At 41.0% G+C, this 121896-nt stretch overlaps 8 protein-coding genes and 1 long non-coding RNA gene across 10 annotated transcripts; 2 read left to right on the forward strand and 7 right to left on the reverse strand.

Moving 5' to 3' along the window:
* The first annotated feature begins 1233 nt into the window (after positions 1-1233).
* On the forward strand, positions 1234-9796 carry csdc2b (cold shock domain containing C2, RNA binding b). Its single transcript, XM_072674550.1, has 4 exons — positions 1234-1379; positions 5217-5598; positions 6611-6733; positions 7535-9796. Exons 2-4 carry the CDS (start codon positions 5432-5434, stop codon positions 7695-7697), a joined length of 453 nt encoding a protein of 150 aa, XP_072530651.1. The 5' UTR covers positions 1234-1379; positions 5217-5431; the 3' UTR covers positions 7698-9796.
* Positions 9797-10571: 775 nt separating this feature from the next.
* On the reverse strand, positions 10572-29511 carry LOC140551648 (phosphomannomutase 1). The gene is made up of 8 exons (XM_072675163.1): positions 29192-29511; positions 26322-26439; positions 23503-23579; positions 22331-22422; positions 21797-21896; positions 21228-21303; positions 14443-14558; positions 10572-14025 (listed from the first exon to the last, which is right to left on the reverse strand). The coding sequence occupies exons 1-8, from the start codon at positions 29270-29272 to the stop codon at positions 13903-13905; spliced, it is 783 nt and encodes a 260-aa protein (XP_072531264.1). The 5' UTR covers positions 29273-29511; the 3' UTR covers positions 10572-13902.
* A 6439-nt stretch (positions 29512-35950) lies between these two features.
* gucy2ca (guanylate cyclase 2Ca) lies at positions 35951-57804 on the forward strand. The gene is made up of 28 exons (XM_072675167.1): positions 35951-36122; positions 36665-36868; positions 38139-38251; positions 39235-39302; positions 41431-41649; positions 41945-42063; positions 43351-43447; positions 43715-43829; positions 44542-44692; positions 45487-45569; positions 46295-46406; positions 46562-46643; positions 47353-47455; positions 48533-48595; positions 49240-49311; positions 49723-49827; positions 50132-50218; positions 50328-50460; positions 51046-51183; positions 51790-51878; positions 52293-52384; positions 52524-52682; positions 53486-53678; positions 53889-54063; positions 54911-55009; positions 55165-55259; positions 55861-55937; positions 56857-57804. Exons 2-28 carry the CDS (start codon positions 36667-36669, stop codon positions 57029-57031), a joined length of 3216 nt encoding a protein of 1071 aa, XP_072531268.1. The 5' UTR covers positions 35951-36122; positions 36665-36666; the 3' UTR covers positions 57032-57804.
* On the reverse strand, positions 55092-65911 carry LOC140551650 (uncharacterized). Of its 2 annotated transcripts, XR_011979274.1 has the most exons (4): positions 65007-65911; positions 64053-64146; positions 58480-62934; positions 55092-55108 (listed from the first exon to the last, which is right to left on the reverse strand). XR_011979274.1 is itself a non-coding variant. In XM_072675165.1 (3 exons), exons 2-3 carry the CDS (start codon positions 64144-64146, stop codon positions 59246-59248), a joined length of 3783 nt encoding a protein of 1260 aa, XP_072531266.1. In that variant the 5' UTR covers positions 65007-65911; the 3' UTR covers positions 58215-59245. The 2 variants fall into 2 exon arrangements, 1 of the variants encoding a protein (XP_072531266.1); XM_072675165.1 differs by lacking the exon at positions 55092-55108 and having other exon boundaries at positions 58215-62934.
* Positions 65912-66122: 211 nt separating this feature from the next.
* Positions 66123-83995, reverse strand: LOC140551028 (uncharacterized). The gene is made up of 14 exons (XM_072674398.1): positions 83941-83995; positions 82915-82973; positions 82574-82818; positions 81227-81325; positions 80340-80513; positions 73971-74210; positions 73138-73250; positions 72955-73008; positions 72168-72210; positions 71710-71883; positions 71088-71221; positions 70779-70841; positions 69472-69602; positions 66123-69014 (listed from the first exon to the last, which is right to left on the reverse strand). Exons 1-14 carry the CDS (start codon positions 83971-83973, stop codon positions 68939-68941), a joined length of 1638 nt encoding a protein of 545 aa, XP_072530499.1. The 5' UTR covers positions 83974-83995; the 3' UTR covers positions 66123-68938.
* On the reverse strand, positions 79051-80225 carry LOC140551652 (uncharacterized). The gene is made up of 3 exons (XR_011979275.1): positions 80202-80225; positions 79354-79408; positions 79051-79152 (listed from the first exon to the last, which is right to left on the reverse strand). It is a non-coding gene; the product is annotated as an uncharacterized lncRNA (long non-coding RNA).
* A 769-nt stretch (positions 83996-84764) lies between the features above and the next one.
* Positions 84765-96654, reverse strand: LOC140551654 (uncharacterized). Its single transcript, XM_072675170.1, has 15 exons — positions 96268-96654; positions 93809-93983; positions 93495-93683; positions 93009-93113; positions 92104-92237; positions 91225-91272; positions 91056-91104; positions 90502-90675; positions 89938-90077; positions 89615-89674; positions 89214-89341; positions 88209-88320; positions 88046-88120; positions 87020-87163; positions 84765-86175 (listed from the first exon to the last, which is right to left on the reverse strand). Exons 1-15 carry the CDS (start codon positions 96430-96432, stop codon positions 86095-86097), a joined length of 1779 nt encoding a protein of 592 aa, XP_072531271.1. The 5' UTR covers positions 96433-96654; the 3' UTR covers positions 84765-86094.
* A 974-nt stretch (positions 96655-97628) lies between these two features.
* Positions 97629-112334, reverse strand: LOC140551171 (uncharacterized). Its single transcript, XM_072674551.1, has 16 exons — positions 112175-112334; positions 111843-112015; positions 107957-108131; positions 107184-107396; positions 106055-106174; positions 105578-105711; positions 105007-105054; positions 104440-104488; positions 104102-104341; positions 102406-102545; positions 102169-102237; positions 101743-101870; positions 100976-101081; positions 100809-100883; positions 100434-100577; positions 97629-99792 (listed from the first exon to the last, which is right to left on the reverse strand). The coding sequence occupies exons 2-16, from the start codon at positions 112005-112007 to the stop codon at positions 99712-99714; spliced, it is 1887 nt and encodes a 628-aa protein (XP_072530652.1). The 5' UTR covers positions 112008-112015; positions 112175-112334; the 3' UTR covers positions 97629-99711.
* Positions 112335-113391: 1057 nt separating this feature from the next.
* On the reverse strand, positions 113392-118569 carry LOC140551172 (patched domain-containing protein 3-like). The gene is made up of 4 exons (XM_072674552.1): positions 117840-118569; positions 116828-116955; positions 116312-116457; positions 113392-116083 (listed from the first exon to the last, which is right to left on the reverse strand). Exons 1-4 carry the CDS (start codon positions 118530-118532, stop codon positions 114414-114416), a joined length of 2637 nt encoding a protein of 878 aa, XP_072530653.1. The 5' UTR covers positions 118533-118569; the 3' UTR covers positions 113392-114413.
* Positions 118570-121896: the final 3327 nt, after the last annotated feature.

Below are 121896 nucleotides of genomic sequence, written 5' to 3' on the forward strand. Positions count from 1 at the left end.
TCAAGTTTTTCTCTTTGCTAGCCACTGTACATCACCACCTGGAGCAAAGAGGGTAATGGCCTGGCTCAAGGGCCCAGCAGTAGCAGCTTAGCAAACCTGGATATGAAACACAAAACCTTCTGATTGGATTTTTTTTATACAGCTCTAACCACTAAGCCACCACATTCTTCTTTTCACATATCCCACCAGATCTTAAGGGTCAGAGATGGTATGACACCTCTGGAGCAGAGAGGGTTAATGGCCTTGCTCAAGGACCCAGCAGTTTAGGAAACCTTGGTATCAAACCCACAACCATATGCATCACAGTGCACCAAACCCTGCCATCAAAGGGCCCAACAGTGGCAACTTGGCAAACCTAGGTATTAAACCCACAACCTCCTGATCAGATTTTATGCACAGCCCTCTAACCACTGAGCCACCACATTCCTCTCTTTGCATATCCCAGCTTAGAAAGTCATAGTCGGCGCTCAGCGTTAGCCATCGTACCATGCCCCTGGAGCAGACAGTGCCAGCAGTGGCAGCATGGGCATCAAACCCACAACCATGTGATCAATAACCCATTTTTTGTTACTTAACAAAAGCCTAGCACATATCCACAGTGCAAAAAGGGTTAAGGGCCTTGCTCAAGTGCCCAACAGCTTCAGCTTTCACAAACATGGGTATTGAACCCACAACCTTGTGACCCATATCCCAGTGCTCTCCAGGCCTACATGCAAACTAAGCTGCAAAAATAGCTCATTTTTTTAACATCACACCAACACACACAATTCAACAGAGCAAAAATGTTCAAGTGATTGCTCAAGTGCCCAACAGTGGCAGTTTAGCAAACATGGGCATTGAACCCACAACCTTGTGACCCATAACCCAGTGCAACTCCTAGTCCTACATCCAAACTAACACGCAAAAACAGCCTATTTTGTTATGTAGCATAAATCAACACATTTCCACACATCCACTAATCCACATTACACTTCTTCAGACTGCTTTGCTGTATCGGATGCAATCAGAATAGAGCTGATTTGCACGTTTGCATGTTTGCTAAGGTCTCTTTCAGTTGTTTTCAGGTGTGCTTTAGTTTTTGCAGATTTTGCACTTGAAGAGCCAGTTTTAATAATCAGCTGTGACACTGCCTGCCCTTGTGCATGTGTGAGCAAGAGCAAGAGCAAGGGCCTGCCTGCCTGAGTGGGAACTGCATCAGTCCAGCCCTCCCTCTTTTATATATATACACACACACACACACACACACACACACACGCCTGTCTGCTCAGTGATCAGCACCCGGGCTGTCCGGATGGTGCATAAGGAATTCAGGGAATTCATTTCATCCCATCTTTCTGAAACATCTGCATCTCCAGACTGGGATATCACTGAAGTGGATGGTAAGTCATAGCTCAGTGCTGCTGTTTGCATTCCTTCATGGAGATGATGTTGAACTTTTTCCGTTCCACCTTAAATGGTGCTGCAGTTACATGCTGGAGCCGGAGGCTCCAGCATGTAACTGCAGCACCATTTAAGGTGGAACGGAGAATTCCAACCAGAAGCCAAGTTCAACCTCCTCTCATAAAGCGAATTTAATGAGCGATGTATGACAGAACTGGGAGCACATCTAGGGCTCTTTTCTGACTAAATCTGCCCACAATCATGCCCTAAATCGCCGTGTTGCTCGTGTTTTTGCCCTCTGAAATGAGCCAGTCCTCTTGTTTTCTTTCGCATCACTGCAGAAGCTTCTGGAAGAGCAGCGGTGGCTCACTGAGATTGCAACGTTATTTAGAGACCTACATTGTCCACTTTTAGGCCATACAGATGTTTAATTGGTCACTTTAAGAAGCTTAAATCTCATAATTCCACATTTAATGTGGTCAATTTGCGCGTTTAATGACTGTTATCTGAGAAACTCGTGGCTGAAAGTGAAGCGTAATGTGTCGAATCTGAGAACCGGATTTGGTAGCTAGCTATATTTTGTTTATTTGGTTTTTAATTAGTTTTTATTTTATTAATTATTATTTTTTTATTTAATCCAGATACAAAAATTTGGGCAACAAACTACTTTCTATAGTTAATTGTCAACATTTAATCATTAGTCATTAAATTAATTACGTGAGTTGTTTGATGTTCATAATAAGTAAAACGTTTTATTTTTAACATTTGTACATTTTTGTTTGTATTTTAATAATACATAAAATGTCATAAATAGTTTTTTTAATTGTAAGTATAAATAATAAACATTTACATTTTCCTAGAACCTGTTTGAACCATTTTTTAACTAGAAAAGTTCGTAGATTTATTGAAAAAATAATATAATAATAATAATTCTAATAATAAATATTAAGCATCATGTTTTCGACCTCTCCAAAGTAAACATGCGTAGCTCTTATTTTGAAATTCATGGTCTGTGGACCGGATGTTATGTTCTTTTTGGCCCAGTGACGACAAAAGTGCCTCACTATGTGCTCTGACGTCACCAGCCGCGTGCGTCACGACCCTCAGCACCTCTGCAGAGGTTTCCTAAATGTCACATTTGGAGCACTGCGACGCTCCAGCATGGAGGCCGGGGGGGTGAAAAAAAAAAGGGAAGGAAGGGAAGAGCAAGGCAGAATAACAGTCCCTCAGTGCTGCTGTGCTCTTTAGTGTCACTCGGCTTGGTTTGTGCCGACCCGTCCAGAGACAATGGACCCTTTTGTGGCTGTGGCTCAGCTCGCGCCACAGGGCATGAGGCGGCGCGCATGTAAACAAACGGCAGCACAGCTTTGTTTACGCCAGCCATGAAGGAAAGAGCTGTTTCGGTTGAGTGAAGCAGCGGATATGGACTGACCAGCTCAGCAGAGTTCAGTCCGATCGTACAGAATAGCCGCTGTCGGGATATCTCTAAAAATGGGATATTCCTTACGCAGTAATGTATGAGAGGTTGTGCTGTGATGTGAGGGATTGACTGCAGCACACCCGTTTATTGTGTATTATTGTGATTATATCAAAGCTACACCTATTTATTACATTTTCAGACAACGAAGACTCGAAAACTGATTAACGAGAGAGTTATTAGGTCATTACGAGGGTCCGGCCCTGTTCACAGTAGCCATTAACATGCGTCTTCAGCCCACCGGTCACAGGGGACTGCCAAGAAGTGCACTGAAACCGATTTGGTATTGAAATCTGATACTTATCCGATATGCGGCGGTGCATCTCAGTCTGAACTGCAGATGGGAATTCATTAAACTTTTTATATCAGTCCAGCTCAACATTCGTCCTGAATGCACTCAGGAGCAAAAGTGGACATCGGCAGTGAGGGAGATTTTCAGTGGTTTTGATGAGGTGGAACATCAGCGCCACGCTTCAAACATAGTAAAGGGTCGTCCATCCAAACCAGCGCTGTGTAGCTGAGGGCATGCAGAGACAGACCTTCACTGTTCGTAAGGAAAACAATGTCGTTGGTTTTTTTTTTAGAAAAAATCAGACTGATCAGTTTTTTTGGGCCTGATATCAATCAGTGGATCACCGATACTGATCGAGGGTGGGGCTGAATGACACTGCTTCACACCTGCTACCAGTCAGAGGGGAGTGTGAGATGGTCGAGGCCTGCAGTTTGCTCTGTGCTCATTGGACTATGAGCTTCAGTTACCTCATAACTCCAGTGCAGAGCAAACCTCAGCTCTTAAACATGTCTTGGCTGATTCGGTGATCCAGTATGTTTGTGTTAAGTGTGAGAAGACTGTCTTTTCTTTTTTTTGGCCAAACGCGCATCAGCTCCTCCCAAGCCGTGAATGAATGGAGCTCAGTGTGTTAGAAGAGGAACAGCATTGTGGCCCTCCAGGACCTGAATTCACCCCGCTTGATTTCGGCCCCAGTGCTGGAACACAGTGTGTTGTTGCGTTAGTTAAGTGTTTCCCTGCTCTGACATGCTTAATTCCTCAGCTGTTTACACACACACACACACACACACACACACACACACACACACACACACACATACATACATGTTGAAACAGGTGTGTGGAGCAGGCAAACACAAAATGTGGAGCCTAATGAGTATCAAAACACCCTGCTAGAATCTAAGCACTGAGAAAATCCTGCTAGGGAAGAGCAGTGGGTATTTGGGATGTTGGGAATGTTGGGAATCTGGCAGCTGTTCTTTACACTGTGTTTACAATTTGGGATGAATGGACCAATAGAAATGCTCCAAAGTTACAAAAAAAAAAAAAAAAGGATTTTTACACTGACTTCCATTGAAGGCCAATGTGGAAGGAGGGTCTTTTCCTTCTCCTGTAAAGTTACCATTAACATCGGCCGAGACGTAAAGTTGTTCTTATTAATATTCCATACAGAACTGTGCAAAAACCAGGAAGACCATCCTTCATTTGTTTATACAGACATAGCCATGCACAATACAACTAGCAGTGAAATGCTTTGATAACTGTCCACTCACCTAAAGCAATAAGATAAAATAATATACAACTGAATGTATAAACTATAAAGATCAAAGCAAAATGAATGTCAAATAATAAAAAAAGATATATATATATATATATATATAATATAACTTACATTCACAAAATATACTAAATAAATAAATAAATATAATAAATCTTTTATTAATAAATAATTACTAATAATACATTTATTATTCATAAATAACAAAAAAAAATAACTAAACAGTTGGACTGTGTAGAGATGAGCATGGGCAGTGTAAAGTGCAAAAAAAGTGATTGTCCAACATAACGCTGTGCAATTGAGCAGGAGGCAATAAAGGATTATTATTATTATTATTTGTTGTTGTCGTTGCTTTATTTATTGTTATGATCAGGTGTCGACCAGAGGAGGAAGGGTTCCCCTTTTGAGTCTTGGTTCCTCTTAAAGTTTCCTCCCATTCCTTCCCATTGTTGCCACTAGTTTGCTCCAAATTGGCTCTGACCCGGATCTCTGTAAAGCTGCTTTGTGACAACATTTGTTGTAAAAAGTGCTATATAAATAATTTTTGATTGATTGATTGATTGATTTTAATTATTTAATTATAATGAGTTAATTTATTTATACTTTATTTTTGATATTTTACAGCTTTCGTATGTGTTTTACCTTATGTGTTCACCTACAGCTCTGATTACTGTTCTAGATACTTGTAAACTATATGAATTCATTAGTTTAATACTAAAATTATATATATATACTGAACAGTACAGTGTTTCTGACTGGGGCGTATCGCTCTCGCTCTTTCTCTGTTACAGAACGTCCGGTTGGGATTTTTGGGCACGTCTGACTGCCCACCCAGCTCCACTCAGGCCTAAACTCGACTGTTCAGCACAAATTCCCCAGGTGTGCTAACCTCAGAGGGTTATTGCCTCCCTACAGCCATCTCAGGAAACCATCCAGCTTCATCGAGGTCCACCCAGCCCAGCGCTGAAGGCAGGCAGACACACAGACACGCTAACAAACTCAAGCCATGGCGGAACCAGACCTGTCATCACCGTCTGATCCCTCGCTCCGCTCACCGCGCTCAACCTCCCATCCCCTCGCTTTCCCCTTCCTGAGGGAGGGCAGCCGAGTGTGGGAGAAAGCCGGAGAGCTGCCCAGCCCACTGCCCACCAAACGCACACGCACATACTCTGCGTAAGGCTCTCTCGCTCTTTCTCTCATTTCCAGAAAGTAGAGAAAACTACAGCTTCAGCTAACATTTAGAAAAGGAGATGCTAGTCTAATGTTGCTTAAAAAAACAGTGGACCGTCACCAATCGATCTTCATTTCGATGTGGTTTAGAACACTGTATGACTTTATTCTATACAAAACATAAAAAAAAAAAATATTTATAATTTCAAATAATATATAATATATAATATCAAATTGTAGCTTAAATATTTAAACAAGGTCAATATCTCTGAAGCAAATACATAAAAAAAGGCTGCCATGTATTTAGTTAGATGATATTGGTGACAGTCTAAGTCCAGTGTTTGTTAGCATTTTTAGCCTAGCATGTCCCATTGTAAACTGCAGAAGCACATGTCCGATAGCAAACGTGTCTTGGTTGATGAACTGTCTCTGAGGTCAGAGATCAATCACTTCAATAGATTTTTCACCAAACTATCGCTTTAAAGACCCTGTAACTCGCAGGATTCACAGACGTTCGTGAAAATGGACTGGGGTTTAAACTACTCAGACGTGGAATTGGGGATGGTGGAGGTGGAGAATATTGATTATCCAGCATCCTAACCTCAGTAATGTTCTTGTTGCTAAATGCAATCAAATCCTCACAGCAATGCTCCTCCGATATCTAGTAGAAAGCCTTCTTTCCTCCCTGGACAGTCGAGACAGTTACTCTAAGAAAAGCAGGATAAACACTTTTTTAATAAATCAAGACCCTTGATTTCAAAAGAAACAATAAACAAGCAGGTGTCCCAATACTTTTGTCTATATAATGTATGATCCAGTATTCCGAATATGAAGCAGTTGACCAATCTCACAATCAAAAACATGATCTCGTCTGACGTTGGCAAAGCCGAACCGCTAACTCAAGACCAATCGAGTGTCAGGTCTGTAGAACCAGTCCAGGCCCGCTGCACCAGTCACTAATTACTGTAATTAGCACTGCTTCTGAAACTCTTCCTCCCTCCTCCCCCGTCTGCAGCACGGTGCGGGCGACCTCAGGTCCCGTCTTCAAGGGCATGTGTAAGAACTTCTCGAGGTCACAGGGTCACGGCTACATCAGACCGGCCAATGGGGGAGAAGATATCTTCGTCCACATCTCAGAGTGAGTGACTGGTCTCTGGTTCTGTTTATACACTGTCTGTTTATACACGGCCTCCGGCTGAACTGAAATCAGTCTGTGTGACTCTGTTTGGGGTGAGGAATGCTCAGACATGACCCCACACTGATATTTTTTTTTTTTTACGGGGACAAGCAGAGGTTTAACACTGACAAAAAGCTGCTTAGCTTTTAGCCTAGCCCCCACTCACTTCCCCTTAAAACTAAATAAATAAATAAATAAATAAATAAAAATAAGAGAGCAGACAATGGAGACAAGAGATGGTAAAAGCTAGCTTTGGCATGTCTTTGCTTTTAGCCTAGCATGGATCCCCGGTTGCTTTCCTGGCTTTGCGCCATCACGCATTGAGTTTGAGTCAGTCTTCTGTGGCTGCTGGCACAGAAAATGCTGCGGTCACAAGGCCTGGTTCCTGCAGCAACTGTAGCACCCTGTATCCCCTGGACTAGCAAGACTAGCTGAGTTTCCAGCATCAGCACCATCATATTCTCCATATCTCACCTGCTTTGACTAGCGCTTTCTCCAGTGGGTGGGTTTATGAATTCATAAATTTCAAATTATGCTGAAATTCAAGCAACACAGACCAATATTGTACTTAACACTAGACACTCCAAATAAGATGAACAGACAAACTGACTACATCTCCCAGAATTCCAGTGGGAGAAATTCAGGGTAATCCTAGTCCAGTCTAAACATGTCTCCAGTGCTGGATCGCTAGTTACATCCCTAGGAGGATTTTCTTTATATACGTGTCTATATTGACATCCTGCCATGCTGTTTGTCCTGCAGTATCGAAGGGGAATACGTGCCCGTGGAAGGCGACGAGGTGACGTATAAAGTTTGCCCCATCCCACCCAAGAATCAGAAGTTCCAGGCCGTGGAGGTGATCATCACCCATCTGAACCCAGGAACGAAGCACGAGACCTGGTCCGGCCAGATTATCAGCTCCTAGGCTTCAGACTCGGGCCTGCTGCTCACACACAGGGCGGATCGTGGGTGGGCTTGGGCTTGGGCTGGAAGGGGGGTGTGTGTTTTTTTTTAATCTAGGGAAGACTGTAGGTGAAGAGAGGGAGCGAGGCAGGATTATGAATGTATTCAGCTGTGTTGGGTTTTCTTGTTTTATGTTAAAGGAAGCTGAGGACCTGGGCTGGAGGGGTCAGAGAGGTGGACAGCAGGTCATTTCATGGTTTCGAGGTGTTGCTAAGGGTGCAGGTTAGCTCCTGGCTGGTGAGTGGGAACAAAAAAAAGAGAGAGATAGAAAGATAGGAAAGAAAAAGGGAAGCATGGTCATACGGAGTAGACGTACATACAGAACTGTGAAAGAAAAAAAAAAGAAAAAGGAGCAGTGACTTATTTTCCTGAGCTACACATGTATGATCCAGACCCTTCTTTTAACTGTCTGCCTTTATTTATTTATTCAGAGATATATGTTTATTTATGTTTGATTGTTTGTTAGTGCTTTTTTTAGGGTATTGTTTGGAGAGGGTGGGGTTTAGGGGGTGGGTGGGGTTTATTCTGAATTCTGCACATTATGCTGGAATTCAAGCACCACAGACTAATATTGCACTTAAAACTTGACACCCCAAAAAAAAAAAAAAAAGATGTACTGCCAAACTGACTACAACTCCCAGGATTCCAATGGGAGCGATTCAGGTAAACCAAGCAGCATTTTGTAGTCCAATTTAAAAGCAGCAGATGGCCTAGCAAAATACTTCTACTGAACACTAAAGCTACTTCTACTGAAGTCCTTACCAGTGTCTTGTGCTGTTTTTCGTTGTGTTTACGATATTATGGCTTATTCATTATGTGGTAGTAACTCAAAATATTGGGAGTAGTAGGTGTATTACACATTTGGATGTTTTTTTGAGGTGGGGGGGCATTCTGTTCAATGTATGGTCATGGCTACATTTTAAAAAATGTAAAGTTAGACCAACTTAGAGTGTTTTTGTGACTAAACCTATCTAGTTTGATCAGCAGTACATACTGAGTTGAGCCTCAAAAACATCAGTAGATCTGCAGCTGAAACAGCTGATTAAATACTGTGTAAGATGTTCAGTCTTGGCTCCGCCCCGTGATTCTGTTTACTGTTTATTCTCATCTGCAGGGCCGAGCTTCCCCTATCATACCAGTCTCAGACTAGAAGACTTTTGACAATGGAGTGTTGAGGCCGTGCTGGACCTGCTCCTCACGCTTGAGCAGCAGTTAGACCGTAGGGCCGGTCTAGAGCTGTGAAATTACACTACATAAACAAGACAAGACAACCGTATTCACCATTAGTGTTGGACACAGATGGAATTTGGCCTCCACTTTTAACCCATTTATGCAGTGAACACACACGCTAGTGATCAGTGAGCACTGAGAGTGTGAAGGGCCTTGCTTAAGGGCCCGGGTATTGAACCCACAACCCTGTCATCAATAGCCTGGTGCTCTAACTGCTGAGCCACCACTGCCTGCACAGAACACACGTGTGATAGGAGGTGTTCGAACCTACAGATGGGAGTAAAAAGTAAACAGATTGAGGAGAGGTGGAGCTGTAGAGTAAACCTGTTACACAATAATAACAACAATATTTAAACAAACAAACAATATTTAATCAGCAGTTTCAGCTACAGCTCATTTACTAATGTTTTTAAGGCTGAACTCTGTATGTATGGTTGATTAAACTGAGACGCAAATGTTTGACTAAAACAAGATGAGTTTAAAAAATGAAATAAAACTAATTAAACTGTAATTAGTTACTTTATAATTCTAAGTTGGCCTGACTTCACATTTTGACAGTGTAGCTCTGCATGTGTTCAGAGTTCATCATGTAATTTTCTCAAACAAACTTTCTATGCATCTTTTCTATGCTTCAGTTTGTTTTGTTGGTGTTTCTTTGGTTCTGTTCGGGTACTTCTAAGAACTTGGATGAGAACTATTCTTTTTTTCTTTTCTTTTGTTTCTTTTTTCTTTCAAATTTCAGAGCACTTTTTCTCCGGTCAGATCACTGTGGCTGGTGTAAATGTCATTTCCTTGTGAACTTTGACAGTAATAAAAAAACTTTACTAGCCACCGACTTGTGACACGACTTCTATTCTATTTCTTCTATATAAGACAGAAAGTTACGGTCCTGAACTCTGATTGGTTGAGCAGCTTTCGAACCCACTGTAGGATACACTGTATATGCGAACCTGTGACCGCCTCACTACATCCGAATTCTGTTTTTTATTGTTTTTATTTGCTCAGGTCTAAATAAACCGGTAGGTAGGATAAGTTGATAGGCTTAAAGCAAAATGCAGAAAATACTTCCTGCAGAAGTGTAGGAAAGATATTTTTGATAGCGTTAATGACTGTATCAGGGTACTTATGAAGTCATAGAGGGGATCAGAAAGCCTTTTTTATTTAGATTTAAGTTTATTAGCAAGCAAATATTAACAGTAAGCTCAGATTGTATGAAGCACACGAGACAAAGAGAATTATCATGAAAAACACAAGAAAACAATCAAAATTCAATGGTTTTACCCTTTGCCTGTGGTATAATCGCAGTAACGCACAGCCTCTTGTGGCTTATTGCTTTAGGATGTCCTTATTTAGGACACTTTTTTTTTTTAATAAACATGAATTTTTAACTTTTAAAAAATACTAACAAGCTCAGAACTCCCAAAACCAGCTAAAGATTTTGTTTATGGCAAAAAAATAATAAAATAATCTCCTCACCTGCTTAAACTCAGGTCTAGCAGCGGCCTTTGCATACAGTACAGGTGCACTTACCTGCCTGCATCATGAGAGCGTAACTTGTCTGATTTTGATCCCTCCCATTACAGTTTCTCACAAACACACCGTGAGCTCAGATTAATGAAAAGGGTTTATTACAGCAGAAGAAGAAGAACACTGCAACAGCAAACGCAATGTTAATCACAGAGACGTTCATGAACTTTTACACAAAGACGCACCATGAAGAAAATGGTACAGGAGTGTTGATGGGTTAAAGGGTCCCTTCATGCTCTGTCGTCCTCTGCACACATGGATACGTCAGCATATGCCGAATATGGATATGGAGATCATAATGCAGAATTGAACCAGTCAGTTAAAAGATCGGTCAATAGAAAGACCAAGTGAGATAGAAGTTCTTGTGGTCACACAAAAACCTTGTACCTCCAAAATGGCAACTTTACAGGAGAAGGAAAAAAAAAAACGTCTGAACTTTTAATAAAAGTCAAAATCTTTGATTCCAGGTTATTCTGAAGCAGTGCTGTTGGTCCATTCTTCATGAAATTCTGAATAACGTCAACAGTTTGAGGCCTTTTTTTCTTCAGCCGTGAATGTAAATGAATGAGGATGCCCACAGCTCATGCTACCTATTCATCTATATTCCCTTTTACACATCCCATATGTACATGATCATTTATTAGAACCGGGGGCCCGGATTTACAAAAGCTTTCCAAAGAAGAAATCTTAAAAGATTAAAAACTAAAACAAATAATAAAGTGTGAAATTCTCAAATATTCTCTTAAGAAAGTTAGTTTCTGTGTTTGTGTTGTTTATTTCTGTTAGCTGTTTCCCCATCAAGCCTTTTGTGCTGCATTTTACAGCTCATCATAAAGGATTTTTAATTTGTCCATTATTTAGTTAAATCCATGCGAAAAGGAGGAAAACCGTAATCAAACTAAGTGTTGAATTGCTGTAAACAAGAGCAAAAAATGATGGTGGAGGAAAAAGTAAACAACCAACATTTTGGAAAATATGATGTTATATTCCTTTATATGGACACAAACAGCACTTTTCCAGTTTAATTAGACACTGATTCTGTAATTCACTTATTTAAACAGATCATTTTTTAGAAGCTGACCTTCTGAGCAGAGTGTGAGTGAGTGAGGCGGTCGTAAAACTTATTTGTAATTTTTTTCTCCCAATTTAGTTGTCAATTAATCCACCTCTTCCTAGCTCCGATACATGCCAGACACCACCTCTTTTCAAACTGCTGCTGATATGACATCGCCGGGCAGCTGGCACACTTGGAGGAAAGTGCCGGGTCTTCAGCTCCGTCGCACCAGCCAACAAATACCAGTGCCGACCAACATTGTGCTCTCTCAGACTCCGGCCGCTGATGGCAAAGCACCATGGCTCACAATTGGACCTTGCGACCCCTGGGTCTTAGAGGTAGTATGTTCAGTAATTGTTCAGGTTACGAGAATAATGGGACTGATCCTTATAGGAGCAGCACTGACAGGAAAACACTGGTGAAGAAGGCCCAATTTTTATGAAAATCAATTGTTACTCTTAAGAAAAAAAAGCTTTTTTAAAAATCTAAGAAGATTTTCTTTTTTAAAACACTTTTGTAAATCTGGCCCCAGATTAGCAACAATAAAATCCACATAGAGTCAGTTCTGTTTAGCTTAAACTACAGTCCTAAAGCAGTGCAGCGGCTTTGCTGAACATCTGCATGCTGATGATGTGCTGGAACTGATTAACCTGATCTAAATCAAACCATTACTTTCTGCTATTCATACAAAAACAGCTACCAGTGATATGGCTGGACTTTACAGCCAGATATCCCTCGATTGGGGCGAATTGGTAGCTCCATTTTCCAGACATAGATTACAAATTCCACTGACTACAGAGATTTCCTCTTTAAAAGACGTATTAACTCTAAAACGAGGCTCACGACTGCACTCATTCCCAGATGTGTCCACATATGCAGCTGTAAGGAGTGCTGATTCTGAACCGGTTTAGCTTATTGGTTCATAAACACCAAACAGAGATACCAGGGACAATCTAATCCCAGAGAAAAAGAGATGTCTGGTGAATAATACAAGTCATAATTGAGGATCTAGCCTCGGCTTAGTGCAGTTTATAGCAGACAAGCTGCAGATATGTGGTCCAGCCAGTAGGTGGCGAACTAAAAGAACAGAAGAGAATATCTCTAAAACGATTGCACTACAAAACTGGGTGGGATTTTAGGATACAGGGACCTACTAGAGCTCATATCACCAATCTGCAGACCTGTAGAGCATACAGCAGTCCTAGACCTGCAATTTCAGGGCATGCAGTGGTTTTATATGTTTCTGCCCCCTGGAGGTCAGACAAAATAATCTGAAACATTATGACTAACTGATTTTACCATTCCTCTGGAATGACTAAACTGAAGTGACCAATGGTTCTCAAACCGGTCACTGTCAGGGGGAGGTCTCAGAACCAAACGCAGTGAGGGGGGAGGTCTCCAGAAAAAAAAAAAAAAAAAAAAAAAGAGGCAGTGGAGGACAAACAAGGTGGTGATTAAAACCCAAATATAGGGGGAGGTGGTGATTAGGCCCAAACACAATTAGGGGGAGGTCTCAGAACAAATGAGGTAGTCATTAAAACCCATCCAAAGTGAAGGGGGGCAGGGCTTAGAACAAATAAATGGTGATTAGGACCAATCACAATCAGGGGGAGGTCTCAGAACCAATGAGGCTGGTATTAAAACCAATTGCAATGAGGGTAAGGTCTCAGAACAAAAGAGGTGGTGATTAGAACACAAAAGGGGGGGGGGTGATTAGGACTAGGCCTCTCGATATGATAATACTGATGATGCTTGTACTTTGATCCCGATTCCTAATCCTGTTTGCTCTCCAGGTCTGCAGATGGATGCACCACCTCGCTTTGTGACATGGCCCACCGGGCTGTTTCCCAATCCTTGTCCTTTGCACTTTGTACCATTACTCGATTGCACTCCAAGGACGCAAGTACTAATCATCGGCCTGCTGTGATAGGGGGCGTGCAATAGAAAATACAATCAACACAGAGTTCAAACTATTTACAATCGGACCAAGCAGATCAATCACAGATGGCTGACCATGCTGTAGGAACCGTCACCCGTCAAAAAGCTGAAGGTTCTCGTTTACCATTAAAACAGTCCCTCAGATCCGCCTAGAGAGTAAATTCGTAAGGTTAGATCTGGCCTCCCAAAAATGTGGTGGTGGTCCACTGGTGCGTTTCTGGTGGGGGTCCTGGAGTCTGGAAGATTCCTCGTTAATTTAGTTATCAGTAGTGAAGGAGGTTCTTCCACACTAGTTCATAAATGTTTGTAGTCCAGGTATCACACAGCGCGGGCTGTGCTTGGTGTAGTTCTGACATTGGCCAGCAGAGAGTGCCAGTTACACGCAGACGGTGTGCTTGTACTGTGTGTCAGTGTGTGGTCAGGCCTCATTGGGCGGCGTGTTGAAGAACAGGTCTCTGACGAGCCGTGCCGTGTCCTCGGGGGAGTAAACGGTGAAGCCGATGGTTCGTGGATCCTCGAAAATCTCGTAATCGTTTCCACCCTTATGAAGAAGAAAGGAGGAAAAGTTAGAAATGGTCTGTTTCTCCGTTAGTCTGTCTGTGCACACGCATCTGTAAAATGACAATGATTTTTCAATGATTAGGATTTAATTATGATTATTTAGAAAGTATTTACTAGAATTTGTGTATTTTGTGTATATGTAAATATTGTGTATATGTATCATTTGTATGTATTCTTCATCCTGCCTCCCTCCTCAGCAGCATGACATGGCTTTAACCCTTAGAGGCTATTTAAAAGGAAAACACAAAGGAGTGGACCCTGACCTTTAATCTTCTTAAAATCCTATTATCAGCAGAGCAGCAGGAACCAAATATCTGCCTCGTCCACACACACACACACACACACACACACACACACACACACACACACACACACACAGTTTCAGGCCTAAACTCACCAGGGATGTCTCGTTTCCAAAGAAATAGATGGCGTCCAGTCCTTCTCCTTCAAGAACTTCCAGACATAAACGTTTATCCCAGCCTTCAGGAAACACATCGAAACTGATCAACCCCCCTACAGAGACAGAGACAGAGACAGAGACAGGGACCCAGAGAGAAAGGTCAAAGAACTTAATCATTTTTTTATCATTTTTCATTAGCACATGCCCATTTTCCGTATTAACATATTTACATCTAAAATATGAACAAATTAGTTATTTTATCAAACCTTAATTATTTTATAAATTTATTAAAATGAAAACATAATAAAAATGATGATTTCTGGTCCCTCCGCTTGACTAACCACCCTGTCACTGAAACTTGTTTTGTCTATAAATAATGCAAATTACTTTTTATATGACATCAAAGAGAAGAGACGCCCCTTTACATTGTTTATTTTTTGTTTTTTTCATGCAAGAAGGGGCCTTAAATCTGTCCCAACACCCCCCCGTCACACAAAACACAGAGAATACTGCTTCTTTTTTTTATAAGTAAAAACTCATTTGTGCACTATATTGTTTTTTAACTGACTGTTGTGTGTGCTGGGTCAGGAACTTGACCACATGAGTAAGCGTCACTATTTTTGGATGACACTGATCACCCCCATCACATACCACCCCGTCACGTTTTCAAATCTTACATAAGGACACTTTTATATGCATGGCTTTTGCTTGATGCGCTTCTCCAGCTTGACCTGCATTTGAGTAACTGGTACACAGGTGGGAGAATGTAGAGTTAGGAGTCTTGCCTAAGGACCCTTATTAGTGTAGAATGGTGGGCTTGCCCAGCTAGTGAGTCGAACCCTAGTCTACCACAGAGAAGGCTACCACAGAAAGGAGGAGGGGGGAGGGGGGCAATAAATGAGGCCTGTACAACATGCATGTTTGTATGTCACAACTGTGCCAGGAAAATGCTTATGAAATATTTCAGTACAGAGTTTAGTACTGCACGTTAAAGCATGTTTAATCTGACTGATTTCATAACAAAATGTCCCTTTCTCTCCGTCTGCTGCATCTGACCAAACACATGATCTGAAAGCATCTCCATGTCACAGTTCTGCGGCTGACAAACTCCCAAACATGCTGCTCGAAACACAAGCAAGGACTTTTCCTCAGTGAGGCCTGAAACTGCCAGAGCCTCCAATAGCCCAGTGCAACGGTTGGAGGCTCCAGCACACAATTAACATGCCAAAAGTGTTGCAGAGCAATTACAGGACAACAGCTGGGGCAGGGCGTCCAGACAGAGAGCTCAGGAATGCTGGGAAAGGGAACATTCTTTTTACCCATTATGCTGCTCCTTAGAAGATTCGAGACGTCTACACTTTAGGATGTTCTAATAAAAATAAATGAGCAGGATTATTCTTAGTTAGTGTGGAGTAACAAAGATGTTCAGAACCTTTAACTGCAAAAAAAAATAATAATGCAAAACTGAGGGAACAACGGACTCCTCAAAGTCCTCAAATCTTACAATTCTAAGGTGTCTCTAAACTTTTGAGCAGCTACTGAAGAAAAATGCTGATAACAAATAAATAAATAAACTGGTACAGGCAGTACACCCACTCTAATATACAGCTACAATATAGAAGCTATATGTCCAAATGTTTGCGGACAAGCCTTCTTATGAACGCACTGCTGACAGAAATGTGCAAATGCACACATACAGCTTGTCTAGTCCCTGTAGAGAAGTACTGCCAATAGAATAGGACTTTTTGGAGCAGATTAACATGAACCTATTGGCACAATGCTGCCTAATGCCAGGCATGGGCTAGAGGGGTATAAAGCCCCCCAGCATTGAGGAGCTGTGGTGCAGTGGAAGAACTGTGTTCTCTGGAATGATGGATGATTGTGCTCTATTCAATACGTTTGGGATGAGTTAGGGAGGTCTGATTATCTCTGGATACAATCAAATCCTCACAGTAATGGTCCTCCAAAATCTAGTAGAAAGTCTTCTTCCCTGGACAGTAGATACTACTGAGTAAGTACTCCAACAAAAGCAGGTTGAACTCTTTTTAATATCCTTGATTTGCGCAGGCGTCCCAATACTTTTGTCCATATAGTGTATTTGAGACTAGCTGAGGTTTTTGAGTTTTTTTTTTTTTTCATAATTCATTACATAAATAAATTTCTGAGGTATCAAATATGCCACAAAATAAAAGTCATATATGCAAATGTTAGCACCATGGCTGTATATATCACCAAAAAGTGCACCATCCTCAGGGTCTGATGATGGGCTGTGTACACTAACTGGTCTGTTTTCTGATCACACACACATCTATACACCACTCAGCACAGAGGCAGCGAGGGACAGAGGCAGCGAGGGACAGAGGGAGGTGCGAGAAGTCCCTCCCCCCCTCACTTCCTCCCTTGTTCTTTGCCGTGTGCTACGTGCCACATTCCTCAGGCTATATGGTCGCCAGTCTCCACTGGTTAAAGATGAACTGCACTTAAAGATAGGATAATAGCTCACCCTGAAGGCGCGCACACACACACACACACACACACACACACACACACACACGGCCTGAACAATAAATATCTGTCTGGTTAATCTAAAACACTGATATCTCAGAAGGCTGTAATATGCAAATGAGCCCTCAAACCAACCATAATGTGTTTGTGCTGTGACTATCTTGACCAATCACAGCTCTAGACGCCCCAGGTCAGTTTCTGTGGGTGTTTTAACACATGGATCATAATTTTGGGCAGATTAACACAGGCCAGTCATAAATTATGTAAACTGTTGATGACTGAAACACCAGTTTGTTAAAATCTGGTGATTACTATAGTTACTGGACATGGATTTTGCCCATTTCATGCAGCTCTAAACACACACACACACACACACACACACACACACACACACACACACACACACACACACACACACACACACACACACACACACACACACACACACAAAATCGGTCTTGGAACTGCCTCTTTCTAAACAACTTTATTGCATCAGTGCTTTATTGCTGGACCAACAGCTGGTGAAGCCTCAGCCAATCAGATTGCTCCATTTCCACACACACCCTCTGGCACTCCCCCCCTATAGTCTCAGGCTGATCCACCCAAAGAAACAGAGACAGAGAGACAGAAAAAACAAAGCCAGGCCCCATGACTCTCTCTCCATCTGTGTGTGTGTGTGTGTGTAAGCACACCTTTCATGCTGTAATAGATGAAAAGTGCTGAGTCGTTGAGAGCAACCTTTAGATACTTTTTTTTTTTTTTTTTAAATGTTCTCTTAGGAAGGAGCAAGATTAACACATGCAGGGTGTTTCTGCAGCCTAACCAATCCTAACACACCTCCTCACAATAGATGTCTTTGAGCAGATGCTATATGGTACATAAAAGGGACTTATTTATTGACTGATCAGCCATAACATTAATACCACCTTCTTGTTTCTACACTCGCTGTCCATAACATTCTATATGTTCCATCATTCCAGACTGTATCCATCTGTTTCTCTACATACTCTTGTTATTTCACCCAGTGCTTCATTTGGCTGGTGGGTCAGCATTCTCAGCACTGACACAGGGACACTGACTGACATGGTGGTAAGTGTGTTCGTGTGTGTTACACTGGGGGTACACGTGGATCAGGCACAGCAACTAGGTAGGAGGAGTGTCTAACAGAGTGGATAGTGACTGGACAGACACAATGTTTAAGCACTCCAGCAGCACTGCTGTGTCTGATCCACTCGTACCACCAGTGCAACACACACACACACAAACACACACACACGTCTGTGACACACCATGTCAGTCAGCGTCACTGCAGTGCTGAGAATGAGCCACCACCCAAATACTACAGTCTGCTCTGTGGTGGTCAGTCCTATGGGGTCCTGACCATTGAAGAACAGGGTGTTGGGCAAATGGCTGATATAGAGAATATACAGTATATATTCATAATGAAAGCCAAGAGGCAAACCAAACAAGTCATCTGTGTATGCCAGCATGGTTAACACTAAAAGAATAATCAATAACTAATGCTAATCAATGCTAATCAGTGCTGTGATGTAAATGCAGCACAGAGAGATTAGGCTGAAAATGCTCGGTGTCCAAAGTTTGCTTGTTTTGTAAATGTATCCCACAACAATAGTGGGTGTGTGTGTGTGTGTGTGTGTGTGTGTGTGTGTGTGTGTGTGTGTGTGTGTGTGTGTGTGTGTGTGCGCGCAGGTGGATATGTGCACACCCACGTATTGTCTTTCTTAAAGTATGGACATGCAAAGAACTCGTTAGTGCACAGCAGCCCCTCTTCACTGTGTGTGTGTGTGTGTGAGAGAGAGAGAGGTTTACTGCTGCAGTATCTCTGTACGTGTTGTTTACAGCGTAATCGATCCGGCTTTATCATCAATCAGAGATTTCCACACAGCCACTCTGCCCATTCATCTGTTCTGTATAACGAGGCCTACCTTTGCCCCGTACACACAGATGCTCTGTCTTAGCAGGGTCACTGGACTCGTCGGATGTTTGTATCCTGTTCCACATTATAGGACCGTTATCATCTTCCACGGCTCAGTGACGGATGCGTGTGTGGGTGGGTGTATGTTTTTATATATTCATTGGGCCTCCATGAGCATCAATGAGCAATTTAGAAATGTTGCCCATGACCTTGTCGTCAGTTCACCCGTTGTCCTTTCTTGGAGCACTTCTGGTAGGTACTAACCACTGCATGCCGGGAAGGTTTCCATTTTGGAGATATGATATAAATACAGCATAAGCCATAACATTAGCACCACTGACAAATGAAGATAAATCTGATAAAAAGATAATCTGATAATCTGACATCTGGGCATCCCACCAAGCAGTGGAAGCTACAATAGCAAACCTATTATTAGGTAGACCTCCCTGATGTTGGAGATGTTCTGACCCAGTCGTCTAAAACATCACAGTTCAAAGTGGATTAGATTCTTACAAATGCTCATTTTTCCTGCTTCCAACACCTCCATCACAGACTGTTCACTTGCTGCCTAATATGTAGATGATCCCACTCTTTGACAGATGAAGCCACTGCAGATATATAAAATAATCAAACGCTTTTCACTTCACCTGTCAGTGGTGTTAATGTTATGGCTCTGTGTATTTTATTTAATGTTCTAATTCTAAATCTCCAAAATGGCACCTGTCCAGGAGTAGGAAAAGCCTTTACTTTAGGAACACATTTACCCATCAACTGGGTTTTATCCTGGTCTGTTACTTACATTTTTTTTTAAATCTCTTCAGATGCAAAATCCAGATCAAAACATATTTACATAAAAAGATGTTAGTCAGTTATGTATGTTATTGTTTTAAATATGTTTCTATTTATACGTCGTTCCACTGAACAAATGACCCAAAATAAGGTTTTTCCAAAGCCAAACAAACCTACTTTCCATGGAAACACCCAGTACCCAGACAGAACATGGAAGGAATTCATTCTGGGAAACCTGATCTAGACATCTCCGGATTACCGAAGAAGAAGCAAAGTATATATATATATATATATATATATATATATATATATATATATATATATATATATATATATATACACACACATATACACACACACACACACACACACATATATATATATATATATATCCTAAGGAAAAAATGTTGACATTAAAGGAGAAGGTAAAACGGTCATTTAATTTAAATGGAAGTCAATGTAAAATAAGTCATTTAGAGCATTTCCATTGGTGTATTCATCCATAATTATTTCTATTAAACCATCTGGAGATCAGAAGTGGTCTGCCAAAGCTAATGCCACAGGCCGTGCTGTTGAATACTGTTGAAAATATATATATTTTTTCCTTTGAATTCCATTGAAAGTTAAGGAGAAGTTTTTTCCTTCTCCAGTAAATTTGCCATTTCTGAGGTTCCACAACCATCACATATAAACACGCTGGACATCTGTGTAATGCCATGTCCGGACACTCAACACAAACAAATCTGTGTCTGCTCTGCTATCTACAGAGGCTACAGGGACTGATGGGCTCTGTGGGAAAACACTATGTGCTACGTGAGCATGAGCGTGTAGGGAAACACTTCACAGATCATTAACCGCCTAATGCACAGAGAACTGGAAAACACACACGCACGCGCACACATGCACACATGCACACGCACTTTCAACCACGAGAGTAGAGAATGAGTAAAGACAAACATCCTGCCTCAGAGAACAGAGAGAGAACTTTAACCTGAGCCCTCAAAACACCTTAAACTGAATAACAATCATATCAACCCAGAGAGCAGAGAACCACGGCAGGGAACCCACTCAGCAGGCCTGGATCTGCTTGTTATGCAGGGCCATAAAACACAAAACCATAGTCCAGCTTCCCAAAAGCATCTCGTACAATCTTAACTGGTAGAGGGAGAGTTCAGAGTGATGCTTGCTTGATCATTTCATAATTATCTGAGTGCTGAGAAGCTTTCTGTAAACTCAGCCCGGTTGGTGCAGACCTGCTAACAGTACCAGTGTATAAAGCAGGTCTTTTGCAGTGTGTGAATTCTGCTCAGTGACTTAAGTGATTTGATTGGATTAAGATTCTTTAGGAACATTTCAGTATGATTCAATTTGACGAGTCATTTGAAATGATTCAAAATTCTTATTTAAAACTACTGAACACACAGATGTAACTGCAGAAACGATTCACACATTAGTGGATTATACACAACACACACCAGTAAATAAACCTTTTTGGGGGACTTTAACATTCAAAACAGCACTCTGGGCAGTGATTCTGAAGTTATTGACTCACCTCGAGTGAATCTGAGCCCTTTGCCTGCAAACTCCTTCTGCAGGGCGGCCACAAACTTCTCCCTGATCTTCTCTTTCTGTGTGGAGACAGATGAAGAGCATAAACCAGAGAAACAACATGGATTTCTGTTTTATTTATATTTATTTATTCATTTTTGTTAAATTATTTAAAGCTGATGATGTCTTTCCCACTGTGTGAATATTCCTTGATGAACGGACCAGTAGAAATGCTTCAAAGTGACTCAAAGATTTAGGAATGTTTTTGTGTTATCCTGTACTGGCCTGTTCCGGCCTGGGGTGGTAATGCCAGAGGCGCCACTTTCCTGATTCAGCATGATTCTGAAGCTGCTATTTTAAGGGGAAAATTCTTCATGTTTCTTTAATGTTGTTTTAAGGATGTGTGATAATGAGGAAGACAAACTCAAGGTGAAGTAAATGTTAGATAACTAGTCCATACCTTATGGGTCAGTATTAATTATTAGATTAGAACTTTATTTGACTGTATATCTGAATATGTTTACAAGTTAGATCCTCAAACTGAATGAGGACTGTCTCATTAACCATGCTTACCTTGTCAATTTCTGCAAATTCGATTCGCTCTTCGAGAGTGCAGCTCCGTCCAATAGGAGATATGTTGAGCATTCCATTGCGAAACTCGATGAATGTGCCTCTGGGGGGTGTCGAAAAACATTTCACATGACCCTTTTAATAATTAGCATATCTAATTATTAAACAGCATTATTAAACGCCTTCTATATGAATCAGCTTGTACAAACATCTCAAGGATGATCTGAGGAAATTGGATCAGAACTTTGTACTGTGTATATAGTCACTGTCACACATTGCCATTTTTCACGTTTTGACATCATGTGAGTCTGCCAGTTGTTCTTTACATGGAGTCCAAAATTCAATAGAAATTATCACGGTCTTCCATTGAAAGTTAAGAAGGTGCTTTCCTCCTCTTGTAAAGCGGTCATTGCGGAGACATGAGGTATTTGAAGTGGTGAGGTGATATCTACATGTTTGTATTCAAGTCCTCTGGTGTTTTGCAAATGCTCAATGCTAAAAGTGTAGAAAAAGCAAAGCAAAAAGCAGACGTCTCACCGTTTCTTGGGCAGTTTGATCAGGCCCATGTATCTCAGACAGAAGTTAATAAGGTCCTGCAGCAGCTCCTCACCCAACTGGTTCTGGATGGCCTGCAAAGCAGCAGAGATCTCACAATCAAAACTACTCCTCTTTATTAAGGAGAATTAAGGAGTCAACGGTCTGACTCTCTGGGAACTATCAGGGTCAACGCTTCACCTATGGGTCAAAACCTGAAGACAAGGCAAGCAGAATGACAATCCCTGCAGTGATTTCAACAGCCTTTTCAGCAGAACAAAAACACATCACTCATCATTACTGTAAAACATGAATGATCCACATATTGCAACACACACCTTCACATAGACACACCCCCACCTGGCTCGGATTCACCTGGGGAGCAGCAGAGACTACTAAAGATATATTACATTAAGCACAGAACCAGACAACACAGCCTAGAAGATGATCAGCCCATTGTCTCTGAAAGGTGGAGCTTTATGTAACTGCTACGATTACTATTACATCCCCAAATCCCCAACTCATCCCAAAAGTACTGGATGGAGCACCATGATGATCACCACCCCACCTCACCCCCAACTTACTCAAAAAATATTCTCCATTCTACAGAACACAGCGCCACTGCTCCACAGCTTAATGCTGGGGGCCTTTATACCCCTCTAGACCTTGTCTGGCATTAGGCAGCATGGTGCCAATAGGTACATGTTTACTTATCTGCTCCAGAGAGTCCTATTCTATTGGCAGTACTTCCCTACAGGGACTAGACGAGCTGTGTGTGTGTATGTGTGCATTTGCATCACTCTTAAGAGATATGAAAAGGAGAATGTTTGTGTTTGGTCCGTTCTAGGATTTTAACATTTAGTGGTCAACAATATCTCAGGGCAACGACTTGTTTTTGCTTTCAAACCTTAAACCAGCTCGAATTATTGAATTTTTCTACATAATACCAATCACTGTCACTGATGAACTTATAAATGAAAAGAGGAGGATACCAGTGACTTGAAGAAAAAATTCAAATTATCTGAGCCATCCCTACTCAACTAATATAAATAAATAAATAAATAAAATTATATAGACCACACACACACACACACACACACACACACACACACACACACACACACACACACACACACACACACACACACACACACACACACTGAGGTTCACCTTACCTGTTTGGACAGCAGTTTGCCATCTTTATATTGCACAGTTCCATTTTCAGCAAACACATAGTCGAACTTGTGTATAACTGTGGGCAGAGAGAGAGACAGAGAGAGAGAGAGACAGAGAGAGAGAGAGAGAGAGAGAGAGAGAGAGAGAGAGACCTTTTTAGAAACACTGACATACATAAACATATAAATGACCACTCTTCAGTTTCTCACTCGATAAAACATCCTAGGCCTGAATTGTCCCTTGACCTGTAAACATGCAGAGAACCATTTGTATTACAGTAGACTGTAAATGTTACTGTTTAATTTTCACTGCACCGCATTACTTTCCATTTTTTCTCTTATCTTTCCGTCTTGTGTCGTTTTTGTTCTTAAACCCCTGTAAATATCTCCACAAAAAGTAGCTTGGTGTAAAAGTTGCTACATATTCTTCACTTTGAAGATTGTTTTTCCTCTGATAAAAGGCCAAAAGAGGCCCCGAGTGGTCCAGCGGAATATGGCACAGTCACTATGACCAGAGGATTGCTAGTTCAAATCCCGGTCATGCTGCTAGCCATCAGCAGCTGAGGTCCAGAGAGAGCACAATTGGCCTTGCTCTCTCCAGGGTGGGTAGATGGCACTTTCTCCCCACATCACCCCATTGCAATGCTGGCCGGAGCTGGACTGTGTACCGGAGCTGGGTATGATGCAATTTCCTGGTGGCAGTTTGGAAAAAAAAGGGTACTGGCTGAGGTGCTGAGGTCTTTGGAAGCATTGCATGTGATAAGGGGGAGAATATGTATGGGTTGGGTAATTTGAGATCCAAATTGGGAAGAAAATCTACATAGCCTTTGTCTTTGCATTGGCAAGAGCTTGGCGATATGATCAAGATCACAATACAAAAGATATCGATATTGTGATTTTTTTTTTTAATCAAATTTTAGGAAAACATCTAATCAGACAGGTTACACTATTTACATCTAAACTACCCCAATCTAAACTAAAACTGTGTTTTTAAATACAGTTTTACATTTACATTTATGGCATTAAGCTGACGCTCTTATCCAGAGCGACTTACAAGGTTACTCATATTACAGAGCTGGGCCAATGTAGTGTTAGGAGTCTTGCCCAAGGACTCTTATTGGTGTAGCGCAGCATAGTCACCCAGACCAGGAATCGAACCCCAGTCTCCCACATGGTGAGGTAGCTCAGTGGCAGGTAGTGGTGTTATCTGTTGCGCCACACCAACCACCAGTTTTACAGTATTGATAAACATAATAATATCAGACAATATGTTCTTTTACCATTCTTATCTAACTACATTTAAATGAACTAAATGTCTAACACAGATAATATTAATATATATAAAATATCATAATATAAGGGTTTATATGCAACAGAACAGAATCAGCACTTCTTGAATGAATCCTACCTGAACCCACACTAACCTTTCTCAGGAGGACGGCTTCTGCCAGATTAACCCACGTCATGTAACGTGACCCAGAACAGTCTAATCTTTCTGTCCTCCAGTGAATGTGATCTGCTGAACACTCTGTGTGTGTGTGTGTGTGTCCTCACCCTAAATTCTAAACACTGACTTCCCCTCAGAGGCAAGGTGGTCAAGGGCCAAATCTTCAAGGAAGCAAAGCTTTAAGGAACATTTAAAAATAGTGAGAGCTGCTCTATAAACGGACCTGTACACAAGCGAGGCAGACTATCCAGTGACTCGACAAGTGACATCTCACAGACATGGTGGAGCACTTATCCAGTCCTGGCAGTTGTGTTTGACAACCCTTTTACCAGATACTAACTGCTTCAGTAAACCTGACCCTTAGTGTTATTGTAATAGTGTGCTGTGGGGGCAGGACTCAGGGCAGGACTCAGGGCAGGACTCAGGGCAGGACTCAGGGCAGGACTCAGGGCAGGACTCAGGGCAGGACTCAGGGCAGGACTCAGGGCAGGACTCAGGGCAGGACTCAGGGCAGGACTCAGGGCAGGACTCAGGGCAGGACTCTAAATCCTAAAAAGGCCCTTAACTGTGTTTGGCCCCAGCAGATAACCGGCTTCTCCACATTCCTGTGCTGTTTGTAAACCCAGAGTGCACATGTGTGTATTTTTAGGGTCAGCGTGTCAGGGTCTTCTTCTGCTACAAGCCAAAATAGTTACGTCTGTGTGTGAAAGAGCCAGTCAGGAGAGCCTGATCAACAGGCTAACTGACATCAGATATGACCTTCTCTCTTCAGTACAGACGGGCTTCAAACACAGGAGGTGACCAGACTGTTTTACTGTGACCACTCAACAGCCTCTCACTCTCTTCTCAGAACTCAGCAGTGGTTGAGTAGGTTCAGCAATCCACTGACCATACGTAGCCACATACGAGGTCACAAAGGTCAACACTTAAGGTGCCTTTTAGAGAGGTACACATTAACACGATCTGGAAACTCCTCGTGAACAGTCTGTAGAAAGATTTTTAGTAGATTTATTTTTTTTCCCTTGTGAGAATGTGTTTGCTTTCTTGTGTCTTATGGCCATGCTTTCACATATTTCCACGCCAAAGCCTTGTTTCTCCAAAACAGCAACTTCTTTACAGTAGAGCAAGAAGTAGTGGAGCATTTCTGTTGGTCCATTCCCCACGACGTTATTCACGTTATGTCAAATATAGAACCATTTACGTTCACATTGACGCAAACTGCAGACGTCTGGCATGCCTTGGTAGATCAGACCAGGGGGGAAAATGTGTAAGTTTGACTTTTGGCTGATCCATTGCTCTAAGGTTAGGCTCTGTTTGTTGGTTCAGATGGTCGTCTCAGTGAGAGTAAAGGGGGAGGAAGGAAAGTGCTCACCTTCGTCTCCTTCTCCCAGCTGTTCCGCAATCTTGGAGTAGTCCGACCCCCCCACCACTCCGATCTTCACTTTTGTACGCAGAGTCTGGAAAAACGTATCCAGCTGAGGGTCGATTTTCTGTGAGAAGTAAACACACACACACACACACACACACACACACACACACACACACACACACACACACATTTAAATAAATAAAAAAATAAAAAAATAAATACTGATTGCTTGTGTGTCTTGACTTGAAGTAACTATTGGTTTATCTATGCTTATTAATTATATTGTTATTTATGTATTTATTGTGTCTTGCTCTTTGACGTTTTCCATTTTTATACATTTATATATTTGCTTATAATTTCTTTTATATTTGCTTAAACTCGAGCTCTACTCTTGGATTTAATTATTACAATTTATCCTTTTTTTTTAATTACAAAAAGTTTTCTGAGGATTTTCCAGTCTGTTTTTTATTTATCAGCTCGGCTACATTGTAAATGAGGGTCACCCTCAATACACTCTCAGTTTAAACAAATTGATTGATTGACAAGCATTTTGGCAGGCATCCTTTGATTGACTTTGATGTCACTTGAATAGACTATTAACAGTATGAAATGTAAAAAAAAAAAAGCACTTTTAGTTTCTTAACATTATAAAGAACCTTTTCCACCAAATATGCTGTTTTTCTTATGATTATTTATAGATTTCAAAATATAGACGCTTTTTTGCCCCTTTCTTTTGTCCCTTACAACCCTGTAACATGGTCATTTCTCCCCCTGTATAAATCTTTTTGACATTATTTTGAGGAAGTGACATAAGAAAAGTCTTTCAATAGAGGTTAGATTATTTCCCACTTCTTCTTTATAAAAGCTTTTAACTTTCAGATCAAGTTTAGCTGAAGCTCAATGTCTCAACACTGTTCCCCATGAAAATCTAGTGTCTGAAAAGGCAACAGTCATTTTAGCACAAGGCCTTCAACCCTGTCACACTCAACCCTGTAACATTTGAGCTGAATAACACTTTTGTGTCTTCACAAGGAGCACCTACACCATGACCCATCCTTATTACGTACATTCATGCTATATTTACAGGATATTTATGCAGAAATTCCCCCAGAAAACGACACATTCCTCCCTAATCACATGCGTGACGCTTTGATGACTCAAATAATCAGAGGGAATTGTGTCAGACAGTGAAGGAGGAGCAGACTGAACAGAGTGAAGAAGTGCAGCACAGACAATGTGAGCGGTCCGGTGTGGACACTGGGAGGAAGCTGCTGAAGTAAGAAAAAGGGTTTACGTTTCCAATAAGACTGTCTGCATCAGAGTCACAGTCCCACTGGCCTCCACTGTCGTCTACAGTGATTTCAAAGATTTCAGCAAAGCTCCCCATCCCGTTTCCATTCCCGCCTATGAATTACACAAGCAGTCCTGATCTTCAAGCGGCCCAATAGAAACCACACAGCAATCAATCTGGCAGATCTCAGACTGCTTACAGCACACCGGACCACTGCCAAACCCCTACTGCTGAATGGGCATCTACAGTGGGGAATGGAGGTGGAATGAAACCAGTGTTTCTAGATTTCTGCATAATTAGATGATTAAGATGTAAACAAAGAGTGGGTCCGGTGTGAAATGCTCAGCTCTAGACAAATTTACTCTCTCAGAATTGTTCACGGTGGTGGAGACTCTAAAGGCTACATGACAGGTTAGTTTTTACACCAAAGGTTTACAATATTTGTTTGGCCTAAAAAAAACATTCAGAAGACGTAAACTGCATGTTGCATAGATGTGCATGTAAAGATGTTGAAAAGGCCTATATTTTACCATAAGTATTACAATAATCTACATTACATAGAAGAACTCAGAGGACAGGTTCACTGATGGGTTTGGATAGTATAATAGTATAAAACTGCTATAACTGCTAACTGCTATATCTAATAATAACCGCTAGTCTCCTGTAGACCAATGGTTCCTACTACAACTTAATAAATAAATAAATGGATAAATGAATAAATGAATTATAATAATAATAATAATAATAATAATAATAATATAACTTTACAGTGGACTTTACAGGAATCAGAGGTCACAGGCACCTACAATGCAAATACAGCATTTTTATTTCTTACCCAAAAATGCTGTGGATGGTAAATTAGCTGAAAATCGAAATGTAAGCATTCGTTGTTGACTATTTTTCCCTAAACATCCTGTATCCTTCCACCATGAATGGATTTTAAAACAGCTTAGGCCATAAACCTTTGATAAAACTCTTAAAACACTGTCTTAGAAATCAGGCAGCATATTCATAATCAAATCACAGGTAATAACTTTGCCATGGAACACTAAATAAGACGCCCGGTTCCACTGACCACCGCTGTGAACAGTTCTTACTGGGTCAGTTTCTCTAAGACACAGCATTTCTCTCCAGAACACTCTGAATTACTGTGTTTACATCCTAATGATCTAATTAATCTGAACCTTTGATTAATCAGTAAACTTACTCTTTAAAAACTAAAAAAAAAATCAATGATATTCTCAATGGAAATAAACATGTTTTCACACAATTCATCACAATAATGACCGAATATCACCACACTGCCCACCCACAGACCCTGGTATGCCATTAGGGGACTGACACTGACTCTTTAAATGCAGACCTCCCAGTGAATTAGCCACAGGTTCACCTCAAATGCATGGAGGACCCACATGCAGGCTGATGTTGTGACCCACAGGGAGCAGAGGAAGTGTCAGGGCTGTAAATAGAAGCTCATTAAAGGTGTGATAACCTAACCAGGGGTGATAAGAAGGTGCAGGAAATTCATCAACAGCATCCACACATCTGAAACATCACTCCTCCTTCCTCCAGCTCCTCTTACCTCTCTCGGTGGGGTCAGGGTTCCGTCCACATCGAACAAACAGAGGGTATTTCTGCTCGTGGGGAGACTTTTAGTGTCCATGGTGCAGCAATTAAAACAGGGCAGCAATTAAAAACAGAAAAAATGAAAAATATGTAAAATAATACGATTTTACGAAAATCAGGCTGTAATCAATGACTCGACCCCGAGCTAACAGCACCGCCTGATCTCGAATAAACCGAATAAACTGGATTCTTCTTCCTTTAAACGGAAGGATAAGTTAAAAGCCCAGGCTCAGCACAGCTCGTCCTGCTGCGTCCGGAGGCTGCATGTCTGCAGCAGAGGCGCTGCTACAGGGAGCACGAGCTGCGCGTTCTATTGCGATCCTGCCTGCCTACGTGTTGCCAGCGACAGCCAATGGAAACGCGAGAATCGGGTCACGTGGCGAGGGGGGCGTCAACGTGTGCCGTTTCTAAAACCCCTCACAGAGTGAGCGATAACCTCTCACCTACATCAACTGCAGTCCGGCCTGTAATTAGATTAAACCATCTCAGATCAATCATTTAATCACTGATAAAATCACTGATAAATCAGCTCGGGCGACTTTTGGACAAAAGTTTGTGGACACCCCTTCTAATGAACGCATTCAGCTAGTTTAAGTTGCACTCATTGTGCTGAGCACACGGATATGCAAATCCACACACACACACACACACACACACAGCTTGCTTAGTCCCTGTAGAGAAGTACTGCCAAAACAATAGGACACTCTGGGATCCTATTGGCACTTTGCCTGGGACCTAAGGCCAGGCGTGGGCATTAAGCTGTGGAGCAGTGGGACACTGGGATGATCTCTGGAGTGATGGACGGTGCCCCATCCAGGACCTTTGGGATGAGTTGGGGATGATGAGGTGGGGTGGTGATCATCGTCCAACATCCTGACTTCATTAAAGCTCTTGTCGCTGAATGCAATCAAATCTTCACAGCAGTGCTGAAGCTCCAAGTATATCTAGTATACAGCCTTGTTTTCTGGACAGTAGAGACAGATCATCCAAAAATAAATAAATAAATAAATAAATAAATAAATAAATAAAATGTGTGACGCTCTCTTTGGGATTAATAATAATCAATAATAATCGATCTGTCTGTCTGCATGTGTGGCTATAGCTATATTTTTGCCATGATCACAAACCACGTGGGTATGTTTTGTTTGTTATAAAAAAAAACCCATATATGATCGGATTAATTGCTCTCTCGGGTGACGTCACTCTCTGTCTAGTCCTTCATACAGGCTGAAGTGGAGTGAGCGTGCTGTTTACAGGCCTGTCCACCAGGGTGCAGCAGAGCCCCAGCACGGTTAACGGGGATTCTTATTATTCTAGGCGATTCTATATGTGGAAATGACATAATTAAAGATTATTTAATTAAAATTTTAATAAAGCCAATGTCGCATGCAAGTGATACCCACTATATCCAGAATACTGTATATTATTCTATACATTTTAAATCTTTTTGTTCAGCTCGCATTCGAAGGTGTTGTGTTATGAAGGTTTTTGGCGCCCTCTAGAGACTCCGCTGTCTAAATACACCTGCTCTCATCAAGAGTCAGACAGAGGTGAAAAAGAACCTGTCGTACCCCTCCAGATGTTTAATTAGTTTATACTAGTATATTAGTATGTATGATATATTCATCTATTTAATCAGGATATTATTTTTACATTTAATCTTATATAGTTGATGTGGTAACTGTTCTGTAATCAGTGCATCACAGAAAAACTGAACTAATGCATCTACTCATCTGCCCCTCCCATCCATCCATCCATCCATCCTATCGATGTACCTGCCTACCTATCTACACATCTGCCTGCTTGTCCTCACAAGCCTGCCAACTCATCCATCCGCCTATCCATCCATCTATCATCCACTCATTTATCCATCCATTCATCCATTCATCCATCCAACCATCTATTCATTCATTCATTCATTCATTCATTCATTCATTCATTCATTTATCCATCCATCCATCCATTCATCCATTCATCTATCCATTCATCCATCCATTCATCTATTTATCAATCCATTCATCCATCCATCCATTCATCTATCCATTCATCCATCCATCCATCCATCCACCCATTTATCCATCCATCCATCCATCCATCCATTCATTCATTCATCCATCCATCTATTCATCCATCTATTCATCCATCCATTCATCCATCCATCCATCCATTCATCCATTCATCCATCCATCCATCCATCTATTCATCCATCCGACCATCCATTCATCCATCCATTCATCCATCCATCCATTTATCCATCCATCCATCTATAACTCTGACTTGCCTGTGCAGTTCATGTCTAAAAGGTCAGTGTAACTAATGACAGGGAAAAGCTCATAATGCAAATCTGTAACATCACAGCTCATGAGCACAACACACACCTTGTTAAAAGCCTCCATCTACTTAGTAACTGATCTATCAGCTGCTTCCCTTAACCCTCTTGTTATTTGGACTCCCATGACAATCAGCACAAATCCCCTTTCCTCAAACCCAATCTCAGATACACTTGATTTAGTGCTTTCGGACCGTGTGCAACACATGCATTTTAGTCCATGTTTACAGATTACAGCGAGCAGCACAGTGTCAGAACCCCCATAACCAAGTGCATTAGAGGTCACTGAACACCCCCTCGCGGTTTGAGGAGAGTGTGTGATGATTTAGGCCTCCTGGGTGTGTTTAGGTGTGTTTAATGCTAATTGGCAGGCTATGCAACTTTAGCCCTGTAGCAATAAGAGCATCTTCTCTTCAAACAAGTGTAGTCTGATGGACGGCTGTGTGAGCTCTGAGCTGGTCAGGGCTGGTCCGTAAAGCAGAAGTCCAACATGACTAATAATAAAACTGTAATAACAGCTGGGCTAATAGATAAGCAGTGACAACCAGAAACAAGATAGCAGCTTGAAAAAGGGAGGTTTAGTAATTATTAACGTGTTTGTACCTGTGTTTGTGTATGTGTGTGTGTGTGTGTGTGTGTGTGTGTGTGGCCTGATCAGGTGTGTATTATCTCACAGTCATTTGGATTAATTGAGAAAAACTGAGGCTCAATTTGGACTGTCAGTATTTGAACAGCTAAAAAGCGTGATCAAAATGAACCATTAAACACAACTTATAATTCACTTTATTTTCCAGTCATATAATACAGCTGCTCTGCTGGGTAGCCAATGTGTGTGTGTGTGTGTGTGTGTGTGTGTGTGTGTTTGTTTAGCTCACTTTGGAGACCAGGGACAAAGCTGTTATATAAAAAGAGGTCAGACGACTTATGGTCCTAAATATTGTGTGTGTGTGTGTGTGTGTGTGTGTGTGTGTTTTGGGTGTGTGCATCTGTTCGCTGGAGGTTCTAAGCCGTGATGTACACACTACACACAGCGCCTCGCCGAATCTGTAGGCCTCTCAGGAGATCCTGTTTTCATGGAACAATAACATGCTTTACGAGCGTCTGTCCGAACTGTCCCATCTCTCGCCCCATATATCACCTCCACACACTCCATAAAACAGGGTGGAGCACATTCACACCTGCCTGCCTCAGTAACACCGGAGGTCTCAGTGTGAAGAGGAGCCGTGTGTACTCGGAATCAGAGTCACAGTCTAAATTATAGTGAGAATTAGACTCTGAACACAGAGTCACAGTTAGCATCAGAGAAACAGAAGTACAGAGTCAGAATCAGAGTCAGAATCAGAATAAAGAGTCGGTGCCTGAGTCAGACTTTGTATCTGATTTAAACTTAGAGTCAGAATAAAAGTTGTAGTCACAGGAAGAGGCACAGTGAGCAGCAGAGTCAGAATTAGAGACAGTATATAGAGTTAGAATCAGAGTCACAGTTAGAGTCACAGTCGCAGTTATTATCAGAGCCAGAATACAGAGTCGGTGCCAGAGTCAGACTTCGTATCTGATTTAAACTTAGAGTCAGAATAAAAGTTGTAGTCACAGGAAAAGGCACAGTCGCAGTTATTATCAGAGTCAGAATCAGAATCAGAATAAAGAGTCGGTGCCAGAGTCAGACTTTGTATCGGATTCAAAATCAGTCGAAATAAGAGTCAGAATTAGAGTCAGACTCAGAATCAGAAGACAGATTATAGAGTCAGAATCAGAGTTAGAACGAGAGTCAGAATCAGAATACACAATCAGTGCAAGAGTCAGTCAGAGTCACAGTCACAGTTATTATCAGCGTCAGAAGCAGTAGATCCAGTATCAGAATACAGAATTAGAGTCAGAGTTTGAATCAGAGTCACAGTCAGAATACAGAATCAGAGTCAGAGTTTGAATCAGATTCAGAATCAGAGTCACAGTCAGAATCAGAGTCAATATCAGAGTCAATCTGTATTGAATTCTGATATTTTTGAACTCAGAGTCTCTATCAGATTCAGAGTCAGTATCAGAGTCTGAGTCTGAATCCGAATCACAGTTTGAGTTTCTAAGAGATTCACTGTAGAGTTTCGTTCAGTGAGAACTGGAACGGAAGGGAAAGACTGTGAGGTCTGAGATTTACACCCCCAGTATTTATCCAAACACTTCCCTGGACAATCATTTGCTAAAACCCCTGGAAGCTATATGACCTACCTGCAGCACACGCAGGAAGCGGCTGAGAGAGGCAGACACACAACACACACACAGAGAGAGAGAGACAGGAGCTATGTCTGCTGCATTGGTTACTATGTAACAATGGCTGATGTTACTACTGGTCTTGGATCAGTTTCTGGCCGTCCTGCTGTGTTGATGCCGTTGTTCTTACTGCAGCTCGAACCCTCTCCCAAAGTCTCTCACTGTAACTTACTATGGCTCCTGACCTTGTCACTAATGACACTTGTAATCGGGCAGCAGGGGCCAGATTAACTACAGTGTAATGTGAAGTTTCTTGAGAAGACACTTGGGGAACACACCCAGATCTCTGCGAAGAGTGTGTTTGATCATTTAGTTGACGGAGCTGTTTGGTGTCTCCCCTACTGGATCTGAGAGAGAGAGAGAGAAAGAGAGAGAGAGAGAAAGAGAGAGAGAGAGAGAGAGAGAGAGAGAAACAGAGAGAGAGAGAGAGAAACAGAGAGAGAGAGAGAGAAACAGAGAGAGAGAGAGAGAAACAGAGAGAGAGAGAGAGAGAGAGAAACAGAGAGAGAGAGAGAGAGAGAAACAGAGAGAGAGAGAGAAAGAGAGAGAGAGAGAGAGAGAGAAACAGAGAGAGAGAGAGAGAGAGAGAAACAGAGAGAGAGAGCTCCAGGTAAACAGTTTTACAGTCACACGGTCTGTTCACTTTTATAACACACTAATTCATCAGTCACACTCACTCATCATGCGTTTACAGCCCGCTTGCTGACCTTTGCTCTATCCGCGGCCCTGAGACTGAGGCACTCTTGTGGTTCCATGTTTCTGGCACATTCAGCAGGCCAGATTAGACAGACTGTACCACAGTGAACAGCTCAAACAGTTCGATTACTAACTTTATACGTCTGTTATGATACAGTAACAGCGAGCTGTGCAGTGATAAAGCCTTTAAACTTTATATCGCAGGCCTTTCACACCCAAAACAGCTTATAGTTAATGTTAGAATTTTAATTGTTTGGCATTAAATGTGGTACCTTTTATTTTTGTAATATCATGAAAATATTAATATTAAAATTAATATTAATATTATTTATAATAGTATTTATAACAATACTATTATTATTATTATTATTAATAATAATAACAATATGAGAGTTTATATTTACTTGTATACATATATGTTATAATTATTAGTAGTACTATGCATATTAGTGCTTTTAATTGTCATTAATTTTAATAAACAAAATATTCTTTCAAAATTTCAAAAACAAAAATAAAGCAGTTGTTATGTAATTGTCAGATTTAAATTTGATTTATAATTCATATAAATGTATTGCAATAAAATCACTTTGTATATATAATTATATACAATAATTACAATTATATATACAATTATATACAATTATAATTATATAATATTTTTATAATATATTTTTTAAATACTGTACACTACTCTTTCTGCTAGATGTACCCCACATCCCGCTAGTGCGTGCTAGGTGAACTAGGTGGATTTTGCTAGGTGGTTGCTATGCACTACCTGATGGTTGCTACAGGATTGCGAGGTGGCGGCTGGATAGTTATTATGGTGTTGCTAGGTGGTTGCTATGGTGTTTTTTTGGTGACTGCTGTGACGTTCCTACGACGTTGCTCGATGGTTGTTATAGTAATTAAGATGATTGATATGGTGTTGATTAGTGGGTATTAGGTGCTATAGTGTTGCTAGGTGATTGCTGTGGTTTCTATGGTGTGTCAGGTGGATGCTACAGTGTTGCCAAATGGTTTCTGCGGTATTCTGGTGTTACTTTGAGGATATTTGTATGATTTCTATGAGAAAATGTAAAAACAACAAAAGTAAAAAAAACAACAACAAGCATTTAAAAGTCAAAATCATCCAAAGAATCCATAATAAAACACAGTTGGACGATCATACATTATTATTGTTAAAATATTAAAATATATAACAACAACAACAATAACAATAACAATAATAATACTTATTATTATGGGTGTTAAAAGAAGTAGTATTATGTTTATAGTATTATATATTTCAAAGTCAAAATTATTATAAAAAAAGTCAAACTTATTATTAAATAATTAAAGTGAATTCCTCTGACAGAAAAAAGGGACAGTCAGGTCTTACCCAGTGTTGTATGTAAATGAGCTCCTCTCCTCGTGACGTTTCAGTGTGGAGTTGTTGATTAACGCGAGGAGCTCTCTGGTGTTTCTGTCGACTGAGTCTCTCCTCAGCGAGGCTTCCAGGAAAATTATTTTGTGAGAAACAAAAACACAGATTAAAGAAAACACACATTTTTATCACCAGGAGGATTTTACTTTTACTATGTTGGACTTCTCAGCAGAGGTGGGTAGAGTCTCAGCTCTCTTTTCACAGCTCTACAGAAGTAGAGAGTGTGTGTGAACAGAGGAGTTGCCTTCAGCTCTTAATTAGGATTCATTTAATTCTGGTTAGCTGGTTTAACTTGGTGCTGTTGTTACTTTGGATCTTCTAATCTGAGGAGAACTGAGCTAATCACACTTTAGTGACTTTAGTGCTGAGAGTTGCTTAACCCTCAGTTCTTGCTCAGTTCTATCCAGGACCTGGATAGAAACAGGTTTTGGTAGCTAATTGTACTTCTACTTGATTTATCTTTAATAAAGTGTCATCATTTTACTTCAGTATAGGTGTAAAACTCTCTCTCTCTCCTCTCAGAATTTCTGAAGGTTGTGGCTCTACCTGTTTGACCTTGATTGCCTCAACCTGCTTAAAATCACAGTGACTCTCTAATACAACAGCTGTCTTGTTCCCAGAGAAAAAAGAAAGACACCGATGTCAACACAGGAAGACTTGAGTTTTGTGCATGTTTTGAACTCGTGGTGACTTTCTGCCTCTATCTTCTGCTCTAGCCATGCTGAGCGTGCTGTGGTTGGGCTGCTGTTCTGCGCTGGTGGCCCTGGCTGCTGGCTTTGATGTAGAAAGGTGCAGAAATCTTCCAGTCACGTTAAACATCGTCCTGCTGGAGGACGAGAGCTCGCTCTGGAGCCTCAAGTATGTAGAAGTTGCTGTGAAATGGGCCATAGCCAGTGAAAACAGGAAAAATGCGAATGAAGGTGGGTATCATACTGCGTCTTTTCATAAACACGCTGACTGTCCTTCACAAAATCCTCAGTGCTTGAAATTCGGGGAATTTCTGGGAGTTTTCAAAATTCCTAGATCAATTATGTGGGGTTAGTATGAAGGTACGGTGTCTACGACACAGATATGGCCAATTTACTTACTACCCAAACCCACCAGTGATCCTACCACCATTGCATGGCTTATTTTTGACTTCCTGAGCGTTTATAGCTGTGTGTTTATGATGGGAAAATACAGAGAAACCACCTATTTTGCCTTACCAGGCCCTGCATGTGCACCTCCACCACAAATGTGTTATAAAAATATATATTTGTGGCCAAAAACTATCGTGAAACAGTGTCTCAGGTGTCAGGCAGCATATTTGTGACCATTCTGTGAAGTGATGACCGGAGTGAATTAGGATTTAGGCAGATCCAGGTATGTCAGACTAGATCAGGGATCGGTTGTTTTAGGCCGGATCCTCGTCCGAGCTTGTTTTTATGGGGCTGTTGTGTTACAGGCACCATAAATGGTGCAGTGAGGCGAGTTCTTAGAAGATAACAAATCAGTGTACATGTCTGCAGTGTGGAGCGTCTTTGTAATATGGTATATGTCCAAATGTTTGTGGACACCCCTTATTATGAACGCATTCGGCTACTTTAAGTTGCATCCATTGCTGATATAGACACTGCATGTCTAGTCGTCCCTGTAGAGAAGTACTGCCAATAGATTAGGACTCTCTCAGGAGAACATGAACCTATTGGCACCATGCTGCCTAATGCCAGGCGTGGGCTAGAGGGGTGTAAAGCCCCCCAGAATTGAAGAGCTGTAGAGCAGTGGAAGAACTGTGTTGGTGCTTTTGATGGTGATGGATGGTGCTTTTGGGATAAGTTGGGGAGGATGAGGTGGGGTGGTGATCATCCAACATTGGGCCCTCACATTGGGCTATTGTTGTGTGTGTGTGTGTTATTCACTGTGTGTTGATGAAGCCACCTTTCCTCCAGACATGCTGTGAAATGGCTGTTTGCCTGTTTTCAGCCAGTGTATGACCATGTATGAGAAATACACTCCTCACATGTCTTCAAGCACTGAATTCCACCTGATTAAAAACTAAACTAATGCAGCAATGTTGTTGTTTTTCACTTTTTCTCAAAAGTTCATGATGAATGAACCAATAGTAATACTCCAATTTGAATAGTATGCATAAATTAAATAGTATATTAATTAAATAGAAAACGTTTTAATGTTCACCTTGTAAAAACACAGGTCTGAACTTCACAATGGAAGGAATTTTCCGTGGCTTTAACACGACGTATTACAGGCGCAGAGGCTGTGGGAGCAGCACCTGTGAGGGCGTGGAAATCCTCAAGTTGCTGCATGTGAGTCCTTCTGCTAGCGTCTCTGCTGGGGTCATATTTTTACTAGATGGGCTATTTTTACTGAAGGGGGCAGATTTCTGCACAGTTTCATGCTTTTCCTGCTCAAGCACACCTGATTCAACTCACCTTGCCAGGTTTAGTAGGTCTGTTAGAGCGGGGGAGTCAGCAAACTGTGCTGGACTCCGGCCCCTGTTGCCCGCCCCTATAGTGGTAGATCAGTACATAATGGAAAAATACACGTCATGGAAATATTGACAAAAGTATTGATCCACAAGACCCATTACACCTGTATTACAGTTATGTATTCATGTCTTTGAGGAAGACTCTTCCTGACTGTGACTTAAACCCTGAGAGGTTGTGGTCGATCATTAGAAAAGATTGTATGAGAAAGAGAAAATGCAGCGAGTAGAAGAAGGCGACTGACATTGCCATATTTTTTTTCCTGCAATATTTATTGTGCATATTAAAAATACAGGTCACCAGATTTTACCAGAAGTCACAATATGTGAAAATTAATAATGCACTATGTGTATCCAGGATTGGAGTAAAACACCTGATACTGGGCAGAATTAGTGGGAATTCCTTTTGTATCCAACAGCATTTTGCCTTATGTGACATTGCACGTCCTGCAGTGTGACTGCTGTGCATGTACATGTACAAACTATATACTATATATACATGTACAAACTATATATTGTTCAGCCCTACTAGGGATACACAGTGATATTGAAATCATAATAGGGTCATTGTTTAAAATTCAATTATTGGCATCAAACCCTTTTAAGCTGGTATGTGATTCTGTATTTACTGAAGAGCAGAATGTTTAGATGGCGCTGAACCTCTGCACTAAAATATCTGCATTTTATTAGTTTTACTAAAGCTAATAAAAAGCTCTTGAATAAGTTATGTCCACGTTTTAAAGAATTAACAACAGTTTACTGATTTTTTCACATAATTATTTTCTTATGATTGTTTTTCTCTAGAACACCAGTCAAGTGGGCTGTGCCATGCTCGGACCATCTTGCACATACGCCACCTTCCAGTTGGTGGAGTGAGTATTATGCGATTATTTGCTACATGATTAAGATTAGGCAACGTAATTAAGTCATAGGTTGTTGCATGAACAGCGTTTGTGCAGAATTCTGTTTATGTGAGTGGTCATACCTGCATCTGATGTTTTACATGTGCTTCAAACAAAGCTCAGCCAGTTAAAACAGAAAGTGTCAGAATTTCTTAATGAATGGACCAATAGAAACGCTCCAAAATGACTTTACATTGACTTCCATTGAAGGTTAGGAAGTGCATTTTTGTCTTCTTCTGTAAAGATGGCATTTTAAAGATAAGAGGTTTTTATGATGATAATTCAAATGATTTCCACATGGCTGAAATATGTCACTTCAGCACAGTGTTATTTATTTAGTGTAGGACTTTTTTTATTGATGTAGGACTGAAATACATAACTGGCTCGAGTAACACAACACTGTTCATTTCCAGTGTGCTCTCTCAGAGCCTGTAAAGTGCAGTGTAAAGACTGAGTGAGCGTCATGGACGTACAGACATGCGTATGATAGTATTTGCTCAGGTGTGTTGCCAGTGATGAATATATGTGGATGTGGAAATTTCCAGTGACTTTTTGTCCAGAAACACATATAAACTATTCTCTCTTTTATAGGAGTAGTGGGGTGGGATATGTTTTTTGTAGACTACATTTGCTGCCACAGTTCACCTTAATTTTAAGCCATGAAACTGGTAAAACATTGGATATATCTTTTAGTAAAACAAGAATTATAATTATAATGAAAGAAAAGACACCACTACCTTACATATGACCTCACATATTTCCTGTAGCTACATTCTCTATTGATAAGTCTAGAAAAACAAACAAAAAAACAAAACAAAATCACATCATTTCACTCTGAAATGCACTTTTTTGATAAAGATACACTGATTGAAAATATGAAATATTCAAATGAAAATATTAGTAATTCTAGAAATGTTATTTAAGGCCTTTTTGGGCTGTCTTAATCAACCTGTACCAGGAAATAAGCTTATAAGCTCGCTTGATTGTACTGACCCACTTTGAAAGGCAATGCCCTGTTTTTATGACTGTTGTACACTGTACATTTCATTGCGAAATCTCAGGCCCCACTGTCTTCATAGCTATGGAAATACAGATGTGAACTCGACTTGTTATGTTCAGGTCCAACTTACAAAACGCAGTGACATTAAAAAGTGAGGAGAAGTTATACAAGCTTGCGAATGGTGCTAGAGGTTGTTGTGTATAGTTTATAAGTGTGTCTGCCGCTGTGAGATTTGGACTTGATTACTTGTCAGGAATGTCAAGGGTTTACCATGTTACCATTTTACCATGTTTACAACAGTTTTGGTGGCAGGTATGTAAGAGAAATGTAGGAGGAGTGCTGTTTTTTCAGATTTCTGTGCCAGCCAACATTGCTTAGGGCTGAGGAGGGGAGAGTGCCATCTATTGTGTCCTCTCCGGCAAAGCAGCATGACTCAGGATTCGAACTTTGGGCAGTAAACCACTACCACAAAGAGTGCAGTTTTCATGCTACTAAATAAAAAAATCCACAGCTGGGCAAAAAAAAAAAAAAAAAAAAAAAAAAAAAAAAAAAAAAAAAAAAAAAAAAAAAAAAAAAAAAATATATATATATATATATATATATATATATATATATATATATATATATATATATATATATATATAACTATCTATCTGAAGTATCTACAATAAGTACTTTGTAGCCACACCCCCTTGTTATTGCTGTCAGCTGTTTCTTGTGTTGTGTTAAGTGTTTCTAACCCTGTGCTTATCTCGTGTTATTTTCTTGGTGTTTTTAGGTTGTTGTTTTGCTCTTTAGCTCTTCTTCTTGCTTCCAGCTCCTTCACCTCGTCCAGTGTTAAAGCTAAATGTAAATAGTTTAATGTAAAAAGAAAATCACAAAAAAAAAAACGCAGTAAAAATGATATTACACAATAAACAGATATAGGGTGCCTTCCACAGATCTCAAGACATTAGACCAGTAGTATGGTAACAGGCTATACTGTGCAGTCCTTGATTGCATTAATTGTATGTGTGTAATAAGTGTTTCTACATAAATGAGATTTTGGAGTGCTTTTTCACATGTGTATTTGTATATGTGTGTGTGTGTGTCTCTCAGTCAGGATGTGGGTTTGACTCTGACCATACCTGTAATCTCGGCTGGAAGTTTTGGGCTGTCGTGTGACTATAAGGAAAAGCTGACCCGTCTCCTGCCTCCAGCGCGCAAAATCTCCAACTTCTTTGTCCATTTCTGGAATGTAACCTGGGCCGGCCTTAAAACGCACTGGAACACCGCCTACGTCTACAAACAGCCCGACATCTCAGAGGAGTGCTTCTGGTACACACTCTCTGTATCTCACATCTCTTAGTCTCTGTCTTCTTTGTCTCGGCCTGTCTCTCGCCCTGCCTCCCTCTCTTTCCAATTCTTTCTCACTTTCTCTGTATTTGCTGTCTTTCCTCTTTTCTCTCTCTCATGACTCAATACATACATACAACACAATAATGGTAACTTCTGTTAGCCCCCTATGGAATTCTAGTAGTATGTTGGCCTTAAGATAGTAGTAGCTAGTAGTAGTCCAGTGGCCGTTCTCCTATTCACCTATATTTTATCTTATATGATTTACCTGCTGCAGGTACATTAATGCACTGGAAGCGTCGACGGCCCAGTTTTCCAGTCAGATCTCCAGAAAGGTTCTCCGGAGCAGAGAGGAAATCGTCCCTCTTCTTTCTGACACCAACCGAATCAGCAACAGTGAGTAATAATCCAGCACAGCTGGGGTCGTTCCCACTGTGGTTCATTCACAAGTGTTGTGTGTGGCTTTGTGGAGGTTTTTACATTCAGCTCTTTATGCAGAAATTGTGTGAATTTTACACTAAAATGCCTAAATATCACAAAAATAAATGATTTTAAGGCTTGAATGAGGTTCACGATCACCATCAGTAGGCCATCAGCACCCTCTCTTCCGCATCCTGAGTCAGCCAGCCGTTTCGCTATGACGTTTTTTGCTTCAACACTCGCTCAGTGAGTCGCATTATTTGCATTAGTAACATTGTGCCATCTCCCTTCAGATAGCAAAGGCAATTTTCATGGTTTCCCCATCAGAGAGAAATATATGATAACTAAGTACTTTGTTGTTCTTACTGGATGCCTTACACAAAGGCTCACAGCAATGTGCAGCTATAGGGCTTCTATTCCTAAGACATTCTGCCACCAGTATTATTTATTTACATATCGCTGCTACGGTTAATATCAAGTCAAGTCAAGTCAAGTGGGTTTTATTGTCATTTCAGCTACATACAGAGTACACAGTGAAACGAAACAACGTTCCTCCAGGACCATGGTGCAACATAGACACAGTGCATACAGAACACAAGTGCAACACAGTACACGTGCGGACAGACAACACAACACAACACAACACAGTACAGTACAGACAGACAACACAACACAGTACAGACAGAGGTCACTTAGTCACTTTAAATATATATATATCTTCTTAGATTAACCTGCCTGTACAACATTTTCTACGTATGTTCCTCCTCCCCCTGTATGGTTGTATATTTTAGTTATTCAGTATATTTTATTTGACTTATTTTATTCTGTTTATTTATTGTTGTTATGTTTGCACTGTTTTTACCACACACACACACACACACACACACACATATATATATGCTGCTATATATATATATATATATATATGATTATCTGAGCCTCACCCCAAGCATTTCAATGCATGTATGTCCTGACATGATGTGCAAATGACAAATAAACTTGAAACATTAACGGCACATTATAAAACTCACTGCAATGGAAGTGACTGATCTGATATTTACCAGATGTAAAAAGAAATATTCAGACAGACCTCTGTTCTGCTCTGCCCGTTGTCTTTGAACTCTGATAGGACTTGACAGTTCACAGAAGGCTGTCAAAACAGCTCCACTGAGAGCTAACACAGGTCAAACCCGACACAAACACATATGAGCAAATGAATAACAATGCATGTTTATTTCAGCTCCTCTTCTCATTTACCTTCAGTTTTCATCATGTGTGGAGGACCAGAGACTGTTTATTCCATTAAGAACGGGACAAATGTGAGCAGAGACATTGTCTTCATCCTCATAGACATTTTCAAGTGAGTTTTCATTTTCAGCTCTCCTTCTGTGGTCCTTTTTAAGCTGTGCGTCACCCAAAAGACGTCACAGAAGTGTCTCTCTGATTGTACAAGTAGTATAATACAGATTGTAAAGCCACCAACATGTGATGTTTAATAGTGTTTAACAACAGATGTTGTTATTACTGCCGTTTTGCAGCTTTATTAGTAATAATCTGACTGTATCTGTTCTCGGAGGCTCAGTTAGTGAATTTATCATAAATAATGCATGTCTTTTCTTCTGCCCAGTAACTACTACCACCTCAACGACTCATCATATGACTACATGAGGGACGTACTGGTGCTGACCATGCGGAGCATAAGGAACTACACTGTATCCGGCATGTGGGCTGAGAATTCAACAGTAAGGGCAGCTACACACGTAATGAGTGCTATACAATTTACAAAAAGTGTGTATGCATACAATATATGCATATATTTTATATACATGTTTATATATACATACACTATATGTCCAGATGTTTGTGGACACTCCTTCTAATGAATAAATTCAGCTCCTTTAAGTTGCACCGATTGCATAAGACTCTCTAGAGCAAATGAGCATGAACCTATTGCCAGACATGGACTAGAGGGGTATAAAGCCCCCCAGCATTGATCTGTGGGGCAGTGGAAGAACTGTGTTCTCTGGAATGATGGACGGTGATCCATCCAATACATTTGGGATGAGTTGTGGAGATGGGGGAATGAGGTGGGAAGGTGATCATCATCCAACATCCTGAGCTCAGTAACGCTCTTATTGCTACATGCAATCATATCCTCATAGCACTGCTTCTACCAAAATCTAGTAGAAAGCCTTTTTTTAGACAGTAGAGACAGTCTAAAGCAGGATGACACTTTTTTTTCAGGAAAAACAATAAATGAGCAGGTGTCCCAATATTTTTGTCAATATAGTGTATGTACATCTACTTATGAGTGAGTAGAGTAAAGATAGCAATCATATGTAGTATTGCAGTATATATATATATATATATATATATATATATATATATATATGTATGTAACATACAGTATCACAGAATGACCTCCATCTCTCTCTCCCTCTCTCTCTCCTCCAGATTCTGAATGATTATGTTGCAGGATACCATGATGCCGTGATCCTCTTTAGCCAAGTGATGAGAAAGATGTTACGTGCAAATCAAAGTGGGGGTTCAGGAAGCACGCTCAACATCACTGATGAAAACCCTTTCAGAAACATCAGCTTTGAGGGTACGGTTCTCCGCTTTCTCCACTCTGTTCTCCAGTGATGGAATCAAACTTTTGCCCTGTTTTCGTCACAGCCTCCATAACAGTTAGGAGAAAACAGGAGGTTCAGGTCATGTCAGATTTACTAGTATTAGTATGTTAGTTTTTACAACCTGATGTCTGAAAGCAGCTTTATGGTTACAAATTGGAGAAGTAACAGACACATGACTCACGTGAGGGGCGTGGCACAAGGGCGGAGCTTTGCAAAAGCAAGCCAAATTAAACACAGAAGAACTTGGATTGGAAACAAGGAAACGACGAGGGCATCCGCCAACAAGGGTGGAGCAGGAAACAGACATTGTTATGCTGATCCTCGGACAGGATTTCAGTTGATTCTGACCCAAAGTGCAGACCCTGTGTTCAGCAGGTGTGGGGCAGTGTAGACCTTAGCTGTGAAACTGTGTGAAAATTACAGCACCAGAGCTGCTCTTTGGCTTAAACTTTCTTAAAGTTAAATAAATTCTGCAATTGGCTGCCAGGTTTATGCTTCATATACAAGGTTGTGTGTTAATGGCTTATATAACCCCCCCCTCTCTCTCTTGTTTTATGGGCCAAATTTGAAATAGTTTATTACGCTGGGTCATTAAGTAATGTAGGTCAAGTAGATGCTGCTGATCTGCTCTCAGTGTGTTTATGAGAACGTGTGTGTGTGTGTGTTTATTCACTTGCTGGAAATCATTAATAACACACGACTCTCTGTGCTTGTATGTGAATGATTGTACACGTCTGCGTGTATTAATGAGTGTATTTGTGAACAGGAATGGGCGGTCATTATGAATTGGATGAGAATGGAGACCGAGATACCAACTTCTCAGTGATGTACACAACAAGCACAAATCAGGTCAGTCTGAGGAACTGTTGCTGTTACTGAATTACAGCACTCATGTGTCTCCTTAGGATTTAGTTGTAATCGAATACTCATGCATCCATGTAGAGTCAGCCACCGCCTCTTTTCAAACTGCCACCAGTGCATCATCATTAGCGCTGGGTCTCCAGCTCTGATACATCAGCCAACACACGCCTGTGTCAGCCTGCATAGCAGTGGGAATGAAGAGAGCTCTTAGAGAGAGCATGGCTAATTGTGCTCTCTTGGGCTCCAGCTGCTGATGGCGAAGCTGCTGATGACCCGAGATTCAAACTTGCGGTGTCTTAGTCTGCTCAGAGCCCGAGTGCATCTTTAAGTATCTGAATGCATTCATTAGAAGGGGTGTGCACAAACATTTGAACATATAGTGTATTATTTAGCTGGTAATTATAAAATTATAATGTTGTGAAACTAGTTAATAGATTCATATCTGTTTCATAAGTGATACCAGACTACTGCACTAAAGTCTCTGCATTTTATCAGTTGTACTGCTTTTTTATCCCTCTACAAATAAATAGTCTGCTTTGTCTGTAGCACTGATGCAGGTAAATGTATACTGAGGGTCTTTATTATAGAGTCAGAGCAGAATCAGCCATGTCATGTGAACCTGCATGTGTGAATGTCTTGTAATCGTATGACTAAATTACTCATTTGGTTAAAAATTGATCCTTTTATCCGTTGGGTTGTATCTTTTCCTCTAGTACAAGACATTGTTTGTGTTTGACACCTCGACCAACCACACCCAGCTAGACCACAATAATCCTGACCTGCCCTGGCGAGGTTCTCGTCTCCCCGATGACAAACCTGCTAACGGTAATAATGCCGTCTTTTCAATTCCATGTTTAATTAATAGAGAAATGTTACATGAATGGAGCAAATGTACTTCAGTTTTCTCCTTACATATACTCTTTATATTTAATTTGTGTATTGTGTGTGTCTGTGTGTGTGTGTGTGTGTGTGTCTTGCAGGCCTGCAGACACATGATATCATTGTGATTGTGCTTGGCATTAGTGTTGTACTTGTGACGGCAGTTGCTTTACTCTTCTATAGGTAAGAGGTGCATGCTTTACAGTACACAATATTTCAAAAGGCCTTTATAATTAATATAGTTGGGCACACACACACACATATATATATAGTTTGTGCTATACCTAACCCATATCACAGGACAATTACACTGCCATTATATATCCAGAACCCATTAGAACAGATTTGAGCAGCATGTAAACATGAATTCAGTAAAAAGGAACAAGAACTTCTCATTCTGAAGAAAGTAGGTGAGATCTTGTGTGTGTAGCATTTCCAGCTGCAGCTCACCTGCTTTACCATCATTAAGCACTGATTTACCAAACCAGGTATTGGAGTCTCCATGAGGAGAACCTGGGGTGATGTTCTAATGAACACAGTGATGGAGAACCACCACCACTTTCTGTAGGAATGTTATTAGTGTTTATTGTAATATTTGTGTAATAAACACGTACTAGGGGACTAAAACTTTGTGCAGTACTGCACAACTTGAAATTGGCTATATATATATAAATATATCATATGGAGATATACTTTATTCTTACACCAGCTAAAGTACAGCAATCCTGTCCTGGTATGCTGTCTTTCTGTTGACTTATGTTTGGCTAGGGATCAAAAATTGATAAATTGATGCTTAGAAAATGTTTACCCCTGTGTGTTTAGTTTTTTTTCCATATATTGTTCACTGTTCTCGTGTGTGTGTGTGTGTGTGTGTGTGTGTGTATACCTACAGGCAGAACAGGAAGCAACGTTTCAATCAGAAGAAATGGTCTCATTTACACCCAGAGCTCATCATACCAGTCGACTACAGAGAGACAAACCTCGTCTCTCTCAAAGTAACACACTTATGCACTAATAAAGCAATGACACACTCAAGCTGATTACACCTGATAAAACCAGCTTCTCATGTGCTGAGTCAGGTGAAAGTAGAAAAACACAAATGCGTTCTGTGCGCTGGTTTAGGGGTTATTAATACAACATAATAAAATAAACCAGTGTTCAGAATTCAGTCAGCACAGTCATGTGTGTTTATTGGGTGTTATTGAATCTCTGGCTCAGAGAGCGCACAATTGGCTGTGCTGTCTCTGAGTGGGTAAATGGTTTGGTCGGTTTGACACATGCATCTGTTAGCTGGTGCGGTGGAGCTGGGGACTGGGCGTTTTCCCCAGCATGTTGGCTGCCGAAAAGATGAGGTGGCTTATCTTTCTAGTATTGTGAGCCTGGCTAAAGCTAGGGGGAGCTATGAATGGGTGGGAAAATTGGCACTACCCAGTAATTAAGAGACAAAAGGACAGGGATTTGACAAACGCATTAAAAATGTTATAATAATAATAATAATAATAATAATAATAAACAAAATCATAGTACACAAACCTTCTCATTACCACTGTTCTAATGGTGCCACACATTTGTTTGCAATGAATTTACTACTGTTTATGGCAGATCTAACAAAACCACAGACATTTAATGCCTGTAAGATATTATTAGTAATATATAATTTTTTGTATGTTGCTATGTGAGAGTGATTTCTTCAGTAAATGCCTTTATTCAAAGTATAAAAAATCTAATATTAATAGAGGAGATTTTAGCACATTGGTGGAGATAATTAGCCTATTTCTGCTAAAACTGAACCTTGCATGTGTTAAATATCTGAGCCCAGCTCTACTGCGTATTTACATCTGAAATCTGAAATAATTCTGAAGTGACTCTGTTCACCAAAACTGAGAAAAGAAGTTATCACTGCTGATCTTGACTGTGCCACACAGATCATATTCATTACATTTACGAATGTAATATAATACAATATTTTCATCATAATTATCTCTGCTTATGTAATTTGCCTAACTCCCCCTCTCGTTAACACTCTGATCAGTAATGGTCATTTATATTTGTTTTGTTTCTGTGTTTTTCAGATTGACGAGGATAAGAGGAGAGACAGCACCTATCAAGTGCGGAGGGGACGCTATGACAAAAAGGTCCCTTTTATTCCTCTCTTTATTTATTTCTTACATTACACTTCCTGTTGTGGAATAATAGTACGTACCATTGGAATCCAGTTCATTTTTGTTCCTTGAACTGATGTGGATCCCTGATCCTCCTCACATCTTTACAGGAGAAGGAGAAAAGCTTCCTAACCTCCTTTAAATGAAGTCAGTGTAATAATATTTTATATTTGGTCATTTTGGAGCATTTCTGATGGTCCATTCATCCTGAAATTTGGACACAATTGAAAGAACAACTGCCATATTCACACCATGTCACATTATAGTATAAACTGACCCAAATAGTGATACAAGCAGTGGTTGGGTGTTTGCTGACGGGTATCTACCATAGTTAGGATGTCATGCATGGGGTGGGGGTGGGGGGTTGGGTTAGGTCAAGTAGGTCTGAATGGTGCACACAGAAAGTATTTGGTCATATAGGCTATTAAGGCTATTTACTGGTCTTGCTAAATGTGCAAACGTGTGTGTATTAATGTATATTAACATGCTGTAGCTGCATGGTCTGAGAGGTATTTCCACATTGGCACTATCCTACATCTTAGACCTACTTGAAACCTACAAACTCTCAATACTCACTGCCACTCTCTCTCTCTATCTCTCTCTTTCCCTCTCTTTAGCCTGTCATCCTTAAAGAACTGAGGCAGACAGATGGGAATTTCTCAGATGATCAGCGTATTGAACTCAATTCTGTAAGTAAACATAAACCCTCTCCTTCATTTCTTCAATTTTAAGTTTTTGCTGATAGATTTTGCAGTCCCAGTCCAAGTATCACTGCATGAGAACTTTAGTCAAGCTTAGTCTGCTCATTAAGGCAGTGTGCACTTTTTCTTTTTTGCCCAATATGTGTCTGTTTATGTGCAATTCACAATTATATATGGTGTTATATGTCAAATTTATTAGAAATGTGATTTGTGCGTCATTTCCACATAGTAAAATACACTTATTCACTTTTGTCCCACAGTTTATATACTTTTGGTGATAACTGTATTGGTACAATAGACATATTTATATGATGAAGACAAGTATAAATGAGAAAATGATTAATTATTGCTTTTATTGAATGTTCAATCTCCATTTCTGTCTTTCTCTTCTTCGCCTAGCTCCTCCGGATTGATTACTATAACCTGACTAAGTTTTACGGCACAGTGAAGTACGAGTACGGAGTGTTTGGAGTGTTTGAGTACTGCGAGAGAGGTTCTCTCAGGGTAACACAAAATACTCACATACACCCATTCACTATTTCTCACTCATCTTCTTAGACCTTTGTTACAAACCACACACACTCTCCTTGTACCGCCAGTCTACACCAGTGTAGATACACACACTCACACCCACAAATGACTCTGGGCCTCCGAGATCAGCAGTAAAGCAGCTTTCTGAGAATTCTGTAACAGCTCTATGAAGGAGCTTAGCAGTCAAGCATAACAGCTGCTGTTCACATTTAGTAGAAACTGGTAGTTCATTTATCATTTACTGTAACTCATGTTTTACTGTGTGTTTGCTTTGTAGTATGTCCTCAATGATAAAATCTCCTATCCAGAGGAGAGTTTTATGGACCTGGAGTTTAAAATCTCTGTCATGTATGATATCGCGAAGGTATGTCTACGTATTAAATATAAAGGAATATAATTAAAAAATATTAAATAATAATTTAATATAATTACAAATGTAAAACATACTTTTCTCCCCCTGGTGGTGATATCAGGGTATGTCCTATCTGCACTCCAGTAATATAGCGATGCATGGGAGACTCAAGTCCACTAACTGTGTAGTGGACAATCGCATGGTGGTGAAAATCACAGACTTTGGCTGCAATACCATCCTGACACCAGGGAAAGGTTTGTCTTCCTTGTTTTTTTTATTCTTTTCTGTTCGATTTTTTTTACATATTGCATAACATTTACTTTATATAAACTGTGTCCAAATGTTTGTGGACATCCCTTCTAATGAATGCATTCAGCTACTTTAAGTTGCACCGATTACTGCCATTGTACACACTGGTGTCTAGTCCCTGTAGAGAAGTTTTGCCAATAGAATTGGACTTTAGAATAGGACTAGAACAGATAAACATAAACCTATTGGCACCATGCCTAATGCCAGATGTGGGCTATAGGGATATAAAGCCCCCCCCCACACATTGAGCTGGTGAGCAGTGGTGCTCCATCCAGTACTGTTGGGATCAGTTAGGGATGAGGTGGGGTGGTGATCATCCAAAATCCTCACTGTTGTCGCTGAATGCAACAAATCCTTACAATCATACTCCAAAATCTAGTAGAAAGCCTTGATTTTGGAAAAATCATAGTGTATGTTTACTATTTTGTTTATAGGTCATATTATGCCCTGTCACTTTGTTTACCTTTGGTTGTAATGGTGTTGATGTATATTATTCATCTGAAACAGTTAATAGTCTCTCTCTCTCTCAGACTTGTGGACAGCTCCAGAACACATGCGAGTTCAGGGTTTCTCTCAGAAAGGGGATGTTTACAGCTTTGCCATCATCGCTCAGGAGATCGTACTGAGAGAGTGTCCTTTCTACACTGAGGGCTGTTCTGATTTAGCAGGTAAATCTCAGGGAAAAAACCCAGTCTGTTAGAAGTAAATAGAAATTTACATGAGGTGGTCATTAAGGCCAGAAGAGGAAGGGAAATACTAACACACACTCTTAGCTGTCTGTTTAGTCTTTTATTAGACTTCTTGTATTAGAGTATTGGTAATCAATAAAAAAACAAAACAATATTTGAGCAGTTATTACTGACTGTGTAACAGCTTTTACAGCAAACTGCAATGCTATGTGTCCATGGCACACTACGCTACGACTACTCTCATAAACCTGGTTCTAAAGAAGGCCTTTTTAATTGAAATATTTTCGAATGCATCAAATTTAAATTTTTGAATTTAATTAAATTAAATATTTTTTATCAAATATTTACATGCATATACATATATTTACACTTTATTTAAATATTTCTGTGAAATATTTAAGTATGACAGTAGTTAAAATATTTCTAATTTATTTCTGTCTATTTACAACGGCACCCAACAACGAGACTCCGGATGAGGAATTAGTATACTGTGGATATAGCTATTGTAGAGGTATTAGGGAGTTTTTACTAATTGTATCTTATTCCAACCCTCTTTCTCTTGATTTCTTTCTTTTGCCTCTTTAGAGAAGCTGTACAGAGTTCAGTGTCCGAGTGGCCACACAGTCTTCAGACCTGATCTGAACTTTGAGACCGCTGGAGAGAAAGAAGTGGAGGTATACCCAATATAAACAAACATGTTTACAAACTGAATTAACATTTGCATAAATGTGGCCTTTTGTAAACTTCTAAAATCTCTGCTTGAGATGCAGTCAGCAGTACAAAGTATTGGGACATCTACTTCCACTGCTCCACAGCTCAATGCTGGGGGGCTTTATACCCCTCTGGCCCACGCCTGGCATTAGGCAGCATGGCGCCAATAGGCTCATGTTCATCTGCTCCAGAAAGTCCTATTCTATTGGCAGTACTTCTCTACAGGAACAAGGCAAGCTGTGGAATGTGCATTTGCACGTCTGTGTCAGCAATAAATGCAACTTAAAGTAACAGAATGCATTCATTAGAAGTGGCGTCCACAAACATTTGGCAACATTTTGTGCCACATTTTAACATGCTCATTTGTCTGTGTGAAGCTGTATGTGCTGATTAAGACCTGTTGGGATGAGGATCCGGAGAAGAGGCCAGACTTTAAGAAGATTGAGAGTACTTTAGGGAAGATCTTCAGGTTTGTTGTGATCCTGTGGTGGGACTCCTCACAGGTCTCACCACAGTTTCAGTTCTGATCCTTTATTTCCTTCTATATATCTACTATCTTAACCTGTGTGGCACTACATGACAAATAAGAGGTGTATGTGTTTGTACAGTAACCTGCATAACCAGGCCAATGCCAGCTACATGGATAATCTGATCAGACGGCTGCAGATGTACTCCCGTAACCTGGAGCACCTGGTGGAGGAGAGAACTGCCCTGTACAAGGCTGAAAGAGACCGAGCAGACCAGCTCAACTTCATGCTTCTGCCTGGGTTAGTTACTCTTACACACACACATACAGTGTTGTAGCCCTAAAAGTTGTTTGGTGGTAGAGATTGAACAAATATATAAGATATATACAGTTCTTGAGGAAGAAGAGTAGAGAGACTGAGAAGGGAAACCTAAGGAACAGATTAATTCTGCCTTGAAGGGAATGTGAGAACCAGTTTGAGAAGCTCTCATTTTTAACAGTACATCCTGAAGGGCAAGTTGAGGGTCAGTTTGAGAAGCTCTGATTTACTCAGTACAGATTAAGAAGGTAAATATGAAGACCAGTTCAAGAGGCTCTCATTTAAACGGTACAGATTAAGAAGGGAAACTTGAGGAGCAGTTTAAGAAGGTCTCATCTATTTAGTGCAGGTTGAGAAGAGAACCTTAAAGCCAGTTTAAGAAGTGCTGATTTACTCAGTATAGATTAAGAAGGGAAATATGAAGACCAGTTTAAGAAGGTCTCATTTATTCAGTACAGATTGAGAAGGGAAATTTGAGGACCTATTGGATAAGCTCTCATTTATTCAATACAGATTGAGAAGAGAAACTAAAACAAATAAATAAATAAAAAGTTTGAGAAGTGCTGATTTACTCAGTACAGACTAAGAAGGAAAATATGAAGACCAGTTTAAGAAGGTCTCATTTATACAGTACACAGGATCAGTTACTCAAGTCTCATTTGAACAGTACAGCTTAAGGACCAGTTTGTTCTACACTTGAGCAATTTCTATAAAGAGCCTATTCATAAAGATTGTTATTTGTGTATAAAGAATGTACCCTGACTTTCAAAATATTGGACACACAGGCCGGTGGTGCGTTCCCTGAAGGAGACGGGTCGCGTGGAGCCAGAGTTGTTTGATGAAGTCACCATCTACTTCAGCGACATCGTGGGCTTCACCACAATCTGCCATCACAGCACCCCCATGGAAGTGGTGGACATGCTGAACGACATGTACAAGAACTTCGACAGCATTCTCGATAATCACGACGTCTATAAGGTAAACACACACATCTTTACCCTTAAAGGTAGACTGAGAAAAACAAACCTTTCCCCTTTTAATGGCTGGAATAGAAAATCCATTCAATTAAAATGCAACTTCTCTGTAAATTCATACAAATCTGACCCAAAACTTATATGTGAAATTAGAGAAATTTGTGGTTTGGATTTTGGTCTCTTTTCATTATACCATAACTCTGCCTCTCTCAAGGTGGAGACTATAGGTGATGCATATATGGTTGCATCCGGTTTGCCCAGAAGGAATGGGAACAGGCATGCTGTGGATATTTCTCTCATGGCTCTGGATATTCTGGAGTTCATGGGCACCTTTCAGCTCCGACATCTACCAGGAATACCTCTCTGGATCCGCATCGGAGTCCACTCAGGTACTCTTACACAGAATTTGCTGTGTGGTGGCTTTCATTCACGCATTTATAGGTTTATATAATTTTGACTGAATAAACCAGACATGATGAAAATAGATAGTATCAAATAAGATTGCATTTTTTGCTTGTAAAAATAGACATTTTAATTGCCATGTGAGCCAAAAAATAGTTAGATTAACAATAGTACAGTATGGAGACACTTCTCAGCATTAAAGTTACCTCAGTAAACTCACTCTACAGATCTCAAAAGTATTGTTTCGACATAAATGTACACTATATGTCCAAATATTTGTGGCATTCAACTACTTTAAGGTGCACACACACAGCTTGTCTAGCCGCTGTAAAGAAGTATCGCCAATAAAATAGGACTCGCTAGCAGATAAACATGAACCTATTGGCACCATGCTGCCTAATGCCAGGCGTGGTCTAGAGGGGTATGAAGCCCCCCAGCATTGAGCTGTGGAGCAGTGGAGGAACTGTGTTCTCTGGAATGATGGATGGTTCTCCATCCCATACTATTATAATGAGTTAGGAAGTTGGGGAAGAGATGGGATGGTGTTCATCCAACATCCTGACCTCACTAACGCTCTTGTCGCTGAATGCAATCAAATCAAAAACAGCAATGTTCCTCCAAAATCTAGTAGAAAGCCTTCCTTCCTGGACAGTAGAGACAGTTACAAAATCAGGATAATAAAAAAAGGAATGAGCCAGTGTCCCAATACTTTTGTCCATACAGTGTGGTTTTATTTTATCTGATCTGAGCTGATAGAAACTTTGCTACTGGACAATACTTTGGATTATGACACAATAGACATTCACTGATAAATGCCTTGAAATGTGTGTGTAGGGCCGTGTGCTGCTGGTGTGGTGGGAAACAAGATGCCGCGGTATTGTCTGTTTGGCGACACAGTCAACACTGCCTCACGAATGGAGTCAACAGGGCTGCGTAAGACAAACAACAGGCTTTTTACTCACTCATTAGCAAATCATCCTGATTGAACAGCTAAAGGAACAGCAGACCCAATTCACAGCAATCTAAATAAATCTGAAAAAGAAAAATCTCTGTCACTGCACATCATTTGCCTCATTCTCTCCAAACAGCTCTAAGGATCCATGTGAGTGAGTCCACCATCAGCATCCTACAGAGAACAGACTGCCAGTTCGAGTTTGAGAAAAGAGGAGAGACCTACCTGAAGGTAAGAATAAGGAAGCAATAGTGATACAGAGCTTGTAGCAGAAAAGTGTTTTCCAGTCCCAGATTACCATAGGTTTAACAGCTCTGCATAGGCTTACAAGTTTGGCAGATGTTGGAATCAGTGTTCAATACTAATAATTATACATTTTATAATATTTTTATTAACAACAGGGTAATCACAAATAAACAGTATTATTATTATTATTATTATTATTATTATTATTATTAGTAGTAGTAGTAGTAATAGTAGTAATAGATCTATAAACATATAAGCTCATCATTATGTGCTACTTTATTAAAATCCACAAAAGAAACCAAAAAGTTACCACAAGGAAAGCAAACATTAGACAAAAAAAAGAGCAAAAAGAACAATTTAAAAACAATAAAAAAACAAGCCACAAGGGAACCAGGAGGGTTTTTCACAAAGCAATATGTTTAATCAGAAAACTTAAGCAGAGAGTGTAGCTCGTCCAATATGAACAGAGCTAAGAGAAATTTCTATTGGACAATCTGGTGGGCTTAAGTTATCTAGCTAGCTGAGAAACTCTACTTTGTAAAATATGTGTGTGTGTGTGTGTGTGTGTGTGTGTGATTTCTTTAAGGGTAAGGGAAAAGAGATGACCTACTGGCTAAAAGGTGTAACAGGACAGCAGTACAACCTGCCGACCCCGCCAACAGCGTAAGAAAATCCTTACGTGTTTGCTTGTGTGACCATCAGTAGTTTAGTGGACATGTAATTGTCTACAGTGTCACTTACAGTGTATCTGGTCTCTAAAACACAATGCAATGCAAAGAATATTGATCTCAGAATATATAACTGAGAACATCCAAACAAAATATTTTTCGCTTTTTGACCTAATATGAATCTGCCTGGTGTTCCATGATGAACGGACCAATAGAAATGCTCCAGAATGACTTTGAAGTTGTTTTTTTTTTTTTTTTTTTTTTTACATTATTTCAGTTTTAATTCCATTAAAAGTTCAGAAGTTTTCTCCAGTTATTTTTTTGCATGACAGTACTAATATACTATCTGTAAAAAGTTATGAAATCTCTTTCCTTGAGAAATATCATTAATATTACATGCAGTAATAGCTTGTTGGTGTAGATTTCACTATTATTAACTACACAATGAGAACAATATAAAGTCAAATGCCTCACCACACTTTTAAAATCGAAGGTACTCTGATTTTAGAGATGACTTTAGAATCATCTATAGCTCTATTCATTGTTCTAGACACATATAATTTCACATTCAAGTTTAATAGCTGTCTATTATCATGTATCATATAATTAAAGTAATATACACTATATTGACACAAGTATTGGAAACCAAAGTGTGCCTATCTTTTTCAGCAATGGGTGCACTTTAAAGTAGCTGAATGCGTTCATTAGAAGGGGTGTCCACAAACATTTGGACACATAGTGTTTATATTAAAACAATATTAATGCAGTATTAATATCAACATTAATATCAATACTGCCTTAATGCAGTATTTGCATTACTATAGTACAACATTTTAATGCAGAATTGATGTACACATCATTGTAAATTCAGTGTGTCTGTAAAATCTGAATCTGGTGATTTAAAACCTCCGCAGGGAGAATTTCCAGCGGCTGCAGCAGGACCTGGCTGAGATGGTTGTGTCCACGCTGGCTAAGCGAGGAAACGAGAAGAGGAAGACACTGTCCACACGCCTCCGCCGGAGCCAGAGACACGGTAGCGACGGTCTCCCAGAATACCTGCACTTGGCTGACCCCAGCACTTACTTTTAGCACATTTACACTCACAGACACACAAACCTGACCTACTTCTGCAGGAGTAGGAGACTGTAGACCTAGGGGGGGTTTGCCCGCGGTAAAACACATCTGACTGAGTTAACATTCGTTTAGATTTTAGCTAATAGAATGAACAGCTCTGTGTCCTGGTTTAGGAAAGACTCCACGCTGTTCAGAAGATTGGCTCACTGTAGCTTGTTTGTGCTTTCATTAGTCAGATTCACAGCTACATATATCCAGTCATTTTATTGTTAGCGGCTGAGATCTGTTGATTTGTTACCAGATAAAGTCAACAGTGGCTTTAGATCTGAGCAGAGCATCAGTTCTGCATAGTTATTTTTCCTCATTTCAATTGTTTGTTTTATCTGAGCTACATTTAAATAGAGATCTGGCCCAGGAACAAAGTTGGAACAAAATCCTGGGCTGGATTTCTACTCTCTGGGCCTGTATTTTCCATCTCTACAATAAAAAAACAGTAAAATAATTGAAATTTCATTAAATCTAAACATGTAATTCTCATTTTGGGATCAAAATGACATATGTGTTTTATATCATGGCTTTGTTACTGTTTTTTTTTAACCTATTGTATAAAAGTTCTTTAGAGGTGGAGCAGTTCAACTGTTCGACTGTTTCTTAATTCGCTGTTATTTATTTGTACTGGCCTGAAGCCGCCTGAGCACAGTTTTCTTTTTAATTTCAGGAATTCACACTGCCAACATTATGTTATACAAAAATAAAGTTTTTTGACACAAAAACACTGATTTCATACTTTTAGTACATTACAGATAACAATTTTATATTAATGAACACTTTTACCTCTATTCAAAATACAACACTACACAAAGAGATGCTTACATACTAACATCCAGACATGGTGGTGGTAGTGGGACGGTGTGGGGATGGACCTGGACAACTTGCTATTATTAAAAGAAGCATTGTTTTTCTGTATCAGGAAATTCTTAAGTAGACTGTTTGTTCATCTGTCAAACTTCAGACAATGAATTATCTACCATCCCAAAAGCGGGAACGACAGTTAAGTGTGATGCTTGCTTGACCAAGAAGTTCAAACTATAGGTTCTGTATTACTGATCATACAATTACACCTGATTTCCATTTACCCAGACATGATGGGAGCAATAACTTACGCAGAGAACGTATCATACGTTCAACTTAATGTTGCACAAAGAATTTCTACGATATTACAACAGGACATACAGACTGGTGAATAGGACGCAGCAGTAGGATATACTGGTTGCTTCATAATAATAATAATGATATCTTCCTTTCATAGGGAAGGAGGTCTTCATAGTTGCATATTACCATTGATCAAGCATGAACACAGTTCTGATTCCCAACCATAAGAAAATCTCAGTCACAAACACAGTACTGATTCCCAAGTATTTAAAAAAGGTTAGTTATATACTGCCCCAGACGTACGCCCTTACCCTACATAGGCGGATTGGCGGCTCCTTCGATCCTGGCAAGATACCAACGGCACAGGGCAGTGTGCACTTACTCCATGGTTGAGCTCCTGTCAGGATGAGGGGACCTCTCCTGCCCAAGTGTGCATGTGGGGACAGGAGGACCAGTTCCCCCTAAGCACCCCTGTTACTGGTTAACTAACCAAAAAAGCCTGTTTTTCAGTATGAGGATGTCTCACAACTCCTACTTCCCAAAGATATGACTCTACTTCCCTCCAGGTTAGTTTCCAAAGCAACATGTTTTCACAAATATGATTAAACACGAGCCTTTAATATCTGTCTGTATTGTTGATTGTGGACGTGTCACTTCAAAACAAGGGATTGAGTGCAGGGGTGCATCTCACACACAAGATTTCAAACACATGCTAGTCTAAGTAGTCTTAACAACCTACTTCAGCCCAGCTGCTGTAAGATGATACACAGAAAAACTGAAAGCAAAATAATGGAAAATATTTGAACCAACATGCACCCAAAACCAAAAAACACACTTTTCTCATTTCAAGTAAATTTACATAAACAGAATATCATTTCTTATTGTTTAATTTTTGTGTACATATTTAAATATCAGCAGGACAGAGTGAATCATTAAGAACCTGTGTTTGGAGGGACCATGCTGAGGAGTTTACACACGGGTTTAGAGGCAGGCACAGTGAGGATATAGTGGTTTCAATCATATTAATATTAATATCTTATCCGGCCTGTGGTACTACTCCTAATCCAACCACATCGTTTACATCTCTTTAGCGTCTTCTTTATTTGTCGTTGAGTGTAAAATATCTTTTCCATCAGCGATGTTTTCCAGATGTTTACACTCTTCTTTCATTCTCTGCAGTCTAACAATACGATCCTCAAAGCCAGGCTTTCTCTCCTCCTCCTCTGTCTTAATCAGCACATCAAAGTACTCTGGTGCAGATAGGGATTTGGGCTTTAGTGCGATCGCATCCAGCCTCCACAGACACTTCAGAGAAATGTGAACCAAGTCTGACAGCCTGCAACGAATGTTGTCCAGCTCGTTATCTAGCTCTTGTAGTATTTCCTGGTTGCTCATGAACGTTGTCTTGGCCTTGTTGAAGTTGTCCATCAGCTCTTTGACAGTCTTCTTCTCTTTAATGGTTTCGTATGTCCACACGAACTTCTCCTGCACATGAAAGGAATAATGGCAGCTTCCAGGGCACATGACACAGTTCCCCTCATCATCTATTACAGCACACGTTTGTTTGTCATCTTCGTGGGGAAGAAAGCAGTTGGAGTGACACGTGAAAAAGCAGTTGTTGCAATTCATAGTAAAGCAGTTAACGGCCGTTCGCACTGCCTTGACCACATCCACCTCCTGCACGAAATTTTCATTTTCCCTCATTTTTTCGTGCTCATTTTTCAAAAGCTGCTTTGTGCTTTCAATCTCCGCCATCTTTGAGAGGCCGGCCTGGATTTGTGGGGTGAGGGACTCCATGGCTTTGGAAAGACATTCACGCTCTTCCAAGACCTGGATGGTCTGAGTGAGGTCTCTACCTTCAGTGTCGTCCAGTGCTTTAAAAAAGGCTTTCATTTTTTTCATGTTTGAGTTCCAGGCCATCTCGTTCCTTTTGTCATTGTTGGCATCTTCATCATCTGAATCACTGTCAGAATCATGGGGAACGGTTTTCTGAGCATAAAGAGCTGAGTTGTTGAAACCGAAATGAGTAGGCTGCCCTTTTTTGTTCTTCTGGCAGGGCACGTTTGCTGCTCTGATGGCCTCTAAAGCTGGGATATCTGACCCATCTGCAAATGTCACCATAATCATGATGTTCTCTGCCATGTCTTTGCCAAAGATTGAGAGAACAGAGTCAAAGATGTACTTCTGGGTGGAACTCAGGCGGGCAAGAGAAGCTTGAATGACGAAGCAGACCGCATCGATATGTTGAATCCCAAAAGGATTACACAGGAATCTCTTAATCTGCTCTGTGACCTTTTTGTCCTCTTCTATTCCACGGGTATCCCCAAACCCTGGAGTGTCCACTATGGTCAGTGAGTAGGGGATCTGAAAGCCTGGTTGGTTATACAGCTCATATGATGTGACTTCACTCGTCTGGCTTTCCGCCTGTGATCGGTTGGTTACTTCATTGATCAATTTAAAGCGATAGCGATCCTCCCACTTCACACCCAGGATGTAATTGATCATTGCGTTGACAAGGGTGGTTTTGCCTGCTCCTGTTGCCCCGAGTAACAGTATCACTTTGTTTTTTGCTGCCTCCACCTTTCGTCCAAAGACACGCAGATTGAGACCCTCAGTCTCGTTGTATCTGGTGTTCAGGTTTAGTCCGTAAATGCTTGGACTGCCCTTTTCTAAGGTGAAAGACTGAGCTAAGAACTGCTCGCTCCTCTTTTTCGACGTTGTTTGTGTAGGCTTGGCAGAAGAATTTAAGGTAGTCAGCACAGTTTCGGCACTGGGAAGACTCATTCCTGCGCTAGCACAGTTTGCTGAAACTCTAACTGTGTAAGCAGTCTCACTTTTCAGTGCTTTAATGGTGCATTCCCTCTTTGTAGACTTCAGAGATACCCAAGGCTTACTTGTTTTCTTATCTTCTGTGCATTCTCTGTATTCTAAGACATATTCAATGACCTCCGCTGCATCTCCAACAGATGTAGGGATGTCCCAAATGACGGTTATTGAACCAGATTCTGAGCGCTTCTCTTTGGGTGGTCCAGGGGGGCTACACGGACGAGTCTTGAAAAAACATGTCTCATTGCTAGCGACACTGACCCCTGGGCAGCACACAGCCTTGCAGATGAAGCGATATTCTTCCTGTGGTTTTAAATCCTTGATGGTGATTCGAAGGGATTTTCCCTCAGTGTTCACGTGAGTCCAGTCTGAACTTCGCTGCGTCTGGTATGAGATTATGTAGGACTCCACATTGTTGTTACCATGGGTTGGGGGCTTGATTTCCAAATGAATGCAGTCATGTTCAGCATGTAGGAATGATGGAACTGGGGGTTTTGAGGGAAGCTCAAACTGTGAACTCAGCAGTAGCCCCTTCTCATAAACATGGATGGATGAGCCCCTGATATCTTTGTTTGGGATGGATGCAATGCAGAAGGAGACGGTTTCTTTGCCACTGTTGGCCTCTTTGAATTCTTTGAACAGCTGTACATTTTGCCTGGTGAGCACAGCCCCGTCGCCAGAAAACCACGGCTCTTCCTTGGAAGAACTGGGCTCGTAGAAGAACTCTTTGTCATTGTTTCTTGACAGTTCTTTTAGATACTTCTCCACACCGGAGAGGTAGGAATCCTCCTGTGCTATGGACGAGAAGGCGAAAACCACCACGTAATCATTAGCTGACTTAAACATTTCTTTGATCAAGTCGTTGCTGGAGGAAAACACCGGAACCTCTTTCATGACGTCCAAGTAAGACCTAAGGACATTCATCTCTTTTTCTTGGTCATTTAGACAAGCGGACATGAGACCACCTTGGAAGGGGGATCTTTCCACACTATTTAATAAAGTCACAAGCTCTCGCTCTTCTCGTCCTCCCCCCCTTATACATGGGAGAAGCTTGCAGAGCTGTTTTTGGAAGACCATTTTATACTCCGAACACATGTCTTTGAACTTTCTGAGCCTAGTCTTGATTTCAGTGAACTGAATGGCCATATCAACGTTCATCAAATCCTGGCATTGCATAATGGCATCGTCCAGGTCATCAATGATATGGTGAGCACGACGTACCAGGCTAACGCTAATTTCCCTAACCAGACTAGCTGCTGCTGAATCCAGCTTCTTCAAGGGATAAAGCCATGCAGTCATGGGAACAGCATGTTCTCCGTTTTTCCCCAAGAGCCTTGGCAGCTCTGCATACACCTTAATGGCATCAAGGTAAGAGACTGGATTGTTGTCCAGAGCAAAATCTCCATGGAAGGTGCAGTTGAATTTCTGGCTCTCCTGCTGTTCAGCCTCAGTCATTTTTAAAGACGCCTCACCCTCGACAGATACAAAAGGGATCTTTTTGATGCATGCTTGCAGGGTTCCCTGTATTTCCTGGTGGTTTTGATGGGATGAAACCTCTTGATCAAACACAAAAAAGGCTTGCGCTCCGTACAGGAGGCCGGTAACAACATGCGTGGCAGAGCCCTCCTTAAACACGTTACAGTGCTTAATGTTCCCTGCCCCGAGGTGCTCCATGGTCAGCTGCTCAAACCGTGTAGTGGTCTTGTACTGCAAGGTGACCCGAGACTGGTGCTTAGATTTTTTCCTATTGCTTAAAAAATCTGCAGAGCCTTTCACACTAACTAGCCCACAGAGAAAGCTAGCTTCAAGCGATGCATTAACATTCAGAGCTTCTGACTTGTCTTCACTGGAATCTGAGGCGATGATTTTGAAGTCAGTGTTCGGCTGTGGACGCTTGTTTATATTTTCCATCAGCGTCTTTGAATCCCATAGTGTGATACCTGTATTTGAAAACAACACAAATCACAGCGGGAATTAAATGCTGATTAACAACACTTCTTGCAACCTGATCTGGAGCTCCTGAAGGGCCAGTCTCCAGCAAAGTTTGGTAGTTGCCCTACTCAAACACATCCACTTTTGATCTTTGATCTTTGTCCACTGCAAAGGCACTGCATTTCTATTGACTACTGCAGTCTCAGAAGCATGTTTGGTACTTGGTAGAGCATCCTATGCTGCTCAGATATGCTGCAAACGTGATGCATAGACAGACACCAGCTTCTGGCAGTGTTTCTAAAGGGATTTTAACCCTTTCCTCATGGGCAGTGGCCTCTAATATTCTTGGATTTGCTGCTGCAAGAACCCTTTTCAAATCCCACCAAAGATTTTCTATGGGGATCAAGTCAGACTACCACTCCAGAATCATCCAGGATTAAGGTATGCTTGGGATCATTGCCCTGTTGGAAGGTTCAATGGTTCAAATGTTCAAATTGATCCTAGGGTTTCCTGATACTTCCTGATTGACTCCATCTTGCCCTCCACACACAGCAGGTTTGACCTGCCTCCTCAGGAATCTGGTTGGATGTTTTCCTCTTTCTGCCACGTCAAAGTAGTGTAACCAGTGTTCCTTTATGTTTATGTATGTAACTTTCTATGCTCCCAACTGTATATCTAGAACCATTCCATGCTAATGAAGCCCTTCAGTTTGCAAGTGTGTTTTCTTATGAGGGATTCTATTCAGGAGGCTAAATAATTATAAAACTGCAGTTATTAAAAGTGCCATTTTGTCTTGAATTTGGAGAAAGCACTGAGCTTTTTAAATTTATCTTGTTTGATTGATTCGATGCAAACAGCTGAACGTTAGTAAATTTTGCTAATGCAACTAATTTCCAGCGGGGGTTGAATATTTTGGAAAAATTTGAGAGCTGTGTAGACTATAACAGTCTGAGCATACATTAGTCTTTGCTGAAACATATTAAAACCATTTAGATTAACATTGGACATCACAGTCATGTAATGATTTTTTAAAACATTGGCAGGAGGGTCAATAATGCATATTTCTGTAATAATTGGAGGAAAAAGGACAAAAATCATCTGCATCACTTATTAAATCTTCCTGTACCTGGGATGAGAGTATCACTGCGGCAGTCGTACAGCATTCCCAACTGGAATGGTCGACCAAGGCCAGCCAGTTCAATGACTTCGCTGTCAGACATCTGTCAGGATCAAGTTTCAGGGTTCAGGTTTATTTGTCATTTGCACAACATGTCAGGACATTTATACATTGAAATACTTGTGGTGAGGCTCAGGTTGATGCTCTACAGGAGGACAGAACTATATACATACTAAACATATTAAAATAAAGTTATATAAAAATTATATTAAATAAATACAAAATACACACAAAATACAGAATATACAAAGACAGCAGGGATCTGTAGAGATTCTCTGAAATGTACATTTATGAGACAGGTATAGTCTGAGAGAGAGTGAGGCTAAATATAAATATGTATGTTTATGTCTATTCCTGTTGTATAAAGTGACTAATGATGTTGTCCATATCACTGGTCTATGGTTAACAGAGCAGTGGTGTGTATGTTTTTCAGAACCTCTGTGTATAACATTGTTCTGTGTAGCACTAAAAAAGGTTTAACCCTTTATTTCTAAGGTGTTTCTGAGGTGTTTTTGGTTTATTCTGTTGTGTATGGATGGAGCCGGCTGCTGTTGCTGCAGCTGAAGCAGATCTTTAAGGCACATCTGCTGTTATAATGCAAACACAGCAGATAGATAGCTGACATTCAGTTGACCTTTTGTAGTTTGACCACCTGTAGTTACTGAGTAATATACCTTAGTGTGTGATAAGCCTTTCTACATAAAGGGTTCATTTTGAGTGCATTGTAGCACCAACACATAGAAACTGTCATTTTCTATTTGTAATTTATACAGAATGCAGTTGCTTCTGAAATAACAGTGATATGTACTGTATGCTCTTTGGATATTTCAGTGTAACCCACCTTAAGCATGAGCACCTTAAACTGCTAGTAAGCAAAAATGTAAAAAACCTGAATGGTCTTACCTTTGGTCATATAAGGCCACTCTTACCGCCAGTCCACCAGCTGCTCTTTTCCTCAGATTTGCAATGCAGGCCCACTATTTATAAGGCTCCTTTCAAGTCACATGATCCCACAGTCAGGGCTAATGGAAACTGAAAGTATGTCACTTGCAATGAATCCAAAGTGCAAGTCTTTATTGCAACCACATGATGCTTTACACCTAGATAAAACTAGTGTGGCTGAAATATTGGGTTCAAGAAAATAAGTATTTAATATTTAAACATGGAAATCTGCTGAATTATGACCTTTTCCAGAAGCGTATGTCGTTCATGGGTTTCATGCTGTCTCAGCAGATGTCACATGCTTGAAACACATGACGTGCTTGTTCTCGGTACACTGATGTTTTAGAGGAAATCAATACTAACCGAGTAGGTGCGGCCTTTACAGCAGGCTCTCTCTCTAATCTTTTCCCAACCCTTTCAGTTTCTGTCTGCCTGCAGCTCAGAGGCTCATAAGCTCCCTATGAGGCTGATGAACAGCCAGTTCTCCAGATCACACTGCTGCTGTGTCCTGCTTGAAGATCTCTTCTTTGATTGGAGGTAAGAGTTACTGTTGTGTGTGTGTGTGTGTGTGTGTGTGTTCTCTAATGAAAGCAGCAGACTCCAGAATGCTGAACCTTATTATGCTACAGTGCACTAGAGTGCACTTCTAGCCAGGCTGAGGCTGAGGCTGAGTGCTATGATGGAAAATGTCATTTTGAGGGTATTATTGTACTTTAAGTATAGAAAAATAGAACATAAGCTTAACTGTGTTCTTAACTGTGCTAAAAATGGAACTATTGTAAGTATACTACTGCATATGTATTTACATTTTTGCTTAAAGTGAAATGAAACATTTTACAGACACATTTACACAACTATTACAACTATTTACAGCTATTACAACTGCATCCCTATGAAACATTAAGTGTATTAGAAATGTACATATACATATAAATATATTTACATTACAGTACAAATATATTTCAAAATTCCTACCAAAAAAAAAATGTATTACTGTGCTGTAGTACACTTTAATACACAAAATGAAAAGAATTTAAGAATGAAAAGTATTTATAAATTAAAATGGATTTATAAATTAAGTCATTAAGAATTTAATGTAAAGTATTTATAAATGAAAATACATTTAAGAATTACATACAGCTCTGGACAAAATTAAGATACACTTAAGTCACCCAACAGCAATGTGAAAGACTAGTGGAGAGCCTGCCAGGAAATAAGAGCTGTGATTGGCAGTCGAGGTTATTTCACCATAGTGATTTCTGAATTCTCTCAAAGTTAAGATATTAGTACTGTGTTTAAATCTGAATAATAACTTCTTTGCATTATAATTATTATAATATTTCCTTTGCATTATTTGAGCAGTTGTGTTTTAGCAGATGTCATTTCTGCAAATAAATAAATGCTCTAACTTGCAATGTGTTTATTTGGAATTTAAGGGAAATGTTGTCCATGGTTTATGAAATACAACACAAAAGTTAATTTCCCTTAAACACACTGCCTACAAATAGTAAAACCAGAGAAGCTGATCATGTAGGGTGGTCTCTTCATTTGAGCTGTATCTTAAAATTGGTTCACACTATTCCCTCAGTCGGACGGCTTTTCTCTCCTGTGCAGGTCATTATTTCACAACAGCAGCACATCAGCTGGAAGCTGCAGTAAATCATCATGGGTAACGACAATGGAGCTGAACGCAGGAAGAAAGAAGAGGCAGAGAGAGAAGCAGAGCGGCTCAGGAGAGAAAACGCAGAGCTTGCAGCAGCCAAAATCAGAATGGAAAATGAGAAACGACAAAGAGCAGAGAGAGAACAGGAGAAGAAAAGAGTGCAGGATGCCCAGCGGAGTAAGGAACGCGCAGAAAAGGAGAGAATCCAGAGAGAAAAGCACCAGGAGAAAATCAGAGCATCTTAGTGTGTCCTAAACATGAGAAGCGCTGATGTCAGATAAAAGAACTGGTGCCTTACTTCCAATCAATTAGGATTGCTCCAGTGTATCTGATCTGTGTGTGGACAGATAACACATTACAAACACTCACCAGTGATTTTTAAGAACGTTGTCCTTGCTTTTGTTAAAACTGTCATTGGTAAAACACCAGTAGAGATGTATTTGTGCTGACACAGGCAATTTTCAATAGATTTTCCCCACAGTAGAGTTGCAGTTGCAGTGCTAACCGGTTCCACTTTATATACCATGGTATGAAAATGGATGGTTATCACATTTGCTTATCACTTGTGCTAATGTCTGTGTAGAAGAGACACCTCTGCTATAAAAACCATGTGAAATATAATCCTCTTCATCTGCAGTTACTGGTTATTTCCCAGTTACACACCAGGGAAACAGATGCTAACAATAAAGGTGTTCAGACAGCCCCACCGGTTTGTACAGAAGTCCCTGTAGTTACTGAATAACTCACCTTAGTGTGTAACAGGCCTTTCTGTGTTAGGGGTTAAATGATAGGGAGATTGATGAGTGTATTGCTTACTCTACCATTAAACACTGATCTTTAATTTGTGCTAATCATCAGCATATTCATTAATGATAAAAATTAGTTTAATATTAAATAGTCCAAAGACAACACTACAGTCCAGCTCCTGCAATGATAATAATAAGGATAATAGTAATAATAATGTAATGATGTTATACTATAACATCATTTGAATATTGTTCTTATTTGAGTGCTTATACTTTTCATGCTTTAAGCACTTTTTAATGGTGCTGCCTCTGTAATAAGAAATTCCATTTACTGTGATATTTCCTAAGACGGTTATCTCACCGGGGAAATCTCATACCATTACAACCCTGTCACACCGTCACAGACAGCTGGGTATGTTTAGTATGGAGCTACATTACAGATTCAGCCTTTACCTACATGCTAAGATCTGTGGTATCTGCAAAGCTTTATCTTCACATTCTGCCGTCATGAAAATTATATTTCTACACATAAATGATTGTAGTTCTGCAGACACCGCTTCTCTTCTCTACACCCCACCAACAGTCTATGTTCACACCTTCCGCCTGCGTCATTTAAACAGCAGTGCTGCTTGCGAATATCTCGCGAATATAGCGCAGTGGTCTCGAAATGAGGGGTGTCCAGGTCAGTTTCTGGAGTATCTTGGCAGCGGAAAACATAGCAGGAGCTCCACTGACTGAAAACAGCCCAAACGCTCATCAACAGTCAGACGTTCGTTGCTATCTCGGCAGTGAATTGTCAACACAGGTGCGTGCAGCCCGGCGCTCGTACACCCCCCACGCTTTACACCACTGAAATAGCAACCTGCCAAGGTCAGTCAGACTGCACCTGGCTCTTAAAGGGATGGCGAGAGACACGCTGATTGGTTTATTACTGCATGTTATGCCCAAAACAAACACCCATGATTAATTAAGAGACTTAGTACATGTCTTTTGCTCGTTTCAAGCATAACAGGGCGTACTTTTCCCATTGTTACCATAGCAAAGACACACTGATACGCCCTAAATCAAGCTGCTTGGTACGATCGGTAAAATAGGCTTAATGCGGCCTGCCGGGTTTTACCTGGACTTACTGGGTGGGTGGACGATGCACTAAAACAATGCATTGAATTATGGGTATTTGATTCAAATCTCATTCCCTTCCATCATTCCCTCATAAATAACGGAAGGTCATCAGGAAGAGCTGAACTGAAAAGGTGTTATACAATACATTTAAAGTGGTTCTGTACATTTAAGCCATTCATTTACAGTACAGGTACACAATATATAATAGTTATAAAATATAATATATATAAAAATTCTACAATAAATGCTACAAATGAATTGGTCTGATTTTAAACCCGTACTGGATTTTGCTCATTTCCTAAACAGGAATCCTTTGTGGTCAGGGTGCTGTGTGTAGAGGTGAACAGCAGGACAGGGTCGTGTTAGAGGGCTCCTGATGGTCCATCTGCGTTGCACTGAGTTGTTGCTTCCCTGCAGAAGGAACAGATCCACGGATCACTGAAAACACACACACACACACACACACACACACACACACCAGTTACATACAGATAAATAAAAAGATACAGGCAGTCTTTTATACACTAATCCACTTGTTGTCATTAACCACACTCTACCGCCATCACACACAGCAGTACAACAGACTACAACACCTGCATTTAACCCATCCTTGCCAGTGAACACACACCCAGAGCTGTGGCTGTGTCACTTCAGTGCCCAGGAAGCAATTTGGCTTTAGGTACCAAACCTGGGGATCGACCCAGTGACTGACCTCTGCCATGTGCCCGCCAACATTGCTCAAGAGTAATGAGGGGAGAGAGCGCCATCTTGGGATTCGGCTACTTGTGACCCCCGGCCCATAGTGGTAGCACATTAGACTCTCAGGACACTCAGGGCTTAAATGAATATGAAAAGAATGAATGATACATAATCTCTCTCTTTCTCTCTCACTCACCCCAGTGTGGAGTCCTGCAGGGGTGGGTTGTGACACGTATGATGGAAAGCTCGTGGACATCCATCACAGCACACCAGATTACCCTCCTCAGACTTACAGATGAAGCACTCGTCATCATTATCCTGATCTCGCTGGGGTTAAGAACACACACACACACACACACACACACACACACACACACACACACCAACAAAAACCCTTATAGGTGTTCTCATTTAATATTAAAGATGAAAACCATCACCAATCACCAATCAGGGCTGGAAATCTGGAAAATTGTAACTGTTGTTTTACTATGTACATTTCTAGCTGAGATCTGACCATTTTCAGCAATTTCAGCATTTCATTTTAACCCTTATTAAAGATTTCAATGGTGAATTTCCATGAGTGAAAACTGGTGTGTAATGATTCACTGTTGAGACAAATATAGCCACTTTATTTACTACCCAAACCCTCCACAGTGAACCTTCATGAGTTTTATATGGAATATTGATGATGGCAAAATAGTGGCAAATCTGATAAAGCAAGTTGTCTCTGGGTATTACTGTCCCTTACAACAACCAGTATGTACCCTGATGTGATGTGTTACTCACTTTCTGATAGCTTTTACAGGCGATAATCTTTTCAGACGTCTGGTTCAATTCTCACTGGGCTCCCAAACATGAACATATTGGCACCATGCTGCCTAATGCCAAGTGGGTCAGAGGGGTATAAAGCCCCCCAGCAGCATTGAGCTGTGGAGCAGTGGAAGAACTGTGTTCTCTGAAATGATGGTGGTGCTCCACCCAATACTTTTGGGAGGAGCTGAGTTGTTGAGTTGTGGATGAGGTGGGGTGGTGATGATCATCCAAAATCCTGACCTCACTAACGCTCTTGTCACTGACTGCAATGATTGCAATCCTCACAGCAATGCTCCTCCAAAATCTAGTAGAAAGCCTTCTACCCTGGACAGTAGAGACGGTTACTCCAACAAAAGCAGGAGAAACCCTTCTTAATACTCTTGATTTCGGCCAAAACAAGGAATTGTTGTAGATTGCAACACTGTGATGAATGTAAGGATGCAATACTTTGCCAGGCCTGCTCCCGAACCCACCAACCCCACTCTGAATGACTCTGCTTACATTTTAACCACTTAATTACGCACAAACGTACAAGCTCATTTCTAACAGTGTCATTGCAAGGAGCAGACCCAAGGTGGCGCTGTGATGAGAGAACCCTGCTGAAGTGATGTGATCATTTGCTCTGGTAAGTTCACAGGGCAGCTAGAGGCCGAGGGTGTGACCCTGGTGACCGGGCTGGGCTGGACGTACCTCGTTTTCTCCTCTGCAGGTCGGACATGGACAGTTGGCCGCATCAGGTTCCAACACCCTGCGCTAAACAGAAGGAAACAACGTAAAGCTCATAGACAGTCATAAATCTACTCTACCTCCTTCACTCTGCGTCTCACTCCTTTCCTAAATCTCCTCACCGGGAGGAAACTGGATGGAAAGGTGGATGAAAGTCTTGCTTTGGTACTTTTTAGATAACAGACTTGGAGAATTCACTGGTTCAGAGGAAAGGGTGAGGGCTGTTTAGTTGAAGGTCGAGTATGCAGGCTGAAGACTGGAGCTGCTCCTCACCTGTATGAGAATTCCCAGCCGTTTTCTGTAGCTGATGATGTCTCGTCTCCAGTTTCCGTCACTCAGGTTCTCATTGACAAACTGCTGGGGGGTCTTCCAGGAATCCTCTGTTCTGATGCATTTACCACGTTTCTCTGAGGTACAAGAATTTAAATCACAGCAAAACTCCTGCTGACATCTAAATGTTTGTGGACACCCCTGCTAATGACTTATTTCGGCTACTTTAAGTTGCACCCATTGCTGACAAGACCATGCTGTCTAATGCCAGGTGGGCTAGAGGGGTATAAAACCCTGTGGAGCAGTGGAAGAACTGTGTTCTCTGAAATGATGGTGGTGCTCCACCCGATACTTTTGGGATGAGCTGAGTTGGTGAGTTGTGGATGAAGTGGGGTGGAGATCGTCCATAATCCTGACCTCACTAAAGCTCTTGTCACTGACTGCAATGAGCTCCTCACAGCAATGCCTCCTCCAAAATCTAGTAGAAAGTCCGTAGATCACACCACTGGCAGCCATACATGCCCATGCCATAACACTGCCTCCACCATGTTTGACAGATGGTGTGCACTACTCATACTCTTAGCCTTAGTATTCCATTATTATGCAGTGTTACAGTTACACGCACCTGTAGCAAAGCGCTTTTTGTGTAGAATGCCTCTCCCGGTAGAGCATGTGACAGGAAAAGAGTCGCCTTGGAACTGTGCCAGATCAGCATGATCTTCCCCATCCTCATCTTCGGCACCACTCTGGTGTTCTGAGCTGGAGTCTGAGAGCGTAATAACGTCCTGCGTGTGACTGTCTGAAGACAAATGATGAAGCAAACGAAGATGAGCTTGAAGCAGAAGCTGCCAGGACCTCCAGCCCAGGCCCTCAGACTTCTCTCCCTGCCTACAGTCCTACAGTCTCAACTCACACTAGTTTAGCCAAACCCACAGTAGTATCCCCAGTATAAATATAAATATACAGAAGTCCCATTCATTAGATCAGTTCTGAAATGCCACAGCATGCGTCACTCTTGCACTTTATCCAATAAAAAGTTATGTAACGTTAGTGACGGAGAAAGAAAATGACAAAGCTACTAACTTGGTCTGGATCTTGTGCTGGATGAAAACAGCGCTCTCCTGCACTGTGGTTAAACATACACACAGACGTTAAGATGTTGTTTCAAACTGAAGGAGCAATGGATGAATAGTGTTACTGTAACAACAATGACTTTCACAGTCATCACAACAACCTTTATGACCTTTACAGTCACTACAGTAACCTTTACAGTCATTATGCAGCCATTACAGCAACCTCGCATTACAAACTTTTGGTTATTATGCGAAGTTCATAGTCATCATTGTGACCTTTATATTCACAACAGTGATTTTAACAGTCACTACAGTAACCCTTACAGTCGTTATGTAAAGTTCATAGTCATTTACTTACAATGGCCTTTAAGATCTTTACAGTCACAGTTTACAGATCTTTACAGTACAGTTACAGTGAGCTTCTCGGGAGTCATAACGCTACATTCATAGTCATTATAGTAACAGTTACAGTCACGACAGTGGTCTTTACACTGATATAGTAACCTTTACAGTCATTATGCAATATTCGAAGTTGCCATAGTGAATTTTACAGTCATAATGTGAAGATAATAATCATTCATACTGACATTTACAAGCATAACAGTGATCTTTACAGTCATTTTATGACCTTTACAGTCACTACAGTAACCTTTACAGTCATTATGCAGCCAGTACAGCAACCTCGCATTACGCACAGCAACCTTTACAGTCACTAAGTGAGATGGTGCATGCTATTCATGTGTATGAAGGCAGCAAAAAAAATCCAATCTTTACAAACACAAAAAGAGACACAGTACCTCCTCCTTCAGTCTCCTCCTTTGTTTAGGTGACTGAGAGGAAAGGATGTCCTCCTGCACACAGCAAGTTACAGAGAACAGTTAGAGACCCAGCATGGTCATGAAGTCTCAACTGCACTGGACTGTTCAGTGGTCTATAAGTGTGTGTTCTAGTGTGAGGCCTTGCATGTGGTGGCAGCTTACCTCTAGGAGTCTTTGCAACTTCACAGTAGCATTAAAGATGGTATCCTTTCCCCCAAACTTCTCAAATTGTGAGGGGGTGAACCACTTTTTTTCAGGCAGGATGCACGGCTCACCTACCAAATGGAGATAGACAGAGGAGGTGGGCACAAAGTTATAGTAGATACTATACATAACAACAGACAAATTAGCAAACTCTATGAGTGGGCAGTTGAGTTTTTGTCCACAGAGCACTACTAATTTGATTTAACATGCTAAGTGAAGGCTTTAGACCATTTAAATTGGCCAGGCTGGAGCCAGGGAATATGTTAGATGGGCCAGTTACTCTTTATTTTATCATTAATTATGAACAACAAGAGACAAAAGTCAATTTTTAAATATAATTTTAAAAGAGATTTTACTATATTGTAAACCTAAAAATGGATTTTTACACTGGTGTGTCGCTTTGTTGCCTTGTGTTTGCAAAGGTAAGGTGACTCACATTTAATACCTTTAATAATTATTTATTAGTCATTTATTCGTTATTAGTTATTAATTACTGCCATCAGGAAAGACAATTGTGCTCTCTCTGACTCCGGCTACCGATGGCAAGCAGCATGACCCGGGATTTGGGTGGTCTAATATTTGGACATGACTGTGTGTTGTTCCCTTATTACATTATTGGGTAGTCTCCTAGCCTCCCTTATGAGGACCAGTTTAGACCAGACCCTGTTCACTCCACTGTTACACTGTAAAAACAACAAGCACAACACGCTGCACAGCTATAAACTGCAGCCTCTTCCATCATTAGCATCCCTGTTTATAAATAACCGGGATAGTGGTGAACGCTGACTTACTGCTGGGGGGCCGCTTGGTGGGTCTCTCCTGGTTAAAAGCCTCGACAGAGGACGGACCCAGCTGGTCATTCTTGCTGCAGCTCCTGGACTTAATCTTCCTCTTTCGCCCCAGTTCCACTGCCTTCCAGACTGGCTCTTTTTTACACTCAGGCTTGGTCTCGGACTCAGACAGGGACTTGGACTCAGACTCTGTCTCCATCTTAGTTTTGATGTCTGACTCTTCACCCATCATAAGCAGTTCTGAAACGATGACAGTAAAACAGGTGTGTGAGTTTTATACAACCCGACGTATTTCCCTCAGTCTGGCCTGTGCGGTCAGAACACATACACTTTATGGACAAAAGTATTGGGACACCTGCTTATTTATTGTTTCTTCCGATATCAAGGGCATTAAAAATAGTTGATCCTGCTTTTGTTGGAGTAACTGTCTCTACTGTCCAGTGAAGAATACTTTCTACTAGATATTGGAGCACCATTGCTGTGAGGATTTGATTGCATTCAGCGGCATGAGTGTTCATATGGTCAGGATGTCCCGAATGATCACCACCTCACCTCATCCCAAAAGTATTGGATGTAGCACAATCCATCATTCCAGAGAACAGAGTTCTCAGCGGGGCTTTATACCCCTCTAGTTCAGGCCTGGCATTAGGCTAGAGGTTTATGTTCATCTGCTCTAGAGAGTCCTATTTTATTGGCAGTACTTTTCTACAGGGACTAGGCAAGCAGTATGTGTACGTGTGCCCATTTGCTGAATGCATTCATTACAAGAGGTGTCCACAAATATTTGGACATAATCGCATTACTATATTGTGAAACTAATTAAGTGTAGAATGAAACTGCCCTTGGCTACCAGGTGTGTGACAGAACTAGTATCACTGATTCGTCAGCGCATTACACAACACCACACACACACCACTGAATCACTGAACCTCCCCCTACCTGAAAACACCTTTTCATGTAGTTCCTACAACCTTAACTCAGACACCCAGGTTCACTAAGCTGCCACTGTTGGGCCTTTTAGCAAGGCACTTAAGCACTTATGCTTCGGGGGTGCTGTAGCACGGCTGACCCAGAGCTCTGACTCCAGCTTTCTAAGCTGTGAATTTATTCCTCAAATTTGGTTGTGCCAATTAACCCACCTGTCCGTAGTACCCCCTAGCACTAGCAATGCTCCCAACACTAGGAGAGTAAGGACTTAACACGTCTCGTCTGATACAGGAAAAGCCAGCCACCACCTCTTTTTAAATATCGGAGGAAAGTAGTGCCGGGTTCCCAGCTCCTCCACTCCAGCTTCCAGATGCCTAAAGAGTGAGAAAGGGAGAGAGCGCCCTCTACCCAATTGTGCAGTCGGTTAAAGCTGGTTCACTGAGTTTACTGGACAAAGGTTCAAATTACTCAGTTTAACCCATATCTTGATAATCTTTGTGGTCGATGATCCCGAGCTTCAGCCAACTTAATAATCGAACCTTGTCCCCTATTTGCTATATTTGGTTTAACGTTCAATGAGTTCTCGACTTTCTCTGCCACTTATTCTGACGCCCTTGCTTTTTGCACCCTTTTAGCTAGACGCCCAATTCTGATTCAGTATAAAAGTTCCAGTCCACCTTCATTCGATTGCTGTCTTACAGATGCTGCCTTATTTCTCTACCTGGAAGAAATTAGACATACACTTAAAGATAGCACAAGTCAGTATATTTGCATATGGGCCCCTTATTGTCCTTATTCCCTGAGGTCAAGAGGTCAGGCATCATTTCACAGTAATTACATGAATGTTTTTTGTTACATTTTTTTTTGTTAATGAGCAATATTAATGTTATTATTCATTTTTAATCTGGGAGGATTTGGGATGGTTTACCTGGGCTATTGATCCTATTTCTGTTTTGTAACCCCATTTTTCCTAATTTCCTAATAAACAGAATGGTTTAAAAAAACAATTGTGCTCTCCCAGACTCCGGATGCCGATAGCAAATCGGTATGGCCCAGGATTCGAACCCAACCCCGACATTTAAGGCCCAGTACTCTTTCTATTATTTTAGCCACATGCTTAATACTGCACTACTACTATCAGTACATCTCACCTAAAGGCGGTTCCTCATTGTTTTCTTACACCTTCACCAACACTCAACCCCACAGGGTTGCATTCCTTACATTACCTTTCAGTATTGAGAGCTGTACACACCCCAGGCGACACAGCTTTGCATATTTAGAGCTTAAAAGCAGACCATAAACACACACCTCCAAAAATGTCCAGTCAAGCTATTGTCCTACTGTCTGCACTGATATATCTGCCTGTTCCGAGAGCTGAAACTTAGCTTTGTTTGTAAAAGGCATCAAATTACAGCACTAAACCATCTGATCTGTCATGAATAACTTGCATCAAAAAGAAGAAATAAAGGTCAGGCTATGGATATAAATGTGACAGGTCTTCTTACCTACTATTACTCAGTCTAGGATCCCTTTCAGTTTCGCTAGACTTACATGCACACACACATATTCATGCACAAACACCTTGGAAAATAGCCAGAAGATGACAGGCAGAGGTGGAGTTTACCTCTATTTGACGTGCCTCCTCACTGTCCTGCTCTGTCCTGGTTGTATTTCCCTTACGTTTCGTCTCTTTCCACCCCTCTGCTCCTCACTCTGCTTTTCCTCCTCTCTCTCCTTCTGTTCACCACGTGACTGCCCCTCTGGCTGTGTCATTTCAGGTCAGCTTGGCTGCTTTTCTAAAGGCCCTCTTCTGGTCTCCTCTGAGGGCCTTTAAAGTGGGCCTTTCTGCCTACAGCTAGAGTTCAGTGTGTTATCTGTTGTGCTAGTTAATGTCTAATAGCTAATAGCTCAGTGTTGTGTTCCTCAGCATACATGCTCTCTCACTACACTACCCAGCATGCAGACACCCACAGATACGTCATACAGCCATTCTGGAACCCCTGCAGTTCTCATGCATTTAAAGGTACATGGTGTTAACAAACATGGACAGTCCCATACATTATTAATAAAACAATATTTAGAATTTTATGCTATTTTAGACAATTCAACCGACCACTACCAGTAAAGGGCTCTGTTTAATCCCACTATTACCAAAGAAGAGCCCCACCAGTTTGCACAGACGCCCCTGTAGTTACTGAGTAATACACCTCAGTGTGTGATAAGCCTTGCAGCATTAAGTCGTTTATTTAAGCTAATTAAGTCTTTTATCCATGAAAGTGTTAAAATGGCTAAAATGTTTTGCTACACTGGCGCTCTTACATGCGCAAACCCTGCATTTATTTTTTTCTGCATGCATTTAAATATTCACACCTCAGGGCAAGAAGCAACAGGGCTGGTACACTTTCTGTGTGAGTCAGAGCTCTTTACAGGCCTCAGGTGATGTGAGTGGATGTAAATGGGTGGAGAAGTGTGGAAGTATATTGGAGTAGTGAGTCACTGTGTGCCTTGTTGTCTGGGTTTTCCCGCTTTGTTGCTCCTGAATGAAGCCAGTCATAATGACTGACAATAGGAAACCTATTCACCTACTACTACTTCTGTCACACTAATCTGTCAATCATTACAGCCAAAAAAACCTGGAAAATTTTTAGCATGGAAAAGTTTTAACACGTGAGTGAGATTTTCCGGGTTAAGAATTGGGAAAACCCCATCTCTTCTGATGATGATGCATCTTGAGGGTAGAAGAATCTCTGTAAAGCTCCAGCTGCTTTGGGATGCACTGCTTTTTTAATATATAAACTTAATATGGCTCCAGTAGAAGTCTCAGTAATCACCACAATTCCCAGCAGGGATCCCCAAAAGGTGGTATGACATATATGCACAATGCATGCTAGAGTACAGGAATATCCGTAAGTCTATATAAATAATTAATTTTGGAGCATTTCTATTGGTTCATTCCTCATAATATAACATATAAAAACAACAGATTTCTCAGATGATGTTTAAACTCTCTGATTACAATTTTTTTTAACTTTCTATATTTAAAACACCAATTTTTGGGAGGATTTTTGAGGCACACTAACGCTTGCCTGGTTGTATTTTTAGCTTATAGATCAGTGGCAGGACTAGCAGTCAGAATTCACTGCAGAGTATTTCAGGGATTCCCAAAAGGTTAGGCTATAGGGCTATTATGATGAGGCCCATTTGGAAAGCCCAACTGGGTTCCAGTAAAAATGCATGTACAAACCCACTCAGAAGTTTGGCCCACCTGGACCCCACCTAGCCCACGTTCCACCCATGTGAGCCCCACATGAGCATGCTGTCTGGGAAAACATATGTAGGGCTAGTTTTGAACTTGATTTTTAATCCCTTTTTACAGACACTGGGTAATTTTGTTTTTTACATAACTTGTGAAATGTGATGTAGTGTGATGTAAGTTAGATGAGATGTTATTGTACAGTTTAATTCTTGCAGAAAGGAAATAAAGAACACCGTTTTTACATTTATACCATGCCTTGTCCTTTTTTTTGACATCAAACTAGACAACCAACAAGACAAACCAGTCAATACAGAATTGTCTGAATTGTCAGAGTGAATCTTGGGATATGTCGGCTGGTGAAGGATCCATCCATGGATGTAGCCATCGAAAACAAGGGCACATTTCTTAGCCATATATGAAGGATCCTACGAAATGAGCCAGCCTAGATGCAGCCGCTGTGACACATTCGGTCTTCAAATGCAGCCTCCGAAGGCAGCAGTCCGTGAATTGGGACACAGCGGACTGAAGGAAGTGCAGTTGCTGCTGGGCTCTCTTAGCTAGGGCACTGGTGTTGGATGTCTAGGTCAGGTCCTCTGTGTGTTGTTGTAACGTTAATGGTAAGGAGACAGTGGTCGGGACAGGACCTTCTAGTTACAACAACACGTTATCCTGACCCTGAAATCATGCACACACACACACACACACACAGACACACACACTCAGTAAATAGATGAATAACAACCAGTCTAAGAACTATCTGTGGCTGTAGGGCCCAGGGGGGAGGTCCCGGAAGTCCCAGGGGGCATACCTGGCCTCTACCATGATATTAGAAGTGAGGGCTTTCATATTGTTATGCACACCCACCTGTAGCAAAGTGCCTTCTGTGTAAAATCCCCCTCCCGGCAGGATTCTGATTCTGAAAAGACTCAAATTGGAACTGTATCATATCGGCATGATCTTCATCACCATCATCTTCCTCTCTATTGCTGGTCCTGTGGTCTGTTAAATGTAATTACAATTATATAAAAATACATACAAATACAAATTCCACATTTACTGAATACACGCAGGACTTTCCCCAAACCAGTAACTAAAGTGTGGGCAGAGGACCCGAGTCTGGCTTCTAGCTCAAGCAGACATCCCCCAGAACTCCAGTCCAGGTTATCACAATTCTCTCGAACCATGGCAGAAGATACTAACCTGAAACAGGTGTGTTTTTTTCGCTGGGTGGAAACAGCGCTCTCCGGCACCGTGGCTAAAGACACAGGTAATATTCAGATATTAAATCAAACCATATCTCTTCCAGAAACACAAAGTCTTGACCTTTGCAGTTACTATGTGACCTTAACAGTCCTTACTATCAACACAGTGACCTTTACAGTCATTTTGTGAAAGATGGAGGTGAGGTTGGAGCAGGGAAGGTGAGGGCAGAAAGGAGAAGGTATAGGCGGAGGTGAGAAGGTGAGGTTGGAGTAGAGAAGGTGAGGGCAGAAAGGAGAAGGGATAGGCGGAGGTGAGAAGGTGAGGTTGGAGTAGAGAAGGTGAGGGCAGAAAGGAGAAGGTATAGGCGGAGGTGAGAAGGTGAGGTTGGAGTAGAGAAGGTGAGGGCAGAAAGGAGAAGTTGAAGGTGGAGGAGAGGAGGTGAGAGCTGAGGGGACAAGGTGAGGTTGGAGTAGAGAAGGTGAGGGCAGAAAGGAGATGGTGTGGGAGGAGGAGAGGGGGCAAGAGCTGAGGGGACAAGGTGAGGTTGGAGTAGAGAAGGTGAGGGCAGAAAGGAGAAGGTGTGGGTGGAGGAGAGGAGGTGAGAGCGGAGGTGTGGGCGGAGGGGAAGAAGTATGGGTGGTGAGGAGGAGGTGAAAGCAAAAGGAGAAGATGAGGTTGGAGCAGAGAAGATGAGGGATATGCTGAAGGAATAAAGGAAAAGGTGAGGCTGTGAGGGCAGAGTGTAGGAGGTAGATAAGGAAGGTCTTTATAGTCTTTACAGTCATTAGAGAGACCTTTCCTGCCATTATGTACCCGTTATAATCCTTATATAAGGTTTACAGTACCTCCTCTTCCTGTGTCCTCCTTTTTTTAAATGATGGAGAGGAAAGGACGCCCTCCTGCAGAGAGCAAGTTCCAGGAAAGCAGAGAAATGAAGTTCATCATCTATACACCCCCTTATTCTTGTGTATGTACTGACAAACGTGCAGCTTTTTGCTTATCTCTGCCGCTCCTACGCATTACCTGTATGAGTGTTTGCAAGGTATGCTGGCGGTAGAAGATGCTGCTTTTCCACTTTTTCCTTCTCTCCTTTTCTCCAAACTTCTCAAATTCTGAGGGGGTGAACAACTGTTGTTCGGAGAAGATGCATGCCTCACCTAAGAAGAAGCAGGAGCAATGAGAGATAGGGAGATTGTTAACGGTACTTTTGCTAGTGTGGACCACACCCTGAAGTGAGACAGGAGGGCAGACTCAGGCTGGGAGTCCGGATCGGCTTTTCTATGGTTTGCATGTGAAGCCTGGCTCGAATAGGGGTTGACTGTGAGGGTGTACAAAGGGGATGAAGACCTAGAGATGGAGGGGTTAAATGTGTGGTCCTTCTCTCAAAATTAAGTTAAATTCTTAACTTCCATTTAAAAAAATACAGGGGAGGGGGGCTCGGATGGTCCAGCGCTGTCAGTGTGATCAGAAGATCGCTGGTTCGCATCCCAATCATGCTGCTAGCCATCGGCAGCCGGGGCCTCGAGAGAGAGAGCACAATAGGCCTTGAGGTGGCGTCTGCTAGCCGGTTCGTCAGAGCCAGGTCGTATACCAGGTCGCTTCCCTCCAGGCGCGTTGGCAGTTCGGGAAAAAAGGTGTTTTTTGGAGGGGGTGTGCGTTGGTCTCGCCAGTTGCATGTGATGGGGGGAGAGAGAATATGTAGGGGGTGGATAATTGGCAATCAAAATTTTATATTAAAAAAATTTAATTAAATAAAAATACAGGGAAAAAAGTTAAGTGGCACAATCATTGACCCTATATTTGGGAAATTGATCATTCAGCCCCAGTCGATACCACAGCTGTAAGTCCAATCAAATATATGAAATCTTACCGTTGTTGAACTTCTCCTTGTCCAGCACACCTCCTTTATATCCACATCTGACTAGAAGCTTAGAGTTCCTCCTAATGTATTCTCTCAGAGCATTGCTGACTGTGGAGCCAGGTTCAGATGAATGGGGGGTAGAGAGAGAGAGACAGAAAGGCAAGGTATACTAGAAGTGCACAAGCAAACATCCGCTGTTTCAGCTGTTATACTCTCATAGCATTTGTTTGATCAATTTTTAAACCTGTTGTCAGGAGATATGAAAGACAATGTGCCTTTTCTTTTATACATCATCAAAGAACTGAGCAGAGTCATACTAAGACATTCTAGGGCCCTGAGCTAATTCCTATGATATCTCGTAGCTTTACTTCTAACCCAAATATTATTTTCTGTCCTTAGGATGTTAAAATGTGGCCTCAATATGGTATACTCTGCCCTAAATATAGCTAGTAATGGCCTTCATATCTTCCTTCTTAGCCTCAATATATTGTCTTTTGGCCTCAATATATAAGCATGTGACCTAAGTTTATTTACTTGTGGCCTCAACATATTCAGTTGTGACATAAATATATTAATTTGTGCCTCAATTCATTATCTTGTGTCTTCAATATTATCTTGTGGCTTTAATATATTCACCTTGGCTTCAATATATTATCTTATGGCCCTCAACATATTATCGTGAGACCTTAATATAATCTTGAGGCCTCAATATATTAAGTTGTGGTCTCAACATTTAATCTAGTCACTTCAAAATCTTCATTTGTGCCTCACTACATTATCTTGTTGCCTCAACATTATTTTGTGGTTTTAATATATTAATATATTATCTTTAATATCTTTAATATATTCATTTTGGCTTCAATATATTATCTTGTCGACTCAATATATTATCTTATGGCCCTCAACGTATTAATTTGTGACCTTAATATAACCTTGAGGCCTCAATATATTAATTTGTGGTCTCAACACAAAATCTTCAATTGTGCCTTAATACATTATCTTGTGGCTTTAATATATTTATTTTGGCCTCAATATATTATCTTGTGGCCTCAACCTATTCATTTGTAGCCTCAGTATATTAATTTGTAGCCTGAATGTAATGTTTTGAAGAAGTGAAATCAGAGCTGCCTCCAAAATATATGTAAGTGAACATTCCAGCTAATGTCTAAAGGTACTGGCAGAGGTCCTAAAGCCACTCATTGCATGCTGGTTAGATAAATGATTTAATCATGTGTAAATTATTTATCTTTATCTTTGGATGAGTCGAATTTATAAAAACAAAATATCAAAGCAATCTGAACCCACAGCATTGCTGGAATATTATGCAGAGCTAGATCTTCAAACTTTTGAACTAACCTGTGATTTGCCGTGCTCGTCTGGGCAGTTCTGACCTTCTCCTTTTGGGTGTCTTCTGGTTAGAAGCCTGGACAGAGAATGGCCTCTGCTGACTTTTCCTCCTACAGTTTCTTATCATCTTCCTCTTTCTCCCTGGATTTCTCTTCTTCCGTTGCTCCTTTTCAGGCAGCCAGTCAGAATTTCTGTCAGACTCAGACTCAGTCATCACCTCTGTATCTGACTCCTTGACCATCATAAGCAATTTTCTGAAAGAAAAGACTTCATTAACAGTGCAGGTGCACTCAACTGTATTGAGGTAATTGTGATATAGGTTAGGTAGAAAAGCCATAAAAAAACCATACATATCAGATGAATCAGATGAGTCCAAATCGTTTCTCTCTGTCGGTGTTTGTTTTTCCATCTTTGAAGAAATAAACAAGTTTCAGTGTTAAAAAAATGAATGTGGCTAAAACTACAAGGCTAAATCTACTAGGAGGTAAATATGGCTAACAGCTACAAGGCTCAAACTACTAGGAGGTAAATGTGGCTTAATGGCATCTTTACAGGATGACCTTCTTAAAAACGACTTCTTATCTTTCAATGGAAGTCAATGTAAAAAGATTGTATTCCAAATCACTCTGAAGCATTTCTATTGGTCCATTCATCATCAAATTGGCAAATTTACATTATGTGGAAAAACTGGACAATGGAGAGCTTTACAGCTGTCTACCTATTTTATTTAAAAGTAACAGAGATGTCCCCAAATGAGTTATTTTTTAAGTTATTGATAAACAGCTCACAGCTCCTCAGCCAAAGTTCAGTCTCAAACTCATGGTGGATGTTATTTTTTAGGTCATATTTTACTATAGTAATCAGATTTTTAAAGGTTTAAAGATGATTGGAGTAGTGTTGGTGTTCTGTAGTTGGTTACTTGTTCAGATTTTTAAGGTTGATTTAACATCTATTTAATGACTGACTGCTATCTGGGAAAGTTTGGATTTAGGATTTGTAGCAGGGAAATTTAAGATTCTTCCATTAAAAACTAATGATAGTTGTTCTTAAATACTAAAATAATTAATCAAAATCAAAGTGTGTTAGCAGTAACTGTGCCCACTGTCCCCTGCTGTATATAGTATAATCTAGTCTGTAAAGGTCTCATAGAAAGCTCCATTTCCAACCACACACATGCTTTTGTGGTTTGGACACCTGTGATGTCAGTAATCATCTGCATGCTTTGACTCAGAAATGAAACTCAGCGAAAGTCTCTAAAGCTGTTAAACTACTGCACTGAAACACCTGGCCTGGCGCTAGAGAGTAAACTAAACGAGTAATCTGATAAACTAATAATAAAAACACAACATGGATTATCATATGAAAGAGTCACTCACCTCACCTCCTTCAACACGATCCAGACTCTTCATCAGGTATGCTCAAAAACCGGCACATGCACACCTGAAAAAGAGACTGGTGACACCCTGATGACAGGTGAGGAGGAGTTTACCTGCGTTTCCCTCCCTCTTCTCTCATGTCTCATGAGTTTTGTTTTCTCTTTCGGATCTTCCCACACTAGAGTGTGTACACAGTAGCGAGTATACACTCTCCAGAAAAGCGACCCTTTTCTGTCACAATCATAGACCAACACAATCTAACTGCACTAGTAACTGAACTAGTAGGCTGTACTGTCCATGTCTGGTCAGTGAGCTCACTGTGTAAACATGCATAATTGCGGGCTAGAAAAAGTAAGTGATTCCAAGAATGAGTTAAAGTTCAAGTTTAAATGATGTAAAAAATCACATAGCTGTTATTAAGATCTCATTCTAGGAGAAAACAAAAATAATAAATGTTAATATGTTAATAAAGGATATTCCATCAATATAACTGTGTCTTTTTGAAATAATTAAGTGTTATGCTAAGTATTTTATTAATGGCGATACAAGTCAATCAAGTAACTGCAAAGAGAATCATAAAGTTGGTGGTCAACCCACAGAAGTCGCAGTCAGCACCGCGGAAAGCTGTTCAATTGGTTCCCACTTTACACACCAACAATCCCGGCAGCAACAACTGATCTATTCACAGAAGCTCAGCCTGAGCAAATACACATTCATCAGCTTTAGCTGTGACTCGTGTGTGTGTGTGTGTGTGTGTGTAGTGTGTATAATGGACCAGTAGAAATACTCCAAAAATCATTGACCTCTGTTATGGAGATGCAGTGTTTTGGTGACACTTTATTTGAGTGGGTTTCTTTATAGAGGAAATAAAGACTCGTCAGACTCTCTGTAACATCTCAGTGCTCATCCAGCAGGTCTAATACAGACACCAGCATCCTCATCCAGCTGCTACTGACCTGCTGCTGAAACCAGTCTGGAACTGGAGCTTAACTGAACTGAGGGTTTATTAGATTTTGGGTTGAGGTTAGGATTAGGGCTAGGATTATTATAGTTAGGATTTGATTTTTGGTTGAGGTTAAGGTTAGGATTATGACCAGGGTTAGGGTTAGGTTTTGGGTTGAGATTAGGGTTAGGATTAGGTTTTGGGTAAGGCTGGCTAAGGTTTTGGGTTGAGGTTAAGGTTAGGATTAGGGCCAGGGTTAAGGTTAGGTTTTGGGTTGAGGTTGAGATTAAGGCCAGGGTTAGGATTAGGTTTAGGTTAAGGCTGGGTTAGATTTTGAGATGAAGTTAAGTTTAGGATTAGGATCAGGGTTAGGTTTAGGGTAAGGCTGGGTTAGATTTTGAGATGAAGTTAAATTTAGGATTAGGATCAGGATTAGGTTTAGGGTAAGGCTGGGTTAGATTTTGAGATGAAGTTAAGTTTAGGGTTAGGATCAGGGTTAGGTTTAGGGTAAGGCTGGGTTAGATTTTGAGATGAAGTTAAGTTTAGGGTTAGGATCAGGGTTAGGTTTAGGGTAAGGCTGGGTTAGATTTTGAGATGAAGTTAAGTTTAGGATTAGGATCAGGGTTAGGTTTAGGGTAAGGCTGGGTTAGATTTTGAGATGAAGTTAAATTTAGGATTAGGATCAGGATTAGGTTTAGGGTAAGGCTGGGTTAGATTTTGAGTTGAAGTTAAGTTTAGGATTAGGATCAGGGTTAGGTTTAGGGTAATGCTGGGTTAGATTAAGTCTAATTGATGTAACAGATGAACAGGAAATCTACTGAATGTCAGTAAAGCTCCAACAGAACATCTTCAGGATACCGCTGTATATTCAGATACTTCACAGCTGCTGCTGCTCTGATATGATTCTCCTTAACTGGTTAATCCCATAATTCAGATATATGAAGTCATTTTTAAAACAACTGTGTTATCTAAGTCCATTAAAAAAGTGATTTAACTTCCTCTGTCAAAACATGCATAATAAAAGAGGACTGTCATTTTAAAAAGACTGATACAAACATAGAACATCTAGAAACGTCTGTATTTAAGGCATTAATACATTGTAAAAAAAAATAGTATAAAAAAATTAATGTCATTAAGAAACTATCACTTTTTTTTGTGTTTAATATGTAAAAATGTCCAGTCAGTTGCCAGCTCCTGATCGAGGAGAGATGCTATTGGATGTTAAAGATGGTTCGGAATTCCTTCTCAAACCCTTCACTCAGTGTGGATCCCAGCCTGTCAAACGCATTGCCCTGCAAACAGCGAGAGAGACCTTAGTCACATCCTTAATTTTTATAACTGAAAGTACAATTTGATACACTAAAGTGACAAAAGTATTGGGACACCTCCTGGAATCAAGAGTATTAAAAAACAGTGTTTATCCTGCTTTTGTTGGGCAGTACTTTCTACTAGATTTTGGAAGAGCATTGCTGTGAGGATTTGATTGATTCAGGAAGTTGGATGATCACCACTCCACCTCATCATCCCCAACTCCTCAACTCATCCCAAAACTATTGGATGGAGCACCACCATCATTCCACAGTTCCTCCACTGCTCCACAGCTCAATACTGGGGGGCTTTATTTCCATATAGCCCACGCCTGGCATTAGGAAGCATGGGGCCCCTAGGTTGATGTTCTACTTCTACTTCAGAGAGTCCTATTCTATTGGCAATACTTCTCTACATGGACTAGACGAGCTGTGTGTATTTGTGAAATTGTGTCAGCAATGTGTGCAACATAAAGTAGCTGAAGGGGTGTCCACAAACTTTTTGACGTACAGTATATGTGTATAACTATAGCATTTCTCTCAGCAACAAGGTCTTTAATGTACAAATTCCAGATGAACACAGTTAACACAGCTCTGGCATCCTCGCCCCCCCCCTCCCGGGGCGCAACCGAGCCCTTATAAACATCTCCTGGAGCATGTTCTCTTAATCAGCTCCAGATGGGTCTCGTTAGAGGATGCTCGATGGCCCACCAGAGGGGAGGGGTGGTTGCCTCTGCCTCCTCACCGCCACAACAAGTAAAACACACTCATACTACTAGCCTATGCAGTAATTCAGCACACTACTGTAAATACAGTACTCGCAGCTCACCTTATTGAAGATGTGGCAGTTGTGGAAGATGAGGCGGATGTCAGACACAAACTGGTTCAGTGTTGAGTACTCTTTATTCTGCAGCTTCTCCTTCACTCTGTTCAGCCACATGGGCTGAGAAATCACACTGCTGTAGCGTTGGATCTGCACCAGAGTAGCACGGACAGACGAAAGGAAATGCATAATTAATGACTTTCAGTTCAAACATTATTTAATTAACAGTTTATTGATATTATTTTTGTGTAATAAATTATATTTACATCCTATTGATGTTACGTTCTAAAGCTACAGACTGTACACACACCAACAATGTAATAAAACTGACTGGCAATGATACACAATATGTCCAAATGTTTGCAGACACCCCTTTCTAATGAATTAATTCAGCCAATTTCAGTTGCACCCATTACTAACACAGACATGCAAAGGCACACACACACAGCTTGTCTAGTCCCTGTAGAGAAGCACTGCCAACAGAACAGGACTCTCTGAAGCAGATCAACATCAACCAATTGGCATCTTGCTGCCAAATGCCAGGCGTGGACTAGAGAGGTATAAACCCCCCCCAGTATTGAGCTGTGGAGCAGTGGAGGAACTGTGTTCTCTGGAATGATGGTTGGTGCTCCATCTAGAAATTTTAGGATGAGTTGGGGGAGTTGGGGATGATCCTGACATCCTGACCTCACTAACGCTTTTATTGCTGAATGCAATTAAATCCTCACAGCAATACTCCTCCTTCAAAATCTAGTAGAAAGCCTTTTTCCCTGGACAGTAGAGACAGTTACTCCAACAAAAGCAGGATACACTTTTTAATAGCCTTAATTTCAGAAGAAACAATAAATGAGCAGGTGTCCCAATACTTTTGTCCAAATGGTATACACTGGTACGCTTTGAAATCTGTACTTTCCGCAGAGTTATGTCATTTGCTATGAGTGAATAATTTAATTAAGTAGGTTGGAATAGTCAAAATTATGGGGGGTCTAGGAAAAGGTGAGCTTGGAGATGAATGAAGAGGTGGGGTCGTACCGTTTTGCTGGGGTTTTTAGTAAACACACGCTCCATGTCCTCCTTGTAGATACACATCAGCAAGTACTCACAATGCTGTCAAAGAAACACACACATCAGAAATACTGAAGTGTAAATGTGTGTAAGTGTATGCATGTGTGTGTGTGTATATCTGTGTACGTACCACTGTGTACTGAGTAATGGCACTGTCCAGAACTTCTTTCTGAGTCATGTGTCTGGTGTGCCAGCAACTCTGGTAAGTCTTCAACACACAGAAAGTGCAAATCCATGTCTCTCTGCGCGCACACACACACACACACACACACACACACACACACACACCACGATTAGCACATAAGCCTTGTGAAAACGACCAGTTTGCTAGAGAACAGCCGAACCAAGACCAAGACCAAGACCTCCAGAACAGTAAGGGTTTCCTCCTCATCTACCATGAACTTGTGTGGTCTCTTTCTGACGGTAGACGCCGTAGACAACTGTGGCCAGAGCTACCTGTAGGTCCTGGGATGATATTTTAGACTTCTTGACTCATCTTGTGGTCTGATCTTGGGCTGAACTTGCTAGACCAGCCTGACCTGGCCATGTTGGTGAGTTGTTCTCCACTTGTAAATAATTTAGTGGACAGTGGACAGGCTGATTTCTAACTGCCCTGAGACTCTTTCCCAGACTCCTCTGCATCTACAACCTTCTTTCTGAAGGCCTTAGAGAGCTCTTTGGATTAGGCCATGATGGTGATCTTTTCACCCCCACTTCAACCATCAATCAAGAGCAGACCAGACTAAACGTCTGAGGTTTAAATAAGACAGACCCCTCCAGAATAATCCTCTGTAACCAGGTTCTGATCATGTGCAGCTGATGTTCTGCACCTGCTTCTAATTCTACACATATGAAGCAATAATAAATGTGTGTGTGTGTATTGATTTAATTTTATAAATGATGATTAAAGACATTTCTGTTGTCAGTTTCCATCTCTCAGGATTGATCAGATGTGATCAAATTAGTTAAAAAAGACAACGTTTTTCATGATATGTATATAACATTTATATAACACATATATAAAATCATTACGTATGTATAGTTGAGAGCCTCTGTTGATACATTTATTACATTTAAATTGAAATCTCGCCTGAGCATGGCCTTAAACGTGTTCCCCTCTTGCTCACTCACTCACCCCAGGGTATCATCCTGTATAGCTGGTAAATGGCAGTCACGATGGAAAGATCTTGGGCATTCGTCACAGCAGAGCAGATCACCCTCAGAGTTGCAGATGAAGCACACGTCATCATTGTCCTGATCCAGCTGGTTAGAATATAAAAACATTTATTAACAATGTATTAAATGCTACTAAACAACCTCTTTTTGAGGGTTTAGGTGTACTCCAAGGTTATGTCCTAAGCCCAATTCCGTATGTTTTTTGTTCTATTCAGAAACAAGTCTGTCCAACATTACAGCAATAGTGATGAGATGTTCTACATTATATATATATATATATATATATATATATATATATATATATGCAAGACATGAATATTTCATCTTCTAAACAGTGTTTAAAAAAAAAAAAAGACTCACCTGATTAGGACTGCATAGATTACACTCACACAGCAGGGAATGTATCATCAGCATGTTCCTCTACAGGCAGAACATATGTTGGTTAGTTCATGTCTGTTTGTGAAGAACTGGTTTTCAAAATCGGGAAAAGTAAGTGCACACGTGTGGCTTTTCCTATAAACCGATCCCGTCAGGTCAGCTCAGGCACATCGTTAAGGACAGTGTGAAAGAAGGGGGCAGACCTTTTCCCTCAAGAAAGATCACAGACTTTCCAAGAATTACAATTATGAATGATACGTCCAGGACGTCCAGGAAGGCAGCACAATCCGAGTCCGTCGTATTACCTTCAGCAGGTAGCTGAACCTTCTGCCGTAACATCGTATATCTTTCTTCCAGTGCCCGTCTGTCAGGGTTAAGTCCTGCTTCACAAACTCCTCCGGAGTGAACCAGCGCTCCTCAGTGCGGATGCTTTTACCACGTAACCCTGAGGCAGAAAAACAAGCGCTTTCAGACCCTGTTCACAGTGGTCACTTCATGAGTCTCGAGTATCAGGATTATTTGTGAAGGAGGCTGAACCACATCATTACGCAAGTGTAAACGCACCCAAGACTCAATTGAACCAGATACAAATCTGATCTCTCAAACATGTACTATCCCTTGTAAAGTCATGTGATTCTGCCTCATCCAATCTGCAACACAGAAGCAGCTTGTGGGAGAACTGAGTAAGTCAAGCAGCTTGTAACAAAGAAAAAAGCTGTTTGCGACATAAAATAATCGCTCATTAGTCCTAATCAAGGTACTAATCAAGGTCCAGCACCACCTAGCACTACACATTATCTGTTACCATATTACCATCCAATGGTAGCACCCAACCAAAGGACTAAAAAAAAACAAAAACACATACCTACCTGAGGCAAATCTGGACTTATAAAAAACTCCCTTCACTGAGCCACAGCTGACCGGCAAAGAAGAAGCCCGGAACGCAGACGGACCCAGTGACCCTGTCTCTTCACCACCTTCATCCTTCCTCCTCTCCTCTTCCTCTGCATCTTCATCTGAATCTTCCATCTCTGGTCTGGACACTGAAAGTAAGTAGTCGCTCACAGTGGGTCAAATACATTTTGCTCTGAAATTTAGCACAGCATGGCACATCATCACTGTCACACAAACATCAGCAGCTTCACAGGAGAAGGAAAAAACCTTATGAACCTTCAATGGAAGTCAATGTAAAAGTCATTTTGGAGAATTCCATTGGTCCATTAATTATTTTTTCGAAATTCTCAAAAAGTGAAAAACAGCAAAAATGGAGATGGTGACAGTGACTAAATATTAGCTGACCATAGAAAGTGCTGAATATAGAGAGAGCTGATGAATAAGCTCTAGGGTGAATATCTGTAAAGGCCTGCAGTTTAAAGGATTAAGGAGCACAGGGAACATTAGGCAGGTGACTGTGTATACTGACAAGGGCTGGAGCTCTCAGATGAACTGGCAGAAAACAGCACCTTCTGGCTCTGCAAGAAGAGAAACCTGTCTTTACTGATCTGCACAAATTCAGATATCAGACCTCAGATACAAAAATATAAAAACATGAAAACAAGAATGTTTTAATAACAATAAAAACAAGCCGGAACCTTCTTAACATAGCGTCTCTTAGTCTGTGGGGGCTGCAGGTGGCCGCCCTGAAAGGAGAGAGAAAAAGGGAAAAAGTTGATGGAAAAATGATGGTGTGTGATCAAATGCCCCAGTAAAGCAAAGCAGCCACATTAAAAAACTGGAAACAAAAATCTATATTTTTTTCTTTTACTGATTAATCAAACTTTAATTAATCTAATTATTATTATTTATTTTAATTATTATTATTTTTTTTTTTACAAATTTAACAATTATTCTAAAGGGGTTTCTGTGTGTGTGCTCATTACAAATAATTTAACCATACATAAAAAAAAAGGATTTGTGCGAGTTTTCTGAAGAATTACGGATTCAGACGGATCGGAATACGGACAGAAGGCATAAACGAGCCTTAACAATTTTAGATATCCCATGGTGCAATGTTACGTTACCATGACAGCAGCGAAAATTACTTAACATAACATGGGGCAGTGAGGACACAGCACTTACAGTACTGTTGTCTGTTGTACAGTACAGTACATCTTAAGAAGGCAATTGACAAAGATAAGCCATCTTTTTAACACACTTTCTAGTGTGGGAGTGTGCAGTTTGGGACACAGCCCCTGTTTTCAGTGGGCGTCTGTGATCGAGATGTGCCCCAGCCATACTGGTGATTAATAAATCCTCAGAAAAAGCATATGATGATGTTATTTATTACAATAACAACAACATAGCGTGCTTGAATGAAAACATTAACAAAATCAGGACTGTTTCAACATCTGCTACAAAAATACAGTACAGGTATTAAACTGTTATAGAGGACTGTGCAAGAATTATATAAATGAATGATTACTTTTTGGTCTGTTGAGTCATCTGGACCTTACACCGTGCCGTGTGTTTACCTCGATAAGTTTCAGCAGTGGAGTGTTCTCGCAGCGGATGCTAGTTTTCCAGTTCTTGCATCTTTCCTTTCCTGCCAACTTCTCAAAGCCAGTAGGGGTGAACCAGCGGCGCTGGGAAAGAATACACACACCCCCTACACAGTACACACACACATACACACCACCATATCAAAGCCATTCAAATCCGTATGTGCATAAACAGTGCATTTACAGGCTGATGCCAAAGAAAAAGTTTAAACAAACATTAAGTGCCAATATTTTCAGCAACTCCTAATATACAGTAACTCCTAATATACAGTAACTCCTAATACACAGTAACTCCTAATATACAGTCACTCCTAAAACACAGTAACTCCTAATATACAGTAACTCCTAATATACAGTCACTCCTAATACACAGTAACTCCTAATATACAGTAACTCCTAATATACAGTAACTCCTAATACACAGTAACTCCTAATATACAGTCACTCCTAATACACAGTAACTCCTAATACACAGTAACTCCTAATATACAGTAACTCCTAATACACAGTAACTCCTAATATACAGTAGCTCGGCCTCCTCACATGAATATTTTCATAGCAGTGTAAACACCCCGTCTTTCCAAGACACATCCCACCACCAAAGCCCCTCCCAGTACAACTGAAACACCTGTAATAATGGCTAAGCAATGAGCTAATTTGCATATTCCGTCCCACACAGCAATCAGATTTCAGTCGGACCAACCGGAGACGCATTTGACGACCCAGTGTGCTAAACCACATGTGGCTAAAATCCTATCAGGATACAATCCAGATACCGGTCAGGTGAAGTGAGCAGGTGCAAACAGGGTCTCGTGTTCCGCATCATTCCTCTACGGCTGAGTTTAATGAAATATGATATTGGACTAATAGATGCATACCTTTAATCAGCTTGTCTGGATAGAGAATGCCTTCTTTATCCCCACATCTAACAGACAGCTGAGTTTTATACACATCTGGCTTCTGTCCCCTCTTTACTGGAGACCCTGAAGGACAGAAGATGGATATTAATGAAAAAACGACAATGTAAACAATGGTAGCTTAATAAAATTATAATAATACTATACAAAACTATACTAATCTAAAGGCAAAATTCAGCAACACAATGATTTAACTGTACCTCCTGCTTCAAAAGCAGTTAACCAACTAAGGCATGTTTGGTGTTATATGATATATATAAGCCACACTATATGGACAATAGTATTGGGACACCTGAAGTAAACCTAAAGTAGCTGAATGCATTCATTAGAAGGGGTTTCCACAAACTTTTGGACATGAAGTCAGATACACACAGATCAGCCATAACATTAACACCACTGACAAGTGAAGTGAATAACACTGATTATATTATATGGTTCCAAAATCACCTTCGCGCTCTTCCAGTAGCTTCACGGTGGAGAGAGAGGATGGGCCTGGCTTGTCAAATCTCTCTGTCTCGCCAGCACTTCGCTTTCTCTTTTTTCCTTCCACCTTCACCTTCGCTGGGGTTTCTTTGCTCTGGGCTGCATCTTTCTGGGGGTCTCTTCTTTGAGAGGCTGTATGGAGGCGGGTTGAACCTTAAGACATATGAGAATTCGTGGCTAATTAATAACAGCATCAACAGACAGGTTACAATCTGTGGCCATAAGAACTACTGCTGAGTAGAGAACATGCACAGTAACGTAAATCTCAAAATCCTGACCGCCCACGAGGCTGTTTCTGAGCCGGCGTAGAGTCGGGTACTGCTGCAGGATGTGGTTCTGAAACACACACGACCAAAAGTCCCGCACAGTGTCGACTCTCTCCTTCTCCAGCCAGTCCAAGATCTGATACACACCGTCCTTCTTCCTCTCTTTAGACTTCATGCCTATCACCTTCTGCAGAGACACCGGCACACCGAGACGGATGTGAGGGACAGCAGAACAGACGGCATAATTGAAACAGACAGTACTATTGAGAGAGGGGACAGAAATGGCGTAAAGTCCAAGCACAAGTGTGCAGCATCATACTGCACGCTGCGGACAAGCCGCAAGAATCCGGAGCAGGACACTGAGGCACTGAAGCTTAAGGTGCATAACATACAGCAGCACTATAAAACAGTCCTCATCAGAAAGGTCTCTAATAGTGCTCCATCTTGCACTACTGTTTATTCTGCACTACTCATACCCAGAGTTTTAATCTGCTGCATATGCCACTTTAATTTTTATGTCATTTCAGGGAGCTCAATACATATTCTTTTACTCATACACTTTGCTGCACATGCTACTTCTGATGTCAATGTCAGGGACATCTATCTATCTATCTGTCTGTCTATCTATCTGTCTGTCTGTCTGTCTATCTATCTATCTATCTATCTGTCTATCTATCTATCTGTCTGTCTATCTATCTGTCTGTCTATCTATCTATCTATCTGTCTGTCTATCTATCTATTTGTCTGTCTATCTATCTATCTGTCTATCTATCAATCTATCTGTCTATCTATTTGTCTTTCTATCTATCTGTCTGTCTATCTATCTATCTATCTGTCTTTCTGTCTATCTATCTATCTGTCTGTCTATCTATCTATCAATCTGTCTGTCTATCTATCTATCTATCAATCTATCTGTCTATCTATTTGTCTTTCTATCTATCTGTCTGTCTATCTATCTATCTATCTGTCTATCTATCTGTCTTTCTGTCTATCTATCTATCTGTCTATCTATCTATCAATCTGTCTGTCTATCTATCTATTTGTCTGTCTATCTATCTATCTGTCTATCTATCAATCTATCTATCTATTTGTCTTTCTATCTATCTATCTGTCTGTCTATCTATCTATCTATCTATCAATCTATCTGTCTATCTATTTGTCTTTCTATCTATCTGTCTGTCTATCTATCTATCTATCTGTCTTTCTGTCTATCTATCTATCTGTCTGTCTATCTATCAATCTGTATATCTATCAATCTATCTATCTATTTGTCTTTCTATCTATCTGTCTATCTATCTGTCTGTCTATCTATCTATCTGTCTATCTATCTATCTGTCTGTCTATCTATCTAGCAATCTGTATATCTATCAATCTATCTATTTGTCTTTCTATCTAGCTGTCTATCTATCTATTTGTCTTTCTATCTGTCTATCTATTTGTCTTTCTATCTACCTGTCTATCTATCAATCTATCTATTTGTCTTTCTATCTACCTGTCTATCTATCTGTCTATCTATCTATCAATCTGTCTATCTATTTGTCTTTCTATCTACCTGTCTATCTATCTGTCTATCTATCTATCAATCTGTCTATCTATCTATCTATCTATCTATCTATTTACTTATACAAACACTTTATACTCTTACATTCCTACAAATTAGTATCATACCATTATATGCCTTATGTTATATTTAATGTTTATTTAAATGTTTGACGTTTATTGCTGCACCATAAGTCTGAGAGTAACGCAGTTTCATCCTGTGTATGTCCTGTATATATTGCATTTTTACAATTAAGCTGACTAAGTTTACTAAACTAAATCAATCAGTCCAGAGTGTCTCACTATTAATCCGGATTCATCAGCAGCTCATCTGATCTAAACTGAGGAGCTGGATTATTTACACCTACACACACACACACAGAGAGAGAGAGATCAGATCGGTATTGTCTGATATTTAGAATCTGAGACCCTGATTCGACCAGGGGTCAAAATAACTTGAATAGGACATGCCTATATATACTATAAATATATACACTAATGTATCTATATTTTCAAATAATAAACAAATCATAATATATATATATATATTTATTTTTTTACTTTTCTGTCATTTTTCCAAAAAACTGATTCACTAAACTGAAATGTTGACTAAAAACTTTTAAAAATGAATAACTAATAATATAGTTTTATGAATGTAAGTCAGAATGTGAACTGAACAGAAGCAGTGGACCATCTTTCCCCTGCTTTAGCGTTTCCACATTAAAAGCAGAGTAAAACAGAAGCAGCAGCAGCAGTTAAACACACAGACAGACAGACAGGCGGGCAGACAGACAGACAGGCAGACAGACAGACAGACAGGCAGACAGACAGGCAGGCAGACAGACAAACAGGCAGGCAGGCAGACAGACAGGCAGACAGACAGACAGGCAGACAGACAGACAGACAGCTGGAGAGTGTGCTTTCTCTCTTGCCTTGTAGAGCTTCTCTGGTATCAGATTGTGGTCTCTGAGCTGGTTCAGGAACGTGTGCGGGTTCTCCATGCAGGACATCTCGGTCTTCTTGCAGTGAAAGAACCGGATCAGCTCCTCGTTGGGGAGAGACTCTAATGCTGGATCCATTTGAACGTTCATTCCCATTCATTAAGAATCGCTGCAGTTTTTGCAAACGCGCCTAACAGCTCAGACAGGTGTGTGTGTGTGTGTGTTTTCCAGGATCAGCACTTCTTGGGCCACGGTTCCAGCTGTTCAGCATGCACGGTAACCCTGCTCGTGCCTTGTCGTGCTCCTGTCGAGGCTCTGGACGTTAAAATATTTCAAAATCTCCCGCCTGAATCGACTCTTTCTGCTGTTCCGCATCAACACTCCACCGGAAGAGAGGCTGTGACGTAACGAAACCGAAAGTACATGAGGTCACGGGAGGTGGATGCTGGGAGGTGGATGCTGGGAGGTGGCGTTCTTCGTTCGAGTGTCCCTGCCATTTGTCAGGCTCTCCTATCCAGAGCTCTCACAGCTCTAGAGCTCTGGCATGGGGCAGATACACCATGTGGACAAAAGTATTGGGACACATGCTCATTCATCATCATTATTTCATCTGAAATGAAGGGTATTTAAAAAAAAGAGTGTTGCAGTAACTGTCTCTACTGTCCAAGGGGAGAAGGCTTTCTACTAGATTTTGGAGGAGCGCTGCTGTGAGCATTTGATTGTGATCGTTGGATGATCACCACCCTGCCCAAAATTATTTATATAATTATTTACGCAATCCTGGAATTCCCCAACATATAAACACTGGGATCTGTCTGATTTGCCCAGTGTACAAAACACCATCGTCTCATTCTCTACTTCACTTAATGCAGATATGATCAGTGCCTCCATGTTCTCCATATTTTATAGCTATTATAAATGTAGTCATGGTCAATAATTTGGCCCAAACTAAATATATATGATGTAAAGTAATATCACAGCGCTGAGTCTGTGTGGCTTGGTCTTAGTCAGGCTTGTACATCTGGACACTGCAATTTTACTCCATTCGTCTTTGCAAAACTGACGCTGAAGATCTGTCAGGTTGCACAGGGATTTAGTGACAGCCCCTGTAAAGATAATATTAAATAAATAATCAACTAATTTGTTTGGTGCCAAATTTAGGCTCTCATCCTTTTCAGAACCGAGTCGGACTCAGCAGCAGCCTAAAATTTCAGCATTGACATCATCGACTATGGCGACTAATTGTGGCATCTTTAATCATTTTAGCACTGACATTGCAATGTGCACATGCTCATTATTTACACAGCAGGATGTTTAATGTCACATAAGGATACAGTACAATAATACAAATGGAAAATTCCTACTGTTTTTATTTTGCATGACAGATCCACCACAGGCAGGTCTATCTGCCCCATATCCTGTTTATTTTACTCCAATATTGGATACACAGAGCTCATTATTAATATCACTACATGTTGGATTATTGACTTCTGAAGATTTCGATTTAATATCGCAGAACAACAAATTATCATAATGTCAGTTTTTGTCAGTATCGTGCAGCCCGAGGCTATACTGCAGCTTCTATTGTTGATGCAGTATTGTTTTGCCAAGAAATGAATGATGAATTCATAATTAATGATCACACTGCTCACAAAAACAGGTAGTTTCAGATAATGAATAAAATCACTGCTTTGCATAATAAACAATGCCTCCTGTGGATTAAACTTCACACTAGTTTAAGGTAACACAACTAGATTCATGAATGCGACAGTGTAGCCTCAGTATCAGTAATGAATAAGGTATTAATACTATGTATAAGGAGACTATACTATGTACTGCATCTCGTAAATGAGACAAATACCAAGTATGAATAATACCTGACTTCTACCTGAGAATCCTACCGGCAGAGTGCCTGCTAGATAGAGAATTTGAAGGAATAGGAAATGGAATAAAATGGAAATGGAGGGACTGATACCCTTGCATAGGCTATTCCTATCAAAGGTTATTTGAAACTAGAACTGGTCTAACCATCCAATCCCCCGGCCCCCAACAGACCCGACCTCCCCTGGGCCATGTGCAGCTTCCCAGAGTGGTAGGGGTCTTACAATGCAGATTGTCTTATTTAGCATTTAAGGTTTCTGTGTCATTCTCTACTTCACTTGATGCAGATATGTTCATTGCCAATGTCTATATATTGTCCATCTTTTAAAGCTACTTTATAGCTTTTATGGATGTGATCATGGTCAATACAAAACAAAAAGGTAGAAAATATCATCACATCACTGAGTCTGTGTGGCTAGGTCTTAGTCAGGCTTGTACATCTGGACACTGCAATTTTACTTTAATTTTACTTCCTATTTTTACTTCCAAAACTGCTGAAAACTGCTGAAGATCTGTTAGGTTGCACAGAAATTGAGCGCAAACAGCCCCTGTGAAAACAGGCTCTGCATACCACAACTGTTGCCCAGGTTCTTCACCAGTGTAAGCTTTATCCCAAAGACATCTAAAGGCATGTGAGAGACTCAAGGGTCAACTGGAAGAAGGTTCGGTATGGTCTGATGAAACCAAAATGAAGCTTTTTGGCCATCAACTAGATGCCAAACACTGCACATCACCACACCATCCCCACTGTGAAGCATGGTGGTGGCAGCATCATGCTGTGGGGGATGCTTCTTAGGAGCAGGCCCTGGAATGCCTGTTTAGGTAGTGGGTTAAGTTAAAGCAGCAAAATATAAGGAAATTCTGAGGACAATCTTATTCATCTGCAAAAGAACTACGAGAATTTTACTTTGCAGCAAGACAATGACCTGAAGCAGACAGCAAAAACTATGCATAAATGGTTTGAAGAGACAACAAGGTGAAGGTCAATCCAATAGATCCAATCCAGACCTCAATCCAATAGAGAATTTGTGGCTGGACTTGAAAAGGGATGTTGATTCCCGATCCCTGTGTTATCTGACAGAGCTTGAGCTGTTTTACAAAGAGGAGTGGAGGAAAATTGCAGTGTCCGGATGTACAAGCCTAATTGAGACCTATCCACACAGAGTCCACACTGGTTCCACTCTAAATTGTTGTTGTTTTTTTATAATATATATTTTTTTATAAAATTAGATTGTACAAATTAGATGACAAAATATTAATAATGGTTCAATTAATAAAACTACATAAAAGGGGAACATAAAGAGGGATAATACTTTGTATAGGTACTGCACTTAGGTTCTTTAGTAAAGCCTATAGAACCATGACAACTCAAAGTACCATTAGGATGCTTAAATGGCTCTTTGCCTGGTTAAAATGTTCTTTGGATTCTTTCAAAAGCCTGTTAAAAAAGATGCATTATCACACTGTAAAAACATTCCCAAATGAATCCTTTCTGTTAAGAATCCATCCGTAATAAAGTTCAGTCAGTTGACAGTTCCTGATCGAGGAGTGATGCTACTGGATGTTAAAGATGGCCTGGAATTCCTTCTCAAACCCTTCACTCAGTTTGGATCCCAGTCTGTCAACCTCATTGCCCTGCAGACAGCGAGAGAGACCTTCGTCACATTCTGGATTTTAATGAGTAAAAGCAAAAGTAGAATTACACATGAAACATTTAGTTGTCGAGTCATGACAGTACTGTCCAACATCCTAATCATTAGACAGCTGAGTACTGTGCAAATATCAGAGAGCAGGTTATTCAATTTTTAGCACAATTTTTTTTCAACAGCATTCTTCTTTTCTGTCTTTTCTTTTGTTTTTTAGTATCTGGATTTCCAGAATTAGATTACAATACGAATGATTAAAAAACAAAAAAATTATGTTGACGTTTTTTTTGGCTTCATTTGCATACAGGAAGGTCACAGACATGCCCACACACAGCAAAAACAAATGCAAGTGGACATGTGTACTGTAACTAAGTGATGAGCAGAATCTACCCACCCAGAACAAGGCCAGCATGCTCTCTCAGGCTCTGGCTGCTGATGGCGGATCCCGAGATTTGAACTGATGGCCCTCAGATCATAGCTCTCGAAGCCCGCCAACAGCTTTCCTCAGAGCTCTCAGAGAAGAAAGCCTGTAAGTGCTGTTTATCTGATGTGGGACGCTTGAAGCACTGAACGATAACAGGTGTTTTGTGACTTTTGCACCACTGTACTTACAGCATATTGGCAGCTCACCTTATTGAAGATGTGGCAGTTGTGGAAGATGAGGCGGATGTCAGACACAAACTGGTTCAGTGTTGAGTACTCTTTATTCTGCAGCTTCTCCTTCACTCTGTTCAGCCACATGGGCTGAGAAATCACACTGCTGTAGTTCGGGATCTGGACCCAAAAAGAAAAGAAAATTTTTTTTTGAAATCTGCCTGTTTTACAGCTCTGTTTTGGCTCTGCTGGATGTGAAACTGCAGTGTTTGAGATTCACAGTTTGTCACTTCCATCTACTGAACTCCATGTACTGAACTATACATATAATTTACATCCACTGATCTACATCTGCCTCTGCTGTTGTGAGTACCTTCTGAATGTGGGTGGGTCTAGGGAAAGGGCTCGTACCGTTATGCTGGGGTCTTCTGTAAACACATGCTCCACGTCCTCCTTGTAGGTACACATCAGCAAGTACTCACAGTGCTGTCAAAGTAACACACATACACACAGACATCAGAAAAGTGTGAATGTGTGTAAGTGTATGCATATGTGTGTGTGTTTATCTGTATACGTACCACTGTGTATTGAGTAATAGCACTGTCCAGAACATCTAATTCATGACCATCGTGCCAGCAACTCTGGTAAGTCTTCAACACACAGAACGTGCACATCCATTTCTCTCTGCATACACACACACACACACACACAAAGATAAAGGGCCCATATGCCATCTGCTTCATCAGTCATGAGTCCAAACCACTATGCCCAAGGTCATCCTGTAGATAGAGGGCTATAAAGCCATGCAGCACTGGGAGCACTGCAACTATAATCTATAACTATAACAATCTATAACTAATCACTTATACTCTCATGGCTGAACACTATCAAATCATCAAAGCAATGTTCCAAGGCCATTGCAGAAGAGTAAGGGCTGTTACTGCAGCAAAGGGAAAAAACTCCCTATTATTACCCCTGATTTCAAAAGCGACTCTGGAGGAGCAGCTGTCTACAAACCTTTCAACCAAGCAAACACTATATGGACAAAAGTATTGGGACACCTGATTATTTATCTCCTGTTTCTTCTGAAATCAAGGGCATTAAAAGAGTGTATCCTGCTTTTGTTGGAGTAACTGTCTCTACTGTCCAGGAAGAAGGCACTAGATTTTGAAGGAGTGCTGTGAGAATTTGATTGCATTCAGTGACAAGAGTGTATGTGAGGTCAGGATGCTGGATGATCACCACCCCACCTCATCACCCCCAACTCCCTGTAAAGCGACAATATACAGTATATATGGAGGCAGTGTTCTTGAAAGTGTCCTTCATTGCATCATTACAGTCTCACCCCAGTGTATCGTCCTGGATAGCTGGTAAATGGCAGTCATGATGGAAAGATCTTGGGCATCTGTCACAGCACAGCAGGTCACCCTCAGAGTTACAGATGAAGCACACGTCATCATTGTCCTGATCCAGCTGATTACAGGAAAAGTAAAAAAAAAAAAAAAAAGAATATATATATATATATTACACTAATATAGAATACAGAATTATTACCAATCACCAGATTTCATCTCATCTTCAAGTCTCAGATTTAAGGTTACATTATAGGTGTACCCCAGGGTTTAATGCTAGGCATAATTTTACATGCTTTTTTCCACTTGTTCTACTGCAAAGCTCAATACTGTGTACATCTGTGTGATATACTAGCATAGTCTGAATCATCTACATGTAGCGTATAGAAAATAATGTGTAGACTGACTTTCAGGCTTACCTGATCCTGCTCTTTAAAACTGCATAGTGTACACTTGCACAGCAGGGAATGTATTGTCAGGATCTTTTTCTATAAGCAGAACATACAACAGTTAGTCTACAAATAGAAAGGTGCCACAATGGGCTCTTTATGGGAATCATGGGATTTGGAAAGTTGGAGTTGGCGTGAAAGTGGATGAATATGTGCTTTCAGCCACTTTCAAGCTTTTTATTCTGCATTTCAAGTCTTCTGTATTACCTTCAGTAGGTAGTGCAACTTTTTGCCATGACAATTTATATCTTTTTTCCAGTGGCCATCTGTCAGAGTTTGCTCCTGCTTCACGAACTCCTCCGGAGTGAACCAGCGCTCCTCCGTGCGGACGCTTTTACCACGTAACCCTGAAGCAGAAAAAAAAGCTTCTCTTAATGTCTGATTTCTAATCATTTCCTCAACACTGCGTTAATTCCTACGTCAAATATTATACAATATATATATATATAATACTTATTAATACGACTAATAAGGCGCTATTGTGATAAATGACATCACAGTGTGCTTTCTGAGTGTACTGTAAATACTACACGTCATTTTTAAAAGCCCAGTTCAGCCTGGGATTAGTCTTTGAGGTTTGGGTAATGTTAACATTACCAGGGTGTCTCAGTGAGTTCAGTCCCGTACAAATGCTGCGCCATGTCAGTTTTTATGGACTGTGCATTCCTGCATCAGTCAAGATTCAGCCACATTTGGGCTCCGAGTGGTCCAGTGGACTAAGGTGCTTTTACTATGATCTGAAGATCATTAGTTCTAATCCTGGGCCATCAGCAGCCAGAGCCTGAGAGAGCACAATTTGCCTTGCTCTCTCTCAGGAGTGGGTTGATGGCACTTCCTTACCACATCACTCGTAGTGTGATGTTGGTCAGCAGCACAGGTGTCTGTTAGCTGTTGTATCGCAGCCGGAGATTAGGTAAATGGCCTTCCAATTTGGGTAGAGATTTTCAATTTTGTAAAACAAGCCATGAAAATAATAATATATATTAATCCAATGCGAATCCACACGTCTATATAAGTCATACCATGGGGGAAAGGAGCTGGACATTGCTGGCTGCTTTAGAAAAGTCATTGTGTAGCATAGCTTATAGCATATAGCTTATTTTCAAACAATTTTTTTGTATTACTATTACTAAGTGGGTTATAAGATTATGTGGGTTATCCTCACGTTTTTACTCCACCTCCCCATGTAAAACTTACCCCGTCCGAATAAGGCTAAAAAAGCATAATAGGTAATGCTTAGTTGGTTTTAGAGCAGTGGGTACCATATATATTTTAGAGTGGGGGTGTATATTGAGATTTCCACCAAATATTGAAAGAAAAAATCAAGAAATCTGATAAAACATGGATTAAAAAATTAACCTTCGGTCCAACACTCTCAGCCTGTCATACACCTACCACAGAAATAAACACAACAGTGCAAGCGAAGTGGAGAGAAATGAGCGAAACAGGCTGTCCTACATATGCAGGTGTTGGTGAAGGCCTTGTTGTGTCCATAACTGGTTACTCCCCTTAAGGAACCTATTTTCTGTACACTCTATATTGACAAAAGTATTGGGACACCTGCTTGTTCATTGTTGCTTCTGTAATTAATGGCATCATGCTTTTTACTTTACTGAGGATCTGATTGCATTCAGCGACAAGGTCAATGGTGTTGGATGATGACCATCCCACCTCATCCCCAACTCAACATCCCAAAAGTACTGGATGGAGCACCAACCCTCTTTCCAGAGAACACAGTTCCATTGCTCCACAGCTCAACGGGGTGAGGTTTTAGACTCATGTAGCCCACCTCTGTTTATTAGATCTGCATCCCGAACCACTCCTTTAAATATCCCTTCCTTTTAATATTTCCTTCCTTTCCATTTTGAGGCTAAACACTGATTATCTGTGCACACACACCTACCTGAGGCAAATCTGCACTTATAAAAGACTCCATTCATTGAGCCACAGCTGACCGGCAAAGAAGGAGCTTGGAACAAAGATGGATCCACTGGCCCTGTCTCGTCTTCATCTTCATCTTCTTCATCATCCTCATCCTCATCTTCTTCTTCTTCTTCCTCTCTGTCTTCCAATTCTTCCACTCCACTCTGCTCCTCCTGAACTTCGTCACCTGAATCTTCCATCTCTCTGCTGGAGTCTGAACCTAGGAGAGAGGCACAGCAAGCCATAATCAATAAATACATAATAAATAAATGACCAAGCTGCACAGTAAAGACTAGGCATGCATCTCTGTATACTGACGAGGACTGGAGCTCTCAGATGAACTGGTAATAAACAGCACCCTCTGGCTCTGCAAGAAGAGAAACCTGCCTTTACTGATCTGCACAAATTCACCTCAGATCAAATATAAAAACATGAGAACTTGTTTTCTCACAATTAGGTACTACCAATTAACCCACCCCTAGCACTTGCACTGCACCCACCACTAGGAGGGTAAGTACTTAACACATGTCTCCTCCGATACACGTGAAGCTAGCCACCTCCTCTTTTTCAACTGCCACAATGCAGCATCGCCGGGCAGCCGACACACCGTACACAGTACACAGTACCGGGTCCCCAGCTCCACCGCACGAGCAAACAGACTCCTGTGCCGACCAACGTTGCTTAAGAGTGGTGAGGGGAGAGAGCATCAGCCACCCACCCGGAGAGAGAATACGGCCAATTGTGCTCATTCAGGCCCCGGATGCTGATGGCAAAGCGCCATGGCTTGAGATTTGAACTTGTGACCCCGGGGCCATAGTTATAATCATCATCATCATCATCATCATCATCTTAAAAAAGAAAAAAACAAAACAAACAGCTCAGAACCTTTCTAACACAGCGTCTCTTTGCCAGTGGAGGCTCCAGGTCTCCCTCCTGAAAAGAGAGAAAAGATGGGAAAAAGTGAATCTTGGTGTATTTATTAATATTAGGGATGAGCAGTATGAATATTTTTTCCTATAATGATGCATTTTCTCATAATGATACACATCTGAATATTAATATTATTCTTTTATATTATTGTTATTATTATTTGAAAAAGTAGATCATTTAGCAAGTACATAAACAAACTACGCTATATTACCACTGTTTCTCACGTTCAGTAGTTTTGGCAAGAACTGTGTTGGAGTAACCCCTTTAATCCATGTAAATGCTAGTTAGAGGATTAATAGAGGACTAATAATGAATAATTGATGCAAATTACACTTTTGCTGTTCCTAACCTGGCTAGTGCGCCCCCTAGTGGTTACGAATTTCAGTTCTGTGTCTGTAACATCACTTCAATTGATGGTGAAATAGTGAAGATATTCACCAGACCCCCAAACAAGCATTTTTCAGGTGTTTGAGACCTGCTGATGCTGATTTAGGGTGGACGTGCTCTTTAAGTGCCGTGTGTTTACCTCTATAAGTTTGAGCAGTGGAGTGTTCTGGCAGCGGATGCTAGTTTTCCAGTTCTTGCATCTTTCCTTTCCTGCAAACTTCTCAAAGCCAGTAGGGGTGAACCAGCGGCGCTGGGAAAGAATACACACACCCCCTACACAAAACACACACACATACACATCCATATAGTGAAGTTGTTACAGTCTATACGTGCACAAACAAATGATCATTACCGTTCAGAACTTTGGAATAATTCATAAGGAAACAGCTTAAACTCTAACTCTACACACTGTACTTAAACATGTAAGACTTTATCTCTGTGGTAAATCCGTTTCAGAATATTAATAGCCATATCCGTAATGCACAAGCCAAAATCACATCAATCATTAACACATTAAAACATTTCATAGCCCTGCTCTGGACAGAGCGTAGAGGAGCACTATCTACCTCTACTGCTGGGTTTAATGGTATATGATACTGGACTGATGGAGGAGTACCTTTACTCAGCTTGTCTCGATAGAGAGTGCCTTCTTTATCTCCACATTTCACGGGTAGCCGAGCTTTAAAAATGGCCCATTTCCAAATAGCGGCCTTCTCTCCTTTCTTTACTGGAGAAGCTGAGAGAGAGAGAGAGAGAGAGAGAGAGAGTGATTGATTGCTTTGCATTAGAAGGATTATAAAGAGAAGCATTGAGCAACCAGGCCTTGAATTGGACAGCAGGAATGTTTGAAGCCAAAGAGGAGCTTGTGCTTGGGAAAGGACCCTTGTTCTTGGAAGATAAGCAGGACCAAACAACTAAGAAACTAAGAAAACCAAATATGCGTAGGGGTAGCTGTTGTCCAGAAGTCCAGATAAGAAGAGCTGTATAAACCGCATGTAGAATCAGACTTATTCAGACTGCACTGGGGACTGCTGGCTGTCTCGTGCTAACGCATTATACTGTAGTGCTTCAGTCTTTCTGATTAAATAAAGTTTTTTTCTGCCTCATATCTTTAAGAGTATTATTGAATGACTGGATGGTATAGATGGTATAAGTCACCTGATATTCAATTAACTTGTGCTTTATCGTGTGGTATTGCCGGGCCAGGTTCGAAGCCAAGCTCGCCTAGAAACACAACGCTTCCCGAGGTGCTGCACCAAGGGGGCGGGGCCGTTCAAGTGGGCATGGCTGGCACTGGCCAAGGAGAGCACCTGTATTCCATTCCTGGCCGCGGCCTTAACAGCAGTCGGGTAAGTACAAGCTCTGCATTGAGGCTGGGCTAAATGTGTGTGTTTTACTCTCCCCTTCTCTCACAGCCGAACCTGACTGACACCAGCTGTCCGTGCCCATCTACGGCCGTCACCTGGGTCCTCTGGCCACCCTGCCAAGCCCTTTGCTGACTAAAAGCTGGTCCCGCTGGTTTCCCTTTGATCTAATTTCAGTTCATCAGACCACTGTAATGAATAACTTCCTCTTTGTGGTTATTTATGTTTACTTTTTTGACACCTCGTCCGTCCTCTGGGCCCGCCTCGCACCCTCTGTCGGCTGTGAAGAGCAGGTTTTGTCAGTGTTTGCCTGTTGCAGCTGGGGGAAGCTGGGGTTGCTCTTGTGTGCTCCATTACAGCAGTATTAGGCCACATACTCACAGAATTTGAGCTTGTTGGTGGGTTTCCTCAGCTTGGGGGTGGAAAGAGACGATGGGCCTGGCTGCTCGTCCTCTTCTGTCTCGTCAACACTTTTTTTCCTCTTTTTTCCTCCCTTCTTCTCCTTCGCTGGGGTTTCTTTGCTCTGGGCGGTGTTGTTCTCTCTCTGTGCCTCGTCTGGGGGTGCAGGGAGATTTATGTAGCTCCTGAAGGAGCCTAAAAAAGGTCAACAATGATTAAACGCTTCGAGAGCAACTGAACTGTGACATATATGAGAATTCATGGTTAAGTGGTCCTGGGGTCAGACAGAAACAGAACAGGTCACTGAGAAAGAGCTAGCCAGGAAGAGCTTGAATGGCTAATAAGATTAGGTTAATTTTTTTTATTAGTACCTTGATATAAATACACAGTACCAGTCGAAGGTTTGGACACACCTTTGGTTAACCACACCACTGGTTGAATGTGTGCTAAAACACTTGATCCACAGATCTACAGAGTGTGTGTGTGTGTGTACTAATTGACCAATACATAGCCTTAATAGCCTATATGACCAACTCACCTCCTTTCACTTCAACCTGCAATTCATTCAACCAGGTGTGTCCAAACTTTTGACTGGTACTGTATGTATATCCAGTATGAAATATACTGCATGTTCTTGATGCATTTTTTGCTAAATCATTTTTTGAAGGTCTTAGTTGTGTGAAACTACCTCCACCATGTTTGGAAGATTCTCTTTAGCCAGGCTAGCCCTCACTGTGAGGTGCTGATTAAATTACCGTCCATGAGGCTGTTTCTGAGCACGCGTAGAGCTGCATAGTGCTGCAGGACGTGGTCATTAAACACGCAAGACCAAAATTGGCGCACAGAGTTGGCTTTCTCCTTCTCCAGCCGGTCCAAGATCTGATACACACCGTCCTTCTTCCTCTCCTTACACTTCATGCTTATCACCTTCTGCAAAGACACCGGGAGAGGAGGAGAAGCTGCTCTTAAGAACAGAATGGTTCACCGCTCTGCTCATCATGATGGATCCCATTTTCCTCGTAAATTAAGCAAACACCATATTTAAAAAAACTCTGAACATCAGAATCTGTACTGCTCTGTACCGCTCTGTAACTTTACGTGGTCTGACAGACGCTCTGTGGACACTGAGCTGCTCTCTGTGAGCTGTTCCTCCTAAACTCTTCCACTGTTCAGTAATAACATCACTCACAGCTGATGGAGGAAGATCTAGGAGGGAGGAGATTTCACCAGCTGACTTGTAGTTGTTGGTGCAGCGGTGTCTCCTATTACATACAGAACCACGCTGGAGTTCAGTGAGCTCTTCAGAACCTCCCGTTCTTTCACTAATGTGTGGAAGAAAGACAGGCTGCAGAGCTATATAGGTGCTTGCAATGGAAATAAATGAAACACATAAATATAATGATTAAGTGGTGTGTCCCAATACTTTTGTCCATGCCGTACAAAATTATGTAAAGGTCTCCTTTTATGTATCCGTGTCACAACTGTAGACTATCACACAGTCTAGAGTGTCTGTTAGACTTGACTCAGTGATGCAGTTGATTTAGTTCATCTCACTGTACGTTACACACACGCTTCAGTCACAGTGAACTCTGAGCGTCACCCAGCAGCTTAGACAGAATTTACACAAGTATTCAAATAGATGAATTCTTTCATCTCTATTAGCAGTTATGCAGGTGTGTTAGTAGATATATTGCATATCCTAATAGTTAGTAGTTGGTATTTTAGGTCTATTAGTAGGTATATCATTGTTATAGCAGATATAATAATAGTTAGTAGTAGGCATGTGAAGTGTAGGTGTATGAGTAGTTATGTAGGTGTATTAGGTGTAGGTGTATTGGTAGTTCTGTAGGTGTATGAGGTGTAGATGTATTGGTAGTTCTGTAGGTGTATTAGGTGTAGGTGTATTGGTAGTTCTGTAGGTGTATGAGGTGTAGATGTATTGGTAGTTCTGTAGGTGTATTAGGTGTAGATGTATTGGTAGTTATGTAGGTGTATGAGGTGTAGATGTATTGGTAGTTCTGTAGGTGTATGAGGTGTAGGTGTATTGGTAGTTCTGTAGGTGTATGAGGTGTAGATGTATTGGTAGTTATGTAGGTGTATTAGGTGTAGATGTATTGGTAGTTATGTAGGTGTAGATGTATTGGTAGTTATGTAGGTGTATGAGGTGTAGATGTATTGGTAGTTCTGTAGGTGTAGATGTATTGGTAGTTCTGTAGGTGTATTAGGTGTAGATGTATTGTAGTTATGTAGGTGTAGATGTATTGGTAGTTATGTAGGTGTAGATGTATTGGTAGTTATGTAGGTGTAGATGTATTGGTAGTTCTGTAGGTGTATTAGGTGTAGATGTATTGCTAGTTATGTAGGTGTATGAGGTGTAGATGTATTGGTAGTTATGTAGGTGTATTAGGTGTAGATGTATTGGTAGTTATGTAGGTGTAGATGTATTGGTAGTTATGTAGGTGTATGAGGTGTAGATGTATTGGTAGTTCTGTAGGTGTATTAGGTGTAGATGTATTGGTAGTTCTGTAGGTGTATTAGGTGTAGATGTATTGGTATTTCTGTAGGTGTATTAGGTGTAGATGTATTGGTAGTTATGTAGGTGTAGATGTATTGGTAGTTATGTAGGTGTATGAGGTGTAGATGTATTGGTAGTTCTGTAGGTGTATGAGGTGTAGATGTATTGGTAGTTCTGTAGGTGTATGAGGTGTAGATGTATTGGTAGTTATGTAGGTGTAGATGTATTGGTAGTTATGTAGGTGTATGAGGTGTAGATGTATTGGTAGTTCTGTAGGTGTATTAGGTGTAGATGAATTGCTAGTTATGTAGGTGTATGAGGTGTAGATGTATTGGTAGTTATGTAGGTGTATTAGGTGTAGATGTATTGGTAGTTCTGTAGGTGTATTAGGTGTAGATGTATTGGTATTTCTGTAGGTGTATTAGGTGTAGATGTATTGGTAGTTATGTAGGTGTAGATGTATTGGTAGTTCTGTAGGTGTATGAGGTGTAGATGTATTGGTAGTTCTGTAGGTGTATGAGGTGTAGATGTATTGGTAGTTCTGTAGGTGTATGAGGTGTAGATGTATTGGTAGTTCTGTAGGTGTATTAGGTGTAGATGTATTGGTAGTTCTGTAGGTGTATTAGGTGTAGATGTATTGGTATTTCTGTAGGTGTATTAGGTGTAGATGTATTGGTAGTTATGTAGGTGTAGATGTATTGGTAGTTCTGTAGGTGTATGAGGTGTAGATGTATTGGTAGTTCTGTAGGTGTATGAGGTGTAGATGTATTGGTAGTTCTGTAGGTGTATGAGGTGTAGATGTATTGGTAGTTCTGTAGGTGTATTAGGTGTAGATGTATTGGTAGTTATGTAGGTGTATTAGGTGTAGGTGTATTGGTAGTTCTGTAGGTGTATGAGGTGTAGATGTATTGGTAGTTCTGTAGGTGTATGAGGTGTAGATGTATTGGTAGTTCTGTAGGTGTATAAGGTGTAGATGTATTGGTAGTTCTGTAGGTGTATGAGGTGTAGATGTATTGGTAGTTCTGTAGGTGTATTAGGTGTAGATGTATTGGTAGTTCTGTAGGTGTATGAGGTGTAGATGTATTGGTAGTTCTGTAGGTGTATGAGGTGTAGATGTATTGGTAGTTCTGTAGGTGTATTAGGTGTAGATGTATTGGTATTTCTGTAGGTGTATTAGGTGTAGATGTATTGGTAGTTCTGTAGGTGTATAAGGTGTAGATGTATTGGTAGTTCTGTAGGTGTATGAGGTGTAGATGTATTGGTAGTTCTGTAGGTGTATTAGGTGTAGATGTATTGGTATTTCTGTAGGTGTATTAGGTGTAGATGTATTGGTAGTTCTGTAGGTGTATTAGGTGTAGATGTATTGGTAGTTCTGTAGGTGTATGAGGTGTAGATGTATTAGTAGTTAGGTGTAGTAGAGTGTAGCAGTACACAGTGTAGTACACATTAATACACATAATATAGTGATCTGCAGGGATGTCTCTGGAGAAGGGGAGTGTAAAGTGGATTCTATAATTCTGATTTTATTCATTAAACTCTACATGTGACAGAACCTGATTTAATGCACACAGATATTCTCCTGCATTTAAATCATAATCAAGCAAATTCTATTACAGCCCACAGACAGACAGACAGACAGACACAGACAGACAGACAGACAGGCAGACAGGCAGGCAGGCAGGCCGGCAGACAGGCAGACAGACAGACAGGCAGGCAGGCAGGCCGGCAGACAGACAGGCAGGCAGACAGGCAGGCAGGCAGGCAGGCAGACAGACAGGCAGGCAGACAGACAGACAGACAGGCAGACAGACAGGCAGACAGGCAGGCAGGCAGGCAGGCAGACAGACAGACAGACAGGCAGGCAGACAGGCAGACAGACAGGCAGGCAGGCAGGCAGGCAGACAGACAGGCAGGCAGACAGGCAGACAGACAGGCAGGCAGGCAGGCAGGCAGGCAGACAGACAGGCAGGCAGACAGACAGGCAGGCAGGCAGGCAGGCAGGCAGACAGACAGGCAGACAGGCAGGCAGACAGGCAGACAGACAGGCAGGCAGACAGGCAGGCAGGCAGGCAGGCAGGCAGACAGACAGACAGGCAGACAGCTGGAGAGTGTGCTTTCTCTCTTGCCTTGTAGAGCTTCTCTGGTATCAGATTGTGGTCTCTGAGCTGGTTCAGGAACGTGTGCGGGTTCTCCATGCAGGACATCTCGGTCTTCTTGCAGTGAAAGAACCGGATCAGCTCCTCGTTGGGGAGAGACTCTAATGCTGGATCCATTTGAACGTTTATTCCCATTCATTAACCTGCTCAGAAAAAACAGCTGTTATGCAAATTCGTGTGCGTGTGCGCGTGTGTCTGTGTGTGTCTGTGTGTGTGTGTGTGTGTGTGTGTGTGTGTGTGTGTAACAGTATCTGACTGCTACACTAACTAAACAAGTGTTTTCTTGGGCTTCGGTTCTTTACCTGCTCAGCTGCTCAGCAGCCCCCCTTCACTCCTCACGTTACTGCATATGTCTTACTGAACGCTAGCTGCACGCGCTCCCCTGGGCGTTGACTGAGGGGCCAAAGTGATTTTTTCTCCAAATCTCCCGCGTGAATCGACAGAGTCTGAGCTTCCGCCCCAACACGCCAGCGGAAGAGAGGCTGTGATGTACAGAAACCGAAACTTAACTGTAGTCTCGGTTCGGTAGATCACCACTAGAGGGCGGTGTTGGACCAGTGCGTTTCTTTCACCACTAGAGGGCGGTGTTGGACCAGTGCATTTCTTTCACCACTAGAGGGCGGTGTTGGACCAGTGCATTTCTTTCACCACTAGAGGGCGGTGTTGGACCAGTGCATTTCTTTCACCACTAGAGGGCGGTGTTGGACCAGTGCATTTCTTTCACCACTAGAGGGCGGTGTTGGACAAGTGCATTTCTTTCACCACTAGAGGGCGGTGTTGGACAAGTGTATTTCTTTTACCACTAGAGGGCGGTGTTGGACCAGTGCATTTCTTTCACCACTAGAGGGCGGTGTTGGACAAGTGTATTTCTTTTACCACTAGAGGGCGGTGTTGGACCAGTGCGTTTCTTTCACCACTAGAGGGCGGTGTTGGACCAGTGCATTTCTTTCACCACTAGAGGGCGGTGTTGGACCAGTGCGTTTCTTTCACCACTAGAGGGCGGTGTTGGACAAGTGCATTTCTTTTACCACTAGAGGGCGGTGTTGGACAAGTGCATTTTTTTGGGTTAGTGCGTTTTTCACCACTAGAGGGCGGTGTTGGATTAGTGCATTATTATTGGACCAGCGTTATCAGGAAAGGTTGATCCACAAAATGATAAACAGTTATTTAACACTTCTGATTCGCCAGTGCAATTTCTGATTGACAGTTCCTTTCTGCTGTATGATTGGCCAAGGCAATAAAACAGTGATTAACTACGCCCACTGGTTCTCCAGGGCGCAGTTATACACTTGCAGGAGGGTGGTGTTGGACTAGTGTAATTATTGCACTACCAGAGAACGGCGTGGAGACAGTGTTTCTGGTTTTACCACTAGAGGGAGCTGTTGGACAAGAGTAATTATTTTTGCCAGCGTATTTCTTTCTACCACTAGAGGGAGTTTGTCCAGTGAATTCATTATTATGCATTTTTATTATGAATTTAATGACTTATAAATGTATTTGTTAAATAAATAGTCATCTGTCCAGTTAAACACACTGTTTTTATTATTTTTTATTCATTTATTATGAACATTTCATTTCATATACAGGGCACTTCAACCACAAAGGGACAAGGAGGGAGGAGCGCTGTCCTTCACTCCCCCACCCATGTTGTCCTTCCTGCTGCTCCCGGGGATTGAGATAGGAGGTGTCCCTCCAGTCCCACCTTTGGGCCACAGCTGAACTTATTCAAACACATAATGCTGTAATAACAGAAGGGAAATGTTTTTCTTATTTAATTTATTATTTATTTAAAAAATGTTTGGCAGGGAGAAAAGGTCACATCCACAGCTGTACAGATGTGTGAGGCAGAACATCTTAGTCATCCTTAACCTGGATTCACAGTCACTGTCGCTAGATGGATGCTATAGTATTGCTAGGTGTTTTACATGGTATATTAGGCATAGCTATGATGTTGCTTAGTGGTTGTTAGGGTGCTTCTAGGTGGTTGCTAGGCAGTTGCTATGGTGTCCCATGTTGTTGCTGTGGTGTTGCTTAGTGGTCGCTAGATGGATGCTATAGTATTGCTAGGTGTTTTACATGGTATATTAGGTATAGCTATGGTGTTGCTTAGTGGTTGTTAGGGTGCTGCTAGGTGGTTGCTAGGCAGTTGCTATGGTGTCCCATGTTGTTGCTAAGTGGTTGCTAGATGCTTCACTGTTTCTATGTGTTTGATGTAATGTTTGCTATTTCATGTGGCTATTAGGCAATTGCTATGGTATTCTAGGTGGGTGCTAGTGTGTTGCCAAGTAGGCACTGGCTGGATGCTGTAGTATGGCTAGGTGTTTGCCATGGTATTTCAGGCGGCCGGTGTGGTGTTGCCTAGTGGTTGTTAAGGTGCTGCTAGGCAGTTGCTATGATATCCAAAGGTGGTTGCTATACATACCTATGAACATGGCTCATAAAGTTCATACACATCCATGGTGTTCCAGGGCCCTGATGTTGGAGTTATTGCTAGTGTTCCTGGACGATCTGTCCACTATCCATCTATCATTCACTAGATCCTTACCCCGCTGTGGAGAAACCACACCTTTCAGATCTTTGTTGATTCATGTACGGGTTAAAGTAAGCATGCTTCTGTCTGTTCTGCACACTTCCAGGTTGTTCGGACGACACCTCGACTGGTTCACTGTCATTTGTGACCTCAGAGTTTTTGCTACTGCAAATTCCGAAAAAGGTGAGGAACACCGGTATGAACACAAGACCATGAAGCGCCCCGAACAAGATGACCAAGAACATGATCTTAAAGAAGGTCCGGAAAATGTAGCTCTGCACGGCAGCCAGAACAACCACGCCAGCCACCGTAGAGATGGCTCCTTGTATGATGGGATAGCCGAGATTGTAGAGCGCGTCGATAACCTTCCCGTCGGCCGTTGTAGCTTGACTCGAGACACAAGCGTAGGAAATGTGAGCGGAAAAGTCTACAGAGAAGCCAACGCAGATGACCAGGTTGATCATCGATATGGAGTCTAGATTGACGTCCCACAGTGCCATGAAGCCGGCCACTCCAGCAATAACGGAGGCGATGGCGAACGTCACCCACACAGAGCACAGAGGGTTAGGGATTAGCAGGAGGGAAATGATGAGCATGACCAAAGTAGCGACCAAAACATTCTGGATGGTGTTGCTGACGATGACGGCATACTGATCAAAGTAGATGAACGCTGGATGGTAGACCAGCAACGGAACTGGGCAGTCTTCTGCGGTCTGTCTGAAAGCGGCCAGCATGTTCTTTTCATCGACCGCTGTTCTGATGTTTATGGTCTGGACGAACAATCGTGAGGCGTAGATCTGCTGAGTGGTGTAATTAACGTTAACATCCTGGCTGAACCCTGAGACTGTGAGGAACGGGCGCAAATGCATGAAGAACGTTGTCTTGGCCGAAAGATTGGCGTGGATTTGTTCACCGTACCTCAAATAGTAATCGAGCCAGAACATTGTCATGTTTGTAGCCACCATATCTAGCTTCTGGAACTGTTCGAGGCAGGTGTTCAGATCCTGAACGGCACTTTCGCTCCAGTACGGAAACGCCTCGTCCTTAACAACCACCATAACGTTCGGACCGAACTCCGTAAAGTACTCGTGTTGGTTATCGTAATATTTGGCCACGTACGAGTCATCAGGCGCTAAGTTCTTCAGCTCAATCCCCTCCTTAATTTGCGTGCAGCCGTAGATGCTGCCAGCTAGATAAACAGCGTAAATTAGTACCACCCCAACTTTGGTCCAAGACTTCGTCAAAAACGGGCCGTAGAACTTCTTGAAGAACGTGTTAATTGGCATTTCCTCTTCGGTTTTGGTGACAGGGTCGTAGGCGCCCCCTACAGCGCACATGTTGTTTTTGGCATTGGGCTTCGGATGCTCCACCACCATGCAGGTCAGCCAGTGCCTGTTGCTCTTCTCTCGTCTCCCATTGAAGGCCAGAAAGGCACCGAAGAAAGTGACGTTGTAGATGTAGCAGAACAGGATGGCAGTGCCTGTGTACACGCAGAAGGACTGGACCGATGGGAAAGACGACATGATGCCGATGTAAAAAGCCAGCATGTTGGTCAGCGTGGTGATGGTGATGGACACCGCTGCCTCTTCGTATGTTTTAGCTAGCCGGTTTTCAACGGCGTCGTGAACGTTAGTCTTCTGCCAGGAGGAGATCATGATGAACATGTCGTCAACACCGATGCCTAGAACACCGAGAACATTTGAGATTGACATTATTAAATATTTATTATTCTAATATAAAATGATTCAATCATGAAAGGAACAGCTTGACCAAATATGCTAACATGGCTAACAGTGAACGGAAGCTGGTGGCCACCATGGCTTTCATTCATTATCAGCAACATTGGCACTTTTAGACTGAACTGGTCCTGTAGTTGTTCCACAGTTGCAAAAACTAGGTGTTTTAATACCCAGAATCAGGAAGGGAGCCGTGGTGACGGTCATGGCAAAGGGCATCCCACAGAGTAGAAGTAGGCCGAAGCTGGACAGCACAGCCAGGCCGGCCGACAATGCGCCGAAGGAGGCCACCCACACCTTGTTTCTCACACAGTCGAGGCTACAGAAATGGAGCAGAATTTTTAACAGAGGTTTCGTCTTCACTAAACAGTAAAACAACCCAATAATCCCTCGTTACCAGGTAGAATTACGTACCCTAATTAAACTTCACCTTTAACCTAAAAGAATGGCTGCCACTTTCACACGCAAACAAGGCTGAATAGCATTCAAATAGGGCCTAACAGCAAAAAATCAGCCATAACATTAAAACCACTTGTGGTGATGGGTGAGGTAAATAACATGTGTGAGTGTGTTTACATGCATTTAGTAATCAGATCATAATAATAAATAGGATTTCTGCAGCAAAACCTTTAAAAGTGTCATTACAGTATGACATAACAGATGTTAATAGACGTTTACTCCTTTCTTACCGTAAACATGACACAACTGAGATGGTAATGGCCAGAAAATACGTGGCAGAGAAAAACGGGATAACTGTCTCTGGACTCTTCTTGAATTCCTCCTGTCTGGACAGTGACGTGAAATATGAGATGGATAACTGTCAAAACAAAACATTATAAATTAAAAAGATGAGAAAGTGATCATGCTGTACATTTTACCACAGTTTCTTAGTACACAGAGTCATATGCAGAGGTTTGGGCACCCCAGTTCTTTATCATTTATTAATATTTTATGTTTTTAAACTATACAGTTTTCATTACTTCTGTTTCTATATTGTACATTAAGGGAACCCTTGTTTACTCTGAGATCAAATACAATTTGATTTACTGAAAAAAACCTAAATCTGACATTTTCTGCTCAATTTCTAGCTTTTGTAAGCTAGCTTTTTATATGTTTATAAATGAGACATAACATATTAAGTATGCTATTACGTAAATGTGTTTCTTCTTTTTGTGATGTTTTATTAAGCAAATAAACAGACATGAATCTTAGAATGAGAGAAGTGTGTTTTTTGTGGAAGATTTGTTCTACTTGTATTTTTACTTAGACAATCAAGCCTACACCAACCAGCTCCCCAAAGTCAATCATTTACATACAACTGTAAAAAACAGAAATAATAGTATATAACATCACTGAAAAGTTTCAAAGACTGGTTTCTCTGGTGGACATAGTTAATACCCTCTGGTTGACAAATGTCAACTTTACAGGAGAAGGAAAAAACCCTCTTACCTTTCAATGGAAGTCAATGTAATAATGTGTTTTTCTAAGTCCTTTTGGAGCATTTCTTTTGATCCACTCATTATAAAATTGTGAAAGAATTTGAAGAACAACTGTCAGATTCACATTATGTAAAAAAGTGAAAATCAGCAAAAATTGAGATTCAAAGTTCCTGCATGACAGGGATCTATTTAAATGATTGCATTACTGTAAAATGTCTTGCAAATGTTCACAACCTCTAAATGTGAAATGTGAAAATCTTACCGTTTTAGAGTTTGCTTCCTGCGAGAGCACCTTCAGAAACGCAAGCAGCCATTCATCTGTCTCCTTTGCCAGGTCGTCTTTTAGGAAATAATAGAGCCGGATCGCCTTTGCGCTCTCAATCGTCTGGTTGTCAGATTTCAGGGTCACGCCACCGACCTCAGTCCCTAAAAACACGCCGCTGTTGAAGGGGTAGCTAATTGCAGTGCCCTGAATTTGACTTGCGTTGTAGTTCACGATGTTTAAGACTGCGCTTGTTACACATTTGTTGCCCGATTTGGCGCAAAGGCTCTGGAATGTAAGGGAATTCCCTGCAGTGATGCTTTTAACCTTTCCGTCCAAAGCCAGGATTTCCTGAAGCGCCTCTACTGTTAAAATGTTAGCACCGCTTGTGATGATTAGCGAGGCGTACGTGCCTTCGGTGTACAGCCGCAACTGAGAGAAGGCCTCAGACGCCGGAAAACGGTCTTTCACGAAAGCCCTCTCTGCTTTGGCGAGGCCGTTATTGGGCGTGAACTGCTCCTCGATGTCGTTCCTCTCTCGATCAGAGAGAAAGTAAAATCCGCTCCCGAGGCCTCCTGCTAGAACAAGTGGCAGAACTAAGAACCACCACGGATATTTTCCCACACAGCGTCCGAATTTCCTAAAGCCCAGAGAGAGGGGCTTTTCCACACAGTTTGTGTTACAGCTTCTCATTTTGAGCTTTATTATGGCCAAATCTTCCTGCGGCGTGCTGAGCTTCAGACTGTAGAGGCTTGTCTACGCTCGGCTAACCCATCCTCAGCGTCTATCCCTAACCTCAATGTGTGTTAAGTACCAGACAGTACCAGTGCCTGCAGTTAAACATTAACACGGTACGGCTGTAAGTGTCTTAATGATGTATGTCTATCTGGGTAATATAAGCTAGCTCCAGCTGCCCTGTGTGTATCATTAATGACTTTTATGGTTCCTCTCTGGAACTAAGCATTAGCCGGGTTTCGGTTGCATTATGAGACGAGGTATCATAAAAAGGTGCTATAAAGGCCGTACAGGGAAGCGTCAGGCCCAAGTGGCTCAAAGGTGTTGTTGGGGGAAAGTAGGGGATTTACACAGACATGGTTCCAGGTAGCCCAGGGTCTTTATAGTAGTTACACTACATTTGCTATCGGTGCTATCTGAATCTTCACTGAAGGCATTATTCGATTATCTAAGGTCATTGATGTATATGACCTTTGATTAAATATTTGTTAAAATATTTGGAGCCATATGAAAAAAGTGTATCCTGGTATATGAAAAAAGGTATCCTGTGGAAATCTGCGCTAACTGGAACTCCTATACAGCAAATTTTCATTTTTTCAGTGAGTAGAAGTTTGGATATTGTGTCAAAATTTTATTATTATATTATTATTCAATTAAATGTGGAAGTATGGAGCCAAAAATTTACTAATGCAATTTGCATAAAAGTTTATTTTTGTTCATAATTCAATTCAAAAAGGTGAACTGTCTCATATTTTATATTCTTTATACGTAAAGTGAGACATTTTAAGCCTTTTTTTGGCTTTAGTTCAGAACTTAAAAGTTTCAAAGACTCAATTTTCTCATGAAAATTCCCAGGCATAGCTAACACCATGATTTAGCCCCTCTAGTTGACGAATGCCAACTTTACAGGAGAAGGAAAAAACCTTCTTAGCTTTCAATGGAAGTCAAAATAAAAACGTATAATATAAAAAGTCCTTTTGGAGCATTTATTTTGGTCCATTCATGATTATTAAATGAAATTTCGACACAGTGTAGAGAACAACTGCCAGATTCACATCATGTCAGACATTGAAACACATTTCAGTATCTCAAATTATTATAATACTTCATAAGACCAAACAGAAAAGGATATAGAAGACAGAAATGTCCAACTTTCAATAAGTATGTTTTTACTTATACACTCAATACCAATGACTGGCGATCAGCTTGAGGCACTGCTGAGATGTTATTGAAGCCTAGGTTGCTTTGATAGTAGCCTTCAGTTGGGGTTCATTATGGGGTTCAGGTCTGGGTTAGGGCATACGTGCCTTCAGTGTATAGCTGCAACTGACAGAAGGCCTCCGGCGCTAGCAAATTATCTTTCACAAAAGTCCCCTCTCCCCGTTCCTCTCTAGATCAGCACATTTTCCTTTTTTCAGAGAAACTGTGCTGATGTAAAGGTTTGGGTATCGTGTCAAAATCTTACTCAGTTAAAAGTGGAAGCATGGAGCCAAATATGTACAAACACATCTAAAAAAAAAAAATCTTATATTTTATATTTCATATACGGAAAGTGAGACATTTCAAGCATTTTTTGGTTTTACTTTTGATCAGTGTGGCTTACAGCGCATGAAAATCATACTTTTTTTTTTTTAATCTCAAACAGAAAAGGGTGTAGAAGACAGAACTGCAGCTTGGCTTGGAGGCAATCAGCTTGTGGCACTGCTGAGATGTTACTGAAGCCCATGCAGGTTGGTTTAATAGTGGCCTTCAGTTTCAGGTCTCGGACGTTGGCTGCACAGTTAAGCACAGTAATATTTGCAAAATTTGGGAGTAGTTTTGGAATTGTGGGCAATTGCTGCTGTGTGAGTCCTGCTGAAAAAGGAAATTGTCAAATTGTTAATAAAGCTTGTCAGGAGATGGAAGCGTGAAGTGCTCTACAATCTCCCGATAGACTTCAGGCTGCGTTGACTTTGGACTGATTAAACACAGTGAACCAACATCAGCAGGTGACATCCCAGAGGATCATTTTATTGCTTTGATGCTTCAGGAGATTTTTTTTTTCTCTGACTTCTCCTGTAAAGTCACTAATTTGGAGATACATGTTTTTTACATATAGAAAATATTTATATTATATCATATTTAAACATACTGTGTCCTGGTATAGTGTGTGTGTACTGTGTATACTACTGTTCTCTGTATGTTGTGTACTGTCTGTAAATTATATGTAGAGTAGCTGTATATTGTAAATACTAGAGAGACACTTTAGCCGTAAACAAATTCCTTGTGTGTGTGAATGTACTTGGCCAATAAATCTAATTCTGGTTCTGATTCTGATTCTGATTCTGATTAATCCTCCCTGGACCAAAACAGGGAGATGGCGGAGCGACACAGTATTTAATCAGTTTCAGCTGCAGCTCATTTACTCATGTTTTTGAGGCTCGTCTCAGTGTGTACTGTTGACCAAACTGAGGTGAATCAGTAGAAAATGTGAGTTTAGAGAACTTATGACTGAAGTTGAGTTAACTCAAAAAACCTCTGTAATCAGAAACTGCATCAATGAAAGTTGGTCTGACTTTACAGTGTCCCACATCAGATATATTGACATCAGATGACAAAAATATATACTATTAAAATCCTCAAATCTCAGAAGCAGGAAACACAGTTCACTGATCACAGAATATCAGGGCAGGTGTCAGAAGGTTAGAGGAACAGGCTTCACAGTCTTAAATAATTCATACATGAAAAATTTGTCAGGTGTTTTATGGCTCAGTAGAGACTTTAACTAAGCCTCTTATCAATGAGTGATACGAGGATATCAGGTTAGATGCTGTAAAACAGCCTCTCTGCAGATTAAGCTTGAATAGGAGGAAGTATAGAGGATAAATTCATAATTCTGTATAAGACTATAGTGCAGATTCTCGTAAGAGGAGTAAAGTCTGATCTAATGAAATCCTGATGTGTGATATAACACACTGCCAGGTGACAAAACAAAGCACCTGTAGTCATTTTAACAGATCACATGAAAAGACAATTGTTTTGATGTTTTATGTTTTGTTGATCTTTTGTTTTATTACTGAATATATGTAAAGCTACTTTGCGACACCAGTTGTAAAAAGTGCAATGAAAATAAATTGGTTTAATTTGATCTGATATGATTCATTTTGATGTTTGTTTGTATTTTATTTTTTCTAATATTTTACTGAGCTACACTTTATTAGTCCAACCTTTTTAGAACATTCTGCACAAGTGTTGAATGCAAAAGCAGTAAGTACTTCATCTCAAAGTAAAAGGATTTTAGACTAGATGTAAGCGAATAAATAATACAAATAAATAAGTAAAT

This window comes from Salminus brasiliensis, chromosome 3, assembly GCF_030463535.1.
Source record: "Salminus brasiliensis chromosome 3, fSalBra1.hap2, whole genome shotgun sequence".
Taxonomy (NCBI): Eukaryota; Metazoa; Chordata; class Actinopteri; order Characiformes; family Bryconidae; genus Salminus; species Salminus brasiliensis.

Bases quoted from the DNA above. Each gene is read 5' to 3' on its own strand.
- gucy2ca (XM_072675167.1), top strand. From the start codon at position 36,667: ATGCTGAGCGTGCTGTGGTTGGGCTGCTGTTCTGCGCTGGTGGCCCTG. The intron at 50,461-51,045 runs GTTTGTCTTCCT...TCTCTCTCTCAG, and splicing joins CATCCTGACACCAGGGAAAG to ACTTGTGGACAGCTCCAGAA. The intron at 55,260-55,860 runs GTAAGAATAAGG...GATTTCTTTAAG, and splicing joins GAGGAGAGACCTACCTGAAG to GGTAAGGGAAAAGAGATGAC.
- LOC140551028 (XM_072674398.1), bottom strand. From the start codon at position 83,973: ATGAAGAGTCTGGATCGTGTTGAAGGAGGTGAG. The intron at 71,884-72,167 runs GTTAGTAGCTTT...ATTTGTCTTCAG, and splicing joins CAGCACAAGATCCAGACCAA to ACAGTCACACGCAGGACGTT. The intron at 71,222-71,709 runs GTGCGTGTAACT...CTTGTACCTCAG, and splicing joins CAAAAAGCGCTTTGCTACAG to AGAAACGTGGTAAATGCATC.
- LOC140551648 (XM_072675163.1), bottom strand. From the start codon at position 29,272: ATGGACACTAAAAGTCTCCCCACGAGCAGAAATACCCTCTGTTTGTTC. The intron at 22,423-23,502 runs GTAAGGTGAACC...GCTGCTTTGCAG, and splicing joins GCAAACTGCTGTCCAAACAG to GCCATCCAGAACCAGTTGGG. The intron at 21,897-22,330 runs GTGAGACGTCTG...GACACCCCCCAG, and splicing joins ATCAAACTGCCCAAGAAACG to AGGCACATTCATCGAGTTTC.
- LOC140551654 (XM_072675170.1), bottom strand. From the start codon at position 96,432: ATGGGAATGAACGTTCAAATGGATCCAGCATTAGAGTCTCTCCCCAAC. The intron at 91,105-91,224 runs GTTCCGGCTTGT...CTCTTCTTGCAG, and splicing joins AGAGACGCTATGTTAAGAAG to AGCCAGAAGGTGCTGTTTTC. The intron at 89,342-89,614 runs GTGAGTCTTTTT...TATTCTAACCAG, and splicing joins ATCTATGCAGTCCTAATCAG to CTGGATCAGGACAATGATGA.
- LOC140551171 (XM_072674551.1), bottom strand. From the start codon at position 112,007: ATGGGAATAAACGTTCAAATGGATCCAGCATTAGAGTCTCTCCCCAAC. The intron at 105,712-106,054 runs GTACTCCTCCAT...TGTTTTGTGTAG, and splicing joins TCGAGACAAGCTGAGTAAAG to GGGGTGTGTGTATTCTTTCC. The intron at 102,546-104,101 runs GTAGGTGTGTGT...TTTCTGCTTCAG, and splicing joins TAAGTGCAGATTTGCCTCAG to GGTTACGTGGTAAAAGCGTC.
- LOC140551172 (XM_072674552.1), bottom strand. From the start codon at position 118,532: ATGAGAAGCTGTAACACAAACTGTGTGGAAAAGCCCCTCTCTCTGGGC. The intron at 116,956-117,839 runs GTAAGATTTTCA...TTGTTTTGACAG, and splicing joins AGGAAGCAAACTCTAAAACG to TTATCCATCTCATATTTCAC. The intron at 116,458-116,827 runs GTAAGAAAGGAG...CCATTTCTGTAG, and splicing joins TCAGTTGTGTCATGTTTACG to CCTCGACTGTGTGAGAAACA.
- LOC140551650 (XM_072675165.1), bottom strand. From the start codon at position 64,146: ATGTCTGACAGCGAAGTCATTGAACTGGCTGGCCTTGGTCGACCATTC. The intron at 62,935-64,052 runs GTACAGGAAGAT...TTTCAAATACAG, and splicing joins CAGTGATACTCTCATCCCAG to GTATCACACTATGGGATTCA.
- csdc2b (XM_072674550.1), top strand. From the start codon at position 5,432: ATGGCGGAACCAGACCTGTCATCACCGTCTGATCCCTCGCTCCGCTCA. The intron at 5,599-6,610 runs GTAAGGCTCTCT...CCCCGTCTGCAG, and splicing joins CGCACACGCACATACTCTGC to CACGGTGCGGGCGACCTCAG. The intron at 6,734-7,534 runs GTGAGTGACTGG...TTTGTCCTGCAG, and splicing joins ATCTTCGTCCACATCTCAGA to TATCGAAGGGGAATACGTGC.